At 33.7% G+C, this 112,561-nt stretch overlaps 5 protein-coding genes and 1 long non-coding RNA gene across 11 annotated transcripts; 4 read left to right on the forward strand and 2 right to left on the reverse strand.

The window, feature by feature from the left end:
* Window positions 1-11,121: 11,121 nt before the first annotated feature.
* Window positions 11,122-20,729, forward strand: LOC117683516 (protein mono-ADP-ribosyltransferase PARP3). Its single transcript, XM_066072983.1, has 12 exons — window positions 11,122-11,463; window positions 12,396-12,590; window positions 13,073-13,204; window positions 14,689-14,889; window positions 15,224-15,344; window positions 15,806-16,026; window positions 16,211-16,270; window positions 16,420-16,512; window positions 18,312-18,401; window positions 18,791-18,968; window positions 19,167-19,310; window positions 19,594-20,729. The coding sequence occupies exons 2-12, from the start codon at window positions 12,396-12,398 to the stop codon at window positions 19,767-19,769; spliced, it is 1,611 nt and encodes a 536-aa protein (XP_065929055.1). The 5' UTR covers window positions 11,122-11,463; the 3' UTR covers window positions 19,770-20,729.
* A 4,015-nt stretch (window positions 20,730-24,744) lies between these two features.
* Window positions 24,745-46,063, reverse strand: LOC105344142 (sterol O-acyltransferase 1). 4 transcript variants are annotated; one of them, XM_011451791.4, is made up of 16 exons: window positions 45,885-46,063; window positions 44,345-44,406; window positions 39,731-39,867; window positions 39,140-39,169; window positions 36,976-37,038; window positions 36,599-36,706; window positions 33,254-33,405; window positions 32,012-32,139; window positions 30,231-30,300; window positions 29,856-29,949; window positions 29,191-29,387; window positions 28,679-28,755; window positions 28,288-28,386; window positions 27,873-28,005; window positions 27,333-27,469; window positions 24,745-26,872 (listed from the first exon to the last, which is right to left on the reverse strand). In XM_011451791.4, the coding sequence occupies exons 1-16, from the start codon at window positions 45,952-45,954 to the stop codon at window positions 26,807-26,809; spliced, it is 1,623 nt and encodes a 540-aa protein (XP_011450093.3). In that variant the 5' UTR covers window positions 45,955-46,063; the 3' UTR covers window positions 24,745-26,806. The 4 variants fall into 4 exon arrangements, with proteins under 4 accessions (XP_011450093.3, XP_011450092.3, XP_011450095.3 ...); XM_011451790.4 differs by having other exon boundaries at window positions 36,976-37,041; XM_011451793.4 differs by lacking the exon at window positions 39,140-39,169.
* Window positions 46,064-58,088: 12,025 nt separating this feature from the next.
* On the forward strand, window positions 58,089-88,909 carry LOC105344159 (integrin alpha-9). Of its 3 annotated transcripts, XM_066072878.1 has the most exons (23): window positions 59,677-60,611; window positions 60,755-60,859; window positions 61,377-61,739; window positions 67,015-67,148; window positions 70,306-70,367; window positions 70,836-70,994; window positions 71,307-71,358; window positions 73,910-74,002; window positions 74,265-74,347; window positions 75,116-75,178; window positions 76,989-77,162; window positions 77,480-77,588; window positions 77,968-78,162; window positions 79,387-79,593; window positions 79,748-79,890; window positions 82,054-82,191; window positions 82,840-83,306; window positions 83,556-83,712; window positions 83,941-84,033; window positions 84,125-84,253; window positions 87,591-87,683; window positions 87,826-87,951; window positions 88,581-88,909. In XM_066072878.1, the coding sequence occupies exons 3-23, from the start codon at window positions 61,582-61,584 to the stop codon at window positions 88,692-88,694; spliced, it is 2,949 nt and encodes a 982-aa protein (XP_065928950.1). In that variant the 5' UTR covers window positions 59,677-60,611; window positions 60,755-60,859; window positions 61,377-61,581; the 3' UTR covers window positions 88,695-88,909. The 3 variants fall into 3 exon arrangements, with proteins under 3 accessions (XP_065928951.1, XP_065928950.1, XP_065928952.1); XM_066072879.1 differs by lacking the exons at window positions 59,677-60,611; window positions 60,755-60,859 and adding an exon at window positions 58,089-58,281; XM_066072880.1 differs by lacking the exons at window positions 59,677-60,611; window positions 60,755-60,859; window positions 87,591-87,683 and having other exon boundaries at window positions 60,916-61,739.
* Window positions 61,748-66,908, forward strand: LOC136272067 (uncharacterized). Its single transcript, XR_010709952.1, has 2 exons — window positions 61,748-62,288; window positions 62,934-66,908. It is a non-coding gene; the product is annotated as an uncharacterized lncRNA (long non-coding RNA).
* Window positions 88,910-90,113: 1,204 nt separating the features above from the next.
* Window positions 90,114-92,019, reverse strand: LOC105344146 (uncharacterized). Its single transcript, XM_034452823.2, has 4 exons — window positions 91,928-92,019; window positions 91,470-91,563; window positions 90,771-90,914; window positions 90,114-90,470 (listed from the first exon to the last, which is right to left on the reverse strand). Exons 1-4 carry the CDS (start codon window positions 91,946-91,948, stop codon window positions 90,193-90,195), a joined length of 537 nt encoding a protein of 178 aa, XP_034308714.1. The 5' UTR covers window positions 91,949-92,019; the 3' UTR covers window positions 90,114-90,192.
* Window positions 92,020-100,753: 8,734 nt separating this feature from the next.
* On the forward strand, window positions 100,754-108,087 carry LOC105344147 (cyclin-dependent kinase 5). Its single transcript, XM_011451795.4, has 11 exons — window positions 100,754-100,894; window positions 102,002-102,090; window positions 103,355-103,422; window positions 104,283-104,400; window positions 104,945-105,040; window positions 105,149-105,223; window positions 105,896-105,992; window positions 106,713-106,782; window positions 107,153-107,213; window positions 107,317-107,397; window positions 107,817-108,087. The coding sequence occupies exons 1-11, from the start codon at window positions 100,858-100,860 to the stop codon at window positions 107,946-107,948; spliced, it is 924 nt and encodes a 307-aa protein (XP_011450097.3). The 5' UTR covers window positions 100,754-100,857; the 3' UTR covers window positions 107,949-108,087.
* Window positions 108,088-112,561: the final 4,474 nt, after the last annotated feature.

Here is a 112,561-nt window from a genome sequence, read left to right on the forward strand (position 1 = left end):
GCACCTAACCATCAGATACATTGATATATTTCTCTCCAAATGTACCTTACCATCAGATACATTAATTCCCTCTACATGTACCTAACTATCAGATACATTGATATTTCCCTCCACATGTACCTAACCATCAGATATATTGATATTTCCCTCTTCATGTACCTAACCATCAGATACATTGATATTTCCCTCCATATCTACCTTACCATCAGATACATAGATACATTGATATTTCCCTCTACATCTACCTTACCATCAGATACATTAATAATTCCCTCTACATGTATCTAACCATCAGATACATTGATATTTCCCTCTGCATGTACCTAACCATCAGATTTATTGATACCATACTCTCAGATACATTGATAATTCCCTCTACATATACCTAACCGTCTGATACATTGATAATTCTCTCTACATGTACCTAAACATAAGATATATTGATATTTCCCTCTACATGTACCGAACCATCAGATACATTGATAATTCCCTCTACATGTACCTTACCATCAGATACATTAATAATTCCCTCTACATCTACCTTACCATAAGATACATTGATATTTCCCTCCACATGTACCTAACCATCAGATACATTGATAATTCCCTCCACATGTACCTTACCATCAGATATATTGATATTTCCCTCTACATGTACCTTACCATCAGATACATTAATATTTCCCTCCACATGTACCTAACCATCAGATACATTGATATCTCCCTCAACATGTACATGTACCTAACCATCAGATATATTGATATTTCCCTCCACATGTACCTAACCATCAGATACATTGATATTCCCCTCTACATCTACCTTACCATCAGATACATTAATAATTCCCTCTACATGTATCTAACCATCAGATACATTGATAATTCCCTCTGCTTGTACCTAACCATCAGATACATTGATAATTCCCTCTGCTTGTACCTTACCATCAGATACATTGATAATTCTCTCTATATGTACCTAAACATCAGATATATTGATAATTCTCTGTACATGTACCTAAACATCAGATATATTGATATTTCCCTCCACATGTACCTAACCATTAGATACATTGATATTTCCCTCTACATCTACCTTACCATTAAATGCATTGATATTTCCCTCTACATGTACCTAACCATCAGATATATTGATATTTCCCTCCACATGTACCTTACCATCAGATACATTGATATTTCCCTCCACATGTACCTAACCATCAGATACATTGATATGTCCCTCTACATCTACCTTACCATCAGATACATTGATAATTCCCTCTACATGTACCTAACCATCAGATACATTAATAATTCCCTCTACATCTACCTTACCATCAGATACATTGATAATTCCCTCCACATGTACCTAACCATCAGATATATTGATATTTTCCTCCACATGTACCTTACCATCAGATACATTGATATTCCCTAGCTCTACATGTACCTAACCATCAGATACATTAATAATTCCCTCTACATGTACCTAACCATCAGATATATTGATATTTCCCTCTACATCTCCCTTACCATCAGATAAATTGATACTGTACTCTCAGATACATTGATAATTCCCTCTACATGTGCCTAACCATCAGATACATTGATAATTCTCTCTACATGTACCTAACCATCAGATACATTGATATTTCCCTCTACATGTACCTAACCATCAGACACATAGATATTTCCCTCTACATCTACCTTACCATCAGATACATGAATAATTCCCTCTACATCTAGCCTAGTAACCGAGGCCTTCCGAGTGCAAGCACGAAGGCCTGGAATCCCCCGTCCAATGGCTGCGCTCAATGTTGAATCCAACATGGCGACTAGAAAGATAAAATAACATACACACACTTATCGTTAGACCTGTTTGGCCTTTTATTACTGGTTCATATGCGAATCAATAACATGGTTAGACTTGATACAACATTTTCTTTGCTGATTTAGCTTTATACGGCCCTGAACCATGAATTGAATGTCCGAACGCGAGTATTAAGCGAGCCCTGTATATCGCACAATATAAACAGTGATACACATCTACACTTTTGCTCATATATCTCCTCATTTTTTAGGTAGACAAACTTTTTAAAAGTTATTTTCAGGTCATGATAACATACAAAACAACAGACAATGCATAGATTCAATGGAATGCCTTGGTGTAATTGGTTAGCACACTTCATGCCTCAGAAGTTTATCATGGTATTTGAAGAGGTCCAGGTTCAAATCCTGGGGGTATTCCGCTTGCAATTTTATGTATTTTCAGTATTCATAATTATGATCATGATAAAATACTTGGATTGATTTTGGGTAATTGGTTAGTACAGTGCATACCAGCAGTTTTTAGTTATAAAGTGAAGGGCTGCAAGTTCAAACCTTTAAATTATGAACTGGATTTCACAAATTCATAACAAATTTTACTCTAATTGGTATTCTTATGTATTTTGATTATTTATAACAGCTTAATGAAGATGACATTAACAAGGCACTTGTAAAATTTAATGAAAGAATTGGTTGCAAGATTGACAATCTGAAGCCTAAACAAAATAATGCCCTTCTGGATGTTGTGAATGGACATGATGTCATTGCAGCATTACCAATGGGTTATGGGAAGAGTTTGATTTATGAGCTTATTCCATATGTGCTGCAGGACACTAAAGTTATAGTTGTTGAGCCACTCAATGTGATTATCAATCAGCAAATAAGCAAATTAGACAGTATGGCTGTACAACTTAAAGAGCTGAATCTGTGCAAAGCAATTACAGATGGGCATTTCTCCTATAGCTTTATCTACAGCCACCCTGAGAACATATTAGGCAAACCATCAGTGAACAAATTTTTTTCAGTGCAGATGTTTTGAAGAGAACAGAGTTGTGATAGTCATTGATGAAGCCCATTGTATTTTGGAATGGGGAGATGATTTTCATCCGGAATACAGTAAACTAGTTGAACTTCGAGCTGTGCTTCCTGATGCAACATTTCTTTGTCTTTCGGCAACACTTTCCATCAAAGGTCAGGCTGATATCAAAAATTGTTTATCTCTGAAGAACTGTAGGATCCATGGTGAGATTCCAGTGAAGCCTAATATTTCAATTACTGTGTTAAGAAGACCTGCAAGCTCTAAGGATGTGACATTGTCCTACAGACATATTTTGGATGTCTTATTCAATGAACTGAAAGTTAAATTAGGTGCCACTCCACTGACTATTGTGTATTTCAATTCATCACTGAACTATATAGGATTTGCCTATGAACATGCTTGTCGAGTCTTGGGGTTTTTGGTGTACAATGGGGAGAAGAATCAAGAAAATGCCAGAGTTGTTATGTATGCATCTGTGGAATATGGGAGTGAAAAAGTAAGAATAAAGAAATGAACTCAATATCTACCCAAGTTATACGAGTATAACCTGGGTTGGGACAATTTATGCTTTATAATCCAAGAAGCAGATTATAAAAAAGCGTAAATTGCTCCAACCCAGGTTATACGAGTATAACTTGGGTAGATATTGAGATCATTCCTTATAATTTAATTTTCTGTAATTTATTGTACAAATTGAGTCTGTTTTACTTGATATTAATCTGTTCAAAATTCAAACGTAATGTCAAGCTGATTAGTACGATTTTGACGTTGGTGCAGTGTGACGTGTCTTGTGATGTGCAAACCAGGTTATACAATTTTATTTAAACAAGGTCCCCACAACATTTTGTAAATTTACATATGATTTGTTTATGAAGATGGTGTAAAAAGAAAATTTAGAGATGGAAGTGCTATGAATTGTTTTTATAACATATAATGGTTGAACTTGATCGAATGATCCCAAATTTTCAAGATGTCCTATGCTATTGTAAATCATCAAAAAAGTGATACTGGGCTCAAACAAATGAATTTGATTTTCTACTATCAGCTACGGGAATTGATATTTCATCAGATTTCCTCAGATGACAGCCCTCTAAGGATCATATTGGCTTCTTCTGCCCTAGGGATGGGAGCAGATTTTGGCCGTGTGGAAAGAATTGTGCATGCAGGTCCACCTAAGAGTATTGAAGGTAACTTTTTAATGAATTTTATCATCTTAATATGTATAGAAATAAGTATTATTCTTCATCAGAATTATCTGAATATAAAGGGAAGAAACAAGAACTATTTAATGAAAAGCATGTAAGATGAATGAAAGTCGTGCTTGTGTAATTGTAAAGCATGAATGGTTTAAGGCTTTGTACTGACTGGGTCTTTCACTTCTCTTAATTTTTAATGCAATCAAAATAAAAAACATAATAAATGCAGTCTTCAGGTTTATTGCTAAAAAAATATTTATATCCTGAAAAAGGACAAACTACAAATTATTATGTAAATAACATTCTCCTGCTACATATTTAATACTTTTATTTGACAAATGGCTCCAATTGGTTTTGAGTTCAATACTGATTCGATTGATAATTCCAACTTTAAATGATATCCTATGATAACACTTATCATAAGTGTTCACAGTAATCGAACACGTTTTTCTTCCAACAGCTTATATTCAGCAAGTGGGTAGAACAGGCAGAACGGGGAAACAGGCAACAGCAATTTTGTTTTTTAACAACAGTGATGTAGGCAGGCCTGAAATGAACAAGGCGATGAAGTCTTTCTGCCGAAATGAATCAACTTGTAGGAGAAAAATCCTTAATGATTACTTTGGATTAATGGATGACACCAATGAGAGTGAAAATAAAGCAACTTTGTGCTGTAACATTTGTAATCCAATCTTAAATGAATGGTATTCAGTTTTACCTCTAAGGCAAGAGCTAAAATCTTCCATCCGACAATCATATTAAATAACTTGGAGATATCCCCTTACCAAATAGAATCAGTCATCCACAATTATTCAAGATATGTGGAAACAGACAGTTTCATTCAAGATTTTGGTTTGAATCAAGCACATGCAGAAAATTTATGTACCATTATCAAATTAAGTGTGTCATTTTATATTGCCTTTCAATTGATTTGCTTTCCAGCACATAATTAAAATACTTGTAATGAAAAAAAAATCAGTTGTCTTTATTTTGGAGTAACTCAAGTGACCTAAAAAAGTGAGTTGGCTATATATTGAATTATGATTCACTTACCAGATTAGATGCCAAAGTCATTGATAATCTCGTATTGATGACCCCTGATCCATTCTTGCAAGTGTACAAAGTTGATATTTGCAAGGGAACTTGTAAGTGGTTTTGTATAGCACTGAAGACTACGACCATCATTATTTTCAAAAGGCCTGACACGCAATAGCCTATGAATGATATTGAGCTCATCCTCTTCTGAGGAAGGTGTGCTATTTCATTTAGCTCTGTAAAGTACTTGTGTTGTTTTATCATAATTTGCTTATATTTGTCTCATTCCTGCTATGGCAGACGATCGAGACTGCACTGATGACTCTGTCTTATTTGCATGAATGTTTGTGTCTGCTTTGCCTTTCTGGTTAACAAAGAGTCCATAGAATGTTTCTTTAGCAGTCTTTAGGTCCAGCAGGGAAGTTTGCAAGAAAAGGAATCTTAATATTTCTAAAGCATACTTGGATCGGTTATTGTTCCCTTTTAACACACACACATGATATATTTCATAAGTGATAAGACAAAGTATTGGGCATCTTGATATTTAGATTTAAACACTGATATAAAAGGCCAATTTCTAAAACAGTTTTTCCATAACCTAACACAGAGTCATTTCTATTTTCTGAAACACACCTATCAACAGTAACTGGAACATTCAATATCAATTTTCCTCCATCAGGAAGAACATATGTAACTTGTTGGTAAAAGTTCATTGGCTCTGCAAGGTAAGCTTTAGCTTCATTCAGGATGAGAGTATCTATGAACTCTCCTAGAGAACTTGCAATAACTCTTTCTTTTTCTCCCTCTGTTGCAGAGGAAATATCTAATGCTGCAAATGCATGGTTAGGTTGTGAGTTGATCGTATCCATTTTAAAGAAATGCATAACAGCATTAACTACATAACCTGAAATGAAGGAATCTGCGAGTTCTTTACAATCATTGTAATGATTTTTTACATCGTCTCCATTTGCTTTGGTCCTTCCCAATGTGATTTTCTCCGCATTTAGTGTTCCTAAAGCAGTACCACTTTTTCTGTAGAGAAGTTTGTAGAAAAGAGTTAATACTGACATCTGCAAATGGAACTAGAACTGTCCTAATGGGACTAATACCCCCGCTAGGCTAATTTCAAATGGGACAAATAATTTAATTGAATAATAAAGGTTTGGAACACAAAAAAAAATAATTTCTAGAATTGTAAAAAAAATAAAAGTTAGTTAACAAAGAAAATTAAAATCAAAATTGTCAGAATTTCACTGTAAATACATATCTATTACAGTTATACATTTACAAATGTATGTATTTGATGATATATTTTTTTAATTTAATTGATTTAAAGAAAAACCAACAAAATGACAATAACCCCTCCCTTTGCAGTGAATAGAAATACCGGTAGCCAAGCAATGCTCTTCTGTTGATAAAACTTTCAATATCTTTCTAATAAGAGTCTTGACAGATGCAATTAGTTGTTTCAAATTTTCCTCACTTTCTCCTATGGCACAATGGAACTCCATATCAGAAAATTGATCCCATAGGACTATGATTTTCTTTGATGAACTTGTTAAATTTAATAAACTCCAAAAACATTACCATAATTACCATACTATGTAAAAATATGTAAAAAAAAAAAAAAAAGAAAATTTAATATTACAAACAATTTTAAAATTGCCAAAACACTACAATCATATCAGTAATTTTGAATTTCATTTAAATTAATGCCCAATAGGGTCACTTCATCAATTTACTTGACAAATAAATTTAAGCAACCTCTAAAAATAGTTTAACTTCTTTATTAATAATTATATTATTTATTTCCTTATAATGATAGAACTTTTGGTTTACATGAAACAGTTTTAAAATAGCCCCAAAACCATCACCCATTTCACAGATTATCAATTTCCCCTAAACACATGCTCCATCTGAACCATGGCTCAGATAATGGCTCCCTTGGGACAAATGAATTCAGCCACACTTGTCTTTGATGTTCTTATTGGCTCCTAAGAATTTATCATTGACAAACAAAAACTTTGCATTGTCAGTTGATAGAATACTTATAAAAAATAAAATTTTTTTATTAATTAAGACATAAAGACAAAAAACTCCATCTGGATGTACATGTATTTATATAAATATATTTTAGAGTGTTTTCTATTAATTAATTAATAAAATCTGTAAGGATTACCTCCCTTACTTTTCAATATTAGTGTACAATATATAGAATAAGGAAAATGAAAACTGTCATAAAATCATTAAATCTTGTCTGATCTTAAAAAAAATTGCAGGTGCACATCTTCAGATGGTGTTTAACATATGTACAAATTTTCAAACTGTTCCATGCAGTAATAAAAAATTCTATAGGGGGGACAAAGTTGCGTCTACAGACAGACGGACAGACGGACGGACAGACGGACAGGGTGAAACCAATATACCCCCCTAAACTTCGTTTGCGGGGGTATAAAAATTCAAAAGTAATTGGAATAAGATGTTCGAATCTATCCTTTGGTGTGATGGATGCTGCACGGAGTCTCTTTGCACCAGAGAACCTCTCTCTTGTAAGCTGACCCCCCCCCCCCCTTACATGAATCAAAATGTTGTTTCCTCCACACACATTTTCCACAACATTCTCATAAAAGTCCAAGATTTCTATTACATCGGAGTACTTCTTTTCATTTTTTGGCAGAGATGTCGTAGTCAGAGTTTTTGTTTCATGTTCTCTTTAACAGATATAAAATTCTTGAAATACTTGCAGAATTTACATAGAATTTCATGAATTACAACAATGTTGCAGTTTTTAATATTCTCCCAGTCTTTTTCTTGAGGTAAAAAAGTAGTTGGTCCTAGCTCCAACAATGGCACTTGTGGTTTTGCAGTAGAAAGTAGGCTGAAGTTGCTGTGCTGAATAATGGCCATGGATGCAAACCAGTGTTCCATATGTGACTTCATTGTTTCTCTTTGATGACTAACATCAATCATAAAGTTCACATTATCTCCAATGAATCGAAATTTCCAACCTTCCTGGACAGCATTGATAAGTTGTGAGTTAAAGTGTCCTCCAATCTGTTTTTGTGTTCGAAGCATGACACAGTGGGATGTTGTGATCCCTAGTGGTTGCAATCTGTCATACACCTTAAAAAAGAAAGGAAAGAGGATGCTCACATTTTTATTTTTTTTTTAGTTAGTTTTAGTCTGTTTTCATACAAGTAAATATCATTTTTGATGGGGCATTATAAAATGCATATACTTTTATTTTTAATTTAGTACTTATTTACATTAATTACCTGCATTCAAATTGCCATCAAGATTGAAAGTAAAACTTATCTTACCTTAGTCTACTTACCAGATTTTGCTTTAAAACTCAACAGAAATAAAACTTAATATAAAACATTATAATTAGTAATCAAGATCCAATTTCATCATATAAAGGCATACTCATCATTTAGTACAAAGAATGCACAGTAAATGATTGAATGGATCTTTGAAAGAACAGGATAAACATCAGCAGGGTTTGTCTGAAACGTATTTACAAAATGTAAATAAAATATATCAATTCTGCTCAGTGCATAAAAACTTTATACTGTTTGCAACACATACAATGTACAACATGACAAAAAACCTTCATAACTGGAAATGAAAGATCAGTTTGACAGTATCGGTCAATTTCCTGCTCTATTGGTTTAGCCAAAATTTCTTTCTCGACTTCAGATATTCTGGTATGTAAGGTGTCCGAGGCAATGAATCTGCGGTAAAAACTTTTACAGGAAGCACCTGTCATAAATTGCATTCATAAGAATATGTTAATAAAAAAAACTTTAAGAGAGCAACAGCTAGTAGGGAATCAATTTTTGGAACTGCCTCTTATGAATTTCAAGTAGCCCTTTTTCACAATACATATGTAAATCTTAAGATTTTAACTGTAATAAAGAATCTCTTACAACAAATTGTTATTCATTATCAGGATCAGGATTTGGTTAATGTTTCTTTAGCTCTTATATTTTGAAACCTTTTAATCATATTTTTAACACAGTACTTTCATATATTTTACAACCTCACCAGTTCGGTTTGTGCCCAAGTCTGCATTCATATCTTGAGCACAGTTTTTCCAATATTCATTGGAAATAGGGTAATCAGGAACTTTTTCCTGCACATAACTAGCCACATTTATAATTTTTCTCTTCATCATTCCATCTGGAAGACTATTTGAAAGAGAACCTAATGAACATTGTGATATTCGCTGTGTGGCTAAGTGAATACTTTAAATCATTATACCACAGTTTATTCTTTTCTTTTCTGAAAGTAGCAAGATAGCAGAAAGAAGAACACCTGACTAGAGATTCAAGTTGCCCTGATAAGAATCCTAATTGGGTTTGTCCTATTTTCTTTTCTTTCACAAGTGCATGAAATATATATATTGATTCATACATAACTAAGTATACATGCAGTATTTAATATTTAAATATATTAATACAGCAAATCATCCTACAATTGGGGCTTTTTTTGGAAGCTTGAACGGGGGTCTCTCCGGTAGGTGTCCCTCTACAGCTCTTTCGCTGTTACTTGTGTAGGAATGTTCCACATGCATAAACGAGGGCATCTTTTCCTGACATTGATGAAAATGATTGTGTATTTCCTCCTGTGTATTGTAATGAAACAGAAAAACTCTGCTGTATAAATTTGCTGCAGTGCTCAAAGAAACACAAGTGCATGAACTTGCATGTGTTAGAGTTTCTATCAGTATATGAGGTATTTAATATCAAAATATGTTACAACTTGTCCTACCACTGGGGCTTTTTTTGATGCTTGACCGTAGGTCTTCCCCTTGAGTGTCCCTTTGCATCTCTTTCTGCTGTTACATGCACTAGTGTATGAATGTTCCACATGCATAAATGAGGGCAACTTTTCCTGACATTGGTGGATATAATTTTCCTCTGTCTAAGATTAAAACACACAACAAACTATACTGTATAGCAATGCACATGGACATCATAACTAACTAATCAGCCATATCGGGGGCTTGACATACACTAAGTAAAGCGGAATACCCCCAGGATTTGAACCTGGACCTCTTCAAATGCCATAATAAACTTCTGAAGCATGAAGTGTGCTAACCAATTACACCAAGGCATTCCACTGAATCTATGCATTGTCTGTTGTTTTGTATGTTATCATGAACTGTAAATAACTTTTAAAAAGTTTGTCTACCTAAAAAATGAGGAGATATATGAGCAAAAGTGTAGATGTGTATCACTGTTTATATTGTGCGATATACAGGGCTCGCTTAATACTTGCATTCGGACATTCAATTCATGGTTCAGGGCCGTATAAAGCTAAATCAGCAAAGAAAATGTTGTATCAAGTCTAACCATGTTATTGATTCGCATATGAACCAGCAAGTGTGTGTATGTTATTTTACCTTTCTAGTTGCCATGTTGGATTCAACATTGAGCGCAGCCATTGGACGGGGGATTCCAGGCCTTTGTGCTTGCACTCGGAAGGCCTCGGGTACTAGGCTAATGTAGAAACAAGTGCAAATAAAGTAGACACAGATTTCACAAAACAAGAAAACATGTTTAATATTTTTTTTATAAGCAACACATTAAAATAAAGATAATAAAAATTTATAATTATTATTAAGTACATTTCCCTATTTTAGAGAATATCTAAATTGTAAAAGAGAAAAAAAACGACAGTTTATATCTTCATAACTTGGAAATAGGTTTCTATTCTACGATCTACCAGAGACATAAATAACATCTGGATCTACAGATTCCGTCTACATGAATATTTGACACTAAGCTAAATTCCGAAACATATAATTATTCCAAAATGAAATAATACCAGCACCTTTATGATTATGTGTTATGGAGCAGATTAAGAAAGAGCTCTTTTACCTAATCCATCTCCTTCCGCCATTTTTTATGTGTTGTAAAGGTCACATGACTTCAAAAACTGTGTCACGTGCAAGCTAAAAACAATGCATACGGCAAGGATCTCAATGTAGTGGATGAGAGATACAACAACTAATAGATAAAAAGAGGAGACGAAGATAAAATCACAATATGTTATATGATAGTGTCGAATATACAATACAACAACAACAAAGCATCAACATGATCGATCGAATTGCCAGTTCATGGCAATGGATCGCAAGTCTTCCAACATTCGGAACCACTTCAATGTTATTATTATTTTGAGTGGACAAATACCGATAGCTACACGCGTATCGAAGCATTATGACGTTAGGGAATTCCGAAATTCTTGCAAGCAAGAACAGGCAAAAGTAAATATATAAACACACAACGCCGACTCTGATCGCACATTTCTGCAAGCTCTCATCAACCTTGTTCAGCAATATCGTATCTATACACTGCAAAGGTAAGCGAAAAGAATTTTTCACTTAGATATTGTGACCTGGATAAAGGGGGCGTGTCCACAATAATATTTTGTAGAGCATCTATATGTTTAGTCCGAAATATCTGACGTTTTTCTGGCTTTTTTAACGATTTTGATATTTACTGGCTTTTTTAACGATTTTGATATTTACTTGCCAGGAAAACTGGCAAGTAAATATCAAAATCGTTAAAAAAGCCAGAAAAACGTCAGATATTTCGGACTACTATATGTTATATTCTTCTTTCACTCTTCCTTAATCAATAGTTGTATTTGGATGCAACCATGACGTGTCCTTTTGTTGAAGCACTAAATTATAGTTTAGGTACATTTACAATTTAGATCTATATAATATTATTATGCGAGGTTCAAATCTGCACCTTGATTCTGCGTACGTTGTCCCGAAAATATAATTCATCGATACGGCTTAATTATTAAAACACGAACGCATTCAAACATAAGTGCATGCACATGTATATGTATGCAGGTATATAACAATGATCAATATATATACAAAGAAACGTTATACAATGTATTTTGATTGAATTCCTAATTAAATTTCCATGAAGATTAATTAACGCTTCATGAAAAAGATTACACGTATATGCCAATTATGTGTACATGTACATACATGTATCATTAATTAGCAAAACACTTTATTAAAACTACATGTTACAATTGGTATGTAGTGTATGCATTTCGCAAAATAATAAAAAGTAACTGTATGAAATTTTTTTTAAAAATACCTCTAAAAAGACTTGTTTTAGATGCAAATTAAATTAAATAATATATGTAATGATTGTATATATCCGCTTAGATTTATAGAAAGGGGAATATTAATTCTGATCAGAAGTAATTATAAATTAATTATTTTGATTAATAAATGGTTATGCGTAGGTTTCTTTTTCATTTTATAGATGCCACCCAAAAGAAAGGCAGCGGCAGCGAAGACGAAGGCAGGAGGCAAAAAGGCGAAGACTAGCGATCCAGTTGCCGACGATAAACCTGCGACCACCCATGACGTCATCGCTAAACTGAAGGCAAGCGAAAACAAGTCTACCAACAAAAAGAGGAAAGTGGACAGCTTCGTCCCTAGTCAAAGCATCTATGAGGTATATATATACACACATATATTTTTTTTTAAGTGAACTGGTTTAGAGCCAATGTTTATTAGGTTAATTAATTAATAATTATGATTCAAACGAGCTCTTCATTGCATTTTGGTTAACTTGGGATACTTTGTGTTAAAATTGAGAGCATTAATTCAAAGTTGTATATATTCAAAGAAGTTGTGTCGGTACGTAAGGCACATGCAATTACATATTTTGTTGTCTCTGATGCGAAGAAACGAATCAATTTCTCAAAAGTTATATTAATTATTTCTCTAAATTGGCGTTTATAATATCTATATGTTATGGAATATAGCTCGGCATAATTGTTTAATATTTTTCCTATTGAGTGATTGCTTGTATCAATATTGCATATAATTTGCTATATGATGTAATAAGATAATTATAGTGCGTGCAAATTTTAAAACACTTAACACTGTATAAGTACCTCTAATATGTATTTTATAACCTTTCTGCATTGACAGGTTTTCGAGGACTACGACTGTATGCTGAATCAAACAAACATCGGGCACAACAACAACAAATACTACGTCATCCAGGTCCTGAAGAGGGCCGGTATAAACCAGTACCATGCCTGGAACCGCTGGGGTCGCGTGGTGAGTGTCAGAGATAGCGATCCTATGTGTGATGGGCGCGTGGTGGGTGTCAGCGATAACGAACCTCTGTGTGATGGGCGTGTGGTGGGTGCGTCAGAGATAACGATCCTTTGTGTGATGGGCGCGTGGTGGGTGTGTTAGATATATAACGAACCTCTGTGTGATGGGCGTGTGGTGGATGTGTCAGAGATAACGATCCTCTGTGTGATGGGCGCGTGGTGGATGTGTCAGAGATAACGATCCTCTGTGTGATGGGCGCGTGGTGGATGTGTCAGAGATAACGATCCTCTGTGTGATGGGCGCGTGGTGGGTGTGTCAGAGATAACGAACCTCTGTGTGATGGGCGCGTGGTGGGTGTGTCAGAGATAACGAACCTCTGTGTGATGGGCACGGGGTGGGTGTGTCAGAGATAACGATCCTCTGTGTGATGGGCGCGGGGTGGGTGTGTCAGAGATAACGATCCTCTGTGTGATGGGCGCGTGGTGGGTGTGTCAGAGATAACGATCCTCTGTGTGATGGGGGCGTGGTGGGTGTGTCAGAGATAACGAACCTCTGTGTGATGGGCGCGTGGTGGGTGTGTCAGAGATAACGGTCCTCTGTGTGATGGGGGCGTGGTGGGTGTGTCAGAGATAACAAACCTCTGTGTGATGGGCGCGGGGTGGGTGTGTCAGAGATAACGATCCTCTGTGTGATGGGCGCGTGGTGAGAGTGACAGAGATAACGATCCTCTGTGTGATGGGGGCATGGCGATGGATTAACATTTTAATCAAGATTACGTTTTTACAAGTTGGTTCAATGTTTTAAATTAAATCAAATATCTATTTTCTATTGGGTATACACAAATAATGCCTTGAATGATGATGAATGGTGTTTGAATAATTGGCATTTCTAGCGCATTTATTTTTTTTCAAGTTTTTTTACAAGGTAAAGTATAAGTTAAAACGCATTGAAAATGAACTATATCGCTTTGTAATCATTCATATCTTAAGAGAGCAAATATCATTTTTATATTTTATTAGTTCATTAAATAAAACGCAAGAGGATATATATGCGTGCATGAAAAATATATACTGCAGGCACGTAGCATCAGGGGGGCCAAGGGGGGGGGGCTGCCCCCCCCCCCCCGTACACTTTTTCTCGCAGTAATGTAAAAAATTGATATGAAAATAAGGAAATGAGGAGTGAAAATGAATTTATATATTACGCCCCCCCCCCCCCCCCCCCATGGATTAGGATTTTGAAGATTTTGGGAAACTTCGAATTCCCTTTTTTTTTCTTGCTTGTCAAGATTTTTTGGATGAGTCTGCCCCCCCCCCCAATTTAAAAAACGATGATACGTGCCTGTACTGTTATATATCGTGAACGATAGTTATTGCTATAGTTGCAATAATGTCAATAATGAGTGTATCTCCTCACAAATAATCTTAAATGTATCGACATATAGAGCTATTTTACACGTTTACATGTACATGTATTTCATCAAGGGAGAATCCGGAGCCACTGCAATGAAAGGTCCTTTTGGTTCCTCTGATGACGCCATTAAGGACTTCAAAAAGAAATTCCAGGACAAGACTGGTAATAAATGGGAGAATAGGGACTCGTTCACCCCCAAAACAAAGAAGTACACGATGATAGAGATGTCCCTGGAGGACGACGACGAGGACGAGACGGACGCCTCGGCGCCGGTATGTAACACCTCTCCTTTCTGTGGCGCCGGTATGTTAACATCTTTCCTTTTTGTGGCGCCGGTATGTTCACACCTCTCCTTTCTGTGGCGCCGGTATGGTCACACCTCTCCTTTCTGTGGCGCCGGTATGGTCACACCTCTCCTTTCTGTGGCGCCGGTATGGTCACACCTCTCTCAGGGGCTATAAAGAATTGTATAAGAATGTCTTGCCTTTAATTATATTATAATATTCTTTAATCTGTCATTTGATTTCATTTTGACTGTATGCCAACATTGTGATGTCAATAAACTGTGATAACATCTATCATATTGTGTTTTATATCAATATGAAGACAAAATCTGCACCCTCTGGACCCGTGGAGAGATGTACCCTGGACGCCCCCACACAGTCCCTGTTGAACCTCATCTTTAACCACGACATGTTCAAAGACGCCATGAAGAGTTTTGACATTGGTAAGGTCGCCAGGCGTTATGTAGGGATTCGTACATGTCGATGACGGGGACGCGACGTCGTGGGCCTTTCCTGTTAACGGAAAAACTTTTCGAGCTCTACCGGAAAGGCCCAAGAAGTTGCCACTTGGACCAAAAAAATAATAATAACAAAAAACCTGCATCACCAAGTGACTTGGTGATGCAGGTTTTTTGTAATTATTATTTTTTTGCACTTTCTGAATTTAGAAATCTCATCAAAGTTTTTTTTTCTGATCAATGTTGTATATATCAAAATTTTCATCAGTATATTCCATTAATTCCAACTTTTATTGTGTGTTGTTTTTTTTTTACGCTTCCGCTTTTTTTCTGAAAAGTTTTCGTAAAACTGGTTAATTGATAACAAAATCAAAACTCATATACAAAGGATACCTGTAAGTTTGTTCTTGTTTTTCAATGAATGTTATGGTCGGGATTGTTTTCAGACGTAAAGAAAATGCCACTCGGAAAACTGAGCAAGGCGCAGATTGCTAAAGGGTTTGAAGTCCTGGAGGATCTGGAAAAGGCAGTAGACGCTAGAAACAACGCCCAAATTGTGTCCCTCTCTTCAAAATTTTACACCGTAATTCCTCACGACTTCGGGAGAAAAGTGCCTCCTATAATGAATACATTAGAAACCATTCGAAAAAAATACGATATGTTGTTGGTACGAATTGATTTTCTCCTTTCATTTACATGTGTTTTTTAACTTAGTTTCTCAAGCCTTTACGAATATCTGTACAGTAGATTTTAAAATTAAAGAACTGAAAGAGTTTACAATCAAATCAAATATTTGAGAAATTTAAATACATTAATATTGAACAATATGTTTTTAATTCATTTATAATTAGGTATTAGGTGACATAGAAATTGCACAGACGTTAGAAAAGGAAAAAGAGAAAGTTGCCTCGGTAAGTCTGTCTGTCTGTCTGTGTCCGTCCATCCGTGTCTCTCTCTCTCTCTCTCTCTCTCTCTCTCTCTCTCTCTCTCTCTCTCTCTCTCTCTCTCTCTCTCTCTCTGAGTTTTCACGAGTATAACGTACTTTAATATTTGTTACAAGGAATCTGCCAAGCAGCCCCATCCCTTGGACGTTAACTATAACTTGCTGAAATGTGAACTGAAACTGCTGGATCCAAAATCCAAAGAATACAAGGTAAATTACCATTCATGCAGTGCGAAACCGCAACACATTTTGAATTTACTTTGAAGATTAAAGGATGGTATTCCATAAATGTCAGGGGCCCCTCTTTATACAATGAATTATAGAAAAATCTATTATGACTTTGATACTTTTAAAACGAGACCAATAAATGTTAATTTTGTTCTGGTTTGTGACCCTGTAGTTTCAATGAATAAAAATGACTAGAATAGTTGGACCTGGACACAATAGACGATATGTTTATGTAAATATCCAGCAGATTGGACAAACTCATTTACATATGACGTGATATTGTTTATAGCCAAATGAAAGTTAATGTCATATTCATGTAGTCACGTTGAACACGCTTATTGAAATGTATGTCACGTGTCATGGGTAGTAAGCACTAATTTAAACAATAAAATGCTTGCTTTGGTGATTCATTCGGGATATGAAGGTAGCGACATGGCAGAAAAGAATATGTAATTTTTTTCTGCAATGATCGCTACCTTTATAACCCGCATGAATCATCAAAGAAAGCATTTTATTGTTTATATTAACATCTTTCTTTGAACTATTTAATAGATTGATTATGAAAAGTAAGTAAAATTCACTAAATTACTATCAATGTACATAAGTACGCTACCTAAAAGAAACCTGTGAGACTTTGAGTCTGTACATCATCATGATTATTTCATGCAGTCCGGGATTTTTCTTAGGTCGCTGTAGGTTTCGACCAGTCGGTAAACATGGTGTGTCAATTTCAGTCCTGTCAGTTTCAGTCGCTGTAGATTAACGGGACATGTTCATTTCAGTCTGAATGTTTCTGTAGAGCTATGAATTAACTATTAGTTTCCTAAAGAATTAGAGGGAATAATACTTAGTAGACGTAAACATAACATTATGATTTTTTACGCATATAATTATAGATTTCGACACAAAACTATGCCAGCTGAAGAAGAAAAATGTACCTAATTGTGCTCGAGTATTTACAAGCTTTCAAATGTGGGGCGGAGCTAAAACTCTACGAGAATCGAATGTAAACAGTCTACCCCCCCTATACATTTAAACAATAAAATGCTTTCAGTTATGTAATTTTTAATTTTTGCAATGATTCACTCCCTTCATAACCCACATGGATCATCAAAGAAAGCATATTATATTTACATTTTTCTTTTTACAAATTATTTAATTGATCGTTAATAGTAAGAAAAATTAACCAAATACATGTACATCAGTGCATTAGCTGAAAGAAGCAGGCAAATCGTCTCCTATGGGAATTTGAGTCTAACATCATCATGATTATTTCGTGCAGTCCGTGATTTTTCTTAGGTCGCTGTAGATATTGACCAGTCGATAAACAGGGTGTGTGCATATAACAGTCCTGTCAGTTTTAGTCGCTGTATATTTCGACCAATCGATACACGATGCGTGTACGAATTAACTTCAAGTATAAGTTTCCGTATAAGAAATAGAGGGAATCATATTCGCTAAATGTAAATATAATGATGCATGTTTCCCATGTAATTGTTTAAACCTGGGAAAGAAAGGGTTTCTATGATACATATATCAAAGATTAAGTACATGCAAGATTAAACGGTAATTCCGAAATTTAGCTTCTTTTTCCGAGTTACTTGGGGTCTTATTTCACATCATCGCTTCTTTGAATCCATTTAATTTTTATAGAAAAATAAAAGCACCTCGCGGGTCTTTTTTAAACCTAATGGGGTTGTTTTCTTTGGCGTAAGAAATGTTCATCATTTTCCTACAACGCTTACACGTATTTTAATGCGTTTAAATTTTTTTTTCTATAGACTTTGGACACTTACACAAAAGAAACCGGAAAGGGTTGGAGAGGAGCCCCTAAAATAAAACACATCTGGTCCATGCGGCGAGAAGGAGAGGTAAGAGAGAGAGAGAGAGAGAGAGAGAGAGAGAGAGAGAGAGAGAGAGAGAGAGAGAGAGAGAGAGAGAGAGAGAGAGAGAGAGAGAGATTGGATTTACACTCTGTAGAACATGCATATTTATCTCTTATAGAAATCTTTGAAGTATTTTTAAATCAGTTTCTGACCGGTCCTTTTGATATTGTTATTAAGCAAAATTTTTGTTTTCTTGCCCTTCTCGATTTATGAATAACTACACATAACTATGAACTGTTAGGTAATGTCAATGAAATTAATCGCCAAACATTGATTGTTTATTTATTCTAAATTGTCATGACTTACGTATAAATGGATTTACAATAAAATAAAAAGCTTAGTTTTCATTTTTATTATTATTATTATTATAAAAGGGAAAAAGGTTTGCAGAACACGATAAGATTTCAAACAGAAAACTTCTTTGGCACGGAACCAATGTAGCGGTGGTTGCAGCCATTTTGAAGAGTGGACTTCGGATCATGCCGCACAGTGGGGGTCGAGTGGGAAGCGGAATCTACTTCGCTTCGGAAAACAGCAAATCGGCTGGATATGGTGTGTTGTTGTCGTATAATTCTTTTTTTCTATTATTCCATTCAAAGCTGTTTCAATCATGAAATTTCCGAGTAAAGGTTGGATTTTACATTTTATTTGAAAATTGAGTTGTTTTCAGAAACTTAAAAGGAGATCGCCGACTTTGGCATTTTCTCTTTTTAATTTTTTATTTAAAAAGAAATGGACTCTTTCTTTCAGTGACATGCGCTGGAACAACTGGCATAATGTTCCTGAATGAAGTTGCGTTAGGAAAGGAGCATCTCATTACTCAAGACAACTGGCAATTAAAGGCAGCACCAAAAGGCTACGATTGTATCATTGCTAAAGGATGGACGGAACCTGGTGAGAGAGAAAGACCTTTTTAAAAGGGTTGGAAAGTGTGGCCATTTTAAAACTACATGTATATTAATCGGAGACCGGCAAAGAAAATATATTCAAATTGTAATGCCAAACTATTTACTAAATACATGTAGTATGTGGCCGAAACTCTCATATAAAAATTTTCAGTAATATCTACAGGTGGCTAACTTGTTAACCTCCAGCCTCCTTAATTACAAAGACAATAAATTTTATTTTTGTCTTGTCTTGATAAAATTGTGAAATATGGGTCAAATTTGTTTTTCAGACCCAAAGAAGGATACGAAGATAAAATTAGATGGCAAAGACGTGGTCGTCCCCCAGGGGGTCCCCGTCTCTCAGCCAGAGTATGACCAAAAAAGCAGATTCTCACAGAGTGAGTACCTTGTATACAAGGAGAGTCAGAACATGATGCGCTATCTGGTCATGGTCGACTTAAAGTAGCCCTTCAGGACATGATGCGCTAACTCGTCATGGTCGACTTACAGTAGGCCTTCAGAACATGGTGCGCCAACTCGTCATGATCGACTTGTAGCACTCACTTCGTCCACTTTAAATCATAAAACGTATGTAGTCAAAACTTAGATACTATTATCTTTTGAGTGTATGCAGTTCTAACTGTTCTCTAAAGACGTCACAGGGTAAATGTTTGTTATCACTGACAATAGGTGTACGTGTTGCATTTAATATTAGGTTGTGTTTTTCTTATCCAAACTAACACTGTGATATGAGTGTGTTAATTAGTTATTTTTTATTTGTGTTATCTTCCTCTACTGGAATGTCATATTAAGGTCAAAGTTTGATTAATGTAGTTTTTTATCGTTATTTTTCCTCTTGGGAATTTGATCAAAACAAGGCAGACATTTCATGATTTCATTGCTAAAACATTTCTGCATTTTTAGTAACATTCTTCAAAATCATACGATTTTCGTTTATAAGACCCGGTTCGTCATTATCTCCTATCAAAAGCGATCCAAGTATTTTTTATACGTTATTCCATCATATTATATACACAGTCATGCCTGTAGAAGGATGGTGATATATCCTACATGTATGTGTATGCATTTTTTCTTATATCTGTATTGTGAGATTAGCATTTTTTGCACTATTCACATTTTTTACGATCGGATTATTTTTTAAATATTCCGTGTAAATTTTCTGGGTTTTTTTAACATTTCTTTTTACACCGCATGTTCGTAAGATTTATGTTTTATCGATTGGAGTGGCTCCAGAAAATGAATTTGTCGATTTGATTGTTTTCCATAACTATCAATTTGCCCACTTTTAAGTGCTTTAAAACTAACCAGGTTTTACATACAGGTATTTAGTTGTTATGCAGTAGTCTTTGTAAACGTCTTGTTGTTACTTTGTCTTTGAATAAAGTATATTGTAGTTTTAGAATAACTCTGTGTTGCTTTTTTGATCGATGTTCGAACAATTTAGAGTGTACACTATACAAAGATATGAAGGACATAATTCATCTTCTTATTACCGGTACTTCAAATTGTGTTTAAATGAAGTACTTGGTTGTTTTAGAATATAACTTAAGTAATAAATCCGCTAACCTCTCTAATCTAATACAATTGTAAATTCCAGTTTTAATCAGACAGGCACATATAGCCTATGTAGACAGACACAAGAAAATAAATTCTCCTCTGTGTAATTCAGTTTTAAGGCACAATCTATAAATTTCCAACTGTTGCCATTTAGTATCCCCAAACTGTTATTGAAATGGATTAATTAAATATGTTAATAATCCAACTTTAACTTAGTACATGCACATGTACCTAACCATCAGATACATAGATATTTCCCTCCACATGTACCTAACCATCAGATACATTGATATTTCCCTCCACATGTACCTAACCATCAGATACATAGATATTTCCCTCCACATGTACCTAACCATCAGATACATTGATATTTCCCTCCACATGTACCTAACCATCAGATACATGGATATTTCCCTCCACATGTACCTAACCATCAGATACATGGATATTTCCCTCTACATGTACCTAACCATCAGATACATGGATATTTCCCTCTACATGTACCTAACCATCAGATACATACCTAACCATCAGATACATTGATATTTCCCTCCTCATGTACCTAACCATCAGATACATAGATATTTCCCTCCACATGTACCTAACCATCAGATACATGGATATTTCCCTCTACATGTACCTAACCATCAGATACATACCTAACCATCAGATACATAGATATTTCCCTCCTCATGTACCTAACCATCAGATACATAGATATTTCCCTCCACATGTACCTAACCATCAGATACATGGATATTTCCCTCTACATGTACCTAACCATCAGATACATAGATATTTCCCTCCACATGTACCTAACCATCAGATACATTGATATTTCCCTCCACATGTACCTAACCATCAGATACATGGATATTTCCCTCCACATGTACCTAACCATCAGATACATGGATATTTCCCTCTACATGTACCTAACCATCAGATACATACCTAACCATCAGATACATAGATATTTCCCTCCTCATGTACCTAACCATCAGATACATAGATATTTCCCTCCACATGTACCTAACCATCAGATACATGGATATTTCCCTCTACATGTACCTAACCATCAGATACATACCTAACCATCAGATACATAGATAATTCCCTCCACATGTACCTAACCATCAGATACATAGATATTTCCCTCCTCATGTACCTAACCATCAGATATATTGATATTTCCCTCCACATGTACCTAACCATCAGATACATAGATATTTCCCTCCACATGTACCTAACCATCAGATACATAGATATTTCCCTCCACATGTACCTAACCATCAGATATATTGATATTTCCCTCCTCATGTACCTAACCATCAGATATATTGATATTTCCCTCCTCATGTACCTAACCATCTGATACATTAATAATTCCCTCTACATGTACCTAACCATCAGATATATTGATATTTCCCTCCAAATGTACCTTACCATCAGATACATTGATATTTCCCTCTACATATTCCTAACCATCAGATACATAGATATTTCCCTCCACATGTACCTAACCATCAGATACATTGATATTTCCCTCCACATGTACCTAACCATCAGATACATAGATATTTCCCTCCACATGTACCTAACCATCAGATACATTGATATTTCCCTCCACACGTACCTAACCATCAGATACATTGATATTTCCCTCTACATATTCCTAACCATCAGATACATTGATATTTCCCTCCACATGTACCTTACCATCAGATACATAGATATTTCCCTCTACATATTCCTAACCATCAGATACATAGATATTTCCCTCCACATGTACCTAACCATCAGATACATTGATATTTCCCTCTACATATTCCTAACCATCAGATACATTGATATTTCCCTCTTCATGTACCTTACCATCAGATACATTGATATTTCCCTCCACATGTACCTTACCATCAGATACATTAATAATTCCCTCTACATGTACCTAACCATCAGATACATTTATATATCCCTCCACATGTACCTAACCATCAGATACATTGATATTTCCCTCCACATGTACCTTACCATCAGATACATTAATAATTCCCTCTACATGTACCTAACCATCAGATACATTGATATTTCCCTCCACATGTACCTAACCATCAGATACATTGATATTTTCCTCTACATGTACCTTACCATCAGATACATTGATATTTCCCTCTACATGTACCTAACCATCAGATACATTTATATATCCCTCCACATGTATCTAACCATCAGATACATTGATATTTCCCTCCACATGTACCTAACCATCAGATACATTGATAATTACCTCTACATGTACCCAACCATCAGATACATTGATATTTCCCTCTACATGTACCTTACCATCAGATACATTGATATTTCCCTCTACATGTACCTAACCATCAGATACATTTATATATCCCTCCACATGTACCTTACCATCAGACACATTGATATTTCCCTCTACATGTACCTAACCATCAGATACATTTATATATCCCTCCACATGTATCTAACCATCAGATACATTGATATTTCCCTCCACATGTACCTAACCATCAGATACATTAATAATTACCTCTACATGTACCCAACCATCAGATACATTGATATTTCCCTCTTCATGTACCTAACTACAGATACATTGATATTTCCCTCCACATGTACCTAACCATCAGATACATTAATAATTCCCTCTACATGTACCCAACCATCAGATACATTGATATTTTCCTCTTCATGTACCTAACCATCAGATACATTGATATTTCCCTCTACATGTACCTAACCATCAGATACATTGATATTTCCCTCTTCATGTACCTAACCATCAGATACATTGATATTTCCCTCCACATGAACCTAACCATCAGATATATTGATATTTCCCTCCACATGTACCTAACCATCAGATACATTGATAATTCCCTCTACATGTACCCAACCATCAGATACATTGATATTTCCCTCTACATGTACCCAACCATCAGATACATTGATATTTCCCTCCACATGAACCTAACCATCAGATATATTGATATTTCCCTCCACATGTACCTAACCATCAGATACATTGATAATTCCCTCTACATGTACCCAACCATCAGATACATTGATATTTCCCTCCACATGAACCTAACCATCAGATACATTGATATTTCCCTCCACATGAACCTAACCATCAGATATATTGATATTTCCCTCTACATGTACCTAACCATCAGATACATTGATATTTCCCTCTTCATGTACCTAACCATCAGATACATTGATATTTCCCTCTACATGTACCTAATCATCCGATACATTAATAATTCCCTCTACATCTACCTTACCATCAGATACATTGATATTTCCCTCCACATGTACCTAACCATCAGATACATTGATATTTCCCTCTACATGTACCTAACCATCAGATATATTGATATTTCCCTCTACATGTACCTAACCATCAGATACATTGATATTTCCCTCTACATGTACCTAACCATCAGATACATTGATATTTCCCTCCACATGAACCTAACCATCAGATACATTGATATTTCCCTCCACATGTACCTAACCATCAGATACATTTATATTTCCCTCTACATATACCTTACCATCAGATACATTGATATTTCCCTCCACATGAACCTAACCATCAGATACATTGATATTTCCCTCCACATGAACCTAACCATCAGATACATTGATATTTCCCTCTACATGTACCTAACCATCAGATACATTGATAATTCCCTCTACATCTACCTTACAATCAGATACATTGATGTTTCCCTCCACATGTACTTAACGATCAGATACATTGATATTTCCCTCCATATCTACCTAACCATTAGATATTTACCTCCAGTTATGTAACAGTAATTTCACAAGTCAAAAATACAATTTATTAAAAGACAAACTTAAATACATCAAAGGTTTTTACATGTATTGTAGTAAAAAAAAAAAAAAAGCAAAAATTATACAAGTAATATGTCCTTAAAAATAACTTCAGTGATCCCTTTGCATTGACATTAACAGGCAACTGCTATACATGAACAGTCAATAATCATTTTTGCAGGAGCACCATGTTTATATACAGTTTTCACAGTATTTCTATGCTACATTTATAATCCTTATCATTAATATATATAAAATCTTCAATTTGGATCTCTCTTTGCCAATTTAAAAACGAAAGTTAACTCTCATCTTGACACTCTGCACATCACTCTAGTAAGCTGAGGAGTCATTGCGGTACATTGTACATCTCCTTGCTGCAACCTTCAAAACTTTACAATAAATTCCAAACCACATACATTTTAATTGCAGAGAAACATCTAGCTTCTAAAAAGTATTGTGTTCATTTTCCCTTCATATATCGAATTTGATTTTCCAAAGAGATAAATTAAGGAATATGGTCAAAAAAGAATTAAAAATAAACGTAAAATATTGGTCCAAAAACAAAAGTAGGCATCACTCATGTATAAAGCCTATATAAAGGATGGCTTCATGGCATAAATATACATCAGTTACAACTCAAATCATCTGAATAATATCAAATCATACAGTCTTCACTTTAACTAAAACAAGTACAGTATATCTACACCAAAAACTTAAACAATTCCATACAAACATAAACACAATAAACATACAGATTTGCTTTAATTTGCACTTCTGTTTTTTTTGCACTGTGATATTGCTTTAACCCAGGAGAACTTCTTAGATAATACTATAATGCCACATCGACAGCAAACCGAATAGGGGATGTCCGAGTATCAACAGCTTTTCCCAATAATTATCCTAAAACTTCAATTCTGCTATGACTTAAAATGTCTAATGAGCTCTTTGAATGACATAATTTAGAGAAGACAGAACTTCCCATCCTTGAAATTTTACTATAGTGGTACACACAATATTATCTACAGTCTACATACTTTAATACTTTAGGTGTATATAAAAAAAAATTTCTTCATTATTTGCACAAAATAACTTAAAAGTACCCACAGTAAGTCAGAGAATGTTGATATCATTTACATTGGAATTCTCAAGAGTTCATGTACATGGTTTGTTTTAATGATATCTTCAAAAATATGTCAAAAATATGTCATATTTCAATGTTTAAATATTTATATATATATATATATATGAGAGAGGAAGTCTTGGTTATCAAATGACAATCTCCTATAAATATTATGCAAATTGACAACCTGAGTTAATTAAAGTAAAAAATTTTGAACAACATAAAACATTTAAATAAATACTTATTACTTTTGCACTGTGTGTAATATCTATAAATACATGTTTGTTCGATGGGAATCAAGTTATCGTATATTTTTTGACTGTTAGTTATTCCCTTTCATAACATAATAAAAATGTATTGCACTGTTGTGGAGAGACCAAAGTCGTATAAACTAATGGGACAGGCAGCTTCTGTATTCAGTATGCTTACTTCCCAAAATATCATGCACGCCATGGCAAATTTTTAGAATTCTATTCAATCCCTGTGAAATTTAGTGCAATTTATTCATTATTTATTATCCCTTGTTAATTCTACATGTAACTTTTTGGGGAGTTTATTTTTTAAACATATATTGTAAATAAGTTCAAATAAAAAGTTAACATTTTTTATTGTTCTATAAAACTAAATTTTACTTTAACTATTTACCACTGCTTTTTATGTTATTTAAATGGTAATATTTACCGGTACTTTAATATTGATAATTATGAACAGCCTCTTTCATCATATCAAAATTTAATCTTTTAAATATACTGTAGGAAGAATGGACCTAAGTTGAACAAATTTTAGAGTGAGAAAAAATTAGGGTGAACACATTTTAGGGCAAATGAACATACATTCCATGAAATTACATTCTGAAGACTTGCAATAGTTGCATGTCCCATTAGTTAGTATATACGCCCTTGGGAGAGACAGAATTCTGGGAGATGGTGTTCTGTTTAACTTTCCATAGCTTCAAAGTCACATGTCCATGATCTTGGGATCAGATAATCCAGAAAGTTGTCCTGCCATTGAAAAGTATATTATATAACTTAAATGACATGTTTAGTATACTATACCAATGTGTGTTGATCAATCTTAATCAGTATAAGATCTGTATCATTAATAAAGACATTCAGAGGGCTTTACCCAATTCATCATCATAGTGAAGAAACAGTTATTGGTACAACTTAGACTGAATCACAACCATCAGTTATTTTAAGGTATAAAATTACTTCACTGAATACTTTAAACAACATACATTTATGTCTAATAACAAGCAAAAGAGACCCTCTTCAAATGGACACTATTGAAATCCATTTTGCTGACCATTCAGACAGCAATTTTATTTCAAATCAATGACTTAAATAAATCTGATATTTGTTTCAAAATCAACACAAAATACCCCTCTCCAAGCATGGCAGTTTAGAAAGGTTTCACAGTTCATTTAAACCCATTACCCCAAGTACAAATCCCCATATTTACCGTGTTTTCGGGACACCTCTGTCTGGCGTACCATTCCAGACTGTATAGACACATCAACATTCCATTACCCATGATCAACATCAACCACAGGAAGACGTTCCAGCCACGACCAACTCCCTTAAAGAAGATGAAGCCAACTGCAAAAGAAAAGCTCACGGCTGATGTAATCATGACACAGGAACTAAAACTTTTAGGAATTTCTCTCTAACCATTTTATAGTTGTACCTTTAGGTGTGAAAATATCAACCAGATGACTAAATAACACATTTACTAGAGATTTCCTAGTATTACACAAATTCCTTGATTCAACTGTTAATAGTTTCAAATCGTGAGAATTAATATAAAATCATGAGCACTGTAATTCTGTTATAATTTCATAGAATTTACAACTGTCAAAAAAATAAGAAATAAAAAAGATAAAAATCCACAGGAGGTGCTTCTTGCAATTAATTAGGTATCTACAGAATTTAAAATTCATTTGATTAAAATTACAAAATATTTAATGTCAACAAGATTCACTGTCAATATTGCTTCACTTACATCCTGCTCCCATGAACATGACGAATAAGACTGGATAGAAGAACTTGAAGCACATGATCAACACGTACTCGTGGGCCACGGCCGAGATTAAGAACACACACGCCATGGCCAGCGACCGCCTCTGTGGGAAGAGCTGCAAAGGAGGAGCAAGATAAAATTGAAAAAATTGTGTTTCTTATGTGCACAAAGATCAAATATATCATCATAATGTCACTGGTGTAGGCCTTTAAGTAAGATATGGTATACAATAATACACTTTTGTAGGAAACTAGATATAGATATATAATGCCAGAGGATGTCCCTGATCAACGAAAAAATACAAATCCACTTGCAAGGTAACATTATCAACTAAATCATGTTTTCAATAAGCTGGCTGCATCACATGTTCAGTACTGCAAGGTGACCGTTAGTTCACCTTTGAGATGTCCTTGTAGATGTAGGTGTACAGCCAGTCGTGGACCACGATGTTCCACGTCCTGTAGTAGTTGGCAAAAGATGTGGAATTCCACCAATCCTGCAACATAAAATGGTTTCATTTCAATTACATAAGGACTTTATTCTCAGTTTTGTTTCATACAAAGTATCAGTACTGGGCATTAGAAAGCTTAGAAATGAGGAGAACATTTCAGTTGAAATATGTGTTTCGTTTAATTTCAGCAAGTTGCAGGAATTTGATAAAAAGGTACAGACATTTACAAATTACTGGTTAAAGGCCTTAAAACTTATCCTACCTGATCTTCAAGTCACAGAATATATATGAGTAATAATATGTAAACCATAATATATATTGATAAGTATGAACAAACCTTGTAAAACATTCTGTCAGCAAAAGTCATCATTTCGGCAAAGGCATTAAACCATGAATGTAAGATAGCAAAGAAACCTGGAAACCAGAGGACAGAGAACTAATCTACTGTACATGTTACAGAGAGAAAACTACTGATGTATATCACCCCTGTGAATGTGTTCGGAATGTTTTCTTTATCGTTGCTAAGAATGTAATAAATCCAGAGGTGCTCGAATGAAAGTTCACAAGACTTCACCGAGATTTGTTCAGTTCCTGTGAAATTTCGAGCGGAAGTATAAGCAGGATAAGCACGATTTTTACTGCGAAACTGAAAGGGTCAAATAAAACCATGTGGTCTAAACTTTAAATGACAATAACATTCGCAGGGGTGTATATAAATGTATGTAAACTAGGGTTAACTTGTTATCTATACACATCTTAGTTACATGTTTATGAGGGATGAGATTTAAAATAAAGAGTTAAATTGATTCAATTTCCCATAAGAACTCAGTAATACAGCTGTCTACTCACCAAGGACTAGCACCAAAGTAGCGGGTAGCATGGACCCAAAGACGGACAGGATCAGGGCTTTTGCCGTGATGTGCTCACGACCAAAGTTACGGAACACCGGCACCAGGAACCTCTCAAAGATGTAGTAGGTGTAGAAGAGACAGGCCAGGACCTGTCCAAAGTTACTGACCACATAGCTCCACCGAATGCTCTGTGTCCTGGGTACAAAAGAATTTTATTAATATGTACACTGTATATTAAAAGAAGTGCTAACAGTGTAAAACATCTAATGTACATTGTATATTAAAGGGAAGAATATACTATGGGCAGCTGCACACAAATGCAGTTTTCTGAACAATATCTCATCTTGCAAATTGATGTATCAATCAAAAGAGAGAATAAATAATATGAATCAAATTTTATCAGTGTACAAGAAAATTTCTTGATGTTGGACCTTGTTGACACTCTGGTATGACTTGCTGTGAACCATTCTTTCAACAATTCTATATATATTACTTTTTCAATGAAAAAAACATATCATGAAATTGAGTCACCGGAAACCAATTTTTACATCAGCAAATCTCAAAAAAAAGTTGCAGCTAATCAAAATTGGTTTACATTAATTCTATTGAAATGCATTTGTTTACAATAAACCCTTTGAATCATAAACCTATAATGTACGTCACCTTGGGTAGGAATCCCTGTAGACTAGGGTAGGGATAAACAGGAAGTACAGGTATTTGGAGAAATCGGGACACAGGGGGCCCTGGTTATTGTCATCTACATAAAATACAACAAACAGCATGGCGTTAATCTGCTGTGATTATGTAGAAGTTTTGTGAAAATTAGGATGGCTGAGTATAAAACAATTGCAAAGTATCCACTTGTAATAAATAAGCACTCCAAAGAAATCAACTGCAGAGTTTTAGTACGTATTCTGGAAGAAAATTTAAATGCATTAAAACCCTTTTATGTTCTGTCGTAATCCTTTACTGGCATAATCAAATTTTGTTTGATAAACAATTTACAGCATCTAGTTGACAAAGCAAAATAAGAGTTACCTTTTTTGTAAGCTAAGACTTTTGTAATATTTTCTCTCACAAAGGCATGGACCTTCATCATTAATCTGATCTGGATTCAAACAAAAATCACAAATCTTAAAATTAAAAACAAAACAAGAATAGAATTCCTGGGTCCCCCGCCGGTCAAGCAGTATACTAGTATCGAGTCTATCGACCAAGGCTGATTTTCGAACTTGACCAACGTATTAGTGGTATAAACATTTGGTATAAATTTAATGAAAATCCGTCAAAATTTGTAGGCATGAGAGCGCTTACAAGGTCAATTTTTGGATAAACTGGGGTCATTATTGTGGTCAGAGTCCCATAACTCCAACAAAAAGTATTGACCAATGCTGATTTTCGAACTTGACCAAGGTATTAGTGGTATAAACATTTGGTATAAATTTAATGAAAATCCGTCAAAATTTGTAGGCATGAGAGCGCTTACAAGGTCAATTTTTGGATAAACTGGGGTCATTATTGTGGTCAGAGTCCCATAACTCCAACAAAAAGTATTGACCAATGCTGATTTTCGAACTTGACCAAGGTATTAGTGGTATAAACATTTGGTATAAATTTAATGAAAATCCGTCAAAGTTTGTAGGCATGAGAGCGCTTACAAGGTCAATTTTTGGATAAAACGGAGTCATTATTGTGGTCATAGTCCCATAACTCCAACAAAAAGTATCGACCAATGCTGATTTTCGAACTTGACCAAGGTATTAGTGGTATAAACATTTGGTATAAATTTAATGAAAATCCGTCAAAGTTTGTAGGCATGAGAGCGCTTACAAGGTCAATTTTTTCATAAAACGGAGTCATTATTGTGGTCAAAGTTCGATAACTCCAACAAAAAGTATCGACCAATGCTGATTTTCGAACTTGACCAAGATAATAGTTGTATAAACATTTGGTATAAATTTAATGAAAATCTGTCAAAATTTGTAGGCATGAGAGCGCTTACAAAAAAGTGTGACGGACGGACACACGGACGCACGGACCCACGGACACACAGACCCACGGACACACGGACCCACGGACACACGGACCCACGGACGGACGCCCGGCATTTCTATGTCCCCGCACCGCGTTGCGGCGGGGGACAATTAAGAAGTAAACAATGATTCAACAATCTGTGAAAACAAAGCATTTATATATAGCCAGGTATAGAGAGCATTTTATTGAGATAAGTAACACAGTAGCTGTCATACTGTAAATTCCTATTCAAACGCGACGCGTTAATATTCGTGTAAACTTGCAAGAAGCACATCTCGAAAATTTTGAAATCTTGCTTTTATATTTTGTATAAGTATATAAGTAAACTACATAAACTATGACAAAAATTCAACACTAGCGATTTTAAGTTCTCGTGATTTGATAGAAAACAGCTGAATCGCAGTATTAATTTAACCCTTGCTCTGCTGAACACACATATTTGTGCGTATAAGGAAAAAACTACACTTGTCTTGTTCAAAATCATTTAAAACCCTTGCTCTGCTGTATTGTTTTTTTTGTGTTGAATATGTCTCTGGTGAATTGTTTTTAAGTACTCACGTAAAATAAGGAATCTACAGTATTCATCATTTTCTCACAGAAACATTTGCTTTATTAAATACAAGCCCCCCCCCCCGTACACTAAACATACACAACTGTGTTATCACAATGCCTGGTAATAGTTAGGGCCTCACCTGTTCAGCTATGACTTTGGAGACTGGGGGTAGAGCTATGAGCCTGTTCAGCTCTATGTTACTGGAGCTTGGGGGTAGAACTATGGGACTCACCTGTTCAGCTGTGACTATTATACTGGAGCCTGGGGGTAGAGCATTCTCCTTGATGTAGTGTATTGGCCAGACTAGAAAAACCAACTGGTAAAGGACATAGCAACACGCTCCTGCAATGTCATATCCACCTGAAAATATAATCAGCCATAAATAGTAGGACATTATTGAAGGGGCATGGTCACGATTTAGGTTAAATTCTATTTTTCTGTTTTTAATACACTGTATTTCCAATGCTTTAGGAATGCATTACTAATTATCAAATCAAGTTTGAGAGTCATTCATAGTGTTATATTTATACATCTACCAAGTATTATTCCCTGTATTTCTTACGGAAACTTATAGTTAATTCATAGCTCTATAGAAACAGCCAGACTGAAATTGACACGCCCTGTTAATCGATTGGCCTAAATTTGGACTGTACGAAATAATCGTGATGATGTCAGATTCAAAGTCTCACAGGAGATGATTTGCCTGTTTCTTTTAGCTAACGTACTTTTGTAAATTAACAGTAATTTAGTGAATTTCACTTACTTTTCACAATCAATTTATTAATTAACTAAAAGAAAGATTTTAATTAAAAACCATAGAATGCTTTTTTTGATGATTCATGCGGGTTATGAAGTAGTGATCATTGCAGAAAAAATGGTTTTTTTCTGCAATGTCGCTACCTTTATATCCCCCATAAATCACCAAAAAAAAAGCATTTTATTGTTTAAATAAGCAAGGCTCACAACTCTTTGTCATGTAAACAAGGCTTGTGCCCTGTTTTTGCTTACATAAGTTCAATATACCTGTTATAAATCTTTTTCAAGCTGATTTGTCTTTCTTCTAATTCATTTTAAGCATAAATCAACAGTTTCTAACTTTTAATAAATTTATTCCCGGTCTTAACATTCAATTTTTACTTTAAGATTCAAAATGTAAACAAAAGGCTTGTTTGCATAGCAAAGAATTATAAGCTCTGTAACTCACTATAACTCAATGAATGACACTCAAATTTTGGTTGCCTATTAAAAGGCCTTACCAAAGCACTGTTAACATATAAATCAGGAAAAATAATTTTTGACCAAAATCGTGACCATGCCCCTTTAAAATCATAATAGAATTACTGGTAAGTTTATTGCACTCTGGTACCAGGGTGGCAATAGCCATCCTCTGCACCAATACTCCTTCATAAAGTTGCTTGACATATTGTTTGCGTGCACATACTTCCTAGGATACATTGTACCAGGGTTGACTGACCTATTTTTTGGCCGGGTGTCCTATTCATGGACCAGTAGTAGAAGCCCGGGTATACGACCAGCAGCGTGGACAGGTTCATACACATCCACAGCTCCATCACCTTGGAGAACTTTCCCATACCGTACCGGATCAGGTCAAAGTTCAGGTTCAACCTACAAACATACTCATAAATAAAACCATATTGTATCAGGTCAAAGTTCAAAGTAAACCAACAGACATAATCGTACATATGATCATACTGTATCACGCAGCACTGTTAAGTCTTACTATGAAAATATCAACGAATTTAAACATTCATAAAATGATGCATCTATTATTACAAAATATTTATGTATAGTTTTTTTATCTTGATATAAATTTGATATGAAATGAAACAGCATAGTAAATGCTTCTTTGTATGACACGTACTTGACTTATTGTGGTCCCCCTATTTGAAAGTCATGTGATATGTGTTAATAATTCTTCAGAATGGAGGTCATGAACAAACTTCAATATCGCAAGGACATACCCTTATTTAAATTAAAAATCTAAATGATAATTAAATTATACTTATCTAGTATAGTCTGAAAAGTGCTGCTACTTGGTATAGAGTTCATCCTTTATTAGAATAAATATCAAAGAAAGGAGCTCCTGTTGAAATTTATATGACCTTGGATTAATATCTAACACTTGTTAATTCATTCTACAAATTTCATCAATGCAGCAGCACTTTTTGATAAATTAAACATTCCCTTAATATATACCCAAAAGATTATAATGATCTGTTAAGTGTATGCTCTTGTAAAATGTGGATTTAGATAGACTTCCCCATGTCAAACACATCGAACTTGTACGTAAAACTCTCAAGAGAAGAAATAATACACCCTCTAAAAAATAATTACATGCTGGATCAAAACATGCATAGTGAATAGGATTTAATTGTATAATAATTGTTTTAAGATTATGCTTCGTTTATTTTCAAAATGCATTTTTCCACGTTAAAAAATTGATTGATCCGCCTCTCTCTACTTATAATATGCGTCAAAATTCACAGTATGACGTCACATCGACAAGCGCATAGCAATCAGTCAGTTGTTGGACTTATTTGACCAAAAAGTTGCACACAGAGGTAATCTTCAATGTAGTTTAATGTGTTTGTACCCATTACAACCTGGAATTATTTTATTTTTGAGCATTTTGGATGGCTTGTTGTTTTGTGTGATGTCAAAGATTAAGGCTCAACCTGCAAAAATAATCTCACATCTGATAAGTCAAGTACATGATTTCATAAATAAATTACATACATGCAGCGTCCATCCCTTTTTTTTATGTGCTGCAAATTTATACAATATTTGAAGTAAATCTGTTTATATACTTTTTTATTTTTTTTGGTACATGTATATAACCAGTATTAAGTTTTCTATGTTTTATTTTTTGTGAATATGAAATAATAGAGGAAAATGTTCATCAAGACAAAATAATCATGAACAAGAGATGTTTGTGAAACACTTATGCCCCCCCTCCTATGGAAACATCCACAAAGAAAATGAATGTAAACTTCAAATAACTGGAATTTTTCTAAGTCCAAGGGCCATAACTCTGTCAAAAATTGCTCGATCGTACCCCATATCGAACTTAATCTAAATATTATCATGATAAACCTGCATACCAAATTTCATTTCAATATGTTAATCCTCTGCGAAGAAAATGAATGGAAACTGTTTGGTAGACCGACCGACAGACCCGACCGACCGACAGTCAGCAGCAAAGCAATGCCCTCCCTTCTTCGAAGGGGGGCATAATAAGGATACATTTACATTTGTAAAGCTTTCTAATATGAACCTATAGAATAGCGAAAACGTTCAATTCTGTGTGAACGTTTCCGTGACATCACAATGATAACCGCATGCTTGACGGTTGCAATACTGTAAACGCAAAAGCACCTTACATAAATAATTCTGAACGATTTGCCATTCTAAAATGAAAATATTATATATATAATATATTCTTAAATGAACTGCAACACTTCCTGCCTTTAAATTTCCTGATGCGCATACTTAAAATATTTTATGATGCTAACAGCCATTAACTTACTCATTTGAAGTAAAAAATCAGATACATGTAGATGTACATGGATATTCAAACATTTTATATATAATTTTTTAAAAAATCTAACAGTTTTATCAATTTTTGTAGAGAAACGATTCGATTTTCATAAACTTTTATAAATTAAATACATACTTGTTTTTGAGTACAAGATTAATTGTCACTGCAAAGTTGTCAATAAATTAATAGTTAGAAATACACAAGTATGTGATAATGACCCTCACAACTAACAGGTGATCAATATTTGTAGTCCTAGACTTCAATGTCCATTTTTCATTGCGTGAAATCATGTTTGGTTATACAAAAGAAAAGAATGATATTTTTAATTTATTGATTTTGTTAACAAAGAAATATATATATTTTACAAATAAAAAAAAAAGCTCAAGCCTTTTTATCAGTGAACTCAATATATTTTATATCATTTGATAGAGAAAAAGCATGGCTAGTAAAATGATGTTACATAAATTCACTACAAAATGGATAATGCTTGATAACTTTTTAACAACACTTGTATAATATATTGATTTTTTTAAGTTTTTTTTGTTAAATTTTTTCATCATCCAAATACAACTAACATGTATGCATAACAAAGAATGAAAATAATTTCAAAGTGATAAATATACTAGTGTGTAATTTTCTTGTAATGACTTTATACATTTTGAATGTGTGCAAGTGAAAGAGTGTGTGACTGTTTGTCTTCTCTCTCCATGTTTTGTTCAATAATTCATAAAATGTAAATATAAAAAAATATTTGTAGTCCTAGAGGTATGTTTATCTTCATACCATGTATATACAGGTGTCATAACAGTATTTCACTGATGGTTCACGTCAAAACATGGCTGAAGCAAAATAATTTCCGAATTCCCCTTTAAATTCACGACAGAAGCTGAATTTTTTAATGAGATGAAGAACAATGTGTAAGAGGTCTAACTATCCCAGTTTTGTAATAATGCGATGTCATTTGAATTTTTGATGCGTGTTGTTTCCGGAGGGGGGTGAAAAGGCCCATGCTTGAATTTCAAGCACATGTGTAAATTTGAGGTAAACAAAGGCTCATGCCTTGCTGGATGCACGTGTGTATTTTGCTAGAAAATTGTAATGAAGTGTTGTTTAAAAAGATGTCAAGAGAACTTTTTCCAGAAGTTCGTTTTGAATTTTTAATCTGTATCTAAAGTTGGGCAATTTTGGTAAGGATATATAGAAAAATTTAATACTGTAGTGACACCTATATGCATTGACACCACGTCCAGACGTTCTTACCTCCCTTCATTTATCAGGTCGTACACCAGCGTGTTGAGACTGAACACAATCAAGATGGCCACAAAGATATGATATATAGTCTTTACATCTTTTATCTTGAAAAGATCACTGAAAATTAAAAACATTTCAATCTGAGAAAACTACTGTAAGTTATAAATACTTCTTCACTAACAGGAGTATTCATTTTCTTTAACAACTAGAAATAATCTTTAAGATACTTATTAAACTTTAAACAAGCATGTAGAAAGAAATTTCACATATGATTTTATTTTTATCATACAAATTAAGAGCAGAGAAAGATAGTTAACTAAATGACTAACTAACAGTTACATAAGTTAATATACGAACTAAGTTAATAAATGACTGTGTACACATACGTCAGTACAGAGCTCCTGGGCATAAACACTTTGTCTGGGAGTTCTCCATCTTCTCTCTTTTTTCTGCTACAAAGCATAGCTCAGATCAGTTATACATTAAACAATAAAAAACTCATTAGGTCAATTCATGTGAAAAAATTAATATTTCTTAAATCTAACAGTTAATTTTATTCATGGTGCGAAAAAAACAGGTGTGGTTTTTTGTTGGTTTTTTTTATTTGTTTTTGTTTTAATTGCTTCATGATGATAATAAGATTCATGATGATAATCAAGATTCAATCTCTTGATATTAAAAATTAATTAGCAAAATTGATTAACTTAAAAGAAAAATCTCTGGTTGATATGTTTCAAAACTATTTACATTTTTCCACCCCCTTCCCCCCTCCATTTCACTGAATTTTCATTGACCATGCAGTACTAGTAACTTCCAAGGTGAACACCCTCCCCCTAATACCCTGGTACAGACAAACACTGATAAGATTAGCTTATCATACAGAGGCTAGTAACCTTGTCTGTCAATCTTTTACCTTGTAATGGTCAATGAACTTTGATTGGTAAACGTTGTAAAAGGCAAGTGACCTTTTCATAAACAAGCTTGAGCTAGTAAACTTCAGGGTTGTCTCTATGACCCAGGAGACGGGGAATTCCCCCGCCTATAATGCCTTAATTACCCGGCTATTATTGCATTTCAACACAATATAGCTATAAGCAAGACCTTTAGACCCCCCTTCTACTTTTTTATTTCATCCATCTACTTCAATTTTTAAAGACAACCCTGAAACTTTATTGTGAATCTTTTAACTACACAATAAAATGGCAAAACAGTAATAACATGTGCATGCTTATATCTACAACAATTGCTGAATCTTACACAAAATAAGACATGTAATGTTAAACTTGGTATGTGTTCATCCCTCTATAATATCATCATTTTTGCATGCTATACATGTAATAATTATATATACATATATATATAATTATGAAGTACATATATATATAATTATGTCATAAACACACTTGTCTGGTGTTTATTTTTGTACACATTATTAAAAATGTTAACTTGAAGGCAAATTATGTAAAAGGACTATTTGTAAGTGTTGTCAAGTGAATTGTAACACCATGCTGTGTTATATATAAGGAACATCAATTTAACTCTATATTTGAGCTCACAGTTCAGCTGACTTAATTAAGTACTGGTACTGTAATAGCATGGTCTTCATTACCACACACATTCCCCATCATCAAACTGGGATTTCACATTTCATTATAGATACATGTATACATATATTTTTACATCCATTTTTATCTACAACTTATAAATGCTATTGTGAATTTGATATTGTGGAGTAAGGTGCAACAATTAGTTAATAAAATTTGGCTCTATTAAGTAAATCTAAGTTAAAATTTCATACACTTAATATCAAAATGAAAAGTTTATTCAGTATCTTTGATATTTTCTATTATAGCTATTGATATATGCTAGACTTGTTAGAATCATATTTCCTGAAAAAGAAATTCAAAAGACTGCATTTGCCTGTTAGTTGAAAATTAATATAAGCATGTCTACAAAATTTTAAGTGCACAACAAAAACAAAACTACTTGAAGAAAATAGATAAAACATTGCATAGTTATGCCCCAACATGAACACATTCAAGGCCGGGATTTCTATGTATTTGCTAAGCACATCTTGTGGAGAGAGTGGTGCTTGTAAGAACTTGATACCTTATGATATATATATTGAAATGTTTCCCTTTATTGTTAGTTATACATCATGATATTATTTTCCTGTTCTGTACATGTAGGATAAAGAACATAACGGAAGATGACGAAAGTTGGAGTCCAATTAATTGATTAAAGTGAAAAGGTAACACAGATACCATAATCAGGTCAGGGCTTGTTGTCGAAGCTTCAAAACATACCAAAGACTCGGCCCATTTACTCAATTGTTTTTTGGTTTGTGGAATTTAGAAATACCAGGTACCAGGTGCAGCTAGTACATGCATCTGTCATATATTAAACATAATGCACTGTTTTTCATTTAGTACAAATCCATCTATGAATAAGTATAAAATAATCAAAATTAAGCTCTCTATCTGTTTTATGGCACCTGCCTGCCCCCAAAAATATTAGATAAACAGTAAAATGTGACAAAATTTTACATACATCATACTTTCATGCCTAGATTCTGAAACACTAAAATAAAACAGAAATGTATTTTTTAGAAATTACATAAGTCATCAAGACAATTACCAAGTCTCTCGATTAATTAAGCAACTGCCAACACCTACACAGAGATACTAAAACATTAAGAAACACAGAATCTAAAAACTTTTATATACAAGGTTTACTACATGAACAAAACATGCACAGTCTTATTTAGATTTTTGGATGCCAAAAACTGTTACAGTTTACAAGACTGAAGCTTCTTCTTAAACCAACTCTCAAACCAGGCAGCTTTCTTGCCCTTCACAGACTTCCATACTTACAAGTACCACCAGGCTCCTGGACCACAAAATCAAGCGATCATTTGATTGGCCAGTCTTGTTTTTCTACCACATATTCCTTTTGTAAAAGTAAGGCAGAGTTGGAAAGTCACTTTGTTAAAGTTTTATGGCCCCGGGGCCAGGTCTAAGTTTTATGGCCCCAGGTCAAAATTAGTTTTATGGTTTTAGGGTTTGGTCTAGGGTTTTATGGCCTGGGCCGGCCTGCATGGTCTTAGTTTTATGGCCTTGGGGCCTGTTGGTCGTGTCCTACCTGGGTCGGAGTTCTGAGAAGCTGACGTTGTTAGACAGTCCCTCCTTCCCCTCCATCTGCTCCACGTCCTCAAGGAACCCATCCACCAGTGCGTCAAGCTCTTGGAGAACTGTTTGTCTAAGGTCCTGCTTTAGTTGCTGTCAATGAAATGTCAAAGATGGGTTCTGCCTCCAGGATCATGAAGCTGACTTAAATCTTAACTCAGTCAATAAATTTGCACTTAAATTTTAAGATTGTTCTTAAAGGGGCATGGTCATAATTTTGGTCAAATTCTATTTTTATGTATTTATTATTTATAATGCATTTCTAATGATCAAATAAAATTTGAGAGTCATTCGTAGAGTTATAAGCAAGATACAGGGCTCACAATTCTTTGTCATGTTAACAAGGTTCGAGCCCTGTTTTTGTTTACATGCGTTCATTATACAAGTACAAAATTTTTTTCCAGCTTATTTTTACATAGCGAAGAATTTCAAGCTCTGTAACTCGCTTATAACTCAACAAATGACACTCAAACTTTAGTTGCCTATTAAAAATGCATTTCTGAAGCATTGTAAATATTAAAATTGGAAAAATAATTTTTGACCAAAATCGTGACCATGCCCCTTTAAAGTGGATCACAAAAAACTGACTCAGGGTTAAGTCTAACATATTGTCTTAAATTGTAAGACTGCTATTAGGCAGATTGTTACTAAGTTAGTTCAGAATGTTGGATTTTTAAGAAGGAAGGATCAGCAAGGAAGGTCTCTCCCTCGTCCTTGGGTTTTTCGAGACCATCATTGGAGACAGACAGACGACAAACTCTTTATCTACTCCTCTCTCTCTCTCTCTCTCTCTCTCGTTTCCATAACTATATCATTAATATCATTAAATATCACCCATCTCTCTGTTTTTCTATAATGTGAAAGCTATAGAAATAAATTATCATCAGTTTAATCATTGTGGTTGTCCTCTGACTTTTAATGATGTATGCAGTTTAAATGTCACTTAAAAGTTGCATTAATTTGTCTTTTATACACATTCAATAAATCTATTTTAACAAATTCGGTCGAAAAATTGTTTGAGTTACTATGACGTTTAAGCTTAGACAAATCTTAGCTAAGTTTGTTCATAGATCGTTTTGTGATCCACTTAAGTATTAAGCAATCTTATCTAAGTCTAAATCTTAGATTCAAGACAAAATTCTACCTTAAATTTAAGACAGTTTCATGATCCCAGAGCCTGGCCTCTAGGCCATAAAACTTAGACCAGCTCATTTTTTATCTCAGTCTCACTATTCACAAAATTTTTTTTTTGGAAATGTAAGATTTAGATAAAAAGTAAGCTCATTTAAGTTCAGAGTTAATGGTGTAAGAAGAGCTTATAAATATATTGTGTTTTGAAAAATTACAGTTGCCAATAAATGTACTGAGTCCACCTCCACCTTAATGGGTAAGTTCCACAGTTGTTTATTTTCTGCAGTATGTTGCAGGTTTGAAAAATCTGCAGAAATTAAAATTGCAAAATATTCTTATATCGTTTATTAAATTATTCACAAATTGCGATGGTTGCCATATCAACCGGTTTTCAGTTTGTATTCTCAAATGAGGTCGGTATGTTACACACAGTGTTATTGCCCAAAATAACCTCGTAAAATCATCACCTCGTAATATCATTACATTTTACAGACTGATCGATTCTCTCCAAAAGTAAGGAACAGTTTTAGGGGGAAGCAAGCCTATGTATTTTGTAAGACTTTTTTAAAACTTAGAAATATAATATAAATCTCTCTCTCTCTCTCTCTCTCTCTCTCACAAAAATTCTTTGATGTTAGTTAATAACTGTCAAAATATCACTAAGTTGACAATGATGCAAGGTACTGGTATGTGTAATTCTTCAATGCTGCTCTCGCCACAACGGTAGCACAGTAAACTATATTACGGGGTATAATATAAAATGGGGATTTTTACAATTCTAAGAAGTTTAGATATGGAAACACAGTTTTGTGTGTAAGAGTAAGTGATTGGTGTACTGACAGGTTCTCTTCTACAGTTGGTGTTTGACAAGGACCAACCCTCTTTGCTCTGCTCATCAACGATCTCTCAAAAGAAGTTAAAGAAATGGGTATAAGTATAATGGTGAGTGACATCAATTTAAGTATCTTATTGAATGCTGATGACATTGCTCTTTTATTTGACTCTAAAGAAAATACGCAAAACATCCTGGATACTGTGTCTAACTGGTGTGCAAGTGGCGTCTTAATATAAATACGAAGAAAAAAAAACAGCAATTGTACATTTTCAGTAAAAAGTATCCCATAGCAATTTTCATTTCAAACTTAACAACAATATTGTCCATTACATATACAGATTATAAATATCTTAGTGTATAATTTTATGAAAAACTTAATTTCCAAAACAATGCCGATACTTTATCAAAAGCTGGTGGATGCCCTCTCGGAGGCATGGTTTCCAAAATTCGACCATATAGAGAAATAGGAATTTCAACTTTTGAAAAATTCTTAAACTGTGTAGCACCATGAATTCTGGACTATTGTAGTGAAGTGTTGGGACTCCAAAACTTTGATTCTATTAAAACGGCGTCCTTCGTTTTGACTTGGGCATTCACATGCAGATTTACAACTTTACCAGCGCTAAATGGGGAATTAGATGGACGTCTCATCACACATTGAATGATTATTTGAGTTATCCATATAACAGGGGTGCCCTTTTGGCAGCCGCCTGACATTTCACCATTTCAATGATTGGATTTTTCCTTTGGGAAACCCGAAATTTTAAAACTTTGAAAGACTTTGTCCACGCATGTTGAGGAAATAATTATCATGATTATCACAAAACTTTTTGAGAAAGAAATTATTAGTGCACTCTTTTACACTTACATGTATTTATATTTTTCATACTTTACAAATATTTCTTCTGCTCATTGACAAGACAAAGCACATCACTGCAAGATAAATGCTGACATTATATATAACATGTATATGAATAGGTAATCTGAATTGTTGCTATTAATATTTCTTAAATTTGGCATCTGTTAGACTTATGTCATTTGTTTACGTAAGAGTAAATCTGTTTTTGGAAGTCCTTCACAGAATACTTGTGCACGGTTGTATAATCATAACACAGACCTTCCAGAAAAGCAATAAATCTCTTGAGCAAGTATGTTAAAGTATACTTCATATTTGTGATGAAAGATTCTTGTAGATATTATTTTTTTGCATGATTTTACTGACAACTGCATTTTACATTGATACTAAATTATTGGAATTTGTAACGATCAAGAACATCCCTTGTTGTATTTAACTTTGTATTGTTTGAATTGTTTTGTTTTGATGTTCCCTTTCTATAGTGCTGAAACGAATGTTCGAATATTCGCAAATGAATAGTAAATTTCTAATATTCGAATTTATATTTAGCATTTGAATATTCAGTCACATGTTTAACACTCATATTATTAGCACTATAAACTATGCAGCAACCTGTTATTTCATTACGATGGAAAAGAGAATCTGGGTTTGGGAATCGTGATTTTACTCTGAACAAAAGCAAAGACAAAGCCATTTGCAAACTCTGATCAAAGACCGCCATACTTGTTTACATTGAAAGTAAAAGCAGGGTTTACATCGTATGGAGACAAACATTCTGGATTTCTTGATTCATATCAGATGATGAAATATTTGAACGAGTGCAAGTTACGGATTGTTAATATCCAAAAGTACATAGAAAGTTATTCTTTTAAGATACCTCAATATAATTTCTTTTTTGATTTAAAATATACAGGACATTTCCAGAAATAGGTTTGTTATTGGTTTTCGTAATAGTGTAATCCAACATGGAGGAAATATTTGGACTGACTTACGAAGATGCGTATCAGTCGCATACAGGAGTCAGGACTGCAGTATATTATTAAAGAAGTAATAAAGCTTTTGATTGTAATTGATTGAGATTTATAATTTTAAAAAATATGAATATAAATTGCATAAAAAAATAAACGCGCACCTAAATTAATGAATACCCATACATGTCTAAGCAGTCTACACATACTCTCACTTAGTAATATAAACTATCAAACATGCTTAAAATAACTTACAGATGACGTCTACGAATATTCGAATACGAATCTAATAGCACTCACAAATATTCGAATATTGATTTATGGTATTCGTTTCAGCACTATCCCTTTCATTATATGCATTTTCACACAAGCATTTGATATGACCTTTGTAATGTCATATCATATTTTGATTCATGTATAAGGGTCGGGTCTTCTAAGCAAATTTTAAGCACTCCCTCATGTCAAGCATAATTATAAAATACACTGCAACAACTGGATGAAAACAGAAATCAGAAATTGAATACTGACATCAAGCGACTTCAATTAATCAAATGTAAATAAAATTATATACTATTGTTCAGTTCCAACTGATCCACATAAAAATGATCACACTTATCCTAAAAAAATCCACTTTCTATGGGATATAATCAACTTGACCGATGAAAAACCATTGGCAGAAATTGTGAAAAAGGTTTTAAAGATGTTTTCCTATAGACATGTATGGTACTGATCACTGAATACATCTTGAATAGTAGACAATCAATTTATCAGATAACCAACCTGTGCTTGAGATTTGATTCTGTGGTAGCCCATTTGAGACTGCATCTTTAACCAGGTTATATCTGATCAAAAAATTAAATTCTTGTAAGTCTGTATTTATATAGATGACAAACATACCATATATACATGTACGTAGTGAATCATGATTCTTTATACAATAACATGCAACATATATTACATAAGTGATAAGCGATTGGCTGTTCGGTCGCTCTAAAACGCGTTTGCCCTTGACGTCGTTCGCTCTACTTTTCGTTCGCCCTAGGTCCATTCGCTCTTGACGCCGTTCGCACTGTGTCCGTTCGCCTTAATTTTATATAGGATTAATTAATTTATATATTATTGTGTATTCTGGTCAATTTAAACATTTTGAAAGATAAATATATAATTAATGAAAACAATACCGCCCTTTCTACTTCTACATAATAATCACCATGGTTGACAGTAGTTTGATACAGTAACATGTTCCATTTCCGTATATATCTCATTTAGAGATCAAAGGATTGTGTTATGAAACTTCTTTAAAGATAGAATAGGTGATAATCATCTGCTAAGCCTCTGAATGAGCCAATTAAAGTCTCAAATTCTTAAATTGTTTAAAAAACACCAAACAAATCATTATAAAAACAAGAAGACGGTTATCGACAATTTATGGCAATAAAATCTTACAATTATACCAATTACGTCTTTTTCGATGAAGGAAAAACATATTATATACGAATACTGTGGAACTGTGGAACACTTGATCAGGGGTTTCACCCCCCATTTTATACTCCAAAGAGTCTAATGTTTATATTATATTGTAATATGTGAATTATTGTAAACTGATGGGCTGTATTGCCCAAGGTTAAATTTCTGAATAAATAATATTATAATTAATAAAAGTTAAAAAGTTTTAAGTTAAAAGAAAATGAAATAACTTATAATATGGTTTATTTATAAACAAGGAGCGAACGAGGTTTAAGGCGAACGATTATTTGGGCGAACGATAATTAGAGCTAAGGGACCTAAAGCAAACGGACTAAGGTGAACATGTGGATAGGGCGAACGCACCCGATACCGTGATAAGCCCAAAATCAAATTACATAAAACACAAGAATAGAGAACTCTATATATACATTATACATGATCAGAAACAGGAAGAAAAGCTAGAGCATTGATTCAATTCCAAGGATACACACACTTAAAGTTTATAAACAAAAGGAAGTACACATGGACAACATTACACATAAGTTCTACTTCTTAAGTACTTATACTTTGACCTGGAGACATGTATAATTGTACTGTTGGCCTATATTGCTATAATTCATAAGTCTAATAATTATCGTACTATTATTTACCACACTACAGCATCTGAACAGTGATTAATAAAAATCGTATCAACCGAAGATTATTGATTTATCCTAAACATAACATCATCAATCTATCTTAAATGTGAATATTTATAGCAGTGACGCATATTCTACATTTCTGGTTCATTTTGGTACTAAATAAAATTATTTAAAAAACATTCAGAGCAGATCTCTATAAATTTGTCACTAACCTTCTCCACTTTCCCCCATCGTCTTATGAAACCCGTTTTCTGTTGGTCTGTTAGAGTTTCCTTCTGCCATTTCTCGATCCTGCGGGGTAGAAAAAAAATAAACCGTCAACGTGTTTGACAGGGATAAACAACTGATTCAGTGATTGGTCCTCACGTGCTTTCGTAGGACAGGAACCAGGCTAATGAAAAGTTAATCTACAAACCTCTCCGGTAGCTCGATTTTTCCCGGCACTTGAACCAACTATAAAAGTAACGACTCAATATCATGTCTTTCATCTACCATGTTTTCTTAAGGTTTAATGGGACATCTGTCGATATTAATGTGGATAGGTACATTATAATTGAAATACTTTCACTGGTATATATAATTTTCAAATTAAAAAAGTACTTTTAATAGTAATGTGGCATTGAATTAATTAAAACACTTTTTAACATGATTGAAACGGGGGTTTTCAGTGAATTTTTTATTGCAATACACAGAAATACACCTAATATTAAGATTAATTTTAATCAATTTTTCCTTCTGGAACAATAATTAGAAACTTCACTATCCAACAACCAAGCCCCTGTGGTTTAAGAGTGGAAGATTCATTACCCTCGCGGGATGTGCCGAGCATACTTTTTATATATATTTATATTAAGTTCACAAAGTAAAGAATTTCCTCTTTAAAAACGGTTAGTATATACGCAAAACGCTTTACGTCAGCTACAGGAAAATATAGCGCAACCGGATGCTAGACATACAACTGTATATCAAACGCTATGTATTAGATACATTTTACATTTATGTTTAAATAATGAAATACATACTATTTTGAAAATTACTGTTAAATTCATTAATGAATGCTTTGAACACAGATGTTAATTAGTCTAAGGAAATGTTAAACTGCTCTATATAGATCAGTAAAAATATATATACTGCACATGCAGTTATTGTAAACATACAATGATGTTCCTGTATATTCATTGGGCCTTTGCCAATTATTGTAATTGTGTTTGTGCCAATAAAATATTTGTATTTGGGTTCTGTATGAAAAAATATCAGAGAGTTTTGAGGCCCGTTATCAGAGAATTTCGAGGCCTTTTAGGGCCGATAACTGTCTAATATTTTGTTCATTCAGAACTGTTTGAGGCATATATCGTACTTTAAAAACACTTAAAACATTTTCGTTATGCAATCCTTTGTTATTTTAAACTATTATATAGCATAAAGTACTTGTAGATTTGAAAACAAATCCAAAAAGTTACCTGTAAGTGTCCAATAAGTTTAAAAAACTGTCCATTATTATAAAGAATGGACAGTGAAATCTGCCCAGTAAAAAATAATGGATAGTAATTGTAAACTTATTGGACAGGTACAGGTGACGTGAAATAAAACAAATACCATGCAAAGCCATACATCTGAGAACAAAATGAAATTTAATTAAGCATGCTTTGAAATATAATAATCCAAATGAATTGACACAACTCTGTAAAATAATTCAAATGCACTGGTACATGAGTGGAAAATAATCCAACTGCAGTTGTATACATGTGTGGAATCAGGAAAATCCAGATTTGACTTTGCCTCCGTTTTTTTTAGAAAAACCACTCCGTATTAATCATCTAAATCCTGCTGATTCAGAGGTTTTAAAAACCTATTATTGCTCTCTACCTCTTGATTGGCGTTAATCATATCTTCATCAGAGACATCAGAAAAGACACAGATCTGAATTAAATCAAAATCTGGCCCGGGCTCCATATCTAGAATGTCACTTAGAACACCATCCGTGTTTGGATGATTTTCAAAATCATCCTTGCATTTTGACGGAGTTATTTTTTAGAAAATGCTTTCTCCATCAGAGGAAGACATCTCGATACTAAAACACATGTTGTGTGAATGAATAAAAAAATCATGCAGTTCAAGTTATACCTAAAAGTCACCTGTACCTGTCCACTAAGTAGACAATAGAAACAGAATTCTACTCAGGACTGCATTTTTGTTAGGGGTGGTTATAAATAGCTCTATTTTCATTGTCTACTGGTGTACCTGTTGAAGTCCATTCTTAAAACAAAATTCGGGCCTCGATCAGTTCTTTCTCTCACAGAATGGACAGTGTTTGGCTTATATCCTTTACTTCCATTGAATTTCACTGTTTATTTACCTGAGACAGTCCGATTTTGAAGGATATCAGTACTGTAACCACTGGTAACGCTCTGATATTAAGAAGCTCAAAAATTTCGTACTGTTAACATGGTTAAACTGCTTGAACAAAGGAATGACACCACAGCAGTGTTTTCCATAATAATTCCAAGAATAAAGAGTACGAAAAGCTTGATCAGTTACTAGATGTGCATATTTTGAACAAGAATGACAAAATATTCAACTTGAAACTAATTTAATGATTGTTCTTTTTAATGAAGCAAACACTTCGATTGTTTAACTTTCAGGACCTTTTGTTGCCTGATCGCACCCGTCCCCTTATCCTGCCACCATTTTACCATTGTTATGGGTTTTATTGTATTATCACCGTGCAAAATTCACTGTTTAATTATAACTTTATTTTGAATTTTAAAAGTAAAGTTCAAAATAAAGTTATAATTAAACAGTGAATTTTGCACGGTGAAACCACCGTGCAAAATTACGCGGTCACAGTATACTCTGATAATTCTATTTCACAATTTCATCGTGGCTGTTTTGCTATATCCATTTTGACATTAAAACAATCTCCTTTCAAGATGGTTACAACCTTATAGAGTAATATTTTATACGTTATTGATTTTCATGGATCAAGAAAATTTTCCAGAAAGGGCTTGTTCCGAGGGATAATTTTGCTTTCTTGATCGAAGGGAGGGGGGGGGGTTGGGGTTACGAGGCACATTTTTGAAAATTTTAGTATGTAAATGAGATAAATTTGAATTTTCAAGGAAAGGAAACCCCCTCCTGTATGCGCGAATGCCTGGCTGTTGATACATGTACGTCCCTTATAATATTAAAACCTATAATATCCCAGTGTATCAGCCGTAATTCTTTAAATATAGAATAGTAATCTCTGACAGATAATTTTTAATCACTTGACATCTTTCCGTTTCTAACAGTTTGTGTGGACTTCCTTGTAAAAAAACACGATAAAAAGTTTTTAGTCCTTATCCGGTGTATCACGTACAGTGGCGTCGGAAGCAAATTGAAAGTGGGGGCTAGATTAATCCTCAGAAATCTTGACAAGCAGAAAAAAAACTAATTCCCAAAATCATGAAAATCCTAATCCGTGGGGGGGGGGGGGGGGATATATACCTATAGTTCCTATCAAAAAATTCTTACCCACCAAAAATAATTCTTTCCCGAATCTTGAAATTCCTAATCCGGTGGGGGGGGGGGGGTTAGTAGACTCCAACATCTAATATATATCAATATTCCCATCTTTTCAAGGTAAATTTAGGAACAATTATCTTTCCTGGGAGAAAAAAAGGGGGGGGGGGGGGGCTAAACCCTCTATGATGCTATGTGCCTAATGGTTAGGCCTAAGCCCCCATAGCCCCCCCCCCCCCTACCCCACCCCAACCCCCCCCCCCCCCGGTTCCGACGCCTATGACGCACTATAATTATACCCGGCTAAGTATTTTTTAAAGAAAACCGATTGTGATTCATAGCTGTATAGAAAGTAACGATATACACGTGCAAGTTATAACCAGTTTATCAATCGAAACCTTTAGCAACCTAAGAAATATCACAGACTGCTAGAAATAATCAATTCGACATGATGTCAGACTCAAAGCATACAAGAAGACTTGGTTATTTCTTTTATCTAACGTACTTATGTATATTCACAATAATTTAGTCACTCTTAATTACTTTTTATGAGCATTTCATTCATTGTTTACAACAGCGATGTAGAGCAAAATCAATACCGGGTATCAAAAACGCTTTGTAAAAGTCGAACCAATATTGTAAAATCCGTAATATGTTTTACGGTGCGACCGTTGGGGCGAGCGCAGCATGTGATCAAATAATGAATTATGATAAATCAATAAAAATAAAAGTATCAACGTAACTGAATTTGAATGCAAAATAAAATATAAACATGCCTTATTTTCTAGTAAATTTTCATTATTCAGAATTTATAAGATTGTTTATTTATTTAAATATAATTTATCTCAGATACAATGTTGTTGAATAATAAAGATTTTAACATAATGTTTATTGCAGTTTATTTCCTCTTTTCTTGTAGCAGACATTTTTCTTAAACTTAGTACATATAAAAAATTGACTTATCATAGAGTCCCCCCCCCCCCCGTTTAAAAAAAAATGTAATTTACGTATAAAAAAAATTGCTGATCATATAAGAAAAACGGTTTTGGACCCCCCCCCCCCCCCCGGGGAGGATGTAATAAATGTAAAAACAAAGATACCGTTGAGCAGTTAAAGAGCTAAATGCATATTACGCACTCACCATTCCTTACCCGGATTAGAATTTCCCTGATTTTGAGAATTTCTTTTTCATTTTGCTTGTAAATATTTTTTGAATGATGCTGCCGCGCCCCCTTTTAAAAAACGTTCCTGGAAATTACTGTAAATATACATGTATAGTGAATAAAATAAATGTGAGCATTCATCCAAATGAGGGCAAGTTACAACTGTTTTATTTCCTATTCAAAAAAAAATGTCCCCATTCGTTAGCTTTGCAAGATTTTGAGAAGATTTTGGTATTTATATTTCAGCAGATTTACAATAACTACTTAGAGTAATTTCCCCTTATTGTGACGTCAAAGTTCACGTCGGTCAAGTGTCGTCTGTCTCTTTGAAAAAAACCCTGAAAAAAAACTAAGTGAAATATACTGTTTTGTTTACTTAAAAAGCATGATATTCTTGAAATTACACAATTTATCTGTTTCTCAAAAGTTTAACTTTGATTCTCGCGAGAAGGAATCAAGTCTAGTGAGATCGTCCGACATTGATAAATTGCATTGTGGGTCGAAATTTACTGACTCCGAAAAATTCTGTGGGATCAATGTGCAAGAAATCCATTGTGACGTCACTCGAAGGAACGACAACTCTGTTAGTCTTACGTATTGGAATTATTTTATTTACAATGCATTATGTACATGGTCTTTTATCTTGTTCTCGTGAGAGTGTGAAATGGGAAACCATATTTATAGGGAATTACCGGGACGATTAAAACAAGGCATTACTGGTCCGATTTACTGACGCCAAAAAAATCCGTTGAATGAATGTGCAACTAGTCCGAATTTTCTATTCACACACGCCTTGCCGGTAGAGCTCGCTTCGCGCCGGCGCTGCGCGCCGGCGAGCTGCGCTCGCTATTATGACGTAGTGCGATACTCGGACTACTTTAAGATTTTTTTTCTTCTAAACAACTCGTGGTGCCTCATTCGCTTCACGATTATATTGTTTGTTTCGCTTTCAAATTCACAAATACATGTATGTTACCATTTTAAAATTATTTTAGTCTAAGAAAAATTTCTTCAAATTAATGTTTTGATTTTGAAACGTGTATATGCGGTGTTTACTCACAGATCCCTTTTATCTCACTTTCTTCCGCATTTTTTTTTTTTTTATCATTATTGATGCTTGTTCTTAATAAAAATCTGTTGATTATCTTCACATTCGTTCACAACTATTTTTATCAAACAACCGATTTATTTTACCGATACATTTCTAAATCCTTAAATGCCATATTTCCGCGATCTAATTTAATAAAACGTTAATACACGTGTACACAAATTATTTTCTAAAGATATTGCTTTAATATTCCCTTTAAATGTACCAGGCTGAAGCTAGCAGCCACTAACAGCAGCCACTATAAGACCGTAGAAGCTAGCAGCCAATAAGGAAATTCATCAAAGTACTGAGAGTACTCGAACAAACATTTTTATTTTACTCAATTATCGACATATTTTAATTCATATCAAAACGATTAATGCTCAATAATTTGTACGAGCATTGGCGACTTCCGAAGCAGTAAAGCTCGCCTGGATAAGAGTTATAAATGCTCTTTGTTGGATAGAAATGAAGTACGTTTATACGGGTCGTAAGTTATGAAAATAATGTTATCCTAAGTGTAATCTTATTGATACAAATAGAAAAACAATATACATCGTATAAAGTGATATGCAAACGTATTATGATATAAAAGACATGATAAATTAAAGTAAATTAAAAGGCATAAAATGATACAAAAACAATAAAAACCCAAAGCCAATCCAGTGTGGCAAGATAATTTGTTTACATCAAAGTTGAACATGTGTGTTTAAAAATTTAACTTCGGGCCTTTTCATTCCCCGGAAACAACATCAATCGAAAATTAAAAAGACATCGTATTATTACGAATATGAGACAATAGAACACCCAGCATTGTGATTTTATTCTCATAAAAAAAATTATCATATGCCGCAGTCAAAAACAGCGAAAATCATCAAGTGAAATTGGGATTATTTTGTCTCAGCCATGTTTTGACGTGAACCTTCGAAGAATACAACAATGACAATGAAAAAGGTCGGTTTAGCTCACCCGAACTTTGTCATATTTTAGCATTTCACAATGCTATAGGGATGAAAGGCAGGCCATTATCTCTTTTATCTTTGAAGTGTGCATTAAACGGATACCAGGGCAGTGTAGGGGACCAATGGGGCTATTATTTCCCGGTCTCAAATTTGGGCTGTAGGGGTACCACCAAGTGGCTCCCAGGGGTTCTGGCTCATTTCAGGGTTTTATCTCTTACTTGAGATTGACCACAAGAACTTGGTAACACTAGGATTAGGTAGAGGGCCTCAGGAGGTATTCCTAATAAGCAATAGAGGGCACCTATGACCCCTGCAAGGGTCCAGTTAGCTCACCCGAACTTTGTCATATTTAAGCATTTCAGAATGATATAGGGGTTAAAAGTGGTCCATTATCTTCCTAATCTTTGAAGTGTGCATCAAACGGATACCAGGGCAGTGTAGGGGACCAATGGGGCTACTTTTTCCCGGTCTCAAATTTGGGCTGTAGGGGTACCACAAAGTGGCTCCCAGGGGTTCTGGCTCAATTCAGGGTTTTATCTCTCACTTGAGATTGACCACAAGAACTTGCAAACACTAGGATTAAGTAGAGGACCTCACGAGGTATTCATAATAAGCGATAAAGGGCACCCATGACCCCTACAAGGGTTCGGTTAGCTCACCCGAACTTTGTCATATTTTAGCATTTCACAATGCTATAGGGATGAAAGGCAGGCCATTATTAAGGTCTTCCGTTTCCAACGGAAGACCTTATTGTTTTCGTTCGGTTTCTTTTTCCCTATTATTATTATTTTTTTTCTTTTTTTTTCCAACCAATTTTGTGTACGCGATTTCTCTAAAACTACTTGACCGATTTACACGAAACTTTCAGGTCTGATAGATAATGATCTGAACCTTATTGGAAATTTTTTTTAATGATGACGTCACTTCCGGTTTTGAGTTATTTACAATTTAACGATTTTCAGAGGGTCGGCTTGTCCAGGGGTAAACTCCTAAACGATTTAAGATATTGAGTTCAAAATTTTAGGGATTGTAGACGAAAGGTTGTAGATCTGACATGTGGTATATATATTTTTCTGTGACCAAAAGCGCCGAAGCTCGCCCGAGCTTGAAAATTACAGTTGAAAAAGCGTCGTGATTTTTCGTGGTTTTCTTTCAATATCTCTTTCCTCGATTGTATTTTGTTATAACATGTAGAACAAAAAATCTTTATAAAGTCAAGAGCATTTATGTTACATCAAGAAAAAGGGGCTGGCCCTTCAAATGAGGGGCTAAGGGGGCTTTATAGTCTTTTAATGATAACTTTTCACTGTGAAAAAATTGGTGATAAGTTATAGAAGCAATTATGTTCATTCTAACGTTATATACCTAGAGATGGCAATCATTTACTCCTATGTTACGTAATTAGGGATTTTAAGGGGCCAAAAGTCCAAAACTTTGATGCTCAATATCTCAAAATGGAGGAAAATTTTGAAAAGCAATATTGAACAAAAGATGCTCAAAATAATGAGTTTAACAATAATCAACCATAATTTCTTTGTTATGCGGTCCTTAAAAGGAGTTGCAGGGTCGGCCCCTAAAATGACCCTCTCAAGATATCTCGAGAATGGTACAAAATTTGTAAACACTTGTTGAACAAAAAGTGTTTGAATTGATTAGAGCTTTCATTTAAAATCAAGAAAAAGGGGTTGGCCCTTCAAATAAGGGGCTGAGGGGGCTCTAAAGTCTTTTAATGCTAACTTTTTACCGTGAAATATTTTGTGATACGTTATAGAAGCAATTATGTTCATTCTAACGTTATTTACCTATACGTGGCAATCATTTACTTCTATGTTACGTAATTAGGGGTTTTAAGGGGCCAAAAGTCCAAAACTTTGATGCTCAATATCTCAAAATGGAGGACAATTTTAATAATCAATATTGAACAAAAGATGCCCAGAATATTGAGCTTAACAACTTGTAAACATAATTTCTTTGTTATGCAGTCCCTAAAAGGAGTTACAGGGTCGGCCCCTAAAATGACCCTCTGAAGATATCTCGAGAACGGTACAAAATTTGTAAGCACTTGTTGAACAAAAAGTGTTTGAATTGATTAGAGTTTTCATTTAAATCAAGAAAAAGGGGTTGGCCCTTCAAATAAGGGGCTGAGGGGGCTCTTAAGTCTTTTAATGATTACTTGTTACTGTGAAATATTTTGTGATACGTTATAGAAGCAATTATGTTCATTCTAACGTTATTTACCTATACATGGCAGTCATTTACTCCTATGTTACGTAATTAGGGGTTTTAAGGGGCCAGAAGTCCAAAACTTTTGTGCTCAATATTTCAAAATGGAGGAAAATTTCGAAAAGCAATATTGAACAAAAGATGATCAAAATATTGAGCTTAACAATAATCAACCATAATTTCTTTGTTATGCGGTCCTTAAAAGGAGTTGCAGGGTCGGCCCCTAAAACGATCCTCTCAAGATATCTCGAGAATGGTACAAAATTTGTAAACACTTGTTGAACAAAATGTGTTTGAATTGACAAGAATACTCTTATGACATCAAAAAAAGGGGCTGGTCCTTCAAATAAGGGGCTGAGGGGGCTCTAAAGTCTTTTAATAATAAAATTTTACTGTAAAATATTTTATGATACGTTATAGAGGCAATTAAGTTCATTCTAAGGTTATTCATCTATACATCTATACATCATCAATACATGGTAATCATTCACTCCTATGTAATTAGGGATTTTAAGGTGTCAGAAGTCCAACACTTTAATCTTCAATCTGGAAAGCAGTATTTAACAAGATGCTCAAAATGATGTGCTTAACAATTTACAACCATTCATTGTTTGTTATCTGGACCTTAAAATGAGTTTTAGGACCGGATAACAAAACGATTTTTTCCAGATATATCAAACAACGGTAACCAATTTCTAAACACTTATTAGCGGTACACAAAAATACCTTTTCACTAAAATTAATGAAAAGGAGCTGATCCCTCAAAAAGGGACACCAAAGGGATAGATAGTCTTTCACCCGTTACACTCATAGATTCCGCCTCCTTTTCTGGATACGTTTCGTTTAAGAAGATCAAGAGTAAGGTCATTCCCTATTCTAAAAATTGGACGGAAGACCTCCTCGTTGCTCGCAACGAGATCGTGTCTAGTCTCTTTTATCTTTGAAGTGTGCATTAAACGGATACCAGGGCAGGGCAACCCAGATACCCCTACAGCCCAAATTTGAGACCGGGAAATAATAGCCCCATAGGTCCCCTACACTGCCCTGGTATCCGTTTGATGCACACTTCAAAGATAAAAGAGATAATGGCCTGCCTTTCATCCCTATAGCATTGTGAAATGCTAAAATATGACAAAGTTCGGGTGAGCAAACCGAACCCTTGTAGGGGTCATAGGTGCCCTTTATCGCTTATTATGAATACCTCGTGAGGTCCTCTACCTAATCCTAGTATTACCAAGTTCTTGTGGTCAATCTCAAGTGAGATATAAAACCCTGAAATGAGCCAGAACCCCTGGGAGCCACTTGGTGGTACCCCTACAGCCCAAATTTGAGACCAAGAAATAATAGCCCCATAGGTCCCCTACACTGCCCTGGTATCCGTTTAATGCACACTTCAAAGATAAAAGAGATAATGCCCCGCCTTTCACCCCTATATCATTGTGAATTGCTCAAATATGACAAAGTTCGGGTGAGCTAACAACACTCTTGCAGGGGTCATAGGTGCCCTTTAACGCTTATTATGAATACCCCTTGAGGTCCTCTACTTAATCCTTGTGTTTCCAAGTTCTTGTGGTCAATCTCAAGTGAGATATAAACTCCTGAAATGAGCCAGAACCCCCGGGAGCCACTTGGTGGTACCCCTACAGCCCAAATTTGAGACCAAGAAATAATAGCCCCATATGTCCCCTACACTGCCCTGGTATCCGTTTGATGCACACTTCAAAGATAAAAGAGATAATGCCCCGCCTTTCATCCCTATATCATTGTGAATTGCTCAAATATGACAAAGTTCGGGTGAGCTAACAACACCCTTGCAGGGGTCATAGGCGCCCTTTAAAGCTTATTATGAATACCCCTTGAGGTCCTCTACTTAATCCTTGTGTTTCCAAGTTCTTGTGGTCAATCTCAAGTGAGATATAAACTCCTGAAATGAGCCAGAACCCCCGGGAGCCACTTGGTGGTACCCCTACAGCCCAAATTTGAGACCGGGAAATAATAGTCCCCTAGGTCCCCTACACTGCCCTGGTATCCGTTGGATGCACACTTCAAAGATAAAAGAGATAATGCCCCGCCTTTCACCCCTATATTATTGTGAATTGCTCAAATATGACAAAGTTCGGGTGAGCTAACAACACCCTTGCAGGGGTCATAGGTGCCCTTTAACGCTTATTATGAATACCTCGTGAGGTCCTCTACTTAATCCTTGTGTTTCCAAGTTCTTGTGGTCAATCTCAAGTGAGATATAAACTCCTGAAATGAGCCAGAACCCCTGGGAGCCACTTGGTGGTACCCCTACAGCCCAAATTTGAGACCGGGAAATAATAGCCCCATAGGTCCCCTACACTGCCCTGGTATCCGTTTAATGCACACTTCAAAGATAAAAGAGATAATGGCCTGCCTTTCATCCCTATAGCATTGTGAAATGCTAAAATATGACAAAGTTCGGGTGAGCTAACCGAACTCTTGTAGGGGTCATAGGTGCCCTTTATCGCTTATTATGAATACCTCGTGAGGTCCTCTACCTAATCCTAGTATTACCAAGTTCTTGTGGTCAATCTCAAGTGAGATATAAAACCCTGAAATGAGCCAGAACCCCTGGGAGCCACTTGGTGGTACCCCTACAGCCCAAATTTGAGACCGGGAAATAATAGCCCCATAGGTCCCCTACACGGCCCTGGTATCCGTTTGATGCACACTTCAAAGATAAAAGAGATAATGGCCTGCCTTTCATCCCTATATCATTTTGAAATGCTCAAATATGACAAAGTTCGGGTGAGATAAACCGTCGTTTTTCATTGTCATTGTTGTATTCTTCGAAGGTTCACGTCAAAACATGGCTGAGACAAAATAATCCCAATTTCACTTGATGATTTTCGCTGTTTTTGACTGCGACATAGGAGAATTTTTTATGAGAATAAAATCAGAATACTCGGTGTTCTATTGTCTCATATTCGTAATAATACGATGTCATTTTAATTTTCGATTGATATTGTTTCTGGGGGAGTGAAAAGGCCAGAGGATAAATTTTTAAACACGCACATGTTCAGCTTCGATGTAAACAAATTATCCTGTCACAGTGGATTGGCTTGGGTTTTTTATTGTATTTGTACCGTTTTATGCCTTTTAATTTACTTTAATTTATCATGTCTGTTATATCATAATACGTTTGCATATCACTTTATACGATGCATATAGTTTTTTTCTATTTGTATCAATAAGACTACACTTAGGATAACATTATTTTCATAACTTAAAGTATGACCCGTATAGACGTAATTCATTTCTATCCAACAAAGACGCATTTATAACTCTTAACCAGGCGAGCTTTACTGCTTCGGAAGTCGTCAATGCTCGTACAAATTATTAAGCATTAATCATTTTAATGTTAATTAAAATATGTCGATAATTAGTAAAATATAATTTTCTGTTCGAGTACTCTCAGTACTTTGATGAAATTCCTTATTGGCTGCTAGCTTCTACGGGCTTAATGGCTGCTGTTTGTGGCTGCTAGCTTCAGCCTGGTTTTAAATGTAGCTCAATCATTATACGTACCGAAGAAGAAAATGATGTTTCTATTTCAAAAGGATAAGAATAATTCATTAATCAGCTGTTAATGTTGCCTTGGAGCATTTCTTTCGTTGCATTTCCACTGCAGTACGGGATCTTTACTCTGGTGAGAAGCTAATATTAGATTTATTCATTATAACTACCAATTAAAACTAAGTCATCTGTAGGCAGTACTACGAAATCAAATGATCTCATTTGAAAAGAAAGACACATTCATGTATGCAGAAATTACTCAAATTTAATCGATAAACTTCTGTATAATTACACTAGTTTTGATGCATTGTTTACATCGGTGGGTCTGTGTGACGTCATAAATCCACAAAATCAAGAACGATAAGCGGGGAAGAATTTTTTCAGGTGCTCAGTTTTTACGGTTATTTCTCAGTAATGCAAAGGCAAAAAAATCTTACATCACGTATTTTAACATTTGTTTATACCAAGCTTTATATTTATGTGAGAAAATCATAGTGTTAAAAATCGTTTCATATGACCTTTAATATAGTCAATTCATAGCTCCATAGAAACAGCCAGACTGAAATCTACACGCCCCATTTATCGATTGGCATAAATATACAGCGACTGAAACTGGTAAGAAACTGCCGGGACTGAAATTGACACGCCCTGTTTGTCGATTGGTCGAAATCTACAGCGACCTAAGAAAGTCAAGGAGTGCACCAAAAAATCATGATGATATCAGACTCAAAGTCTCACAGGAGACGATTTGGCTGGTTTTTTTAGCTAACGTACTTCAGTGAATTTAGTAAAATCTAGTAAATTTTACTTACTTTTCATAATCATTTTATTTTACAACTAAAGGAAAGATATTGTAATATAAACAATAAAACGCTTTCTTTGGTGATTCATGCGGGTAATGAAGTAGCGATCATTGCAGAAAAAATTAAAATAACCGGGTTATGTATTTTTTCTGCAATGTCGCTACCTTCATATCCCGAATGAATCACCAAAGTAAGCATATTATTGTTTAAATATACACTCTTAGTCAGGTGTATGAAACATACATGGAACAGACATATTAACATGTTATTTAGTTCGCCTCGCGACTAAACATATGGTGCCAGGAACTTTGTCGAAAAAAAAACTTTTTATTGATGAATAGATTTTATTTAACGATTATTTTCCATTAGTACATACTTAGTATATCAAATTGGTTATGTATTAAGTTTGAATATTTCATTTAATCTTACATTTGTAAATATACTCAAAACACGTAATGACGCATGAATAGGTTTATTGTGTTCACATGCAGGAAATTGAACGTTGCAAATTTCCAATGCAATCGAAAGGGGGAAATTTACACTGAATGTAAATATTTGAGATTGTATAAGTTGTAGGGTACTTTAGACATAAAAAGTTGTGTGTGTGTGGTGTGTGGTGTGTGTGTGTTTGGGGGGGGGGGGGGGTATTTTAGGAAAAAGGCTCGACGAATCATGAATTTTGTTTAGGAGGGAAAAGATAGTACAGGAAAAGTTTACAATTTTATTTCAACGATGAGGAAGTGTTTGTTTGTTTTCCGGTTGTTGACAAGTTCAGGGAAGTTATACCTGTTTCCAGACAAAGCTACATGTACATTAGTTTAACTCTTTGATAAGGGTACACAGTGCCAACACAATTGTTTATGGCTATCAAAATCATCTCTTAAATTTTACGGTAGATATGATGGGTATTTTGTTGACCATGGAGCATTTCTTCGTTCATATGTAACTTTTAATTAAAAACAAAAAGAATAATTCCAGTTGGCCTTCAGTTTGTAGTGGTAATAAACTGATAATGTTTTGATGGTGTAAAATAAGCTGTAGCTTTGTTGCTCTATGGGAAAATTCGGAAGGCAGAGCTATGTGCGGATATATAAGCCTAAAACTGTGAGGCAGTAAAGCAGAGATTAGCCAGTTCTCTCACAGAATAAACTAAGCTGGTGTCCGGCTTTTAAAAAGCACTACCTTCTTTGTTTTAAGAATGGATAGTATCTGTTGAAGTTCAAGGTTTTATTTTATGAACTTTTTCTTGGAGGATTTTGGTCCGGATGATCGAGAATTATAACTTTGAAACTTTAGGAATGTGAGAAAATGAGTTTCATATAGTGTATTGAAGTTTGTCGCAATCTACGTTCTGATTCAATCTGATGTGATTTGTGCACGTGGTTATGAGTACTGTAATTCGTACGATCAAGGGGATTAATTTTGATTCGTGATTCTGAATAATGAAATAAATAAATAATATTGGATACTAGTATATATTAGTGTTTGTCTGCTGTATCGCTCTTTGTGTGACACTCTCACGATTTTAAACATAGAATATGTTTCTTTACTGGCAAAGGAATTGTCCTTTTGTTTTCGAACTTACCTGTAGCCGTCCAATTAGTAACATGTTTGACCTGTCTCCGTCAATTATTATTAAGAATGGACACCTACACTACAGGTAAACTTATTGCATTGATTTTAAATTTAAAAGTATTTCATCGGGTATAAAAGCCGGAAAGAGCAAAGAATTATATAACAAAAATGTTTTATGGTGCATTATACTAATATATAAAAATTACAACTGATATCAATGGTTTACAGCCTCAGACCTTCTCTTAAACACGCAAACCGAAAGTGAAGTATATTGAGTCGCCATTTTGACATGTAACAAATCACATTTACTTCACTTTACACCGATTTTCAGAGGTAAGTAAGCTTACGACAACAATAGTAGACTGTCTGAACATTTTTTATCGATTATTTGTACAGAATATGCTAGAAAATCAAAATTAGCTAATCAGCCCTAAACTAGTCTTCTTAATTAAAATAAGATCTCTTGGTCCGCACACGCGATCTCCTGGAACGGCTCAAGGAATCTGATTTCAATAAAATTGGTACGATCTATTATACTGGCATTGATATTCTCTTCATATAGATATATAGTCAATTGTTCTTAATTAGCCCAGCCATTCTTTTCATATTCATTCATAAAAAGCATAGGACCACAAAACAAAAGGAAATTCACTGTTTCCTCTACAAAAAATCCTATACGAGATATTACCACCATTCAGGATGTGTCAATTTTACTCGTTCTTTTGAAAAATTATCAAAATCTGGGTATAGATTTCCAAAAATAGATTTATCGTATAAAACGGATCACTGCCATGTGTAATAGGATCCCTTGCAGTTGAGAATTTTGTATAGATTTTGTATATTTTGAAAGTAATTCCTGTTAACGCACACCACGTAGATGTTAGGCTGTGCTAATCAGGAAGCACCAACGAAGCTGTATAATGAAATCAAGCGAGAGACGACAAACTATTGAATATATACTCAACGTTTAACCCGGAACAAAAAACAACACAAACCGTTTGGAATTCCTTCCTTAAACAGATATATGTTTAACATCAGGGTTCGTGTGCCTCAATATGAAGCTGAGTTGGACGATTTTATTTCTTATCATTAACTGTTTTAAAACGTTGAGGGCCTACAATGTTGACATTAAGAAGCCTTTGATCTTTTTCGGATCTCCAGTTGAACAATTTGGATATGCCACGGAGATTCTGAAAAGCGGCGACACAGAGAGGTAAGTAATTTGCATGTAACTCTTTGTTTGATAAACTCTATTCCAGATAGATATGATAATATAATATATTATACCTATGACTACTGTATATATTAAATATTAATGAACCAAAAATTAAAAGAAAAGGATTAGAAAAACTGTTTATGTGAAAGGCGGTAATCTTATGCAGTGGTACAGTCATTCATCTAAAAAAAATCAAAATGCAGGATTTAATCTAAACAACAAAATATTATTATTTCCTTGAAATTGGGAAGTCATAAAGATATCTACATTTACGTGGTATTGAATGTGTGCAAAACATTTATAATCAATGTCATAAAACATGCAGGGATGAAAAGAGTTACCTTGAATAGAAAATTGTTTTCCTGAGTTGTTTCTTACTCAAACATTTGCCGATTTGGCTGTTTCTTTTATCTAACGTACCGATGTACATTAACAGAAATTTAGTTAATTTAACTTACTTTTTACAATCATTATATTATTTTTTTTTAAAAAGATGTAAATATCAACAATAAAACGCTTTCTTTATGATTCATGCGGGTTATGAAGGTAGCGATCATTGCAGAAAAAAATTACATAACCCGCTGCCGCTAATGCGGGTTATTTATTTTTTCTGCAATGTCGCCACCTTCATATCCTGCATGAATCACCAAAGAAAGCTTTTTATTGTTTAAATAATAAGAAAATTGATGGTTTCTTCAAACAAGAAAAGGTTTGGATAGCCTGATATACTGTAACGTGCCACAAGTATTTCACGTTTTTTGTTTTTTGGGAAATAAAAATACAAAATAGCTTTCAGTAATTCTTGGATCTCTCAACAGTTTTACGCTATATAAAATCTAAAGAACAAAATACGTTACTGGGCGAAATATGTGTTAAGTTTAAACAATATTAATTGATATTTTACAATAGCAAGTACATGTATTTGACATAATGTACAATTAGATTGGGAAACAAGCCAAAAGGCTTATACAAATCCGTCTCTAAGATAAGAAAAAATATATGAGAGGTGGATTATATATGTATGTATGATGAAATAAAGAATCAGAAAGCTTATATAAAATGGAGAAAAAATAAACATGTTTCAAATATGCACAGCACAAAACATTTAATAAGCCTTGAATTTATCAAATCCAATGGTATATAACTTATATATGTGACTTAAACATTTACATCATGAAATTTATGGTGAAGACTGTTCCATTTTTAGCAAATGTCGAAATTCTAAACGCGACGCCATGCATATTTACGCGAAAAACATACCGGTATCTGTGCACGAGTTTCGGGCTTGTGAACCGCAGATCACAAATTTAGATCTGCATGCGGCCTATTTCATTGAACTTTTGAAATTATACTTATTTAAATACAAAATTGTATATATTTTCGCCCATATGACTTACATGTATATACTTCTGATGCATTATGCTACATTGTATCTTTTATAGTCAAGTAATTTTCTGTTGATTTAAGAAACTATTCCAAGTTGTAGTGAGACAGTTAAATACAAGTACCCTACAACTTCCATTGGTTATTCGCCAAAGTTAAATACAAGTACCCTACAACTTCCATTGGTCATTTACCAAAGTTAAATACAAGTACCCTACGGCTTCCATTGGTCATTTACCAAAGGTAAATACAAGTACCCTACGGCTTCCATTGGTCTTTTACCATAGGTAAATACAAGTACCCTACGGGTTCCATTGGTTATTCACCAAAGTTAAATACAAGTACCCTACGACTTCCATTGGTCATTTACCAAAGTTAAATATAAGTACCCTATGGCTTCCATTGGTTATTCACCAAAGTTAAATACAAGTACCCTACGACTTCCATTGGTTATTCACCAAAGTTAACTACAAGTGCCCTACGGCTTCTACTTTATTCACCAAAGTACAGGAAACAAAAAATATTTCTAAAGCTTTCACAACTTTTCTGATCACAATTTTTAATTTTAAATGTATGAACAATGAACTCGAAGAAAGTAAGGGAAAAGGGGGACGGGGGTCCTCGACTGTCAGCAAGTTTGATAAGCAACCTCAATTAAAAATTTTCATTGAACTTGACTTGAAAGATGTTTTAAAAAACAAAGTGGGTCTGTTCATGTTTCACATGTTGTTTGCACACACATATACACTCCTCTCAGTTTCTTCAAACAAATGATGTCTTTAACAACATGTTTAAAGTGTCTTATTAAGATTATATCAAAAGCTTTAAGACAAGATCATGGAAGGAACTTTATCAACCGATTCCCTTAAAAACGAACATACTATATGCACAGTGTAGGAATGGAAGTGAACAGTTTTGGGTAGCACTGTTTGTCAAAGCGAAAACGTAGCTCTGCAAACAGTCGAAGATTTTAATCAAACGAATTGATAAATGGATGTAAAACAAAACTTCCTTAACAATTCAATTCGTTATGGTAATAAACTGGTACAAGAATAAAGAGTTGTTTTCCTTTTGCAACATGATTTTCAATGACCATTTTGACAATCAATATCCAAGGTCACATTCCATGATTATGTACGAAATACAATCATTACGAGTGAATAGGGGACATGTAGAGGTAGATATATACCTCAAGAGAGCAATCTGACCTGGAGTTGATGTCATTGCAAAAAAAAAAAAAAAAAAGAAAGAATATCATGAGTTGTCATTATTTCATAATGTACGCGTAGAGCAGTTTAAAGCATAATTATATTTAAGGAATAACGAATCATTCTTTGAGTATTATGAGGTGATAATTTCGGTCGGGGTGTGGTCAAATTCGGTCTTTATGATAGATTTGACCACGCTTCGATCGAAAGTTTTATGAAGTTATTGGGTTTTAGGGTTCAAAATTGATTCGTAATGTTATCACAGACAAACACAGTTGGAAATGTAAATATTTAGAATTTTACTGTACGCGTATTTTTATGATTAAGCACTGGTTTAGAATGGTAAGTCAACTCAATAGAATGACCATGGTATGAATATTAATGGATCCATTCACAAAAAATTCAATGATGAAAAACTATTATTTTTGTTGCGATTGTTTTAGTAATTAGTAGTTTTTTAATCGACCTTACAGATCCTTTTACATAGCTGCCATATGCACATGAGTGCTAAACTGAAGACAACTATATATGTTTTGGATTAATGAGATTAAAAAGCGGAATACAAGTACAAGTATACTTGTATATATATTGAGAAGCGGACCAGAACCTTTATATAAAATATACTTGCAGTATACGCAGTTGATATCAAAACCCCTAATAAAAATAACTAGATGACATCCCGCGTAAGCGGAGGAAATAACATTATAGAAAAAAGTCAGATTTAAAATTACACAAAATAATAAACTATATATTATTATTTTTGAGAAAGTACAATTGTGTAGTTTCTCTTAATTAAATAAATAAATATTTAAGTTTGTTTGAAATAACTTAATAAAAGCAAAAAAAAATTATTGACATCGGTAAAATATCATTTTCCGTTTCCATCTTTTTTTTAAATTCATATTGCTCATATGTGACAACAAACATCATTTTAATTGTATGAATAAATGATGAAATTATGAGCTTGCACGTAAACTATAAAAGTGGTTGTCGCATGTGAAAGTGTCTAATTTTAATGAAAAATACTCATAAAACATCATATTGTAACGCATTTGAACGAGTATTTCATGTTTAGCGCTCATTAATGACGTCATAAAGAAAAATGACTTCATTTTAGTGCCTGTCGGATTTTTAAAAAAACTAATATCATACTTAGCACAACATCAATAACGGGGACAAAGACGTTGAAATTAGCGTAAATTTTGCTGCCAAATAATGCCAATACCGTATCTTGTTCCTTTGACAGGTGCTTCTTAATGTTATTACGGTATGCGATGTAAATTTTGTTACTCCTCACCATCGCGAATGTTATATTTTCATGCGTTCTCTGCCCCATATGCCAGTTCTAGGAACTAAACAAGGATAACATATTGATTTTATTCAATATGTTGCTTCTTCTTCTGTTCTATTGCCACTGGTCTGCACCCGTCGTCGAGCGATATGCGTCTTGGGTAGGACCAATATGACCACATAGTAAAAATGTATAAGATTTTATAATATTTTCTTCCGTACTTTCACAGTCGTGGAAATAAAGTTAATGCCTTGTTATTATGTTCTGAATGTCCTCTTTTAAAATTGTGTATTTCACTGCCATGGGGCAGAGTTTCAGGCTTTATCGGGAGGACCGGGGTGACAAATCTCGCCATAAAGTAATGAAACATTTTTTCTGAGGTCAATTAAGTCACTAGGGTGTTTCTCTGACTCTTGTCCCTTTAGTGAATTGATGTTTGTAAACATCAAATAATAAGAGCAGGGGTAGCAGTCATTGGAGTCTTGGATTAGGATTAAGACTCCAAAATGAGGGCTAAAATGCAAACATTAGACTCCCTGACAGGTCAGTCTACAGGCTGTGGACCTCAGGTTACCGTCAAGGCCTGTGGGCCCAAGGAGGCTTTCAAGGGGAAGTTTCTGTACACTTGGCGTTTATTAGAGGACAAAGCCAAATAACCCTTGAACATTACATATTGAAAAGAAGTGGTAGTGATTAATACAGCGAACGTCAGAGGGATACTATATTTTTGTCGATAACGTCAATTTTCGAAGAAAAAGAACGAGAAAATGTGTGTATACTTAAAAATTGTTGTTATGTATCAAGAGTAAACTGCACGAATATGTAAATATATACACAAGTATATATCATTTTTATTTGTTTAAGTTTGGACACCTTTGTTCAACCTCAATCTTAAACCTCGAAACCTCAAAATGATATTTAATCTAGATACAAAACCTTTTAAATAGCTTCTTAATCATAAAACAAATAAATTTCATGTACATACACATTTTTAAACTTTGAAATAAATTTCATAATGCTTGTGTATATCTTCTCTTAGGTTTGTAGACTAGATGAAGTACGAAAAAATATGCTTGATAAAAGATAAACCAGGCACGTAGCAGGGGAGGGGGGCTGGCCCACACCCCCACTTTTTCTCCCAGCAAACATTTTTTATATTTTCAAATCGACATTAAGAAACAATTGAATATTTAGGAGCCTCCCACACTTTGGAGGCATGTAAAAAACGGAATTGAAAATAAGGCAATCAGTTTAATTAAATTTAAAGGTACGCGCACCCCCCCCCCTCCCCCCCAACAATAAAAAAATGCCAAATTTAATAAAAAAAATTATGAATGTCTGCATTCCTTGAACATTTTAAAACATAATTTGTTGTTGTTTTTCTACATAGAATTTTGATCGGGGCACCGGCAAATACAAAGTTTAAAGCCGCAGAGAATACGACCGGGACATTATACAACTGTCCGATACAACCCAGCAATCTACACACCAATGGGACTTCTTGTATAGTGATAAAACCAGACAGTAAATAATATTTTTACTTTATCATTTTTATTTTTTATGTATAACTATCGTTATTACCCTCATTTCTTGATACTTTTGGGAAAAAACTTAACAATGTTCAAAACAAAATCGCATTATAATACATCCTTTTCCTTTTTTCTGTGTTCTTTTTTGTTTGGGGGGGGGGGGGGACTTTGATTTTCTTTACAGTTTCTACTAGTTGTCCAACCTATATGCTATTGCAATGAAAACAATATGTATTAATTTGTTTAGTAATTTTATAATTTAATAATATTATAATAAATCAATAATAATTAATAATAGCCACTATTAATAACGATATTAATGATAATAGCTTCTACCTGTTCCGATAGATATCTCGGTCTTGAAAATAGAATTAAGTAATTTAAGGTGGCTCCCTATATGAGTGACGTAATCACTAATAGTTCTGTATACACTGTAATCGAAATATGTAGTTATCATTGCTGTATTATCTGTATTCACAAAATTGTATTGGTAGCAGACCAATGTCTAAATTTCTGAATGTTTAATAAGTTTTGATTTGTATATTTATATTCAAAAATATTATATTTGGACATACATGGTAGTATATAGATGATTTTTCCACATAATTTTTTACAAAAGTACGAATCTTATCACTCTATCTCTTAAAAATAAAATCTTCTGTTTTTCAACTCATACCAATTAACTCACATTATTTAAAGCCTGTTCTACTTGAAAAATATATTTAAGACCCCAAAAAATAGAAATCGGCTGAAATGTTTTTATGAAAAAGAGGTATATATATTATACAAATATTGACTGGGGTTGAGGGCAACATTGATTATACGTATTAGCCCCCGAGGAACGAAATATTGCCCGACGCGAAGCGTAGATATATATATATATATATATATATATATATATATATATATATATATATATATATATATATATATATATATATATATATATATATATATATATATATATATATATATAGAGTGAAGATTCTGGTAAGAAAAGTAAGTACTAGTAGTTAAGACATGATTTATTTTTGGATAATAATTTCAAGAGAAAAAACATCGTTTTAATCAAATTGCTTTGTAGGGACAATAAAGATAATCTAGCATGCAGGGTTTGAAGTAGTGGTGCTACATCTTACTTTACATCGAAATTTATAGAGAAGATCCACTAATTGGTGTTGTTGATTTAATACATTGTCAGATCAAATATTGTGTATCATAAGGGTGTCTTTTTAAAGAAAATGATAAGTGAAAAAAATCCACTATTAATACTTTAATTTTAAAAAAACGGGTATCTTATTACTGTGAAGATTCTTTGGAGAAATTGATCTTGTTCAAATCCTACAAATTACTTTAGTTGATCATTTCAATTCATTTTATGATCGATAGAAACCTTCTTACCGTATGTAAACTTTGCGTTCATATGAAATGTAAAGAGTTTTGAAATACAAGAATTCGTACAATGTCCTTAACTATAACATGGTTTGATTTGAAAAAAAACCTTATATTTTTATAACGATATAGGAGACTAATTAAATTTTAAAGCTAAAATGTATTTGTTTGAATACTGTGGAATCATTAGAATTCGCGGTTGCTCTATTTTCGTGACATTCGTGGGTAAATCCCCCCCCCCCCCATGGTGTCCGGATAGGGCCATTTGCGTTAGCGCGACATCGCGTTCAGATAAACGAGACATCGCGCTAACACACAACACGCCGTCGCACTAACGCAACTTTGCACAACACGCCGTCGCGCTAACGCAACTTTGCACAACACTCCGTCGCGCTAACACACAACACGCCGTCGCGCTAACGCAACTTTGCACAACACGCCGTCGCGCTAACACACAACACGCCGTCGCGCTAACGCAACTTTGCACAACACGCCGTCGCTAACACACAACACGCCGTCGCGCTAACACAACTTTGCACAACACGCCGTCGCGCTAACGCAACTTTGCAAGTTTCAGTCTATTAGGAAGTCGTGTCCGGAAATATCAGACTGAGCATGCTTAAATATGTAGACATGCACGCAAGCATGGATGAAAAATAAATAAAATATACTTTGAAATATATTATTTTCATTTATTATCAATGCATATGAATAAAAATATAGGTACTAGTGTGTCACTGTATGAGGATATGAATTATTATAAAATCTACCAAGTGTGACATGTTATATACTTGTAATTTAACATTTTAAAATGTCTTTGCTTTGGTAATATACAGAGCACCTAATATGAATTTGTGACATGTACATGTTATAAATATATCATTGCTGAATTAATTAATTACATCAAATATTTAAGGTAAATTTATCAATTGGTAGATTCATTAATAATTTATATGCACTCTAGCATATCCTTATACAGTGACATACTAGTAACTATATTTTTATTCATATGTATTGATAATAATTGAAAATAATATATGTATTTCAAAGTACATTTTATTTATTTTTCATCCATGCTTGCATGCAGGCCTACAAATTTCAGCATGCGCAGTCTAATATTTCCGGACAAGACTTCCTACTAGACTGTGAAACTTGCAAAGTTGCGTTGGCGCGACGGCGTGTTGTGCAAAGTTGTGTTAGCGCGACGGCGTGTTGTGCAAAGTTGCGTTAGTGCGACGGCGTGTTGTGTGTTAGCCGATAGTGTATTGTGTGTTAGCGCGATGGCATGTTTGTGCAAAGTTGTGTTAGCGCGACGGCGTGTTGTGTGTTAGGGCGACGGCGTGTTGTGCAAAGTTGCGTTAGCGCGACGGCGTGTTGTGTGTTAGCGCGATGTCTCGTTTATCTGAACGCGATGTCGCGCTAACGCAAATGGCCCTATCCGGACACCATACCCCCCCCCCCCACGAATTTACATTCTCGACGAAATCTAATCTAAATTTGAAAGACTTTTCTTACTGAAACTGAAAACCGATGCATCCACGAAATAACATCCCTCCATGAGTTTAAATGATCCCACAGTAGTTTATAGCATATAATCATGTCCTAAAGTTAAAGGTAGATCTGACGGCTAATTTGTTGACCACCCAGCCTCCTCCACATTATATCCTGATACTCTGATTGACTTGTTTGACTGAGAGCTAAGTGACATCAAAATCAGTTTGTGACATTTTGTATGGAAGTTCATGCTTGCATATTTTCAGCAACTGCAGGTGGCGAAGACAGATTTGCAGCCACATTATATAAAAACAGTGATTCAATAGTGGTAAATATTTCTATTTATCTTCATGTATCCATTTCTCTATCTATCTATCTATCTATCTATCTATCTATCTATCTATCTATCTATCTATCTATCTATCTATCTATCTGTCTGTCTGTCTGTCCGTTCTTCCGTCTATCTATCTATCTATCTATCTATCTATCTATCTATCTATCTATCTATCTATCTATCTATCTATCTATCTATCTAACAGAATAACACAAAAACAAATCTGGTAAACATTTTCAATACATTATCTTATCATGCAAGTTGAAAAGACAGAAAGATTTCCAAACTGAAATTTTATAAAAGCCTAAAATTTTTGTCATTCTCAAAACAAAACCTTACCTTTTATCTAATCCAGTATCCTCAGTTACTTTGATTGATACATAACACTTTCATAACTTTGTCAAGAAGCAGTTGTGCTGGTACAGTAGATTAACCATCTTTTTTTTTCTCGGCATTATACAGATCTGTTCGCCCTTACGTCATCACTTACATGATTATGATGCCATTACTGGAGGATGTGAGTTTTACTTCTTAAATATGACAAAACGAGATATTGCTTACATTCGTGGCAGAGCAAATGAGACTCGGGCTAAGGGGATGTATGGATTCTCTGTGACTGCTGTAAGTATACCTATCACACAGATCAACTTTAAGCATCTTTACTGCCAGATTTCCATTTTATTTGCATTTTAAAGAAAGCAGAATTTTTTAAATGTTGAATTAATTTCTCAGATAAATTTTCATTTGACAGCGAAGGAAGTGTCGTCATAATGAAAACATTTTAAAAAATCTATTATAGAAGATGTGTTCAAAATGTTATATTGCTCAAATTTATAACATAATGAATAAATTATCAAAAAATGGAGCATTATAACTCCTTTAACTCATTCATACTAAAATTTAAGATACCTGAATGTTCATATAATTTTGTAGCACAACCAGTCAACGTTTGTACTAGGTGGACCGAATGCATGTCAGAGTGATGGTAACTATCAGTATGTCAGAGTGATGGTAACTATCAGTATGTCAGATTGATGGTAACTATCAGTATGTCAGAGTGACGGTAACTATCAGTTTGTCAAAGTGATGGTAACTCTCACTATGTCAAAGTGACGGTAACTATCAGTATGTCAGAGTGATGGTAACTATCAGTATGTCAGAGTGACGGTAACTATCAGTTTGTCAGAGTGACGGTAACTCTCAGTATGTCAGATTGATGGTAACTATCAGTATGTCAGAGTGATGGTAACTAACAGTATGTCAGAGTGATGGTAACTCTCAGTATGTCAGAGTGACGGTAACTATCGGTTTGTCAGAGTGACGGTAACTATAAGTATGTTAGATTGACGGTTACTATCAGTATATCAGAGTGACAGTAACTATCAGTATGTCAGAGTGACGGTAACTGTCAGTATGTCAGAGTGACGGTAACTATCAGTATGTCAGAGTGACGGTAACTATCAGAATGTCAGAGTGACGGTAACTATCAGTTTGTCAGAGAGATGGTAGCTCTCAGTATGTCAAAATGATGGTAACTCTCAGTATGTCAGAGTGATGGTAACTATCGGTTTGTCAGAGTGATGGTAACTATCAGTATGTCAGATTGATGGTAACTATCAGTATGTAAGAGAGATGGTAGCTCTCAGTATGTCAAAGTGATGGTAACTCTCAGTATGTCAGAGTGATGGTAACTATCGGTATGTCAGAGTGACGGTAACTATCGGTTTGTCAGAGTGCGAGTAACTATCAGTATGTTAGATTGACGGTTACTATCAGTATGTCAGAGTGACAGTAACTATCAGTATGTCAGAGTGACGGTAACTGTCAGTATGTCAGAGTGACGGTAACTATCAGTATGTCAGAGTGATGGTAACATTCAGTATGTCAGAGTGACGGTAACTATCGGTTTGTCAGAGTGACGGTAACTATAAGTATGTCAGAGTGACGGTAACTATCAGTATGTCAGAGTGACGGTAACTATCGGTTTGTCAGAGTGACGGTAACTATAAGTATGTCAGAGTGACGGTAACTATCAGTATGTTAGAGTGACGGTAACTATCAGTATGTCATAGTGATGGTAACTATCAGTATGTCAGAGTGATGGTAACTCTAAGTATGTCAGAGAGATGGTAACTCTCAGTATGTCAAAGTGATGGTAACTCTCAGTATGTCAGAGTGATGGTAACTATCGGTTGGTTAGAGTGACGGTTACTATCAGTATGTTAGAGTGACGGTAACTATCAGTATGTCAGAGTGACGGTAACTATAGTATGTTAGAGTGACGGTAACTATCAGTATGTCAGAGTGACGGTAACTATCGGTATGTCAGAGTGACGGTAACTATCAGTATGTTAGATTGACGGTTACTATCAGTATGTCAGAGTGACAGTAACTATCAGTATGTCAGAGTGACGGTAACTGTCTGTATGTCAGAGTGACGGTAATTATCAGTATGTCAGAGTGATGGTAACATTCAGTATGTCAGAGTGACGGTAACTATCAGTTTGTCAGAGTGACGGTAACTATCGGTATGTCAGAGTGACGGTTACTATCGGTATGTCAGAGTGATGGTAACTATCAGTTTGTCAAAGTGACTATAACTATCAGTATGTCAGAGTGACGGTTACTATCAGTATGTTAGAGTGACGGTAACTATCAGTATGTCATAGTGATGGTAACTATCAGTATGTCAGAGTGATGGTAACTCTCAGTATGTCAGAGAGATGGTAACTCTCAGTATGTCAGAGTGATGGTAACTATCGGTATGTCAGAGTGATGGTAACTATCGGTTGGTTAGAGTGACGGTTACTAGCAGTATGTTAGAGTGACGGTAACTATCAGTATGTCAGAGTGATGGTAACTCTCAGTATGTCAGAGTGACGGTAACTATCGGTTTGTCAGAGTGACGGTAACTATAAGTATGTCAGAGTGACGGTAACTATCAGTATGTCAGAGTGACGGTAACTATCGGTATGGCTGGACTTATCATGGCTTACTTATTGAGTCAATTTTCGTTGATTTCATGGGTACCCTTTGCCCAATGATAAACATATGCAATGATTTACAAAGCACTTTTTATTTGTATTTTCGTATTGTTTGTGTACAGCTGCAAAACGAAGAAATTGTTCAAATACTTCAAAACAAATCTATTTGGTACTAGAAAAGATACTTTTTTAACGCATTTTATCTTGAATTCCCATAAAACACAAGCAGTAGGACAGAAGTACAGTAAGTGAGTATAATAACAGTGAGACATAGTCATTTATATATTTTCTTCAATATGAAATAATAGACTAAGTATAGTTCCCAAGTGTTGAAATTAAGTACATGATGAATGAAAAAAAATGTCCCATTTATATTAATGTGGAGAGCATGCAAAGTATTTTTGTAAAATTATATTGAGAAGTTTACTTGTTGGTTCGAGGAGTGCAAATCTAAGTCCTTTATGATCGACGAACAACTAGGCTTTTTTCTTCACTCTTTCTGTAAACATTTTCCATTATACTGCAATAAACCCGCCAAACATTGTTTGACAGGCGGAATAGCCATCTCTACCTTGGGAACACGTGGAGTGACTCATTTTGATGAAAACAAAGATTGCCAAAACTGGAATACTGGAAAATACTTTGGTATGTCACTACAAATAATTCTGTGATATGTTGTTGAACAGTGGGGTCATTGACAACGTTTCTCGGACCTGTTGTGGAACAAAGGGAATCTCACGCGATCCCATTTTAAAACCTACTATTGAGTAGAAAAGAAAACCAAACAAGTTCACATTTCATATTGTAATTCGCCATTTTTTAACTGTAATTAGAGATATTAGATGTTTGTCTAATAATAGAAAATAAATTTTATTGAGCAATCAATATAATTATGGTTTTTATCTAGGTTTTGCACTGGAAAGCTTTGGGTCGAATAGATACGTGGTCGGCAAACCTGGCTTTGCAAATGAACATGGGTTGATTGGAATGGTATGTATATATATATATAAATATATATATATATAAAGCACAGAGAAATTCACTTTTGTTGGAGCTCCACCATCCGCCCCGACCGAGGCTTGAACTCACGACCTCTGGAACCCATTCTCCTAGCAGTGAGCGGCCACCGCGCTCCCCACTCGGCTATCTAGGCAAGACAAAAATCTTGCTTTCGATAACGAACGGAACCTAGCGCGCTGGCCGCGCACTACACAGTCGCTTGAGATTCAGGTGGAATACAGTTAAACGACAATCTGAGAGGATCGGAACGATACATATTGCATAGATATATATATATTGTATATATACATATTGTGTATATATATATATATATATATATATATATATATATATATATATATATATATATATATATATATATATATATATATATATATATGCACAGGTTGGAAGCCAATGTACAATACATGATTTTTAAAATTGGGTTTTTTTTTTATATATGAATTAAAATTATGATTTTATGAAATATAAAAAGTTTTACTAATAAAATTCACAATGAATTTTTTGAACATCAAGTATTAAATTTAGTTCATCATTCATCATTCATCATTCCGGATTTCCTTCATCATTTATTTTTTCATTCCATCCATTTTTCCAATATAACAAAAAACTAATAAATAAGAGCCCCAAAAGACTGATTGTCTAAAACTTTTTAATATAACTGTCTTTTTTGTTCCTGTAAAGTTAAGTTAAACATGAAGTATTAATCAATATGATAAATATATATACTTTTAATAGATGGAGGTTATAGCTATTGCTGAGGGGAAATTGGAAAGAATAAAACAGATTAACGGAAAACAGGTAATTACATAAGGAATAAGGAATCCTTCTTTGAGTATTATGAGGTGATAATTTCGGTCGGCGCGTGATCAAATCCAATAAAGCCCGAAGGGCTTTATGATAGATTTGATCACACCCCGACCGAAATTATCACCTCATAATATTCAAAGAATGACTCCTTATTACTTATATTTATATAATTTTAAGCCATCGTACGATTAAATATAAAAAATATAAATAAGTAAACCCCGATGGCGCCTCAATTTGGCGTCATTTGTATTATGGGTTTTATAGTACAAAATCGATACGTAGTGTTATCATAGGCAAAGACACTGGGAAATGTAAATATAAATTGTTAAAAGGTAAAAGCGGTGGTATTCATTTTGTAGTTATCACCTTTTGTGTACAGCCCCTTTCGCCTTCCTTTTAACTGAGTAAATTTAAGACTAGGTGAATTCAAAATCGAAAGAGTACATATTTCTTATTGTGTCTGTGCAAATTCAAGAGAGTGAAAATAAAACGAAGAGAAAATACACGTGTATTCAGTATTCTTACTCCTCGTCTCCAAGACACTGTGACTGATATTGGTGTATCCACTATCCAGCTGATACAGAAAGTAATGCAAAAAGGAATGACATTATTATTAGCTACTTATTGAAGCATGCATGGAAGTACAAGTATTTTTACAACCATATAATAATGGTAAATTTATGCAGTCTAAATGACCTGGCATTTAGTAGCTGAATGTAAATGAAATAATATGCAATATTTGGTACATGCTATTGATTGCGTTTTATTTCATCATTCAAATTCTAAAAAAGATAAACCGAATTCTTCATTCCTATTTGCAAGTAATTTAGTACATGTACATGTACATGTATATTCAAATTCAAAAAAGTAAATGGAAAACTATTTTCTTTAAACCACGTGGTTTTATTTTACCCTTTCAGTTTCGCAGTAAAAATGGTGCCTCGTGTTTATAGTTTATTTCCAAGAATCTAGGTACTTGTAGTCAAAAATAAAATGTAGACGTTTATTGATTTTAAACTTTATCTCCATTTATTGGTGGATAATATGAGTTTTAGAAATAAATATGAAAATAGAAAACATAGGTTTTTTCTGCTATTGCAATAATAAACATGCTTATTATTAGTGATCCCTAAAAGGATTAATTTTCGATCTGCGCCTGACCTAGTAATTGCATCAATAGTGAAACAGACTATACTATTTTATGCAGAATGTTTCTTGAAACTGGCTCGAAATACTATGTATTAATTCAAAACAGACATCCATTCATTTTTTAAAAAGCATGGTAATACACACCAAAAGCACCCAACAAGGCTTTGATTTTATTTAGCAACCCAATGTCTACATTTTCAACCACGTGTAGAGCGGTTAAACACGAACGATAACTGTTCTGAATATCATAGTTTAGTTTAAATAACCGCTAGATGATGAAATAAGACATATATCTTAATATATTTTCATGTTTTAACATAAATCATAATAAGATATGACATGAAAAACAACCAGTACTTACGTATTTAGAGAATATTATCCGAACACTTATACTTCCGCTCGAAATTTCACAGGAACTGAACAAATTTCGGGGAAGTCCCGTGAACTTTCATTCGAGAATTTCTGGATTTATTACATACTTAGAAACGATAACGTAAACATTCCAAACACATTCGCAGGGGTGAAATAGACATCAGTTTGAATATAAATATAAGCACGGTATACGCACGGTATTTAATTTGTCCCCACCGCTTGGTGTGTTATTCACAGGACCGACGACATCTAAAATAAATATTCAATTATATATAAACAGATTGGCGGCGGATTCGCTCGCTCCCTTTCTGTGGCTGACATCAATGGAGATGGGATGTTGGACATCATCGTGGGAGCCCCCTTTGAGTACATAAACATGACCGGTCACTCCTCAGTGAAGGCTGACATTCTGGTCGATGTTGGAAGAATTTATATATTTCTTGGCGATAACACAGTAAGTTCTTGTTTATATTTTATGTTGTATTTATTATAATTCATTTCAACTTAATTGAGCTGGTATATGATTTTCGTTTGAATTAAACAATCAAATCAATTATTTCTGTTACCATAATTATTGGTGTTTAACTGTAAAATAAAACTAGTTATCTCCAATAGCATTTAATTGATATTTTTTAAATATTTGTTCTCAATCAAACTGATGCATTGATAGTTATCATTAATAAATTGGAGTCTAAGTGTTTTTAGCAGATTATGAAAATAATTATGTCTTTATTTTGATTTTGTATGTTAGTTTCTACTTTCCATCGATAGAATATCATCACAGATAAGTACATTGATATCTCGGGTGATCTGGTAGGACTTAGTCGGTTTGGAACATCACTGAGCGCTATTGGAGACATTGATGATGATTCGTTCCAAGGTGTCTAAAATTGACATTACAATTAAAATTACAAATCAAACTGTCTTATCGGAAATCTGTTTTATGTGTTTGAAAAATTGCAGACGCTAACTTGGTAGAAAATGTATTTGGTTTTTTTTCTACTTTTCCAACGATTTCTTAAAACAAACTAAAATCTTAAGGCTGATTTTGATTTTGGTATTTTATTTTGTTTTGTTGTTTTTGTTTTATGACGTTTTTGTAATATATCGTTCACTTTAAGAGTATATTTTTGACATTACGTGTTGTATTTAAAAAAACAATAATAATGTAATGCAAAAAATCAATCAAATTAGTATATACTATGTCATATTTACTACTCACCAGTAATCAAAATTTTCAACCTTTTTTATTTAAAAAGATCTCGCTGTTGGGGCTCCTTTTGAAGATGAAATGAGGGGTGCTGTGTATATTTTCAATGGATGCCATCGTCCGTGCTTGGAAAAGTGGAAATACTCACAAAAGATCACAGCAAGATCACTTAACACCAATCTAAAGGGATTTGGATCCTATGTCTCCAAGACCCAGGAAGATATTGATGCTAATGAATGGAAAGGTTAGTTAAGAATTAGCTATTGAAAAACTATAGCATAATTTCTTATTTTATATAAAAAGATTTTCCGCCCGAATTAAAGACAAAAGGATTTCATGGGTAAATTAATAAAATTTCTTTTGTAAATTACAATGCTAAGTCTTTGCTATGACATTATGCATTTATGTTATTTTTAAATATTCAAATAATTTTGATCTCCCCTACAAACAGTGATCATGAAAAACTATGATCTTAAGACAGTATACTTTATTGCAATAAGAATTTGAAAGTATGTAAGAGGAACCCTTGTCATGGCCATTTTTTTTATCTCCTTTAAAAGAAGAGTTCCGTAAAAAATACCCCAATTGCCTCCCTAATTCAATTAATATTTGACAACCCTGTAAACGAAACTTTCAATCTAATCAGGAAAGTCCATAGTAATTTTGTTTAATGAATTAATGTTAATTGTTTTTCAAACAAGAAATAATAAAAGAAGGAGGTAACAGTGAGAGGAGTCTCAGACTAGGGTTCACTCTCCAAACTGAACCCTAAAATGCAAAAATGAGACCCTTTGACAGGTCAAACTAAAGGCTATGTATTCAAAAGATCATCAAGGCTTGTAGGCGTTTTTTTTTGGGGGGGGGGGGGGCGCTGGTTTTTCTATTTATTGATTACTGTTTTTTATTTTATTTTTTGTGGGGGTGGGTGGGAAGGTTTCAAACCACCAAGTTTAAACCATATTTTATTCTTATAATCATATTACGATCTTCTCCGAAAACACGACTTCCGTAAAATATTTAAAGATAAATGATAATAATGAAAGTATATATATTAACATTTGATCACCTTTTCATCAATTTTTTTCCTTCTTAGTTTAACCCTTTTGAAAATAATATTTTTTTTTAGTTTTTATAATAGCTCATGTACATTTTCTGTAAATAATGCGTTCGCTATTTAGTTTTATATACATTACCAAATGTAAAATAGTTGCTTGTAAACAGACCAGTTTTTGGTATAATCCTAAAACAAGTCTGTTAAGGGGTTTAAATGTCGTGAACAGTCATTGAAGTTCCGTGAATCAAGTATGACACTTATAAAAAACGTTAAATAAGCAACAAAACTTAAAAGAAAAATAACCCTAAAATAAACGAGTAAAAGTTGTTCACATAATATGGTTGTTCCACTTTAGGACTTGATTTCAGATGGTGGTTAATGACTGTATTTTTACTATAATCTGTGGTTTTGCAGATTTTGCGGTTGGAGCATATCGATCTGGAAACGCTGTTGTTTTAAGAACGAGACCAGTTATTTCCATAGAACCTAAAATTCTCTTTAATGAGAATCCCGTGCCGTTAAATTCATCTGGCTTGCCATGTGCTCACCAACTGGATTATCCATGTCTTGAATTTGAAGTTTGCTTCAATATGACCGGAAGGGGCATACACACAGGAATTTGTATGTTGCTAAGGACTCGCATGCTTCAAAAAAAATTACTGCTTGTGCAAATGATAAAATTTCTTAACTAATTTACTCATTTTTACTATACTTCTGTGTAGTATTCATACGATTAGAAATGTGAAAGACATATTTTTTGTTTTTCTTATCAAAGATATAAATTTCGATCTTCGTGGTGACAATTCAATGACAAACTCTAGAATATTGATAAATGGTAATGAAAGCAGCTTTAGGGTTGAAGATTACCTGTTGAATGGAACTGGTACAACTTGTAAAAATTTTACGGGACAGGTCGAGGTACTATTTCTTTTATTTTATATTTTATTTATATTTTATTCTTTTGCGTGGTGTGCATCTCGTAATTCATAGATCTTTAAGCGAATACTAGTAATTGTTTCCATTTTAACCACCTAAAGAGACTGGATAGTCAACAGATTATCCATCAGATTATCCAACAGATTATCCATCAGATTATCCAACAGATTATCCATCAGATCTACCCAAGGTTTTTATATATGATTTAGTAAAGAGTAATTTCTTATATTTCAGCATAAACATTTAATTATTTTTCTATTTCTTTATACACAGCCTCTTTTCTCAAAAAAATTCATATGGTCTAAAAATTTAGTAATAAGTAATTAGTAAATAATTTGTAATAAAATGCATAGTGTTGATTGGTTTAAAAATGTACTTCAATGGATGACCGGGGGCAGGGGTGAGGATGTCTATCCAAATAATATAACACCAGCAAGTTATATCCTACTTTTAAAAAATCTTTACACTGTATAAACATTGCAATGACGTATTTGTGTACCCAAATGTAATGCAAATTGATAGTGTTATCGAGCACTTCTTTTGTGCAATTTTTTACAAAGTTTTTGATTTGATTTGAACATGCTTTTATTGTACAAAATACAATTGGGATTGGGCACAAGTTCTATGACTTAGGCCGCCCTCTCCCAATACAAAGATATAATACAAACTATGTGTACACAACATAAATAAGTTGATAGAATGGACGTATACATAAATGCAATTGACATGTATATAATAAACAACGGTGTACTAGTAGTTATAAGATCAGTTAAATCTTTCAGTATGTTTGATAAAATTATAAACTAATGTAAATAAATGCTTGTTTTCATTGTCACTTATTGAACTGTCACCCCAAAGTAAAACATGAGTATTGACAATGTTAAGATTTACAATTTGAAAAACGTCATTAAATAGAATATTTCTAGCATCTTTATATTTATTACATGTGAAAAAATAATGGTAAGTATCTTCGAGCTTACCACACGAACAGAGTGGACTGTTGAAAATATTACATCGAAATAAATCATTATTTAGTGCACAATTGTGACGAAGTCTGGTATGAATGATATTCAAAAATCTATCCCCATATGTAAAAAAATTAGGTCTAGTTCTACATGTAAGTACATTTTCATTTTTGATAGAAACATGTATTTTTTCCTTAAAAATGCGAACAGAGTCGCTTCCACGGACATCCGTTGAAAGCGCATTCCATTCATCAACAACTACCTGACCCGCTTATGCGGGTTATGCTATTTTTCTGGAATGCTAGCTACCTTCATACCCACACGAAACACAAAAGAAAAGGTTTTTTTTGTTTTGTTCCAAGAATCAGAAATTCTGTTACAAAAATACCGTGTAAAGGGTTTATATGTAAACCATTATGAAAATGCCCACCTTTCCAAAACTTTTCTAAATATGATCGCATTTGTACCAGTGCCAGATGATGTAGCGCACCCATTACAGAGGTCACATCAAGTTCCCTGGGACGACAATAACTTTTACCATTGTATTACACACGTATCATTTATTCAGCAGATAAATTATTCCCATTCTTTTGTCATATCCTATCATTTAGACCTTTATTTAAAACATCAAATCGATCAACAGTTCAGAATTATAAACATCAAAGACATAAAATAAATTACCAAAATATCAATTTTTATAATAGTTTGTCGTAATTATTCTGAGTTATTTTTTGTTTCTTAGTGTTTCTTATTCTTAAACATAGACGCACTTTCTCATTGCTGGAGACTTGATTTTTTTTAGGTTAGATATTATGCAAATCTTCCTTACCTAAACCAAAACGGCAAAACGCTCAATAATGCAGTGCACTCTGCTGTTGAAATAGATGTGAAATAAATAGTGATGAGATAAATGTTTATTAAATACAGTTGTATACGCACGGAAAACGTTCAAAAAGTCCTTGTTTATTGACAAATGATGAATTTTGCACATATTGGTTTTTATCAAATGGACCCCCCCCCCCTTTTTTTTCAAATTGCTGGATCCGCCTCTGCGTTATGGAAGGTTGAAAATGCATAAATATAGGCGCGTTCGATTCTCAGACACAATGTATCTTATTAAACTGTGTTACATTGTTGATTGACTGTTAATTAACTGATTATTTTATATCATTTGTTTCAGGATGTTGGACCTAAGTTTTTTATATATTTGAATGAGCCTATGGTATTTTCTGTTAATTTATCTTTGAGTGGAACGACAGAAGACACCGCTGTTTTACCTATTCTGAGTCATACTGCTCCCGTCTCACATATCAACAATGTATGTATTAATGTTGGAAGTTAACTGTTAAAAATGGAATCATATTTTTTTATTTCTTGTGTGACTGTGAAAAGGCTTTTATACAAATCACACAATTCCTACATTTTTAGAAATTTTTATTGTTTATCCATTACCATTCAATGAAATAAAGTCATACAAAAAATTATTGTAGACTGAATTTTACATGAAAAATCTCTTTGGAAAATTGAGACTATGATTTAAAAAAAAACTACAAGCATATTTGCAGATTTTAAAATTTCGTTAACCTACTCACAAATAATCAGAAAAAAACGACTATCGATTGAAAGCGGAATAATGTTAAAGAATATAAAAAAATGTTTTTAAAAAAGACGTTGACATAAATTATTTAAAACAAGCCCACAGTGAATCAAGGACTGGGAAGTGTTTACAAATTTAGAAAAAAAAATCAATCTTTAAAGAAGTCTAAAGAAAATGAAGGATTATGTTAGTGAACCGTATTCTATGACACAGGGTGTGGTGCGGTGCAAGCTGTTTTAAGGAATTGTAATTAAACTTGGGAAAGGAAATGAACATCAGTAGCTAGGGGGGGTTATATTTCATAAAGACATGTGTGTAAAGGATAGGATATTATAACATAGTATCATAAAATATATTTATTTTTACTAGGTAACTTTCAAGACGTTCTGTTCTAGAGACGAACATTGCCAGCCCCATTTGTCAGGGAATCTAAGCATAAGTGACGACAAATTTGACGGACAATATGAAATATTTACAGCGGACATTTCTGTCAGGAATTTTGGGGATCCTTCGACTGCAACAAAAATTGTGATACACAAAGAAAATTCTGCAGAATGGCAGAAAGGATTTGTCATGGACAGCAATTCTGAAAAGGTGGAGTGCACAGAAAGTAATGAAACCGTCATTATTTGCAAAGTGGAAACAGATCCATTTTATCCACATCAATTGGTGGATATAAGTCTTGATTTTAAGTTAGATCCAAAAAAAGGTGGAGCTAAGGGATATGTTGAATTTAAAATGACCGTCCTGTACATAGCTAGTGGTCAGTCGGATACAGAAGAGGTTACAATATCGTCAGTTCGAAAGAAGAGATCGTCTGTGGTATCGGTCGGTGGGTACGTATGATTACGTTTCATAATCTTAAAACGTTGAATGTAGTGTTTAATTCTAGATCTACCATTACTTTGTTAACTATCATTGCCGAGAAATTATCTTGATAAAATGAATTAGAATAGGTGGCTTTTTAATCGATGTTATTTTTCAATCTTTTACTAATAGTTTATACTAGCACAGAACGTTATTCTATGTTATTTATCGTAAAGTTAGGTTCGAGGTTTTGTTTTATTCCTGTTATTCCTGTTAAGTAAACCATATGAGGATCAGAAAGAAGTGGATCCAAAGGCGGCAGCATTAATCCATAGCATTGTATTTGGCGTCCATAACAGAGGCCCTAGTGCTGTGGACGGCCTGATCCTGCAAATAAGTGTCCCATGGAGAATCGATACAGTAGATGTACTAAATGTAGGTTATAGAACTCAAATAAGTGATATCATCTTGCTGTCATTTTTCTTTGCCATATTTCCTGACAATGCATGTTTTGGTAAAGCTGTTCTTATTTTTTTCAAAATGTTAATTTTATACCATAGAAAGTACTTTTTTCATCAGACCTTTGAATTTTTATTACAATTAAAAACATAATTTCCTTTTCATTTTATTAAGATATTTATATATTTTTTTTCATTTTTAAAGAACGTCAATTTTGACGAGAAAATCTGTAAAGATGGTGCAGTCGTAACAGGTCCAAATGACGTCCAGAAGTTAAAACAAAACGAATTAGCTATTGTAAGAAAATATTTTAAACAAAACTGTTTATATGGTATTTCTTTCTAATAAGAAACAACGATTTATTTCGATTTTTTACACTATTTACCAGAACTGTTCGGAAAAAGGAGTAGACTGTCGTCTGCTAGAGTGTAAAGTAAAGCAACCCCTGAACATCGAAGAATTGGACAGTGTGAATATCGAACTTAACATCTCTTCAAATGTCGTGGGTTTATTAGAGGTAATTGTACGGGATTCGTTTTATCGTCGCTTGAGCTGAAAGCTCAAGTGAGCTTTTCTGATCAAAATTTGTCCATTGTCTGTCGTCGTTGGCGTTGTCGTTGGCGGCGTTGTCGTTGTTGAAAACTTTTCATATTTTCATCTTCTTCTCCAGGACCACTGGGCAGATTTAAACCAAACTTGGCAAAAAGCATCACTGGGTGAAGGGAATTCAAAAATTTTCAAATGAAGGGCAACGCCCTCTTTAAAGGGGAAAAAATTAGAATTTTGAAAATTGTATTTTTCAAAAATCTTCTTCTCAAAACTATTGGGCCAGAAAAGCTGTACCTTGTATGGAAGCATCCTCAGGTAGTGTAGATTTACGTTTGTTCAAATCATGGTCCCCGGGGGTAGGGTGAGGTCACAATGGGGGAATAGATTTTTACATGAGAATGTATAGGGAAAATCTTTTAAGTCTTCTTCTCAAAAACTATCAGGCCAGAAAAGCTTAAACTTGTGTGGAGGCATCCTCAGGTAGTGTAGATTCAAGTTTGTTCAAATCAAATTCCGAGGATAGGGTGGGGCCATAATGAGGGGATCAAGTTTTACGTAGGAATATATATAGAAAAATCTTTAAAAATTTTCTTCACAAAAACTTTTACGCCAGGAAAGCTCAATTTGGCGTGGAAGCATCCTCAGATAGTGTAGATTCAAGTTTGTTCAAATCATGGTCCCTTGGGTTAGGGCAGGGCCACAATGGGGGGTTCAATGTTCTCATTGGAGTATATAGAGAAAATCTTTTAAAATCTTCTTCTCAAAACTATTAGGCCAGGAAAGCCCAAATTAGAGTGGAAGTATCCTCAGATAGTATAGATTCAAGTTTGTTTAAATCATGGTCCCCGGGGGTCAAGGGTGAGGCCACAGTGGGGGAATGGATTTTTTACATTGGAATATATAGAGAAAATCTTTTAGAACCTTCTTTTTAAAAACTAATAGGCCAGAAAAGCTTAACCTTGTGTGGTGGGATCCTCAGGTAGTGTAGATTTAAGTTTGCTAAATCATAGTCCATGGGGGTAGGGCGGGGCCGCAATGGCGGGATGAATTTTTATAAAGGAATATATAAAGAAAATTTCAAAAATATTCTGGGAAATTTTTCAGGCTAAAAAGCAGTAACTTGTATGAAAGCACATATTTTGCAGATTAAAATTTGATTAAATCATGATTCCCTAGAGAAGAGTGGGGGCCTCAAAATGGGGGGGGGGGGTGTTGGTATATAGGGATAGAGAAAAATCTTCTTACAGATACAACAACAAAAGGGGCTTGTTATTTACCCTAAAAATATGTGGATGAAAATTGGCAGATTACATGTACCAAATTTCATTTTGAATAGATCTTTCTGAAAAAAAACTATACATTACAGACTACTGTATTGTACTACTCATTTTCGGCTCACCTGAGCTTTTCTGATCACAATTTGTCCGTTGTCTGTCGTCGTTGTCGTCGTCGTTGTTGTAAACTTTTCACATTTTCATCTTCTTCTCAAGAACCACTGGGCAGATTTCAAGCACATTTAGCACAAAGCACCACTAGGTAAAGGGGAATTAAGTTTGTTCAAATGAAGGGCCACGCCCTCTTTAAAGGGGAGATAATTGAGAATTATTGAAAATTTGTTGATATTTTTCAAAAATCTTCTTCTTTAAAACTAATCGGCCTGAAAAGCTTAAACTTGTGTGAAGGCATCCTCAGGTAGTGTAGATTCAAGTTTGTTCAAATCATGGTCCCCGGGGGTAGGGAGGGGCCACAAGAGGGGGATCAAGTTTTACATGGGAATATATAGAGAAAATCTTTAAAAATCTTCTTCTCAAAAACTATATGGCCAGGAAAGCAGCCCTGATTATCTGTTTTGAGAGGCCCCTGCTACCGCTTCATGTTTCAATACGCAACCCAAAATACATAGTCAATGGGGATTTGCATTGCAAACAAATGAAAAGTACCCAAATGATAACATTAAAAATTGTGCGAGGTGTTATAAATATTTCCGAACGAAAAAGACGTAAACATTATAATCTCCGCAAGAAATTTGTTTTCGTTCATGTTAATTTCTCCGGGTAAAAATAGATGAAGTGTCAATAAACAAACCTTGCATATTTTCCCTTACATCGATTGCAATTCTTATGTGTATTTTCGTTAAAACTCATCAAAAAGTAACGGAAATAGTAACCTTGGCCCTGGGACAGACTATAAACAAACAAGCATGCATATCCCACATGCACATCGAGATCAAATATATGCGTATGTTTCACAATCATGAAATAAATCAACATATAAAACAATGATGATGAGGATGAAGATAAACAGCACAACTTACGGACGATATTTTCTCTTCCTGTCACAAAGATGCGCACGTATTACAAACGTATGCAAATTTCATCTTCCGAAGATGGCCCAGAATTAACTGGGTAGTGAAAATTGGTTATGTTTATGAGGAATTTTCATCGTGTTTGGAGTAGCACAGTAAAACGTTACATGTTATATGGTCTTTATATGATCATTCTCGATAAATTTATTGTATGAACACAGACACTAAATAATATGATTAAGCGGTACCTTTAAATTTTTTAGCAAGATCTTAGTTGTCAAAATATTTTGATTTTGATACTGTAATGCTAATTTGATCAGAGTTGAGGCCATTGTTGCTCAGGTGAGCGATATGGCCCCTGGGCCTCTTGGTAACATTAGAGTCATTACACTAATCAAGATTGGGTATATATGGTACATGATAAGATATAGCTGCTATTTATGCTTTTATAAGGAGAATTGATGAAAATCACTTTTAAAAATGAAACATTTTATTTTCTCACATAATGGAAACTTATCAAAAAATAGAACAAAACAAAGAAGCGTATTAATGATACAAAGAAAGAAATATTAGACCAAATTCTGCTTTGATTTCTAATGTACAACATATATCAAGAAGATTTTTTAAATTTCAGCCTGGGGTTAACTTCTTCATTGGATGGTTTTCAAGCAATAAAAACTGTACCTTTATTAAATATTGAATATATTTATTTAAATCATGGATATTTTGGCCAGTTCAGTTGATCTGATAGTTTTTCTAGCATAGACAGGACTGGTGAGTGTTGGTTTGATGGTCTGTTAAAGCCCAGTGTGATTTTAGGTTTAGACACATGGCAATTGTTTAATGCCCTATAATGAATATAGCCATTGACAAGTCTCAACGCAGAATCAAAGACTTCATGAATTAAAAATCTTGTTACGCTTCTTTTGCATTTCAGTACTACTTTAAATGCTTTTTATGATTAAAACAACAATAAATAGTTGATAATATATTATTGCAGAGATACAAAATGTTGAAATATGTGGTAACAGCAAAACTTAACCTCTCTGAGGAATCGGGTTTTGAGGGTCGTTTCATAAACGAGGATGGTGAGGTGTGTTATCTGTCTATCTATCTATCTGTTAATATATCTGTCAGTATCTGAAAATCTACATATATCTTTCCTTTTTATCTGTTTGTTTCTTCTGGAGCACAGTACGTGTACTACATGTCTTTTTATTTTTGTTTGGTTTCAGGCACTCTTAACCATGGTACCCAGAGAGTTTACTTTCGAACCAAAAAAAATTGATTTAGGCATAGTTATTGGAGGAAGCGTAGGAGGCTTGGTGTTCTTAATCATTGTAGGAATTGTTTTATGGAAGGTACGTTTTTGGGGTGTGATGATTCATACTGATTTAATATACCAGTCAATAAAAGTTGGCAATACTAAGTTCGTCGGAAACTTTACTTCATTCCTCATCTTAAAAAATCCTTTTTGACCATTTAAATAAAGATTGCATATATGATACGCCTATTTGATTTTATGTAACTATTAACTCTGCATTGCCCCATGATTTTTCAGCATCCCTTTTTTGCTTTCATTCGATATGAAAAATATAAATACCGCAATGCCCTACCGTGTTCATTGAGTATAAGTAAAAACATGCTAAATCAAAGATTACTTCTTAGACACTCCTCGTTATTTTAAGTTGATTGCAAAAAAGAAATAAAATGTCTTCAAACAACCTGAGGTACCCAAAAATTGTACAAAGTTGTACAAGTTCTTCAAAAATTTATTTTTGAAATCATAAAGAAGTTAGGATGTTGCTTTTTGAATTTTTGCAATTAATTTAACACTCTGAGTTTTTACTGGTAAAAAACGAAATATGCTTTGACTCTGCTTTTAAATATTATGTGAAAAATTGTTTTCAAATACTTCTGTGTAATTTTAAGGCTTGGGCAGAGTATAATATATAAATTGTTCAAACATCTTTGTATTTACTCCTTGCAGCTTGGATTTTTTAAACGAAATAAAAGACAGCAAGTTGATGAATACAAAAGAAGAACTGCCATTATGAAAAGACAATCAAGAATGTCAAAAATGTCGGCGGTATCCAAAAAGTAAATATATGAATATATTTGAGGATTTTTGTTATACATTTGTTAGCAAATGTACCCGTTATCTGCGAAGTGAACGGACTCAACTCTCAAAGATGACTCAGGAGATGCTCACAATTAATGATTCTCGAATTTTTTTGTTATATTCGAAGGACATTTCGGGTACATTTTGTGTATCTTGGGGGTTTTTTTATCAATAAAAATTGTTACATTTCTTACAAATGTAATCCAGCTTCTTTTATTTCATACAGCAAACCAATCGGTTCACAAACCTTCAGGTCTTTACACCATTAGTTACACAGGGACTAAATATTACATTGGGTAAGATCTCAAACTATATATTCTGTGAGGAAAAAAGAACTATGCCTGGGCCTATGATTCTTTCATCAGGGTTTCCTTCTAACAGAATGAAGGGATGGTAGCTGTGGGGTTTTAATATTTCTTTTTTCTTACAATATTGGCGTTCGTAAAGGTTAATAGATTTTATACACCGAATTCATTTATATCTTGATTAGTACTACATGACGTAGTTTTTGTACCTTTTTATCTTTTTGCTGACAAGAAACCTACCAGAAATGATACACAAAGGCTTGGTCTCAAATGTATTTGGCTCTTGGTCCGGTGTATCGTTCATTTATAGAGACAAGTAATGGTTCTTTAGAAACTAAGCAGTCTGATTAATTGATTGATACGATTGTGTTATGGATCTGCTAAACTTGTAAGATGATTATGTTGACCTGTCAGATCGTTATGCTGACCTGTCAGATCTTTTTCCTGACGTGTACTTTATTCACATCTAAACAGTCAACACAAACATGTCTATGTACAAATTGTCTGAAAAGACGACATAATTATCTGACAGGACAACTTAATAATAACAATAACTGCAGTCTGGATATAACCTTGCCATGTTCCTCGCCTACCACAAGGCAGGATGTTTTACAACATATCAAATGTATGTCAGTTTACGATTATTGCATGATAGAGTTACGGTACGTTTTGTCATAATGCAATACTTGTTGTTCATTCATTTTGAAATCTAACAAGCAGGCAAATTAACAGGTTGATTTAAGATGCAACAATACCCATTCGGTTGTTCAAGATCGAACAATCAATATTTGTTTTGAATGATTGTAATTCTTTGATTGACTTTTAAACAAGAAAACTGTCTAGGATATATTTGGGGCCAAATCTAATCATTTTGGACAGTCAAAGTTTTCTTCTAACCAGAAATAATAATTGGTCATTAAATTTGGAAAATATATCTTATTAGAAGTGAAAATAAAAATTATTAAACTTATTTCAATTAGTGGCCAAGCAAGATAATTGGGTCTAGCATAAACACTTGCAGAGTTGCGTGCTAAGTTGCGGCGCTAAATATTGTTAAAATATTCTTAATGATGCCCCCAAAAAAATTAACAAATGGTTTTTCCCTTCTCTATATATTTATTTTGAAATCGAATTCCAACAAACGGTAATTTTTCCCATCTCTAACGATTATTATTTTATCGTTTGCGGCCGTAAGAGACATCATTACACGGTCCACGGCACCATGCTGGACAGTAGCTGGATCTCGTGCACAGCACTGCTGATATTCTGTTTGCAAATTTGTGGCAGTTGTTCCTAAATAGCCCATAACGTCCAAACGTACACCTGTAGTTTTTGGCGCACCCCTCGATACAAGCCAGGCTGATGCTGCTGTAACCGGCTGGGCGGCTCTCTATGCCCCCGCTACATTTATCTCCCTCTAAGCGAGAGTTAGAGATGGCAACCTTCGAATTTCCTACAAAGTTTTAGAACAAGGTATCAAATCCAAACGGACGTTGCTTTGGGTAAAAAACAAATACAACAACATCAAATATATTCCGAGTCTTTTGCTATACATGCAATGTTGTAAAATTATTTTGAAAGAACTCTTCTCTGAGAGTTATAAAGCTTATTTTTGCAAAACATAATTAAACAACAATCGCTTTTTAAACTAGCTTATTGTGAAGATCGAGGACGATTACACTACATCACAAAAAATTAACAATCAATGGGTTTACTTCATTTTAAAAAGAAACCTAAATGATGAATTTCTCACCAAGAAAATCGAAGTATTTCCCTTTGTAGTAAATGAAGCGATGAGAAAATGCCCAAGTACTTCTTGATGGAGCCGACTCTCTTTTGCCTTTCTTTGTCATGCAGAGCAGTTTAGTGGTGCCAAAATAATACGGAGACGCTCCGCCTGTTGGAAAAACGAATAATTGTTCCTGGTATCAGTTTATCTGCAGCATAACTTTTTACTCGTCTCCATCTTTTTCAAATAAGAAATGACAAAACATGATTGGGGTGGAAGAGTAACAGACGTAATACCTATTTTTTAAGGTTACCAATTGTGATCGTTCGGGACAAGTGTGTGGATTTTTATTTAAAATTGTACTTTTAGAGATAATTTACTGGCACATTGGTGACATAGATTTATTCCTTGCAATGTGTAACTAAAATTAAACGAAGGGGTTAATGGTAAAGCGATGCATTTTGATTTTGTTCTCCCTTTTATTTAACTCTCTTTTTCTGAACCTTATATTTTTTAATTTAATTCAGTACATGCCAATATAGAGCTGTGTACAAAATTTAGTTCTTTAGGAATGAAGAATCATTTTTTGTCTTTTATAGGAATATCAATTTATCAAGATTTCAAACCCAGTAACGCTAAATGGGTTTCACAAGATTATTTTGAGTAAAAAAATCAGTAGACGTCATAACTGTTTTTAGAGTAGAAATGTAGGGGTGTACTGACTTCTGGAGGGACATCTACTTCGACTTGTTCTTCTTCTCCTCCACCACCAAGCATCAGAATCCTCGATGAGGAGCGCACACACCAAGATGGCGACCTGAAAATGAGAAAATCAAGCACTTTATTCACTGGAAAATGCGAAGAGCTAGGTTTATAAGAGGCATAAACTTTTCAAACCCAGTTCAGTTTACGCTCATTGAATTATGTAGCTATCGTATCAAGTTTTACATGTATGTTTCAATTTTCAAAGTACGATATTAATAAATTAAATTAAGTAATAAAAAAATATTAATTGGAACTTTATAAGTCCCCTTTGCATTGTCCAGTACTAAGCACATTGACTATATTATCACATTAATTGATTAAGTGATATTTATACAATTAATCAAAAGTTTTTTTTTTTTAATAAAGATTTGAGTGTTTTAAATATAAATGAATGTAATTTTTTTTAACCAACTTACCAAGAAGAATCGTATTTGCATCTTGCAAGATTTGGATATAAGCAAGAAATAACCTGCAACATGTTTCCCCGCTGATTTTATACTGCTATTAACACCGCGAAAGTGACTCTCCGTATTTCGTGTAGTGCAAGTTACATAGTACAAGTCTGTCATCAGCACGCAAACATTTGACATTTGCTGGATATTGGTTGTCTATTCATTTTTTTTCATTAAACGTTATTAGATCTTTATTTGTTCCCTTTGTCGAATCTAGCAAAGCCTGAAATCCAGTGTAAGACCACTTGGGTCAGTGGGAATAGATATACATGTATGGTTCATTTGGAACAGTAGTGTATTCAAAGATTACCAATTTAAGTTTTAGTTTAAACTGAGAAATCTTAATCGTTTAAAATAATAGATAAACATTTATTACATTAAAAGATAAAAGATTAAATAACCATTTAAAAAAAAATAGATTTTATACAGTGATACGTATTGATAAAAAAAGCAAATTCATACACAGCATAAATTTGTTCCTCTGGTTGTTTTCTTCAAAAACTAGCTATTTCAAAGTCTTTATATAAACATGTACATTAAGTATAGCAATGGGTATGAAAGGCTCATTCATGTCAAATACATTCTTGAAATTGTTTATTAAGTATATAACCTTTCAAGAAATTCCCGAGTACATGTATGTGTATGCTTAAATTCTTATTTTAAAAGAACAAAAACAATGTAAGCATGCTTCAGAGAGGTTAAATTTTCTACTGTACACGATGTAGTGTCCTTTTTGACATATATTATTTTTCAAATAATATCTGCAATATTACTACTTTACACGACAGTAGGTATATGACTCATCCTACATGCATAGGTGTATGACTAATCCTACATGCAGTTTGTATTGATTTTTGCAGACTACGGTACTCTAACTTAGCAACACCTGCAGCATCTAGGTGTAACGCAACAACCTGCAGTATCATATTTAATTAGCTGTGTGATAAATATGCATTTAAATCATTTTACCTTCTCTCTCTCTCTCTCTCTCTCTCTCTCTCTCTCTCTCTCTCTCTCTCTCTCTATATATATATATATATATAGATATATATATATATATTTAAAGTCACTTTTTCAATGAATAATAAAAAAACAACTTTAAACACTGTTTCAAAATATGTCGACCGTGTTACCAGTCTTCATCAGTCGGTGTTTATTGTCTAAAGCAACACAACGTACAAAAAAAATGTAGTATAAATATATAATACAATTTTCTCAAAATGTTACTTGAGCGGTTATATGACACTGATACGTTGCAACGGGTTGATTTGATTTGATTGTTTTATCATTTTCTGATAATTCATCTCTTAATTTAAAAAAAAAACCAATCTCTGCAGTTCATATTGTTTAAAAAGCTGATCGTATAAATTTACTAACATAAGAATAATGTATGTGAATTTATAATTTTTCACATAAGCAAAGTTTGTCTATAGACGAGGAGTATTATGATTCATTCAGTATTGACACTACATGTACTCCATTACGATATTACTCCTGAATGAACTAATCATTTCTCGAAATATTAATTGTCATCCATACTATTGAATTGGCACAATATAACGAAATTTTAACATAGCGATATCCAAAGAAACCACCTTTTGCGGACCCAAACTTAGGACACTGAGAACATGAAGACTGAACGAAATCCCCGAAACAAAGCCCCGAAAACAAATTTTGAACATCAGGTCGTATACTAAAAATCGTTGTCTCATGAGTAACTTGGACAACAAATTTAAAAGAACTTTTGACTGTCGTTTTATGGAAACTATCTTGAATGTATTCATCAAAGCAGTTTACCGATGGTTAAAGCATACTTAAATTAAATCGAGTCTTAGTTAAAATCATCAAATAATCTGAAAGGCATTTATAAATCACTAATTATCAATGAAAAATCAGTCGCATCAGCAAAAATCAACATTGATATATGGAATAATAATTGTAAATCAGATTGAAAAAATATAAAAATTTAATTGAGTTGCGTTTTAAGATTAAAAGAGAATATTCGGGTGTCAGGAAGGTTTCTACGAAACCCCCCCCCCCCCCTCCCCTTCATATATTGAATGGTAAACAAATTCGAAAGCAATTCCAAATTCAAAAAAATAAAATACTGAAAGTTTATGAAAAGTATGAAAAATTTATCTGCATTAAATTATCACAAGAGGTGAAACTTGCTTCCATTTGTAGGGAAACTGGGAACTAAAAAGTTGTTCACAAAACAGAGCAAACAACCTACAGAAAGAAAGAATATGAGGGTTACGGAATGTTCTGTAATTGTAATGCTGCAGTTGGTCAGAGTCCCAGCCAAAGGACAGAATGTGTTACAAAGTGTTTTTTATGCATAACATATTATCTGATGTACAAAAATTATTGCATAATCAGAAGACCGAAGTCAGAAATGAGAGGGATTAAACTGTTCATGTGCGCACTACAAAATACACACATGGCGTGCTTGAAACTGGAACACAGCAATTGGAATATCCTCTCTCGGAGTACAGAGGCACATTCCAAAGTTAGATTATAAAAACTTACTAAGTGGTTTGAAGTTAATGGTAGTACCTTAAGAGAATATAAATTAAATAGAGCTGATTATAGCAAAAGTATCCCTCGTAATACACTTCCACAAATATTTTCATGTCGTCTAGTCATTAATGTGTTGATGTTATTAAAATATGTTTTCAATTAATTAATGTAGTTTAATTAGTTTGCTTACTGCTTACTATCAACTGTTTACTGCCAAAATGCTTAAAATGCGCATGTGCTAAATATGTTATATAAGCACTGGCAATAAATCTTTATAGTCATTTAAGATTTGGACAGTTAATTAACTTAAAATGAAAAAAGCGAATTTGATGTTGGTCGAAAATTCTGGAACTGTGGAAAATATTGCTTTATTCTACCGGTCTTAAGAAAAAGCTTCACAACAGCCCCAATATCCCCCAAAACGTGATTTTATAGCTTTAGGATGGTCTTAGGACAAGGTAGGTGATGTCTTAAAGTTAGGACAAAGTTATGGCGGTTCCTAAATTTTAGGAGAGCTTCGAGAAACAGACTTAAGACTAAGACGTATCCTAAGATGTACTTAGGACATACCATAGTCCTAAGACAACTTCGTGAACATGCCTGCAGTACAGTAGAAAGTCGAGTGGCATCCTACCGAGCTACTGTATTCATCAACTCAATCTTTCACAAACAGAGAAAATCTTTGTGTAAAATATTAACATCGATAATCGACGATACTAAAAGAAAAATTGTCGTTATATTTACTTTTTCTATGTATAATAAAATAAACGCATTCGATCAATGAAAATGAGCGTCGTATGTTTCCAATAATATGATTCATCGACAAATTTAATATTTTCAATTGTTTTAAAGCATTCATTCCAACTTCAGTAGTTCAATTATTCAATTTACCCCATAACTACATTTATTTTGAAACGTAATACAATTTCATTATCTGTATTATCTGTATGATTATTTTTTTCAGAGGAAGCTTAATTTAGGCAAAAGCGCTGTCCATTCTCAATGAGTCATTGATGAGTTATGATTTTAGCATGAAAAAAATCATCAGTGATATATTTTACCAGACGATAAGCAAGTTTAGATTTTGTGATATTATAATTAAGATTTTATGCATTTCTAATGCATTTTATGAAAGTAATTATTATAATAGTAAAACATAGATTTTAATTAAACTCTGTCCCAATTTCCTGCTTCTACCATTTTCTTCGTTATAACTAGATAATCATGAATACTAGAATGAAAAAAGTCCAGATTATCTATTTAGAAATACCCCCTCTACCACTTCAGATTTGATTTGAACATATTTTATTGTATAAGTATATATATATATATATATATATATATATATATATATATATATATATATATATATATATATATATATATATATATATATATATATATATATATAAGATACATATACAAATGGTTCGGACACAAGCTCTGACAACTTATTAGTTGTCACATTTCACATATACACTTTACTTTTCCTGTACTGTGTAAATGATCCTCCATAGATTGGTTATGGTCTTTACCATTGAATAGAAAAATTATACAAAACTTACAACTGTTATTACATGATTTAGAATTGTTATAATTACGATAAATGAAAATATATTATAAATGATAAATACGAAAATAAGAAACATGCACATAAACTATATTAAACAAATCTACCAGTTTCGTTGAGATACAATTGAACTAATGAGAATAATTGCTTGTTAATATCAAGGGATAATGACTCATCGCCCCATAATAATAGATGCGTATTAATTATATGAAAATGGTCTAGTTGTAGCAGATTAACACATATATGGTATCAAAACACAATAAACATACCCTGGTTAACATCTAAAGTATACAATATTTTATTAGACCAATTTAAGCAATCATGGTATAGTGAGGTACATAATTCTCCAGTTCAGTTCTTTATTAACTTTAAGCTATACAGCTCATCAGTACAATAAATATAAACAATATACACGTACAGGTAGGTTAACAGGAGAATGTGGCAGAAGTGTACATACTATGATATCAACATCTTATTTGCATTAAGTAAATCTTTTCTTAATTTCAAACCAAAGTGAATAAAGTTATCCAGATTACATAGTTCCTTTACATTTTCAACATTTAAAAGTTGCAGAAGTTTACACATTGAAGGTTTTTTCCAGTAATAAGGCTTAATGTATTTTTTGCAATAGCCTTCGTATATGGGACAAACTAAAATGAAATGAAATTCATCTTCAATAGAATTTGAACATAAAAAAACAGTTTCTATTGTGTCTTTGAATATTATAAAATCGACCTGTTTCTGTTTCTATCGACAATTGATGTGAAGACAACCTGAATCTGGAAATACACTTTTGATATTTGTTTGGAATAGGTTTCCTTAAATAAAATTGTAAATTATGGGTTGCAATTAGGTATTTGAAAAAAGAGCATTTACTAGAAATATCTAGTTGAGAAAAAATATACTGTGTAGCTTGGTCAAAAATACGTTGCTTAACAACAATGAGATCTGCAGCTGTTATTTTTTGTTTTTCCCACAATTCAAACATACCCAGATTGCATAAAAAATCATTAACATGATACAACCAGTTTTTTTGCATTATGTTTTTCGACACAGTCATATAGTGTATAATAGCAATGTTGAATAATACAATTATTATGGTACAGTATTTTTTTCCAGAACTTAACTATGTTGAACATTCTTTGGTACAGCAGAGGACAGCGTCATAATTCAGAATAAACTGCTACATTACAAGTTGACCTTTTAACTCCCAAGATATGTTTACAAAAATCATGATGAAGTTTCTTAATATTATAGGTGCTTTGAGTGAACCCCATACCTCAGAAGCATAGTTAATGACACTGCCAACAAAGCAAAAGGTTTAAATTATAGGATTTTTAAAGAGTCACTGGATTTTGAAAAGTATTTATTGACTTTGCCAACACAATTATGTAAGAAATATTGTAACTTTAGAACTGGTAATGCTAACTTACCTATTGAGATATAGGTAGATGGTTTAATATTCCTAGAGAAAACAGAATTTGTAAATTATGTACCTGTAATGAAATTGGGAATGAATTTCACTACCTTTTCAAATGTACTGATGTATATATATCCAATTCAAATGTTGTAAAATTTGAAAAACTGTTTAATGTCACAAACATAAACCAACTTACCAATATTTGTAAACTATTAGATACTATATTTGAGAGAGTTAGCTCTCTTGGTTAAATTATATCTGTTATCCCTTCATCATGCCTGTACCATTGATTTTCATCTATTATATATATTGTAGTGTGTATATACTGTACATATGTATTTTCTCTACGCTGTAAATTCAGTTATGAGAATAAAGTTCATTGTCAACAAAAAAAATTATTTCTAGCGATAGTAAAAATGGTAAGCATCTTCTGGTGATCCACACCGACAATTACCGCTTTCTCAAGTTCAAGTTCTTTATTCCAAGTGTTTGTGTATTGAGATATACTCTAACAAACAATGCTGAAAAAATATTTCGGGAGTTCTTACCTAGATTTTGTGGTAAAAAAGACAGCCTTAGTTTTGTTTGGATTGAATTTATGTAACCATCGACTAGACCACTGTTCCAAAATGTATAAATCATTATTGATATTATGTTCAATGCTAGAAAAATCATGCGATGCATATTGGATACAATTGTCATCTGCGAAAAGTCGACAAAATGACAACATATTGTTTGAGACATCATTAACATATATCAAAAAGAGCAAGGGTTCTAACACTGAATCTTGCGGTACACCCGATTTTATACAAGTATTAGATGATAAAACATCTTTGTATATTACAAAAATGTGTCTAAAAAATCAAGTTTGTGTACGTCTTATGCTTCTTATATTCAGGTGAATAATGTCAAGTACATGTTCATGTGCAGAACCTGGGTTCAATTCAACATCTCCTGACAATAATAAACTGAAACAGTAAAAATTGGATGAAAAAATTAAGATCCAGTGAAAAAAAACTAATATTAAGCGAACCGATTTTAAAGCACAGTTGCTTCGATATCTCAACAGGTTTCTCAATACGACATCATATTGAAGAATTAATGCAGAAGATTTGCAAAAAAATCTCCCAACGTAGTAGAAATTCCCTATTGCAGCACGATATTGGGTGAGAGTATCACCCATTATCTAAAAGTTCAAAATCTAGGTATAGGTAACCAAAGCCATCATAAAAGTGCTGCATATAGGATACTTATTCATATAACATGGTATTTTGATTGATGAGTAACAGACAATAAGTTGTCATATGTTCATCAAGATTTCAATACACCACCAAAAAATAGAATTCTAGGGGGGATTTTGCACTGCAAAAGACTTGAAAGTTCAAAAAAAGTTTTAAAATTGTGCGATGTGTTCCGAATTCTTCCGAATGGAGAAAATGTAAGCATTTACCATTTTGAATCTCTTCACGATGTTTGTTTCCGTTCCTGTGAAATTCTCCGGGAAAAAAAACAAATAATGTATCGATGAATTTATTAAGAGATCCGGGATTTTTTCCCTTTTATCGATTATTGATAGACCTGTATGTTTGTTTTGATTAGAAACCATCAAAAAGTGATGGAAGCAGTAAATTGGGATAAACCTAAGTACTTAAATGTGAGATTAATACACCTTTGCACGCATGATATAACGCGTGTGGTATATGCGTATAGAGACGAAATTAACGAGACCGGGTCTACTTTGTTCTGCCCTAGATTTTTTGAATGAAATTTTTACATGAATTTCTTCTGATATAATTATTATTTTAAGATAAAAGACATTTACCACACCGTTTGTTTAAGGGGTCATCTCGAAGTTTGCTATTTTTTAACATAGGACCCTATGGGATTTTGCTTGAAATGTATCAATTTTGCACCTTTTTTACATTTGTTTAAAACTTCTGCCCAAGGGATTTTTTTTTCTGTTCTACATATTAAAGTTATTGCAAAAAGGCATCAAATGGTAAAAAAAAAAACCCTTTTACCTCCTGGTTTGTTCCAGGGGTCTTATCAAAGTTGTTTTTTGTATGCCCAATTTCCCAGATTTGTCAGATAATGGCTATTTTGTATTTGACAAAGGCGGAAATTGTGATCTTTATAGTATTATAATATTAAAACATTCAGACACATTTAAGTAATAAATAAATATATAACATCACATATTAAGGGTAATTAATATAAAATACATTGTTACTGTCTTAAAATATATGAATTAAGCTATATTTAGGCGGGTTAAGAAAACGTGACAGAGGGCTAGGCTTGCTGAACCCTCTTCACGTTTTCGACCCGAGCCCAAACATACTTATACTTCGAGGCATTTATGTTTATTCCACAATATAATATCAATTTTACGCATCAAACGAGCTATTTTCAACTTTCGCTGAATATCTGCAGTTGAAACTCTCACGCCATGGCGTCAACCAAGCAAAAAGATGACGTCACAATACAAATTAAACGCTGCGCGAAAGCGTGCGTACACGATCTTGGTCTCGTTATAAGGAGATTTCGTATGTCCAGTGTCGTTCGTAATTTAAAAATGACGTCATTTTGGAGCAAATTCACTCGACCAAAATCGACTATATTTACTAGAATCGGAAACGTTATTACATGTATTATAGCTATCGGAAACATGATACTTTAAAATTTTGCAATGCAACCCCCCCCCCCCCCCCTTATGGATTAGGATATTGAGGATTGCCGAAAATGTTATGAATGTGGGTTTTTCTTTTGTTATTATAACGGGTTTTTTCGGTTTCAATCACCCCCATCGGATCAGGATATTGAGGATCGGCGAAAATGATCGAAATATTGAAGGTTTTTTGAAGGTTTTTTCGCTTGTCAAAATTTCGGACAAATCCAGCCTATCTCCCCTTTCAATTTGCTTCCGACGCCACTGAGCATAATCATCCGGCGTTTCCTTGCCCTTTTAAAACGATATTTTACTTCCCAGCAAGTAATATTTCAAAATCGTCAGAAAAGCCAGGAAAACGTCCTTTGATTGTTTTTATTTTTTTTAATTTTTTTTTTTTTTTTTGCTTTGGTTTTTTTATCTCAAGTGTTCGCTAGAGTCTTTCGGTTTTATTTTTCATTTAAATAACAGTATACTGCATTACCTTGACAAACTAAACGTGTGCAGTTTTTAATTATTTTTTTTTGGGGGGGGGGGGGCATCCCGCAACATTTCTACGTACGAATTAATATACTTTTATAATTCTAGTCATTATAACGTTTAATCATACACAGTCTTCAAAATGCAGAATAAAATCGTAAGATACATTGATGAATAATTTTTTCCTTGCGCCGGAATATTGTACATAATTTATTTCCAGACGTAATCTGTATAGAATTATGCAAAAATATGAAAAATTAGAAAAAATAGGAGAAGGTGAGTGATTTGTTACATTTGTATCAGTGTTAAATGATTGCAGATTTGTTTTTACAGCTAAACGAAGAGTAATGTTTTATCCATTTTCTGACTTTGTTAATCAGCTGTTTGTCGTTATGCTAGTAAAATAGTGTGTTTGCCTTGAGTTTAAAGTTTTGTTTTAAATTTCATAAACAGAAAGTAATATGTTTTGCGGTGCTACCGTCGTGGCGAGCGCACCAAGAATTACACATACCTTGCATCATTTCAACTTAGTGTTATTTAGCAGGTTGGGACCAATCTCACAAATGGGATATAATAGCCCGTTTGGGATATAATAGCCCAAATGGGATATAAATTTAAAATGCAATTTTATTTTTTTCCTGGTTCATAATTTTGATATTTGTTTATTTTATTGTGCATTCTAATTACATACTTTGTATCCATGCCCCCAGATTTGTAGGCGTATAATTTCCCATTTTTCAATATAATGACTTGACAATATGCAATATCTGAATAGATTTTTTAACTGTTTATTTTTTTCCCTTTATTCTTTTTTATTCAGTTCAAAATGCCCCTTTTTTTTTTTCTTCCCACTGAAGCTATATTTGGGTGAGGGTAAGAAAACGTGACAGAGGGCGAGGCTTGCTGACCCCTTTTCACATTTTCGACCTGAGCTATAATATCGCTAATATTTCAAGACAGTAATTAGAACGTGTATTCAAACCTCAAGGCACCATAAATTACGAGTTAAATGTTAGCCATTTGTGGTATAGCACCACGAGAGAAAACATTAAAGAGCTTTATGGGACGTAGACAAAAAAATTTGTTTGATGAATATGTAGGTTAAGCTTGCTCTTTTTCCAACTCACACTGGTTCTTAGAGCTCGCTCGCCAGTGCTGCTGCGCTTGCTATAACTTTATGATAACAGTTTTAACGAGCTGTATTGAACTTATAAAAACATAGAACTGTTACAAAATATACGTGTATCTAGTCCAAACAAATTAGAAAAGGTAACAAATTACAAAAGGAATTGATCAATTTCTACTCAGTTAGTAATGATTAGCTTAAAGATACACAAATGAACATGTTGATGTGAGGCCTAATATCTTTTTCTTCATATTCAGGAACATATGGAACAGTTTTTAAGGCAAAAAACAGAGAGACACATGAAGTGGTGGCATTAAAGAGGGTCCGATTGGATGATGATGATGAGGTTTGAAAAAAATCTGCATTAGAAAATGCTCATAATTTTATTAAAGGTTTTTCATTATTTCATTTATGGTTATTTATATACAGGTTTAGCAATTTGCTCCAACTTGATATATGTTGCAGTTGTTATTTGAAAGTTTTATATTTTTTGTATTTAAATTTGATGCACATTGCCAATTGAGCATGTATGAGAGATAAATAAGTGAATGTATGAATGAGTTTTGGTGAGTCACTTGAGGATGTTGTTTACGGATTTGTGTTGACCACATATTAATTGTTTACTACTGTATTAAAGCTGACCAATAGAAATTTATGAGTGCATATGCAGGATTTACTAATTCACTTTGAATAGCGAAAATCCCACAAATCCCCAACCTCACAACTTTTACCTTCATGGTAGATACAGTTAAGTGTACCTTCACCTGTATTCAAGAAATTCATATATTTTGTAAGCCCATAGTTCTGGATACCTGGGAAGCTTACATTTTCCTTGTAATTGAATTATATATTATATATTCATGTTTATTGTATTTAGAATTACTTTTAATTCATTTTATTCAAATATTCTAAATTACCTTGCAATGTTGTGTAACTGTGAGTATGTTAAAACTGTTTGTACTTATAAGACTTAGTTTTATTTATTAATAAAATCCTTAAAATAAGAGAGCAAGTGTGGCTAAAATCAGTAGCAGGGATTCAGCATTATTTATTCACAAGACCCTGCAACATATATATATAAATACAATGACCCCCCCCCCCCCTCAAAAAAAAAAAAAATTTAAAAAAAAATATGTAACTATGATATTAAAAACACTATTTGGCTTGGGCATTTGTGAAATATGTAGTCCTTGGAAATAATGATTTGAAAACAATACTTTAAAAGTACATTATCTATATTATCATGAATAAAGAGAATGTTCTTTATTTAAAACTAAACAAATATCATTCAAAATTGTTAATAGTAAATTCTAGCTGCAGGTATTTAGCTCTTTGAAAAATTTGGGTTTATATGCTGTAAAGCTGCAGTCCTTCCCATACAAAGACTTACAAGCTATATAATGGACAAGTTATGGACCTGCAGCTATGTAAATTGTACCTGCCATCCAATATCAGTTTTGAACATGTTGAAGATGTCTATTTTTGAATTGAATTGAATTTTGACCAAAGCAGGGAGAAATAAAGATATTTACCATGATAAATGCATGAACACATTTTGTATCAAATGTTTATTTTTAAGTACTATGAATATTCTGTGACTCTTTTCCCAGGGTGTTCCAAGTTCTGCTCTGAGGGAAATTTGCCTGTTGAAGGAATTAAAACACAAAAACATTGTAAGGTAAATGATGATATATCTTCTTTTAATTACAAGGAATAGAGCATGTTTCAAGTAAATATATATATTGTTAGTATTATATCAGGCATGTCTCTCTTGGTTGTTACTTGCTTTTCATTATGTTCGTCATAGTAGAAGCTGAAACTTACCGAAGAAAAAAATGAAGCAAGAAAAGAAAGACTAACTTTGGGTTACTAAAATTCTGGTGATGTTTGATCACAAAAATTTAATCTTAATAACATTATATCGTATACTTATAGAAAATATACCCATTTCCGCCCTGTGCGATATAAACCGAAAATTCGCCTAGAAGGTGTGATATAAAACCTAGGGGTGTGATATAAGATTTATATCACACCCCTCTCCGGCAATCTTCGGATGTTATATCACACCCCTTTCCGTTAATTATCGGCTATTGTGACGTAGAGTTCGGTATGCACCGCTCAACTCCGATCTCTGAGTATGACGTCAAATAGTTACGTCGACGTCAACTTGGTATACAAACAGCTGGCGCAAAATTTCAGGAAAGTTTATCAGAGATGGAATATATAAACACAGAGATATTTGTTAACAATAATCATTTATCACTTAATGTTTTTTATTGTTTCTTTGATATTTTCTCTAAGTATATGATATAAAAATCATAACATATGGCAATTTTTATATCGCATCCTATATTAGCCCTCGGTCGCTGTATATCAGCCCTCGAGCCTGACGGCTCTCGGGCTGATATACAGCGACCTCGGGCTAATATAGAATGCGATATAAAAATTGCCATGTAATAATCTATATATATGACTGTATTAGAAAAAACAGTTAAAAATTAACCAAACTTAGTTCTTCTCTTTTTTCACATAATACAGGCTACATGATGTTCTTCATAGTGAAAAGAAATTAACGCTTGTGTTTGAATATTGTGACCAGGATCTCAAAAAGTATTTTGACAGCTGTAATGGGGAGATAGATCAAGATATTGTGAAGGTGAGAACAAATGAAAAAATATTACTCAGTGTTAAATTAAACCTGTGATTGAGTACTGGAGAATGTTAAAAAAACCTTAATTTGTACTAAAAAACAAATGTGTATGCAAAACATTGCTGAGGAAATCTGTGTATATGTGATTGGACATGAAACGATGATCTTGTATAAATGACCGTCTTCTGAATGAATTTTGTTACTTTCTATTATGCGGACTTTTCATTTGTCAATAACATCAGTATGTTGCTTTTTTGTTACTTATATTACTGCATGGTACTTTTAAAGCTATGTTTTAAATTCTTGGTTGACTTAAGGTGAAATTGGACATCTTTGGATATTTTATTTGGATGAAAGTACATCATATTCAATGATGATTTCATGATGGCTAGTACCGTTTGAAATTTTGAAAGTAAACATTATTTGGTCATAAAATACATGCCAAAAATTCTTTAAAAAGTAAAAAAAAAATGTCCTTACTGTCTCCTTGATTCTACACCCAGTGACTGCTGTAGTTTTTCTGTGCTATTAATTCTTTCATTCTTTCCAGTCCTTTATGTACCAGCTGTTGAGAGGGCTGGCTTTTTGTCACAGCAATAATGTGCTCCACAGAGATCTCAAGCCCCAGAACTTACTGATAAACAAGGTAGGATGTGAAAGCCCAGATTCATAACAAACTGCTATAACAATTATGATAACAAATATTATTTTCACATACCTGTTAATTATCATGTTACATGTATATTTTTCACAGAATGGAGAGCTAAAGCTTGCTGATTTCGGTTTGGCTCGGGCTTTTGGTATACCTGTGCGATTTTTCTCATCTGAGGTAATTTTTTTCTTCAGTTCCTGAGTGAACTGTATACAGCATTGATACTAAGTTATTAACTTGTGTTCCATCTACAGAGTGTTTTCTCCATTATTTCTTGAATATGTTTGATTCTGATTGTATGCACTTTTAATTTGAATAAGTGTTCAGTTCAGGTACTGACAATGCTTATTAAAATTGCTGCATTAAATAATATTTACTTGTTAAATGGAATCTCGATCCATTCATCTTTATTTCTGTGGTTTACTATGCACAGATTATTTTGTGATTGATCAAAACCACAGATACAATGAGAAAACAGGCTGAAGTCATATAAAATACAATACAGTGTAAAAAAAACCCATTGATTATATTTAAATGGATTAACTGGTTTGAAATGAAATGCAGGTAGTGACCCTGTGGTATAGACCCCCTAACGTCCTGTTTGGGGCCAAGATGGTTGGTCACACTTCTCTAACAATAAGAGAAGCGAGATTTACTAAGCTTCCGACGATGACTGATTAAATGGTGTCTTTATTCATATTTCTGTGGTTTACATACACAGATTATTTTGTGATTGATGAAAACCATAGATACAATGAGAGAACAACAGGCTACATGAAGTCATATAAATACAATACAGGATTGAGTTTTGGGGTTTTTACCCATTGATTTGATTTGAATGAAATGCAGGTGGTGACCTTGTGGTACCGACCCCCTGACGTCCTGTTTGGGGCCAAGATGTACTCCACCTCAATAGACATGTGGTCAGCTGGCTGCATATTTGCAGGTAAGTTCAAGTAAAGAAGTAAATGTTGGTTGTTTCAAATGAAAACACTGTTTGATTTTTAAAAAAACCCATTATTATATATAATTTCAACAGTTTTATTATCAGTGAATCCTGGTTTTAAAGTTTATATTGTCTCTTAATAAATGAAGAACCTAGTATTTCTTCTTTGAAATGTATTTAAGACCATATTTTTTAATTCACCATTTTAACCAACAATTTAGATAAGCTTTTAAAAAACAAGATAAATTTTAGATTGTTCAGCATGTACAGTTATTTGTAAGGCATGATAAGAAGGCATTGTATTGGTGATTTAAAAAAACCCCCAGAAATATTGAATATAATTATAACTTTATAACTCTTCTGATCAACATGTATCATATGATGTGTGTCATTGTCAGAAACTGGGTTTGATTGAGAACTCTCTAAGCATCTACAGTGGAATCATTAGAATTCGTGGTGACTCAATTTTCATGGGTAGCTGTCCGGCATGAATTTACATCCTCAACAAAAACAAATTTCTTTGTCATCGAAACCAACGCATCTACGAAATAACATCCCCACGAATAAGAAAAAAACCCCTAAAAATTGGCCCCCCATGAATTTAAATGATTCCAGAGCATTTTCCCATCCACGGATTTTTAGAAACTTATTATGGTCTCACAGTCTCCCACTATCACTACTGACAGGATTGAAAGATATAATGACTTTTTTTTCTTCCAGAAATGACCAATGCTGGCAGACCCTTGTTTCCAGGCAATGATGTAGAGGACCAGCTCAAACGAATATTCAAGTATCCTTTCCTGACCATAGATCACTTATGATAGAATAAGATGCTGAATCGTATCATGTTTGTGGGATTAGTTTCTGTTCAGTACGTCTGTGTGTGGGAAGTGGAGAGGGAGACAGCTTTTCCATCAGCAGAAGCAAGAGAGAGAGAAAGAAAGAAAGAGAGAGCGAGAGAGAAAGAGGGGGTGGGGATGGGGGCTGCATCTGAAGTTACTTGAGAGAGTATACAATGTATTTTACATTCTAAATTGAAGAAATAAGCACAGTATACATTATTTACATATTATTTACATATTAGAACAAGACACATAATGGTTTAGATCTATGTAAGTTTATGTTCCTGTTGCAATCAAACACTCCTTGACAAGTGGCAGACTACTGGGGACACCTACTGAGGAGTCCTGGCCCGGCATTAGTCAGCTCCCTGAGTACAAGGTACATCATAGCATTCCACTGAAAATGTAAACAAATCTGACGCATAAAAAAGTATTCATTATAGAATAAAATATTTAATAATAGGAATTTTTATCTCTTACAGCCTTTCCCAATGTATCATATCAGTACAACTTGGATGCAAGTTGTTCCAAAGTTAAATCCCAAGGGAAGAGATTTATTACAGGTAAATATATATACTATGCAACTTTGCAATTATAATGCACTGGCATTTTTTTTCGGCAGCTTTGTTTTGTGTAAAGACAATCTGTGCCATATTTTGAATTGATATTATTTTGATAGTCATTCGTGACCAAGAATTTGTGACAACCCATATTCAAACGACAGATGTTATCCATACAAAATACAGTATTTGATAGACTTGAATTGTGCATGAAAATCATCATAACACAAAATGCTTGCATGGACAAAATAGAATTGAAAACAAAACATGATAGACATGTTACAAACAATGCTGTGTTTTATCCATATGAATATATATATGCTCACTGATATGTATACATGTCTGTTATTTTCTTAATATCCATTTGATATGTGCTTCTGTTAATGCTTGTCTGTCTTATTTTGCCTCTGTCCACACTTCAGCGACTGTTGATCTGTAATCCGTCTGGTCGGATGTCGGCTGAGGAGGGAATGTTACACCAGTACTTCAGTGATCTCGACCCCTCGATAAAACTCGCCACAGACAACTCGCTCATCCTACAGGGGAGATCCTAATAGATGCAGCAGCCTACCGTACACGTCTCCATCCGTTCTAGTCAAATCATGAGCAAATGTGGCCTAATTTGGGCAATTTTACAAGATATATATTTGTACTATGTGACATTTGTTTTACATGAAAGGGGAATGTAAGATTATTTGTAATTATTGATGTGTACATTTCTGTGAAAGTAGCCTCAAAGCTGGTGTACAAAATATCTGCATAGAACCTTGATGTTTATCAAGTTGAATATGGGCATGCATGCCATTCCATGCCAGTGTGCATTTGCTACATGTACTGTACCCAAAGTCTACTAAAAGTTGGGGATATTTTTCCTGGGTTTATCTTTCCGTTTGTCTGTCAGTCATGTTGTTTGTATGTAACACTTGTTTCCATGCAATAATTTATAGAGCCATTAACCTTTTAAAATGAAATTTGATTTCACAACTTTTTTTACCTTAATTTTGAGGGCTAATGGTCAGAGGAAAGATGATAAATTTTAACATTCTGTCAGTGTGTAGCGTTTCATTAAGGGCAATATTTTATGATTAAAAGTCTTTGAACTTTTGCTATGAAATCTTTATTTCCTTTAGGCATAAGGAGACTCATTGATCAAGGTCAGAAATCAACAGAAATCACAGAGGAATATCTAGATAAATAGAATCCTTTTTATTTTGGTCAAAGTCAGGGTTATGAATTGATACATTCGGTCTGTGTAACACTTTTGATCCCTTCAATATCTTAGAAAGTTTTTTATTACATGTATTTGCAATTGAATGTTATATACCATACCATATGACATATACATTTTACCCTAAAACTTTCTTTGAGGGCATTAAGGTTAGAGAAATGTTTATTGAAATATTATTATATATGGTTTTCAGATATCACTTCCGTTGTCTTTAAACTTTTGCAATTTTCAATGTTTAAAATTCATTAAATATTTTGCTAGATGATCACACTACCATACTGTATGTTTAGATATTTATTTGTTTATGTGATATGTTATATACTGTATATGGTTATTCAAATTGTAATATATTTAGAAGTGTTGTAAACGTTTAATGTGGTCATGTAAAAATATGATCAGGTAGAATTTTTATTTCATGTTTATAAGTACTCGTGTACAATGTAAAACATGTAAATCTTGTGGAATTGTAAATGTAAATGTTCATGAAAATTGTAAAGGTGTGGAACAAGTGTGATATGTAGTGTGTAGATATTGTGTGTGTAAATTATGAATAATGTAAAAAAAATCACCGAAAAATAGAGCATAAAGTGAAATGAGAAGATAACTTCCTGCTTTAAGCTCTTTCATAAAAAAGTTGCTTTTTATGTTTACACGAATACATGGATATTTTATTACCAAACAAAATGAAAAGAGCACACGTTATGTTAATGTGGAATCATCAATATTCGTGGGCATCAGTTTTTGTGGATTAAGTAAAAATCTCAGTTTTAAAGGTACGTAAATCTGTGGCTAATCGTCGAACCCTAATGTGTTAGGAGAAATTGCATTTTAAGGAACTTTTAATTTTGTTTATCGACCAAACAATGAAATCCGTAAAAAATCAGTTTATTCAACGAATGAAAAAGTGATCAAAAGTGAATCTGTCTAAGTTTTGTAGAGCCAAGATATACAAGACAATGGATTTTTTCTTTGAGATAACTTTATACTATTCCCAATGTTAATGAACGCCACGCAGGTGACATATAGTCTTTACTTTATACGGTATTTTCAATGCCTAACCAACGTATTCCCTTGTCACCATTGATTGAACAAGAGTCAGTGGGATTAATCTGGGATTACCGTTATTTAAAAGTTTATGCGTTGTTCAGAAAAATAATTGTTTAAATACTCACCATTTTTATCAGTTATTGAAGTTCTGGATGGAATGGTCGATGGCTGTTTTCTGTGCTGTCTTTTAACATTCTTTACAGTTGTTCAAAAGGGTAGTACCCAGCAAGTGCCCAAATCATGATACTGATTTCCTATCAGGAGTCGTACCTTTAGTTTGAAGATATGTCTGGTTAGGATTTTGAGAAAATATTAGGTTTTGTCACAAACTTTAAATATGTCTTTGCACTGAATTGGGATTGAAAACTTTTTTGTATGGAGTTAAAAGAAGGGATAGTAACAAATGTATTTATGTTTGAAACTATAAAGCATTCAAATCTGTAATAACTTTAGGCTGAAGTAAGGCATGTCCTCTATGCTTCAATGAATGGTCACGATTTATGTCAAATTTTAATTTTCTTTTTTCATTGTTTACAATGTTTTAGTTATGTATTTTTAATGATCAACCAAAATTTGAGTGTCAGTCGTAGAGTTATAAGCAAGAAACGGCGCTCATGATGTTGTTTTTACATTAGCTCAATAAACCGGGAAAAACTCTTTTTCAAGCTGATATTTCTAACATACATAATTTGAACATAAATAAACAATTCTCGGCGTTTGTCACATTCATTTTAGGTCTAAACCTGGAATTTTCCTATCAACATTTAAAATGTAAACGAAAACTTGACCTGGCTTTGTTTACGTAACAAAGAACTGTAAGCTGTGTAAAAACTCTACGACTGAAACTCAAATTTTGGTTGACTATTAGAAATGCCTTTCTATAGCATTGTAAACATTAACGGGGAAAAAAATTCACCAAAATCGTAACCATGCCCTTTTACTTCTGTAAGGCAGATATATTGTCAACATGCCGTTCGTCTGGAGTCATTTTGCCATGACATGTACATGTAATTGTACATTTTTGTCTCGGCGCTCTGATTCATGCACCCATTACAAAACTTGTCATTTATTTTCAGTACATATTTTCATTCACAAACCTACATGTATTCTGACACCCACTCCCCTGTGGGTTGTCTTTGCATAATGTTTTTAACTAAAATAGAAAAGAATTATTTTATACTTTCCGTTACTGTTATTTATGTGATGTTTATATATGGAAGTAAATGACAATACAAATTTAAAAAAGATGTTCAGATCTTATTGGGTTTTTATTTTATTTAGTGTTCGTCTTCCACACACGTGCGTCTACTGAAAGATTTAAAAAAAAATATCGACTGAGAGTCCCCAGATGTGAGATTGTACGCAATGTGTAATTCTATGGTGAATTAGAATTTTTTTTCAAAACAACCATGAAGCTGAATAATGATCAAGTCGTTTGGACTGGACCTGTATATAGAATTATTTGCACACGTTATGAGATTGCATAGCTTATAATTTACTAGTAGTAATTATTCATATACCAATAACATGTAGTTTCCGCTATTGTTTTAGTCGCACAACAATGACAGTTGAAAAATAAAAAAAATGTCTTTGAACAGAAATTACTATATAAAGAAGTTATTGAAAATATAAGAGAATTCAGATAGTCATTATTTTTTCAAGACTTGGGTCATTTTGTTAAGCTAAAAATAAATAAATGAAATACTTTAAAAAGATGAATAAAAAAATGTCATTTTTGTAAGCAATGTCAAAAATTACCAGCAACTTGTTGTCAACTGTCAACAAATGCTATCCTACCAGTTTTATTGTACCGTGCTGTGAAATTTGGAGTTTTGAAAATTTAGATATATTTTTAAAAAAAAATCATTTCTACGCACACACAATCAAAACCGAATTTTCTAATAAGTGGAAAAACTGGGAATAATCCCATTCACATCAGAGTTATTTAATAAAGTTTTCTTAATTCATTTCCAACCCTAATGCTAATTACGGGTATTATGCAGGTGCCTGGAAAAAAAGAAATTATACGAGTATACAAATGTATTTTGGAATACACCGGAGTACGTATACAAATGTATATTTGTGGTGTGAATCGACTTCGTCAGTCGGCGGAACATGTTTGGATGCTGCTTACAGATTGAAGAAAATAAAAGTATGCATGCATGCCATTATAATTTAGTCCAAAATATGTGACGTTTCCTGGCTTTCTTAACGATTTTGATACTTATAAATACTTGCCAGGAAAACGTCAAATATTTCTGACTAGTATGTCATGTATATGTTCTTTTCTATATAGAATTTAAAATTACATAAACATGTCCTACGGAACCTAGTCATATTTGTATGGCACGCCAAATTCACAAAAATGAGCAAAACATAGTTTCACGTACAGTCGATAAACTAAGTTTATCGACTGTTAACTATACTTTACGGATCGTAAACTATAGTTACCGACGTTAATCTATGTTTCACATCTGTAAACTATAGTTAACGCAATAATCTATGTTTCACATCTGTAAACTATAGTTAACACTGAAAACAATCATTTGCGGTTGTTAACATAGTTTATCTGATAAATAGGGTTTTATGATCAGTAAACTACGGTTTACAAATCTAAAGCAAGCCAAATTCACATAAATTAGCAAAACATAGTTTCACTATTGTGAAACTATGATTAACAACTCTAAAATATAGTTTACGGATCCTAAACTATAGTTACCGACGTTAATCTATATTTCACATCTGTAAACTATAGTTTACGAATGCAAATCTATGTTTTTCTGTCTGGAAATACACGTTAACAATAGATTTTGCTGATAAATATAGATTCACATCTGTAAACTATAGTTTACATTCGTAAACTATAGTTTAGAGTTGATAAATATAGTTTCA

The sequence above is a fragment of the Magallana gigas genome, chromosome 10, assembly GCF_963853765.1.
Source record: "Magallana gigas chromosome 10, xbMagGiga1.1, whole genome shotgun sequence".
Classification (NCBI taxonomy): domain Eukaryota; kingdom Metazoa; phylum Mollusca; class Bivalvia; order Ostreida; family Ostreidae; genus Magallana; species Magallana gigas.

Bases quoted from the DNA above. Each gene is read 5' to 3' on its own strand.
- LOC117683516 (XM_066072983.1), top strand. From the start codon at position 12,396: ATGCCACCCAAAAGAAAGGCAGCGGCAGCGAAGACGAAGGCAGGAGGC. The intron at 12,591-13,072 runs GTATATATATAC...CTGCATTGACAG, and splicing joins CTAGTCAAAGCATCTATGAG to GTTTTCGAGGACTACGACTG. The intron at 16,027-16,210 runs GTACGAATTGAT...ATTTATAATTAG, and splicing joins AAAAATACGATATGTTGTTG to GTATTAGGTGACATAGAAAT.
- LOC105344142 (XM_011451790.4), bottom strand. From the start codon at position 45,954: ATGGCAGAAGGAAACTCTAACAGACCAACAGAAAACGGGTTTCATAAG. The intron at 29,388-29,855 runs GTGACGTACATT...TTTTGTACCCAG, and splicing joins TACAGGGATTCCTACCCAAG to GACACAGAGCATTCGGTGGA. The intron at 28,006-28,287 runs GTGAACTAACGG...CCTCCTTTGCAG, and splicing joins TCTACAAGGACATCTCAAAG to CTCTTCCCACAGAGGCGGTC.
- LOC105344159 (XM_066072879.1), top strand. From the start codon at position 61,582: ATGAAGCTGAGTTGGACGATTTTATTTCTTATCATTAACTGTTTTAAA. The intron at 61,740-67,014 runs GTAAGTAATTTG...TTTTCTACATAG, and splicing joins AAAAGCGGCGACACAGAGAG to AATTTTGATCGGGGCACCGG. The intron at 83,713-83,940 runs GTAGGTTATAGA...TCATTTTTAAAG, and splicing joins ATACAGTAGATGTACTAAAT to AACGTCAATTTTGACGAGAA.
- LOC105344146 (XM_034452823.2), bottom strand. From the start codon at position 91,948: ATGCAAATACGATTCTTCTTG. The intron at 90,915-91,469 runs GTCAGTACACCC...TTTTTCCAACAG, and splicing joins AAGTAGATGTCCCTCCAGAA to GCGGAGCGTCTCCGTATTAT. The intron at 90,471-90,770 runs GTGAGAAATTCA...AAAACTTTGTAG, and splicing joins GAAATACTTCGATTTTCTTG to GAAATTCGAAGGTTGCCATC.
- LOC105344147 (XM_011451795.4), top strand. From the start codon at position 100,858: ATGCAAAAATATGAAAAATTAGAAAAAATAGGAGAAG. The intron at 102,091-103,354 runs GTTTGAAAAAAA...CTCTTTTCCCAG, and splicing joins GATTGGATGATGATGATGAG to GGTGTTCCAAGTTCTGCTCT. The intron at 106,783-107,152 runs GTATCCTTTCCT...GACAAGTGGCAG, and splicing joins CAGCTCAAACGAATATTCAA to ACTACTGGGGACACCTACTG.